Below are 135,654 nucleotides of genomic sequence, written 5' to 3'. Positions count from 1 at the left end.
GCCAATGCAGTTTATCACCTGAGAGAAACTGTAAATTGAAGAATCTAGATTAGCTGATTATTATTTAGATTGTTTATCTATTATTAATTATTTTAGATAATTTTTATATTATTATTATTATTATTTAGATTATTGTGTGTCATTGGCATAGTAGTGGAAACAAATGACATGTTTACAAATAACAACTGGTAACATGTATGGTGTAAAGAGTAGAAATCCCAGCACAGAGCTTTGAGCAATACCGTATTTAGCACAGCAGTCCAGGGTGTTACTCTGAGATACAGCATTTTGCACTATTGTGTGCCAGGCAATAGGAATTATTTTTTGTGTTATTGTCAGTGAAACAATGTTCCTTTATCATTTATTACCTTCAGTTGTTTGAGTTCACTGTGTTTCATTTTTCTGAGGTGCTCGCTCAGTTTGTGGAAACACCCTCCTGGGATAGAGTTAGGGTTAGGGTTAGTAGTGTGTAGTGTTGCTGGATGCTGGATTAATGACGGTTGCTTGAGGACCTGAAGAATCTATTATTGAGGCAGCTCCCCTCTATCTGCTGCAATCTGTCATGATTCCACTCAGTGTTGGATAAACCCTAAACCCTAAACTCATTGTCAGGTTTGCTGACGATGCCGTCGTTATGGGCCTAAACTCGGACAACTATGAGAGGGCCTACCTGGAGGAGATTAAACACCTGGAAAACTGGTGCCAGGAAAATAATCTCCTCCTAAACGTCAGCAAGACAAAGGAGCTGATTGTGGATTGCAGCAAGAAGCAGGAGCGGCACTACCAATCTGTGAGGATCAGTGGAACCACGGTGGAGAGAGTGAATAGTTTCAGGTACCTTGGAGTTCACATCTCGCAGGACCTGTCCTGGTCCCGCCATACCAGCTCCCTGGCAAAGAAGGCTCGTCAGTGTCTTTACCACCTCAGACGCCTAAGAGACTTCAGACTGCCCTCCAAGGTACTGCGGAACTTCTACACCTGCACTATCAAGAGCATCCTCACGGGGAACATCACAGTCTGGTTTGGGCACAGCACCAAGCAGGACAGACAAGCACTCCAAAGGGTGGAGCATTCAGCAGAGCACATCATTCATACGGAACTTCCTGACCTGCAGACCATCTATTACAAGCAGTGCCAGACCAGGGCCAGGAGGATTGTGAAGGACCCCACCCATCCCAACAATAGGCTCTTCTCTCTGTTGAGGTCAGGGAAGCGCTTTCACTGACTGAAGAGTAGCTTCTTCCCACAGGCCATTCGGGCCCTGAATCAGGGAAACTGATAAACTGTGGGGACAACCACCACCATGTGACTGTAAATCTGTAAATTTGTAAGCTGGAACTGTACATTGTGTACATACACATATATCCACATATCCAAATATACATTGTACATTGTGTATATATACATATTATACATATCTTATACATACATTGTTATATATATTTTTTGTATATATATATATATATATATATATATATATATATATATATATATATATATATATATATATATATATATATATATATATATATATGTTTCCTTATGTACCCCTGTTTTTTTTCGCTTAGTTTGGACAGAGCACTCTCAAACCATTTCACTGCGAGTTATACCGTGTATGATGTAAGTGACAAATAAACCAAACTTGAACTGGAACTTGAACCCTAAACCCTAACCCCTAAACCCTAACCCCTAACCCAAGAGAGGAGATCACCGAAGAGGGTAGACATTAGGAGGGTGACTACAGTGAGATGGAAATGGAAGAGAAGTGCAGAAAAGATGAAGAAGAATGTTCTTTTATATGAAAAAAAAATATGCAAATCTCTTCACCAAAGGAAACAGCAAACAGAGAACTTGACGGAGTCACCTGGTTTATTGTGGCAGATCATGTTGAGCACATGCCTGGTGCAGCACAGGTTCAGGCTGTCTTTATGAAAACAGTCCCTTTACATTTTTAAATTCTTGGATATAGCCTACTCATCAACGGTGGGCATAAACTCACAGTTGTTTTTTCTTGTTATTTTATTACCTTGCATACATCTGAATTTTTTGTTTGTTTGTGTTTGTTTTACTTTGCTTGTTTGTTTGATTGGTGGTCTTGAGTGAGTGGTGAAGTGATCTTAGATCTTAGAAAGATATGAAACACCATGACCCCTCTAGGGAAAGCAATAGCAAAAATTGATTTGTACCATTCTAGAGAAAACCATTTATATCCATTATGTAGTTTTCACAACAATGACAGTGATCTAGAAGATGAAGCAGTTTTTCTCTTTTCTTCAAAATATGTTCGTCTGTCCACGTATTTGCTAAAAAATTAAAGTTGTCCAAACAGGCTATAGCCTACTCACAGAAGATTAATGTCATGCTGTTGTACTGCTTCCAGTCATTACTGTGATGGTGTTGTACTGTTTCCAGTAGTTACTGTGATGGTGTCAGTATTCCAGTGTGCTAAGTCTTTCTCCACATGAGCTTTATATCAATGCTCAAGGAGCCTTACCATGTCTCAGTAAATCTGTGATCTCTTTCACCCTACATCATTCTCTCTCTCTCTCATTCTCTCTGTTACACACACTCACACACAGCTTCTTTGATTCTCTTTCTCTATCTCTCTCTCACTTTCTATAAAGATGGGAGATAAAATCATAGCTGACTCTTATTCTGTTTGTCAAATCAAATCAAATGTATTTATATAACTCTTTTTACAAGTTGTCACAAAGTATCTTTACAAATGTCCAAGTCCAAGCCCCCAGTGAGCAAGATAAGGTTGACAGTGGTGAGCACTAGAGCACGAGGAAGAAACCTTGAGAGGAACCAAGACTCAAAAGGGGGACCATCCTCCTCTGGGTGATGACAGGAACCAGAATAGTAACAATTTTAAGAGAAAAATAAATAAATAATAATAAAATGACAAATAAGCAATTCATGTCTATTCTGGTTTTCTAGAGGTCCTAGTCTTGTCGTGATGGTGTGCACGTGTCCGAGACCCATCCCGCATGAGAACGTCAATTAAGGGCAACGGAGAAATAGTTGGGTGGGGTGGAGGTGTGGTGGGCCACAGCAGGGAGCATCAGGGGGTGGGGTATGGGTGTGGTTGTGTGTTTGGGTGTGGGTGTGGGTGTGCCTCTTCCACAGGATCTCTCCTGTTGTTGTGACTCTATATTAAGACTGATTTCTGTTCATGGCCCTACTGTAAATCTCTGCAGTATGAGAAGACATTATTTTGAAAGCAGTGAGTCATTAAGATTTTCAGTGGGACTCACATACACAACTGATCTGTTACCTGCTGCACTATATATGGTGTCAGTAGCAGGGAGCCATTTGAAATCTTGCCAATATTCCTGCACATTTTGGGCTTCTCTTGTATTTTTGCTTCCTTTTCTGTACTAAACATCTACACAGTGGAAGAAAACTCCACCAGCCCTGCCTGTGAGCTTTTGGGGCTTTTCTTTTATTTGTGTAACAGAAACAGGAAGTCCATGTTTAAGCTTGCTGTTTTGTTGGTCTCCTCCAGATCTCAGCAGCTACTTACATCCCTCTTCCATCTGTTTCCATCTCCCGTCTGATTCCAAATGCCTCTAGCTCTGTTAGATGATGTTGTGACAGAATGCAGGGTAAGCTTTTATTTTTTTGTTTGCAAATATTTTCTCCTAAATTTTACAGAAATTATGTATACTTGAACATTTTGTTTTTGCAAACTTTTCTGAATTTTTTAATGCACTTGCTGTCAGCACTTTAGGACCACATCAGAAAACATACACTGTTGGTGAAACACTGGTTGTAGCAGATGTATAAAGAGGCTGTTGGACAAACTGTGGCCCAAACCGTTCCAGGTGCAGCATGCTTCTTGAGAGTGCACATTCCATTGAGTTGTTCTCCATGGCCACATCTGTTGGTCAGCGTTAATTGTATTCCTTTAGCTTGTTCTCCCTGGGTCCTACCTCCTCCCACATCTGTTGGTTTAATCATTTCCTTGTTCCAGACATGGCCAGCTTTAAAGATTCAGCAATCAGTAGTGAAGGCCCGGCACACCAATCCGCTTATCAATGCATGTTCTGGTGTGTTGTCATGGAAACAGTATTTACAGCTTGGCAGCAGGCTAAAAATGTCTCACAGATGATTGCTGAGACAGACCTGGTGTGGAACATGGGAGACATTTAATTGGTTAATGCTACATAAATAAGATCCTATTCAAACTGCATCTTATCTTTAGCTGAGTATGTTTAAACTGAAGCATATAGTCCAGTTGGTCTCATTAATTAAATCCAAATTCATTCATATATGAGGTGATTTCAGAATATTGCCGACAAATTGCATTTCCTGTGTCTTCGATCACCCTGAATGACAGAAGAGATGGTGGATCAAGGCTAAGAAGAGACCATTTAGATAAAGGCAACTACAAATTAAACCTGGCTGGGGTGAAACTCCATTAGAGGTGAATTACAAGAGGATGTAAGGAACTTTTGTTCTACCTTTCTCTTTCGGATTTTGTTCAGGTTGGGATAACCCAATGTGGTAAATCTCTGCACCAAAGAAGAGCTCTGAACAGCAACTGTGAGAAGCACGGTAGCCTTTTGCCATTTTAACTGCATTAGATCTCCAAACTCTCTGAGTGAACATTAAGTAATTTGCCTTGGAGGTCAAGGAACTGGTGACCCTCCTAAATAAGGTCCCAGCTGGACCTGTAGACACTCAGACTAATGAAAAATAATATATCAGTCAAAGAGGTGTGTGAACTAATATTCAGTGTGACAGTGTGAAAGATAACAATTGTTATCATCCCAAAGCCTCTCCAATACATTAGGCTACTAGGTGCTCTGTGTTGCCACAGCAACCAGAAGGAGAGGAAATGAAACAAATATAAAGGATCCCCCTGAAGACAAGAGGAAGGGGAAGATTAGACACACACACACACACACACACACACACACACACACACACACACACAGACACACACAGACACACACACACACACACACACACACACACAGACACACACACACACACACACACAGACACACACACACACACACACACACACAGACACACACACACACACACACACACACACACACACATACACACACACAGACACACACATACACACACAGACACACACATACACCCACACACACACACACACACACACACACAGACACACACATACACACACATACACACACAGACACACACATACACCCACACACACACACACACACACACACAGACACACACAGACACACACATACACACACAGACACACACATACACCCACACACACACACACACACACACACAGACACACACATACACCCACACACACACACATACACCCACACACACACACAGACACACACACACAGACACACACACACAGACACACACATACACCCACACACACACACAGACACACACATACACCCACACACACACACAGACACACACATACACCCACACACACACACAGACACACACATACACCCACACACACACACAGACACACACATGGATACAAAAACACACACGCACTTATCTGTGTTATACCATAAAGACAAATATGAATGACTCATATATGCAATGTAAACAGCTGCAATCTAAGTGTATAAGTTATTCATGGACTCACAACCCCAAAGAAATGCATATGACATTTGAGTTTTTCACATTTCACGTCCGTGTGTCTCTGAGCTGAGCGACATTACATCAGCGTACAAGTGTTCATTATTCACATATAATTACTTGAAAATATGGCTATAACTCTGTCCTGGCTCCCAGCTGGTGGAACAAACTTCCACTGGCTGTCGGGACAGCAGAGTCCCTTGCAGTCTTCAAATACAAACTGAAGACCCATCTACTGTATTTGTAGAATATTTAAATGACCACTATTGCTGTTGAGTCACATCTCCATAAGCATCACTAGAGAGCAGTTCTCCAAACCTTTCTGATAGCCCGAGTTTCATCTCATCCATTTTGGTGGTGAGTGAGCAGCATTGGCCAAAAATATGCTGGGGACTGAAACTTTGTAGGGTTGTAGCAAAGGCCTCAGCAGGGGTCTTTACACTGGGCTTTACATCATGTATAACAAAGGCTGGAGCCAGCCACCCTACCAAGGACTCGAACCCAGGTCTGGCAGTAGACAAACATGGGCTCTGACCACCAGACCAAAGAGCCAGCTTACTAGTATAGCAGCCAAAGCACCCATTTAACCTTTCTAAGCTTAGCTTAGCATTTAGCACCACCTGTTTTCCCCTTGTCTGTTTATGTTTCTACTGAGGACTGTGTCTCCACTGTGAGACCGGTAATCTTGGTGGGGATACTGTCCATAATGGCAGTGGTAACGGAGTAATCCAAATTGCGATTCACTAGTTCTTGGCAGCTGTAGTAGTAGCGGTTAGCATTACCAAAAGTTATATATAAAGTCAAAACTAACAAAAATAAAATAGAAAACAAAACACTGTGTCAGGAGCCACATAAGTCGCTACATCCTGCATGCAGTCATCTTCATATTTTAGAGTGTTATCGAGTCTTTGCTGTATGCTTTCTATGGAGTCACAGGAGGTTGGTAGGGTGTAACAAATTGATTGATATGGTCTTGCCGGTGGTTGCTATAGTACCTCAGGTGGTTGCCACAGTGTTACCAAGTGGTTGCTAGCGTGTTACTAGTCATTGTTAGGGTATTACCAAGTCATTGCTTGGGTATGTATTATCAAGTGTTTTTGTGGTCTTGCTAGGTGGTTGCTTTGGAGTCCCAAGTGGTTGTTAAGGTGTTATCAAATGGTTGCTAATGGTACCTCAAGTTGTCATGTTGTTGCTTGGTGATTAAGTGGTTGCCATGGAGTTCCAAATGCTTGATAACCATGACAGTGTGTACTCCCAGTCACATGACCATGACAGTGTGTACTCCCAGTCACATGACCATGACAGTGTGCACTCCCAATCACATGACCATGACAGTGTGTACTCCCAGTCACATGACCATGACAGTGTGTACTCCCAGTCACATGACCATGACAGTGTGTACTCCCAGTCACATGCTGAGTAAGACCAAAAGATTTCAATATGGCACAGAGTTCCTTGGCATAAGTGTCCTTGGGATTGTGAAAGTGTATGTTAAAATCCCCAGCAATTACAAAATGGTCAAAATCAGTGGAAATTAAAAATCATATCTGTAACTTTATCTATAAAATCTGCATTGTATTTTGGAGGCCTGTAGACTGTTACTAGTAACATTTGGCATCAAACTGCAGTGAGATACTCAAAGGAAGGAATCATTAAATAGAGCAGCTCTACACCAAACACTCTGGGTCCTATCTTACGTATTGCAGATTTTCCACATGTACAGTATCTGAGATGTACTGCCTGTCTGGAATGGGAGACATTACAGACATGCTGGTCCAAGTAATGCTGACAACATCACTGACAGGAGGGACAAAGAATACCAGTGTGTGTGTGTGTGTGTGTGTGTGTGTGTGTGTGTGTGTGTGTGTGTGTGTGTGTGTGTGTGTGTGTGTGTGTGTGTGTGTGTGTGTGTGTGTGCGTGTGTGTGTGCGTGTGTTTCCTCTCACTAGCTGTATGTCAGGTACCAGATCCTGCACCAGGTTTCCTCACCCTTTCTGACCTTGACTCCGTTCCTCTTCAGGTCTTCCACTGCCGCTCCTATATAAAGGCCCCTCCTGGAGGCAGAAGAGGAGGGAGGCAGTTAGGCAGGTGTTGGTGGTGTCTAGTGCAGGAACTGGTTTTGGCTTGTGTTTGAAGTTGTATAATTTGCGTGTATGACTTTGTTTTCCCCATTGGGACCTCAAGCTTTAATTTCACTCCTCCTGCTTAGGTAGCTGTTATATATATTGTATAGTGTAAATATTGTTTTGTTTGGTACTTTGGTGTTGGATACTGGTGGTAGGGAGTGTCTGCCATTTTTCTTGTGTGTGGGTTTTGTCTCTGTTTATGTGTCAGGTAGTCTGTTGTATGTTTCTTTTGCTTGTTAGAATTATTTAGTGTGTATTTTCTTTCATTAGTGTAGGTCTTGTATATTGGACTAGTATGTTTGTTTGTTTGTAAACGGGGTTGTAACACACTAAGATAAAGAAGAAATAAGAATACAGCAAATTGGTTTTGTCAAGCCAACTTAATCATTCTTGCTTCAATAACAGACAAAATCACAGCAGGTCATTCAATATAATTGTAAGGTTAGGGTTAGGGCAAGGGTTAGTGTTTGGGTTGAACTGTGGCTTAGATAGTTTAATTGACAGAGATATTAATCATGTATTAAAACAAAATTAACACAAAATAAATTAAAACCAGGAGACTGGTAAAAAGGTTTCTGTGGAAACCAACTGAAAGCTTTTCATTAGTAATGTTTAGTTTTACATTTTATATGTACATGTTCTAATAAATCATATTAATTAGTTATTAATTTAGTTAGATGTGTTATGATTATAAATGGAATAATAGAGATGTTTCTTAAGTGATTTCAATCATAAATGATTATCTACCTTAGGTGTAACAGAAGCTAATCAAATGACTGAGGTACTGGTGAAAATAACCAAGCTGGTCTCATTAGAAGCATGTAATTTCATTGCTAATTCACAGCTCATCAACACATACACATCTCTCAGAATGTTTGCACTTTTAGTGATGTATACTTGAGATGCTGATGTTTGCACACTTTTTGTATATCATGTACATATGTTTATGCATGTTACAATGAGCTTTGAATGTAATTAAAAGTAATGTACTTTCACATCCTTGTATTCCTTTAACATATGTTATAGGCTTATATGGAGCAGGAGTGTTGAGAGATAATCATCCTCTGCTTAACAGCCTGTCTGTACGGATGCTGTGAGCTGTCTGTCTGTGGAACTGTGCTGTCTGCCTCTCATACGGGACTGAAATGATCACTCTTGTCTGTCTGCCCTGGGATAACTCAAGTTCTTATCTGATCTGTTATCTGAATGTATTTAAATCACTAGGACCACATTCACTGCCTTTGTGGTTTTGCTCCTTTAACACAGTCAGCATTTACACTGTAAGCCAGTAGGTGCCAGCAGTTGTGTTAGTTGTGTATGTGTCTGTGCTTGTATCTGGGCTTGTGTCTGTGCTTGTATCTGGGCTTGTGTCTGGGCTTATATCTGTGCTTGTGTCTGGGCTTGTGTCTGGGCTTGTGTCTGTGCTTTTGTTTGGACTTGTGTCTGGGCTTGTGTCTGGGCTTGTGTTTGGACTTGTGTCTGTGCTTGTGTCTGTGCTTGTATCTGGGCTTGTGTTTGGACTTGTGTCTGGGCTTGTGTCTGGGCTTGTGTCTGGGCTTGTGTCTGGGCTTGTGTCTGTGCTTGGTTTTCTAATCAACTACACCAAAGGTTCCTTCTCACAACCAATAAAGCATTTGCATAGTGCCTCTATTCCACTGCAGCATCCCTACCAATAACTCATCAGAGAGCTATCAGGGGAGGGGCTTCCCAGCGTCACCTTGACATACGTCAGTGCTGGTAGTGATGGGCCGTGTGTCTCACAGCCCACGGGGCGCTGTCTCCCTCAGCTGCACTTAGGGAATCTCAGCAGACAGGAATAAAATCTCTGCCATGACCCAGCAGCTTGGGGAGCCATTAGAACAAACACAGGTGACAGCAGAATCCCAGTAGTGTGTAGTTTCAAAGGAGAGGAAGCACTCTGATCGATTTGGAGTTGCCAGACCAGTAATGTTTGTAACAACCCTTCCCTCTTGGCTTGTGTGTGGACAAACTCCATGAATGTGGAGGAAGGGACGGGTTTGATGGTTCAGCAAGACTCTGCCATCAGAAGCAGTGTCAGTGTGAGCACATCTGTGTTACATCAGACAGCAGCGTCAGTGTGAGCACATCTGTGTTACACATACAGACATTTGTGGGATTCCAGTCTCCACAGACGACTTCCTGAGCACAGTGTTTCGATACAGAGCACAGCCAGGCTAAATAAAGCCAAAGACAACAGCTGAGGCTAGATATCTCACGTGCCATATATACACAGGAAACTAACAGTGTGAATAAAAAAATCCAGGAACACATGTTAGATATCAGACCCACCTATCGGCTTTCTTCAATGTGCTTTACAACATTTTCATTAAGCCATGTTGGAGTTACAGACAAGATATGTTCATAACCAAACCGATGACCTCGCGAATGCCACATCTTAACAGATCCTATGAATAATGTAACTTAGGAAGCAAGCAGGATCATTTCCTGAGCAGGTGCTATTGACTGGAAGTAGGAGCTGGTATTCTTAATGAGGGCAGGAGCTGATCACTGCAGGCTGCAATTAGTCAATGATGCAGCCTCCCACTGGTACAGAGAGAAGGAATGGTTTATTATTTCCTGAGTGCATTCACCCTAACAAACAAACACACACACACACACACACGCACACACACACGCACGCACACGCGCACGCGCACACACACACACGCACACACACATGCACGCACACACGTGTGCACACGCGCACACACACACGCACACACGTGTGCACACGCATGCACTTGCACACACACACGCACGCACACACACACATGTGCACTTGCACACACACACGCACACACGTGTGCACACGCATGCACTTGCACACACACACATTGAACACATTGAAGATTAATCTCAAGGCTTTGCATCTCTGGTTCTTGAAGCTGACAGTCATTAAACCAAAATCTTTTAAGAAAAAAATTCAGCTATTTAGAAAAGTCCTAAATTAAGTATTATTTCTAAATCTGGGCTAGGATAAGGAATCTCTGAAATTCAGGGAATGTAGAAGCCCAGCCTATCTCAGGTTCTAGGCAGTCTAACCCAGTTGTATCTGCACAGGACTGACGTGTAACGTACGGCCCGAGTGCCGAGGGCGTGGAGCAGGACACACAGACTCCCTCAACTTGGACAAACATTTATTTACATAAAACATAAAGACGAGAGTGGCACTTGAGTATAATACAAACAATAAACATAAACACACTAAACACGATGTTTAACACTTAACACGATCTAGACAAACATAGTTTCGACTGTTATGTATAAATACAAACAACACGCTACTTCAACAATGACCAACACACTGCACACTTTGACCAGGGTTTATATATATTTAGACAAGACGAGGTGCAGGTGTGTGCAGGCGTGGACACAGATCCTCCCACTGCACGTTGGCGGGCCAAACCACATGATTCACGGGAGCCGAGTGTTCCCTGACAACATAGCTGTGGGTTTTTGTTCCATCCAAGAGCACACCTAATAGAACTGAATAACTGTTTAGGACTTGACCACAGATGAAAGATAAAACAAGTAACAACAGATGTGCCATGTTTGCACGGAATTAAAACCTACAAGGTACTCAAAGCTTTATGTGGACAAAAATGTCTAACCCTGGCCTGTAACATATCAACACATTGGAAATAATTAATCTGGACAAGTCCCAGCTGTTCCACAGTGATGTCTTCATTCCTGAGTTGCATTAACATAAGGATGTCTAACTGGTGACATGCGCCATCCACAAAGAAAGACAGCTGTACATACTGCTTCACTGACCTCTGCAGGTATTTAATATTCTATGTGAGTCATTTATGGAACGATTCCCTTCTTTAATGAAATCACAGTCTGTCCAGGAATCCCTGTCACTCAGAATTAGGCACTAGAGAATAACAGAAACTCTCTTTGTGATGTCTTTAATTCTTAGATTAGGTCTACATTTTTTCATATGCTTTTCTTACAGGCTTGATGGACAATTTCCTCTCTGAACTCTGGCTCGGGTGCGAGGCAGAGGGCTACAATCATAAAGAGGGTGACCTCTAACCCTAACTCTAACTCTAACTCTAACCACAGTGCAGTGGTTAAGAGGGTGACCTCTAACCCTAACTCTAACTCTAACCATAGTGCAGTGGTTAAGAGGGTGACCTCTAACCCTAATTCTAACTCTAACCATAGTGCAGTGGTTAAGAGGGTGACCTCTAGCCCTAACTCTAACTCTAACCATAGTGCAGTGGTTAAGAGGGTGACCTCTAACTCTAACCATAGTGCAGTGGTTAAGAGGGTGATCTCTAACTCTAACTCTAACCATAGTGCAGTGGTTAAGAGGGTGACCTCTAACTGTAACTCTAACCATAGTGCAGTGGTTAAGAGGGTGAACTCTAACCCTAATTCTAACTCTAACCATAGTGCAGTGGTTAAGAGGGTGACCTCTAGCCCTAACTCTAACTCTAACCATAGTGCAGTGGTTAAGAGGGTGACCTCTAACTCTAACCATAGTGCAGTGGTTAAGAGGGTGACCTCTAACCCTAACTCTAACTCTAACCATAGTGCAGTGGTTAAGAGGGTGACCTCTAACCCTAACTCTAACTCTAACCATAGTGCAGTGGTTAAGAGGGTGACTTCTAACTCTAACTCAAACTCTAACCATAGTGCAGTGGTTAAGAGGGTGACCTCTAACCCTAACTCTAACTCTAACCATAGTGCAGTGGTTAAGAGGGTGACCTCAAACCCTAACTCTAACTCTAACCATAGTGCAGTGGTTAAGAGGGTGACCTCTAACTCTAACCATAGTGCAGTGGTTGAGAGGGTGACCTCTAACCCTAACTCTAACTCTAACCATAATGCAGTGGTTAAGAGGGTGACCTCTAACCCTAACTCTAACTCTAACCATAATGCAGTGGTTAAGAGGGTGACCTCTAACCCTAATTCTAACTCTAACCATAGTGCAGTGGTTGAGAGGGTGACCTCTAACCCTAACTCTAACTCTAACCATAGTGCAGTGGTTGAGAGGGTGACCTCTAACCCTAACTCTAACTCTAACCATAATGCAGTGGTTAAGAGGGTGACCTCTAACTCTAACCATAGTGCAGTGGTTGAGAGGGTGACCTCTAACCCTAACTCTAACTCTAACCATAATGCAGTGGTTAAGAGGGTGACCTCTAACCCTAACTCTAACTCTAACCATAGTGCAGTGGTTAAGAGGGTGACCTCTAACTCTAACCATAGTGCAGTGGTTGAGAGGGTGACCTCTAACCCTAACTCTAACTCTAACCATAATGCAGTGGTTAAGAGGGTGACCTCTAACCCTAATTCTAACTCTAACCATAGTGCAGTGGTTGAGAGGGTGACCTCTAACCCTAACTCTAACTCTAACCATAGTGCAGTGGTTGAGAGGGTGACCTCTAACCCTAACTCTAACTCTAACCATAATGCAGTGGTTAAGAGGGTGACCTCTAACCCTAACTCTAACTCTAACCATAGTGCAGTGGTTAAGAGGGTGACCTCTAACTCTAACCATAGTGCAGTGGTTGAGAGGGTGACCTCTAACCCTAACTCTAACTCTAACCATAATGCAGTGGTTAAGAGGGTGACCTCTAACCCTAACTCTAACTCTAACCATAATGCAGTGGTTAAGAGGGTGACCTCAAACCCTAACTCTAACTCTAACTCTAACCATAGTGCAGTGGTTAAGAGGGTGACCTCAAACCCTAACTCTAACTCTAACCATAATGCAGTGGTTAAGAGGGTGACCTCAAACCCTAACTCTAACTCTAACCATAATGCAGTGGTTAAGAGGGTGACCTCTAACTCTAACTCTAACCATAATGCAGTGGTTAAGAGGGTGACCTCTAACTCTAACTCTAACCATAATGCAGTGGTTAAGAGGGTGACCTCTAACTCTAACTCTAACCATAATGCAGTGGTTAAGAGGGTGACCTCTAACTCTAACTCTAACCATAATGCAGTGGTTAAGAGGGTGACCTGGGTCCGGTCCTCTCTGCACGCCACGCAGACCACTGACCATTCAGGTGACCCCACTGACCTCTCAGGTGTCCCCTCGAGCCCAACGCAGTGCATTGAGCCAATAAGAGCTGCTAGTCGAAAAAAGTCCAGTGTGTCTGACTCCACATCACGCAGCGACACGTGCATGTCAGTCAGTGGAAGAACCCTTTGCCACATTAGCAGTTTTTGCTTGGGCTGCAAAACAGAGGCACAACACCATAAGATGCTAAGATTTGATACTCTGCTAATGAGAAAAGGTAAAGGTAAGATATCTTTAGTGTTTGGATTTGAAAGTTGCAAGAGAACCATTAAGGCAGGACACATCTAACTCAAAATAATCCAGTGGTCCTTTTGATGGAAAACAGCTTTTTTGTAACATTGTCTTACTGCTTTTGAAGATTGAAATATGGTTTAGGGGATGGATTAAGTTAAGGGTCAGGGTAAGGATGTGGGTTAAGGTAAGGCGTAGGATTAGGGTTAGAGACAAATGATAAATTTTACTTTACTTTTCATGAATTTTCCTTATTAATGTCCTGGATGGCTTGGAGAGTTTTCTTCTGTACCTTTCTCCTTGATCTGCCCCTCACATAGATTCAGAAGGGTTCATCTTCATCTTGTCTCTCCCACAGTATTTTGACAATGTTTAATACCAGAACATAAGTCAGGAGGGGCATGGCACATTGTCTAATTCCTCCACGTATATGGCCAAAACAGACATACCAAAAATATACATATCCTGTAGGGTTGTGGAATCCTAGTTGTTTGTGACAGTATGAAGAGTTTGCTATGAAGCACCTCGATTAAACAACTATCCTTTATCAACATCGTTTATAATTTTATCACTATGTGATATAATGCATCTGTAGAATTGATGCAGTTAAGTCTCTGGGAACGTAATAGAATCTCCTTCCTCTACAGCATATGTGCTGTAGCCTAAAGGGCTCATTTAAACCCAAGACTGCCACCACTAGAATGGGAATGGTATTGTGTATATATTCAAGAATTTAGATGCATGTAGCATTTTAATGCAAAAGGAAATCATCTGCGTGTGAGAGGAGGAACATGCCCAGTACTGGTGTTTGACTTCGTCCGTTAGTTCACGCAGACACATCGTCTCTCGGTCACCCTTGCAGCACGCCATGGGCCCAACCTTTCAGCATTTCCAATCATGTGCTTAGTAAGTCTGTTTCCAGGGCAACCGTGGTACCCAATAAATCCCCCAAAAGCGTTTTGCTGGTGTGTCTTTTGTTGGTTTGTGTGTAAAATACCAGACATGGTGTAATGCATGACAGCAGTGTGGTTCACATATTTAATGAATGTGCATTTGTCCTAATTTTCTTAAAATGCTTACTTTGCACCTTTCAGAATATGATCTGAATCTTTTACCTCTGACTTATACGTCATAAACAAACTGCACCATGCAACCGTGTTAAAGCAGTTTATGTATCAAATTCACTGTATTTTGTCAGAGGACATTACTGAATTAATGAGTACTGTTATGTTTATAACATGGACTTTCTGCCTATTCAGTGAATGCGTCTAATAAACGTTTCTTAAATCATTAGTGGGAATGTCCCTCCCTATTGTAAACAACACAAAGCATCAAAATCAAAAGCTTATGTGACAGGGGACTCATTAACATCAGACAGACAAGTATATATTCACACATATAGGCTACGGAAAGTTTAAAAAAAAAATGTGTCATTTGTTTGTTGAGGGCATATGACTTTTCTTTTTTTTTTTTTTTTTACCTTAAAAGACTACTTAAATATCCAGTTGTGAAATTCTAAACATTTCTCTAAAATACAACTTTATTTATTTTTGAATGTTATTTTTCCGTCATGAGGTTATATTGGGAATCCACTCACGTCCTCCGGGGTTTGGAATGCTCGCGCTTGCGCGAAGTTAAACCTGGACGTGTCCAGCTGCTGACTGTGGCGCGCGTCTGGCACTCGTGCTCGTTCTCTGGTGAGGCACTGCATCGCTTCACCTAAACACAACGCCAACTTGGATCGTCAGTTGCATCGCTTCACCTGTGTTCGCTTCACCTCTGCAGACCCTTCACCTAAACACAACGCCAACTTGGATCGTCACGTCCAATCCCTTCTTTGAAGATTGTATTAACCCGTCCCATATTTTTTTTTTTCCATTTCCCTGCCGTTTGCTGAAACTCTCAGCGGATGTTTATTGATGCAGATCAACCAAAATTACGGTGTGTTGGACTGCTAAACCTGTCCCTTTAAACGATGACAGCCAGGACTGGAGCGCATGTTGTGTGTTTTCCTTTGATCTGTGTTTTGGTTGGGAGGAAAGCGCTCGTACCGCGCGCCTGACCCTACATTTCCATATGGACGCGTGTGGAGAGGCGGGAAAGCCATAACACTAAGAGGAATGACTCGCCCATTTGTAAAACTCTTCACAACTTTATTTGCATGCATGATAGAAATGGATCACCTCAGGTATGTGCACTGGTTGTTTACCAGTCAACATTTTGGGAGAACCATCCAATAGCCATTACTGAACGTCTGCAAAGCGCAGTTTCAAGGTTATTTAAGAATCTTTCACAGCGCGTGAAAGTGAAGCCGAAAAGTATTTCTGAAAATATATAGGTACTATATAGGGGCTTCTAAAAAGCGTATTCCAGATTTAAATTTAATATCTACTATATATTATATTTATTATAAAATTATATTTATTCTCAAATTAGATTTCAAGACGGACTAAAATATACACTGTTCTGGGTAACTACATATAATTATTCAGTGTCTAGCTGTTTTCCAGCTGTTTGTGTACATATTAAACATAAGTACATGCATAGGTATATGTATTTACCATAGAACCTGTATAAAATCTAACAATACCAGCACGCAGGCACAGTAGTCCAGCTCCATAGACAGGTTCATGGTTCAAATCCCAGGTGGGGTACAGACCAGCAGACTGAAGGCTGCTAGTTCTGATGTGCCTGGTCTGGTTCTGATGTGCTTGTTCTGGTTCTGATGTGTCTGGTCTGGCTCTGATCTGCCTGCTTCTGATGTGTCTGGCCTTCCTCCAACTGCTGCCAGAATGTACAAGCTCTTTAGATCCAGCCACCCCTACACCTGTATCTTTCCTTCTTTCACCCAGAGTAATAGTGAGGGAGAGACATAGAAAAGAAAGAGACAGTGAGAGAGAAACAGAGATAGAGACCCATCAGAGAATAAGGAGAGACCCATCAGCTCTATGTGGGCATTGACCAATACATATAAGAAAACAGTCACATTCTCAGATTCCCAATGTGTGGGTGGCTGTGCAAATGAACCCTTTGTGAACCTGTCATTAAATCCAGCTTACCCTCGTCGTTACACAAGCATGCAAAATGTTGTCCCTTGCAAAAATTGGTTCTTTCTTCTGAATGGCTTGCTGGTTGTTTTAATGAATGTGTGCTCCCACTGTGCTCCAGGATAATGGTTGCAAAAGAGCATGAGAGGTCACCAGCAAGAGGCTCATCACTGACTATGTCACCTTCTGATTTCCTGGACAAACTGATGGGAAAAACATCAGGCTATGATGCACGTATAAGACCTAACTTCAAAGGTATGGTGCTCATTTTGTGGTTGCATTTAACAACCTCAAATAAGGTTGAAGCTGTTGTAGTCATTGCTTTTAAATGACCTAATATTTGTAAGTTTAATGAATGAAAAAGTATGTCACATTTTTCAGAACATTTATAATGAAGCACTTCCATATTTGATTCTGTGAAATGTAAAATGACTGTGGCTTCTTTAACCCATCTTTTGATCTTTCTCCAGTAAGTGTATCCTTGCTTCTAAACATGCACAAGCCCTCAAGAGAGGAGGGCTAGCTAAGAGCAGAGTGCCAGTTTCATATTTAAATAGACAGACCTCAGTCCCTGTTAGATCTGGCAAGATCCAGATGTAGATCCAACTCCACAAGGCTGTCTCTAAGTCTGTCTGGATCCCAGAAAGAGAGAATGTTACACTACCCAGAATAAAGTCTATTCTTCCTTTACCTTTATGTTATTTCCAAACCCAAAGCACAATGCAGTGTTATTATTCACCTTTTAGTGAATGATGGAACCACACCATGACAAAACTATCCTCTATAGGGTAATTTTCATATGAAAATTCAAATGAACATATTTTCATTTGAAATGAAATTGAGATATTCAAAATTTAATATTTAAAGTGCTCAGAAGCTCCTTGCTTCTATATATACACTTTCTCTCTCTCTCTCTCTCTCTCTCTCTCTCTCTCTATATATATATATATATATATATATATATATATATATATATATATATATATATATATATTATAGACAGACACACACACACACAAAGAGTGAGAGAGAGAGAGTGTGAGAGAGAGAGTGAGAGAGAGAGAATCCAATAAAAACTTGATGTTCATGTTCCAGTAATCACTAATCAATAATCACCCACACCATCAAATTTGACCATTAGTAACCATTAGTAACCAGTATCAAAACCCTGTCACTCCTCCACATAACAGGGCCAACATCACGTCACAGGTGCCTAATTGCAAAGCATGACCTAGTTTTGAGTCTCAAGCTGTTTTATTTTACCACGTTCTGTTCCAAAACTGCCTGTGTACATGCTGAGGCGAATATTGATACAGAGTGGTATGTAATATTAATGAAGCCACTACAGAAGCCCAGGAGGTCCAGGAGATACCACTCTTGTCTCAGCAGGATTGTCACCTCAAAGTGGACCAAAGAAATCTTGGTGTTGATTGCAACCTTCATGAGCAGAATTGCAGCACTGTGCACAACCTCTTCAAATTTCTGTTTTGGTTAGTGCCAGTTAGTCAGATGCTTTTTGCCAGTTTATCTAAGTTATCCTTGGTACATGCAGGCCCAGAGTGTTTGGTGTATGGGTGGGTTTTTCAAAATTCTAGATTCAGGCAGTAATGTTCAAGAACAAATTCCATTTAGATCAATCAGTTTGTGACATGGTTAACATGTCAAAAGATGAGGTCATCAATCTGCCAGCTTCTAAGATGATCGATCATTATTCATCAAGGGATGGATTTTAGCCACCATTTGTTTAGGTAGATATCTGTTACTGATAAACACAAACTGTAAAGTATAAAAAGAATGTCTGCTAAGTTATCTAGAGAAAAAAGTGATTGATGCTAATTTTAAAATATATACTTACATTTCTCATGGTGTTCTTGGTAAGATTCATGGGTGCTAGATGAAACCATTTTAATGAAAACTGTTTTATAATCATTTATAGTGTTCAAATCCAATGCAAAGGTCATGCAATCTACAGGCTACACTGGAGAATCCTGGAGCTTTTACTGGTGCAGTTTGGCCTCTGCCCTGTTGTCTTTTTTCCATTTTCATTCCATTTTTCAGGTCCCCTTGTAAACGTGACTTGCAATATTTTTATCAACAGCTTTGGGTCCGTGACTGAAACCACTATGGTAAGCCTGGCATGCTGTTGCCTCTTCCGAATTTGCTAAAACAGATGCCAATGTGGTTTATCGCCCTACCTGCAGGTCCCCCTGTAAATGTCACCTGCAACATATTTATCAACAGCTTTGGTTCTATAGCTGAAACCACCATGGTGAGTTAGGTGTTATACCCCTCACCTCAGATCTGCTATCTGCTAACGTTTCACTAACATCTTCTGTCTTATGAACATTTGTTAAAAATATTCATATTCTTTAAAAAAAAAAATAATAATTGCTTTTAACATGTTTCATGCAACATAACCAAGACTGTACCAGTCTGTTTATAGAGCCTAACACAAAGGCACTGTATCTCAGATCACTCATGTATGGCTGACTAATTAGGGCGATTGTCATCTTCCTACATACATTACATTATTTTGTGCTACTTAATTCACACAGTGACTCATAGCAAATGACTCACATACATTTTGTAGCTGAATTTTTGAGAATTTTATGTCTTAAGATATGTCATTCAAACAGATTAAGTAGTGTAATGACTCAAGGTCAGAGCAACATAATGCTTTTCTAAGATACAGTTACAACAGTGAATCAGTGTGACATTTCCTCAGTCAGGTCAAATAAATGTGATAAAAGCGTGACCCAAAGTAAAGTTTGTGGACAAACTTTGAGTTGGTTTGCCAAAGCCCATTGTAACAGCATGACAAATATAACTATGTTAAGATTATGTTAAGCCTTTTGAACCAGTTTGATGGCTATTGTTTGATAATTAAGGGCATTATAAAATCAAGCAATTATTATGGGGGATGCAGGTATGATTGAAATATAGAAGAAGGTAAATATAAATATAGAAGGTAAACAGATGTGTTCCATAAGTATGAAGATCAGGGTGTGAATACCAATATTAAGATCAGGATTTGAATACCAATATTAAGATCAGGTTCTGAATACCAATATTATGATCAGGGTTTTAATACCAATATTAATATCAGGGTGTGAATATCAATATTAATATCAGGGTTTGAATACCAATATTAAGATCAGGGTTTGAATATCAATATTAATATCAGGGTTTTAATACCAATATTAATATCAGGATTTCAATACCAATATTAATATCAGGGTTTTAATACCAATATGTAAGGGTTGGCGCTTGGCTGAGGCCCCTTCCGGCCACCAGAGGGAGGCCTCGAGTCAACCACACCACTAATCAGGCTTAACACCCAACAGCTGGACTAGACCTTATATTAGCCCAGTGAACCAGTCACTCAGTGCTGGGTCTTTGCCAAAGTTCTGAGCCAAGCTCCTAGCCGGTAACTTAAGGTATTGAGGTCTGTGAGCTCTCATGCTACACCTTCTGTGCTGCGAGGGTGTCCGTGTTTTCAAACATCCCCTCCTCTCTCCAGTTTTCCCTCTCAAGTCTGTCTCTCTCTGGAGGCTTCCCTTAGCCATTCAAGTTCCTCCCCGTTTTCTGGTTTTGTGTGGGAAGTTTTAGTTCGAGTTTTCCCCAGTGCATCGGGGTTGCCATTTCTTCCCCTGGCGTCCTTTGTTCTTCCTTTTTTCCACACTCAGTGTGGTGTTTAGTTTTTCATTTTGTTTTACCTGACCCAAGATCTAAGTGTTGGGTACACGGGCCCACTGTTAGTGTGGTTGCTCACCCAGTAGGCTGTTGGTATCATCACCCAGCTGACCTGGGTTTGAGCCCACCTTACAGAAAGACCCAGCCATGGACCCAGCTCTACAGTTAGTTCTGGAACAGGTAAAGGTGGCTCTGACTAATCAGGGGGTGACGGTTGGTTGACATGAACAGGCCCTGCAGCAGATTCTTTCTCAGTTGCAGGCCCTGATGGACCGCTGACACTAACACCAGTGCCTCCGGCTGCCCCTAGTCAGGAGGCAGCTGGGGCTGCAGCAGCCCCAGCCCAAATCCTGCCCACCTCGTGCTCAGAGCCGTTGCTTCCTGCCCCTGAGCGCTATGCCGGTGAGGCAGGAGGTTGTAGGGGGTTCCTTCGTCAGTGCTCACTGGCTTTTGAGCAGCAGCCATCTCCATTCCCCACAGAGCGAGCAAAGGTGACGTACATCATCTCCCTTCTGGCATGGGCCAGCCTGGTCTGGGAGCACCAAAAAGATGTTCGTTCCACTGTAGTGGAGTTCACCGCTGCCCTCAAGTGAACTTTTGACCATCCAGTCACTGGAGGGGGACGATTTCCTGTCGTCTTAATGTGTCAAGGGGAAAGAGCTGTGGCTGGTTATGCGATTAGTTCTGCACTGAGAGTGGATGGAACCCCACAGTGCTGATGGCTGCTTTCCACCAGAGCCTTGGGCCTTAAAGATGCTCCACCGTGATACTCCTGCCTCTCTCGACGACCTGATCGATCTGGTCTTGAATATTGACAATCGCGTGCAGCAGAGGCGCAGAACACAGGGACCAGAGATCAGTCGAGGTTCGCGCGGAGCTCCGTGCCCCCTTAGCCTTGTTCGTGTGCATGACAAGCACGGGGAGTCCGGATCCCAACCAATGCAGCTAGGACACACACGCCTTTCCCGGAGTGAATACGACGCTCGGATGTGGGAGGAGAGGTGACTGTACTGTGGAAGCTCGGGTCATCTCCGCCCAGCTTGTCCTGAACTCCAGGGAAAAGACAACGTCCGTCAGGGGAGGGAGGACCTCTGACGGACTTAACCAGTCCTCTCTGAGCCCAGGGGTTGTTAAGTACCACAATTGCCTGGGGAACGTCTGAAACGCATCTCCAGGCATTCGTGGACTCCGGAGCGGCAGGCAACTTTCTCGATGCTGGGTTACCCAACAAGTTAGCCCTGCCGCTAGTCCCAGAGGACAAACCCTTACCCATTGCTGCCATCGATGGTCAGTCCCTGGAGCCAGGGGTTGTTAGCCATCAGACTCATCTAATCACATTGCGAGTCGGCCCACACACTGAACAGATTGCACCGTATATTATCCATGCTCCCGACTTGCAACTGATTTTGGGGTACCCCTGGCTTCAGCGACATAATCCCCATGTTGACTGGCTAAGCCGGTCAGTGCTGTCTTGGGGTTTGTCATGTCGGAGCTCCTGGTTGCAGCTCCCCAAGCCTTGGTCTGGGTCCGGTCATTGTTCCGGCTGTTCGGACCTGTCTCGAGTCCCGCAGGAATACTGGGACCTCGGGGAAGCATTTAGCAAACAGAAGGCCCAACTATTGCCTCCCCACCGCCCATATGACATAGCCATAAACCTCCTTCTGGGCTCCAGTACCCCTAGAGGCTGCCTGTTCTCCCTTTTGGGGCCTGAACGTCAAGCAATGGACAAGTATATACAAGAGTCCTTGGCCCTAGGGTTCATCCAGCCGTCTACTTCCCCCGCTGGCACGGGGTTCTTCTTTGTCAGGAAGAAAGATGGTGGGCTACACCCCTGTATAGACTACCAGGGCCTTAACACAACAACTGTCAAGGACTGCTATCCATTGCCTCTCATGACCTCAGCATTCGAAACACTGCAGCAGGCCTCCGTTTTTACTAAACTGGACCTGCGCAGTGCCTACAACTTGGTGAGAATCCGGGAGGGGGATGAGTGGAAGATGGCATTCATCACCCCCTCTGGGCACTACGAATACCTCGTCATGCCGTTTGGGTTGATGAACGCACCCACCATCTTCCAGTGGTAAATCAATGAGGTCTTAAGGGAAGCCCTTGACAGGCACTTGTTTGTCTACCTGGATGACATATTGATCTATATCTACATACAACAGGCCAAGTGACTTAATCCGCGCCAGGCCAGATGGGGACTGTTCTTTGCCCGGTTTGATTTTACCTTATCATACAGGCCAGGCACTAAGAACATTAAACCTGATACCCTCTCCCGCCAGTGGGAATCCTCGCCATCCTCTGCTCCACCCTCGACCGTTGTCGTCTGAGCATTTGTGAACACTGTGATTTTGGTGGTCGTCGACAGGTTCTCCAAGGCTGGCCACTTCGTTGCACTGCCGAAATTGCCATCTGCGAAAGAGACAGATAAACTATTACTTACTCAAGTTGTCCATATTCATTGGCTACCTAGCAGCATCGTGTCAGACCACAGGCCTCAATTCACTAGCTGGTTCTCGGGGGGCCTTTTGTCGGTTGTTGGGGGGCAGAAGCCAGCTTATTCTTTAGCTTCCATCCCCAATTCCAACGGCCAGACCGAGAGAGTTAACCAGGATCTGGAGCACACCCTCCAATGTCTGGCCTCTTCCTGCCCATCCTGTTGGTCTGAGCACCTTTTTTGGGTGGAATTCACAACACTCTGTGGCACTCCTCCTTAGGCATGTCGGCATTCGAGTGCCAGTACGGTTATGCTCCGCTCCTGTTTGCCGACCAGGAAGCTGACATGGGTGTCTGGTCTGCTGAGCAGACAGTCAGGCACTTCCACTTGGCCTGGCGGAGGGTGCACGGGGCTCTCATCTGCTATGGCTGCTCAAAAACGTTATGCCGATTTATCGGCCGGGACAGCGGGTTTGGCCAAGGACCTGCCTTTGCATGGTTATACCCACAAACTTGCCCCTCGCTACATCGGGCCGTTCAAGGTTCTTTGCCGCATAAACCCTGTTTCTTATTGCCTTGCCCTTCCCCTGTGGTTGTGTCCACCCTACTTTCCATGTGTCTTGCCTTAGGCCTGTGTTGTGTTCGGTGGGCCCCTCCGACCCGCTGGGTCTGTGCATGGTAGACGGGGCACCAGTGTACACGGTGAAGCATTTCTTGGATGTCCGGTGGGTTCGTGGTGGAGTCCAATATTTGGTGGACTGGGAGGGATACGGGCCCGAGGAGCGGTCCTGGGTTCCCTCCCGTCACATCCTGGACCGTGATCTCATTTGGGCTTTTCAGCAGGGTCGTGCAGCTGGCCTTGGAATGTCAGGTGCTGGCCCTTCTGGGGGGGGTACTTTTAAGGGTTGGCGCCAGGCCGAGGCCCCTTCTGGCCACTAGAGGGAGCCTCAAGTCAAGCCTGATTCAAGTTTCAAGTTTGGTTTATTTGTCACATACATGGTCATACACAGTATAACTCACAGTGAAATGGTTGAGTGCTCCATCCAAACTGAGGAAAAAGAAAACAGGGGTACATAGAGAAATATATTAACAATTGTATGTACAATATATGTATATTATGTTTATATACACAGTGTACAATGTATATGGTTATGTATATATGTATGTACAGAATGTACAGTTCCATCTTGTAGATGACATATTTGCAGTTTTTATGTTACATGGTGATAATTGAACATATTTACAGTTATGTTACATGGTGGTGGTGGTCCCCACAGTTTATCAGTTTCCCTGATTCAGGGCCCGAATGGCCTGTGGGAAGTAGCTCCTCTTCAGTCTCTCTGTCTTGATCTTCAGGGAGTGAAAGTGCTTCCCTGACCTCAACAGAGAGAAGAGCCTATTGTTGGGATGGTTGGGGTCCTTCACAATCCTCCTGGCCTTGGTCTGGCACCGCTTGTAATAGATGGTCTGCAGGTCAGGAAGTTCCGTGTGAGTGATGCGCTCTGCTGAACGCACTACCCTTTAGAGTGCTTGTCTGTCCTGCTTGGTGCTATTCCCAAACCAGACTGTGATGTTCCCCGTGAGGATGCTCTCGATAGTGCAGGTGTAGAAGCTCCGCAGTACCTTGGAGGGCAGTCTGAAGTCTCTTAGGCGTCTGAGGTGGTAAAGACGCTGACGAGCCTTCTTTGCCAGGGAGTTGGTATGGCGGGACCAGGACAGGTCATGCGAGATGTGAACACCAAGGTACCTGAAACTATCTACTCTCTCCACCGTGGTTCCACTGATCCTCACAGGTTGGTAGTGCCGCTCCTGCTTCTTGCTGCAATCCACGATCAGCTCCTTTGTCTTACTGATGCTTAGGAGGAGATTATTTTCCTGGCACCAGTTTTCCAGGTGTTTAATCTCCTCCATGTAGGCCTTCTTATCGTTGTCTGAGATCAAGCCCATGACAACGGTGTCGTCAGCAAACTTGACAATGATGGTGGAGCTGGAAGTGGCTGTGCAGTTGTAGGTGTACAGTGAGTAGAGCAGGGGGCTTGGGACACAACCCTGAGGAGCTCCAGTGCTGAAGGTGAGGGTGGATGAGGCACAGTTGCCCACCCATACTGATTGTGGTCTGTCTGTTAGGAAGTTGGAGATCCAGTCGCACAGGGATGTATGCAGTCCTAGATCCTCCAACTTAGTAGTGAGTCTGGAGGGGATGAGGGTATTAAATGCTGAACTGTAGTTGACAAACAGCATTTTAACATAATTACCCCTCCCTTTGTCCAGGTGGGTCAGTGTGGTGTGGAGCAGATGTGCAATTGCATCATCAGTGGAGCGGTTGTGGCGGTATGCAAACTGCAGTGGGTCCATGGAGGCTGGCAGTGAAGATGTGATGAAGTCTCTGACTATCTTTTCAAAGAACTTCATCACGACTGATGTGAGGGCAACAGGGCGGTAGCCATTGATGCTGGAGGGTCAAGGTTTCTTCGGGACGGGGACGATGATGGATCGCTTGAAGCTGGACGGGACGATACCGAGCATCAGGGAGAGATTGAAGATGTCGGTGAACACCGGGGCTAGCTGATCTGCACAGGCTTTGAGGACTCTCCCGCAGATACCATCTGGTCCCACCGCCTTCCTGGTATTCACCCTTTTAAACACTCTCCTCACGTCACTCTCCGTGATGATGAGAGGGCGCTGTTCTATGGTGGGCTCTGCGCATGCACCGTTGGCTGCGCCGATAGTACCATTAGCACTAGCGCTGTTAGCATTGGCGCTGCTAGCATTAGCGCTGCTAGATGTAGCCTCAAAGCGAGCGAAGAATCTATTCAGCTCGTTCGCCAGAGACTCATCCGCACTCATCGGTCTGGAGGGTGGGCTCCTGTAGTCCGTGATCGTCCGTAGTCCCTGCCACAGGGATCTAGAGCCACTCTGCTGGAACTGTGTCTCTAGTTTCCTCCCGTAGCATCGCGTCGCCTCCCTCACCGCCCTGCACACTCCGTATGCCGCAGACTTGTACTCGTCCATGTTCCGGCTGATGATCCCCACGTTGTAGTTCAGAGCCTCGCGGATGGTCCACCCAGGGCTTCTGGTTGGGAAACTTCTTGATGGTGAGTCTTGGAATCGTGTCATCCACCAGTTTCCCAATAAACCCTACTACTGCCTCCGTAAACTCGCTGACATCATCAGTTCTGCGCTGGAACATGTCCCAGTCTGCGTCATCCAGAGCGTCCTGCAGAGCGGCCACCGATTGCTAGCATTAGCGCTGCTAGATGTAGCCTCAAAGCGAGCGAAGAATCTATTCAGCTCATTCGCCAGAGACTCATCCGCACTCATCGGTCTGGAGGGTGGGCTCCTGTAGTCCGTGATCGTCCGTAGTCCCTGCCACAGGGATCTAGAGCCACTCTGCTGGAACTGTGTCTCTAGTTTCCTCCCGTAGCGTCGCGTCGCCTCCCTCACCGCCCTGCACACTCCGTATGCCGCAGACTTGTACTCGTCCATGTTCCGGCTGATGATCCCCACGTTGTAGTTCAGAGCCTCGCGGATGGTCCACCCAGGGCTTCTGGTTGGGAAACTTCTTGATGGTGAGTCTTGGAATCGTGTCGTCCACCAGTTTCCCAATAAACCCTACTACTGCCTCCGTAAACTCGCTGACATCATCAGTTCTGCGCTGGAACATGTCCCAATCTGCGTCATCCAGAGCGTCCTGCAGAGCGGCCACCGATTGGTCTGTCCAGCGCGCGACCTCCCTCTGAACCGGAGCTTCCCATTTCAGCCTTTGTTTATATTTTGGTAGGAGGATGGCGGCAGCGTGGGCTGACTTACCAAACGGTGGATGAGCTAGTGCCTTGTAGCTGTCCTTGTATGGGGTGTAGCAGTGGTCGAGTGTCCTATTTCCCCTGGTGGGGAAGGTTACATGCTGGTAAAGGTTGGGCACTGCACGCTTGAGGTTAGCGCTGTTGAAATCCCCAACCACGATAAGTGCAGCGTCCCGGTGCTGTGCCTGAAACTGTGTGAGAGCCTCATGAAGTTCACACAGTTTCCATGTTGGCCTGAGGTGGGATTTACACGGTGTTGATGATGACCGAAGTGAACTCCTGGGGAAGGTAGAAAGGACGAAACTTGAGGGCGAGCAGCTCCAGTTTGGGTGAGCAGGAGCGGGCGAGAGTAACAACATTGGCATTGTTGCACCAGCTGTTGTTTACCATCACACACACTCCACCGCCTCTTGACTTCCCCGAATCTGCCGTCCTGTCCGAGAAGAACTCGGCTGACTGGATGGCGTGATTTGGTACTGCTGGGTTCAGCCACGACTCGGTGAAGCAGAGGAGATTGCAGTCCCGAATGTCCCTCTGGAACTTTATCCTGGCCCGGAGGTTGTTGAGCTTGTTGTCCAGAGACTGGACATTGGGTAGCAGGATGCTGGGTAAGGGAGCTCGGTGTGCCTGAGCCCTCAGCCTGTTCCTGACGCCGGCTCGCTTCCCTCAAGGCCTTTTCCTTGCGTCGTGTCCTTTGTTTTCCCTGAGATCTTAGGATCTCCCTCGGCCATCTTGGGTCCGGGGTTAGAGACGGCTTGAGGTGAGTGCTATGTATATTAAGAGAAATACATAGCATTATGATTAGTGGTGGGGTTAACACCTAATAGCTGGGCTAGACCTTTATATAAGCCCAGTGAACCAATCATTCAGTGCTGGGTCTTTGCCAAAGTTCTGAGCCAAGCTGCTAGCCGGTAACCTGAGGTCTATGAGCTCTCGTGCTACAGCTCACTTCTGTGCTGCGTGGGTGTCCATGTTTTTACACGTCCCCTCCTCTCTCCAGTTTTCCCTCTCAAGTCTGTCTCTCTCTGGAGGCTTCCCTTAGCCATTCAAGTTCCTCCCCGTTACTCCTGTTTTAGTTTTTCATTTTGTTTTACCTGACCCAAGCTCTGTGTTCGGCACACAGGCCCACCAATGTTAGAGCAATATTAATATCAGGATTTTAATACCAATTTTTAATTTGGTTAAATCAGTGTTTTGAATCTTTATTGAGTCTTTGATATGCTGAACCTTTGTACCAAGTTTATTGGTTACAGCTTGAAAATAAATTTCATTATAAAATCTATGGATTCCTATGACAGGATGAAGGGATGAATGAATGGATAGAAGTGTTATGAGTGTTAGATAGGTGAGTGCCCTCAGGGTGAAGTGGTGGGGGTTCACTATTTTGATTTCCTTGGATATTGAAGGAGTTTGGTGACTGGACCTGGTTGCTTATATGGTACAGCAAATGCAGCGATTTTTAAAATTTTAAAACTGAAGGAGTGTCAAAATCAGTGGATTTCTATGGGAGGATGGAGGGATGGAAAAAGAATAAAGAATGAGTGGAAGAAATGAAAAGCCTTCCTATGTTTACTCATTTTGGGTGTTTATATCATGTACAGCATAAAAGTTAGAAGGCAGTTAAAATGGAATGAAAATGATAAAGAAGGGTAAAAAGGGTGATAGATGTGTGAAAAGTGGATGAAAAATTTGGATTTCCTTCTGATCATTCACAGCACGTTTGGTGGTTTTACTACCACTAATATAATAATTCTTCTTCTTCTTCTTCTTCTTCTTCTTCTTCTTATTATTATTATTATTATTAAGATGAAGAACTGCAACCGTAACCCCTAATTTAGCCCTTTGGCAAGCCAACTTAATGTTTACACACATTTGCATATAATACTTTACTAAAAATTCCAAAAGGACCACCAATATATTTTTATACTAAGAATGAAATGTATAATTTTCAAGATATCATAATGTACATTATGGAATTAGCACAGTTATTTAGGCATAAGACTTCTTGAAGGGCTGTAAATTTAAGAATCCAAATAAACTGCAACATGCCATACAACATCCTCCCCTAAACATCTGACAAGTACACATGTTCACCAGTAAAATACGATGCCAAGATAGTTATACATAACTGGGCATGCCAGGTGAGCAGCAGGACTAACAACTGGCATTATGTTGCTCATACTCCAGACACAGAAATCTAATTAACCTTCTTTGTATTCTACAACCCAAAGAAATGAACCATAATCATGCTGTGCAACCCAGTCAGCAAACACTCCAATGGCAAACACTTGATAGGATATTTAAGAGTTTAGATTATGTGTCTGCGATAAGAAGACTGAGCATAAATATTTGCACATTTTAGAAAGTGATTTGCTGACTTGTTGTCAAATGGTCAATGGAATATGATTGCCTGGGCTTTACTTAGTAGCACTACAAAATTAATTAAGTCATTTCTGGGCAATCATTTCCAGAAAATCATTGTAAATATATTTTTATGATAAATGGCTCTAGTACTGTACCTAATAAAGCATGTGAATAACATCCAGATGGACTATGTTGAGCTGCTTGATCCAGTCATCACTAGGTAATCTTTACACCATTACCATGTCATTCTGTAAATTAACACCAATTCATTTCTGGTGAAGTAATTTATTCTACTTCACAAACTATATGATATTATATATATGGGGATAAATTATATTTATTCTTTAAAAAAAAAAAAACAGTAGTTGTCACTAAATCATTTCACTAATTAAATGTTTGTTTGACTTTACATTGCATCAACCTGCCTTCATGATAAAAATAGAGCTTGTTTTAGAAAATGATGAAGAAATATTTCATGATAAATATGTATTTCATGTGCTAGACATCTTACAGAGCCTCTAAGAAATGTCCCTTTAAGGGATAACGGTTTGTTGCATGCACCCGGGCAGGACTACAGAGTAAACATCTTCCTGAGGCAGAAGTGGAATGACCCTCGGCTTGCTTACAGCGAGTACCCTGACCCCTCACTCGACCTGGATCCCTCCATGTTAGACTCCATCTGGAAGCCCGACTTGTTCTTTGCCAATGAGAAGGGTGCCAACTTCCACGACGTCACTACTGACAACAAGCTCCTGAGGATCTTCAAGGATGGAACAGTTCTCTACAGCATCAGGTATAATTGCTGTCCTTCACAAACAGCATACATTTAATATTCTGCAGCCATCATAAAATGGTAGAGGACTGGGTCATTGGGAAAGCATGATAGAGAGTTTTGGGTGGCTAAAAACTCTCAACTGAGCAGATACATTAACACATAAAAACCCCTGCAACAATGTACCTGAAAAACTTCAAACTTCTACCAGCTCAACACCCACAATCATTACCATGACGGTGTTGAGAATGCTCTGCCACCCAAATAGTATCAAGTCAGCAGTGGCCATGTGGTCAAAAACCTACAAGTGATAAGCAGGGAACAGCGTGGCTAACACGACATGCATGGCAACAACTCACTTCACTTCACTTGAACCTATAACGAATGCAAACATACGAATGTGTAATATGGGAACAAGGCAGGAGGCTGGTAAATGTATGCATACAGTATCTGGTTAAACTGATCAGAGTAAAATAAAAGCTGTGATCTTTTTAATAGTTTTCCATGTACTTGTGAGAAACAGGTGCCTTATATAAGAATTCCTCACAAGCAATAACCACCCCCTTGTTATGCTAAGGTTCTGTACAACATGCAAACATAAAAAGAAGGACTTATTAGCAATTAATGCTGTTTAATGACTCTCTGCTTTGAAAGATGGGACAATATAATTGGATCCAAGGAAATGAGCCAAAATCTCATCGAGCTCAGTGGCAGTTAGTGTCTAGAGAGAGAACAAGGTTCATCAGGCATTTCGTTAAGCAATTATTTAAGTGACTCTGACATTAAAAATGTCTTGTGCTTAAGGGGACATATTTCCCAAAAAGCACTGTGTCAGAGTGGCAAGAAACAGAGTGCAGACTAAAAATACAGCTACAATAAACCTCACCACAGAGGTTACAGCCGTTACTCATGAAAATACACCAATAAAAAAAAAAACCAGGCAAACAGTTTTACTGAAAAATGGTTATGTATTTGTTGATCAAGGTTTTCTACCTTTTCTGCCTATTGTATTGCACAGGGATATAGGCAGGTTTGGGTTACTTTAAAAATATATCCCATTACAGTTTACTGATTACCTTTTAAAATGTATCTATAAAAATGTGCCTGTAACCCAACCTAATGTATTACAATATTAAATAACAATGTGATTACCTCTGTAACATTACATTTAGCCCATTAACTGGCAGTGTTTCAGACCACTATCGTGCCAAGCAGTATGGCCAAACAACAAATTTCCACGAGCCGAGTATTTTCTGTCACAGGCGTAGAACGTGCAGGAAAAGAGGAGGAAGCACATGCAGGTCTCCGCCTGAAGGGTTTAACGACAGTAACAAAACAAAACCGAACATACGAACATAAATTGCTCTAACGAGAACAAAAGAAGGTCATTGTCATTGCATTGGCTAACAGTCCACCAAAGAAACACAAAAGGCTTATACAGAGATAAACATCATAACATAACCCATCTCAGGCTAATCTCTGGTGTGAGTGTATGATGCACAGCAGTTTTTGCACACAAAAGAGTCACTGCTGACACTAAAATTACCCACACAGCAGTACGAAGAAACTGACCAGTAATAAATAATATTATTAATTGCATTTATATAGCACCTTTCTCAACCTACACCCCCCTGGGGGACTGCACTGAATGCAGGGAAAAGGGAGGAGATTAAAGCCAGGACAGAGCACCAACCAGCACTGGACATACATTCACACACACACACAGGACAGTTTAGAGTATCCAATCAACCTAACCTCCATGCTTTTGGACTGTGGAAAGAAACCAGAGACAACCCACACAAACAGCATGGAAACTCCACTCAGACAGGAACTTGAACCCAAGATCCTAGTGCTGAGAGGCAAATATGCTAACTGCCAAACCACCATGCCCTCACCCTGCAGTGGTGAGAAACTGACCAGTAATAAACACCCATACAGCAGTACTGACCAGTAATAAACACCCACACGGCAGAACTGAGAAACTGAGCAGTAATAAAGGGCTGGAGGATGATGTGACAGCTGATTATCTCTCTACATCTGCAAAGTGTTTCTAATAAATGTTTCTGATAATGTGGATTTAGCTGCTGTTACTAAATTATACACAGGTACATTTGCACATTCACCCGTGTATTTAAAACTGAAGTGAGTATTGATCATTCTTTATAGGCTGACATTAATCCTGTCCTGTCCAATGGATCTGAAGAACTTCCCAATGGATGTTCAGACGTGCACGATGCAACTTGAGAGTTGTATGTTATCCCTTTAATCTCGCCCTCCGGTTATATGTACATTAAACATTAATAACTTTGCTTACTAGATGTAACACATTGTACGTCTGTGTGAACAGGCCACTCAGATACTTGTGTAATAAGTTTTTTTTACTGAAGTTTAACCTCCTTTGATCCAAAGTGCATTGGACATAATGCTAATTCCCTGAGAGACATAATGCCAGGGTGTTGGTTTGCTCTGCAGTTGGCTACACTATGAATGACCTGGTGTTTGAGTGGTTAGATAAGGGGCCAGTGCAGGTGGCAGAGGGGCTGACCTTACCACAGTTCATCATGAGACAGGAGAAAGAGTTGGGCTACTGCACCAAACACTACAACACAGGTGAGCACAGAACGCTTGGCACCAATATCAGACATCACATTCCTTAATATATCAGATAATATCACATGTTTGTAAACAGAAGACAATGTCAGTTAAGGCTTTCTTACATCTGATGTACTACCTGAAAAAAATACTGATATACATATTGATCATATATGCTTATTATTATTATTATTATTATTATTATTATTATTATATAACAATAATATGTATGCAATAATCATTATTATTATTATTACTATTATTATTCTTGCTATTATTATTATTACTATTATTGGTGTTGTTGTTACTATTATTGCTATTATTATTTCTTTTATTGGTATTAATGTTATTATTATTATTATTATTGCTATTATTATCATTGCTATTATTATTATTATACTATATTATTATTATTATTATTATTATTATTATTATGTCATGCTCTGGCCCACACCCAGCCAACCACCAACACATTGCCAAGTCCCATTACCCAGCCTGTCAGGCACCTCTGTCATGCGACCCACGTCCCAAGATCACTACAGTTCCCAACATGCTGTTCATCACCTGATTAACAACCCAGCCAATCACAGACAGATGATCATCACCAGATTAACATCACTTGTTCTTCTGTTCCCAGTGTATGTAAGATTGCATAGTCCATATTACCATTGTGAAGTATTGCCTCCAGTTTCACTGTGCATACCAAGCAGTTTCTCCTGTTCTGCCCTTTTGTGTATCAGATCTTGTATTTTGTATTTTCTCTCTACCTTCTCCTTCCTGCCCCTTCAGATTAGTCTGCCTGTGTTTGGATTACTTTTTTGGTTTTTGACTCAGACTGTCTTTACTCCATGATTGTGATTATCCCTGATCTTGGTTTTCTGGCTCTGACCCCGGCTCGTTCTCTGACTGCTGATGGATTATAATGAAACCTCAACCTCTTATCTCTGAGGGTCTGACTGTCTGTCCCGTTATAGCCTCTAACCCATCAATCACCAGCACATCTACCAATCACCTCACTTCTTCACTTCTACGTTCCCAATCACCCACTTATTGATCATCACCTACACCTGCACCTTGTTATATCTGATCACTTCTGAGTTTGTCAGCCAGGCCTAAAGGACCCTGAGACTGTCTGTTCTTTATGTTTTGTTTCTTTACATTTTGCTGCAGTGGGACATTTTGATAGACACAGAGTGAGACCCAAGTGTTTACAAAGGAACAGATTTTAATAAGGATAATCCAAAAAACACAAAGTATTGTTAAGAGTACACACAAAAAGGGATCCTTGATGAGACTAAATGGAAAAAAATGTCCTGTATTGTGGAAGGTGGACAACTCGTTTGGACTTTCTGAACACACCCTGAACTTTCAGTCTTTGCTGCCACCCAAACACCCAAATGGCTGTTGTCTGGAGCTGGCTGTGTTTCTTTACAAGCACATAGTCATTGACTTTCTCCCTCTCACTTAACATTATGGAAAAACTCCATTAGTGCAACAGTGCATAGTGACTGAATTGGAAAGTAAATATATCAGTATTTCTGGCTACAGTGCTTGTACGAAATCAGAGGCTAACAGCATGGTAGCTTTTTATTGCAGGATGGAAGTTTTGTTTACAGTCAAACCTACAACCCACAGCAGTTTATTTTGTTCTATTCACCTGCATGGAGTTGAAGTTCCAACTGCAAAGGCAGATATTGGCTAATCCAGATGTACATCCCCAGTCTGTTCACTGCTGTGTGTGTGTTGTGGAAAGGTAAGTTCACCTGTATAGAGGTGAAATTCCAGCTGGAGAGGCAGATGGGCTACTACCTGATCCAGATGTACATCCCTAGCCTGCTCATTGTCATCCTGTCCTGGGTCTCCTTCTGGATCAACATGGACGCCGCCCCTGCCCGTGTTGCCCTTGGCATCACCACGGTGCTCACCATGACGACGCAGAGCTCTGGCTCCAGAGCCTCGCTGCCCAAGGTGTGGATCTACATTTACACACAGTAAAACAATAGGTCCGTATCGGTGAGTCATCACTCAGTGACCAATCAGAATGTGGACTGAGAGCCAGTCAGTAGTAGTGAGTCATCAATCGATTGCGAAGAATGTGGACTGCACAAGCGTACTACACTACTTTAGAAATTCACATCAGATGAATGAGTTCTGATAAACATTTATAAACATGTTTTCGAGGGAGTGTAATCAAAATGACAAATATTCAGAAGAGGACGCTCCTGTGGCTGGGTTTTGGCTGGGCGTGCTTTTCCCATATTGTTTCACAGACAAAGAGATAATCATCATTTGTTGTAGCATTTCAGAACTATTTGCAGTAATAAATGCATGTGTCATTATGTTAATCTGATTTTCAAACCATTTGTCTAATTTGGAAATGAAGGCACTTATTTCACAGCAAGTAATGCTTTAATCATCACAAGCTTTAATTATGAGCTTGACATGTATTATGACGTGTATTATGACCGTATGCAGATTAGTGGGACGTGTATTATGACCATATGCAGATTAGTGGGACGTGTATTAGACCATATGCAGATTAGTGGGATGTGTATTAGGCATCTGCGTAATTAGTGAAGTGAACATGTTATTTTCTTCAAACGCAGCATGACTCTGCAGGAGGAGGAGTGAGGGTGGACTGGTACCACTGCAATCACATTAGTTATGTAATTATGTCCAATTAGTAGAATCCAAATTGTCAGACAAGCCAAATGAAAGTCATGCTCAGAAGCAAAATCCAATATACTTAAAAATGAAAGAAATTGAGGCTGGACAGGTGCACATGATTAGTGATAAGTGACCATCAGTTTCAATTCAAGGCCTAAATACACACTTGGTCATTATATTATGAGTAACTGGATTATTAACATTTATTCACAACATTCAGTGCAAGCAATTGCATTATGTTTCATAACAGAAGGCTTAGCTATCTGGACAAGCAAAGCATAAGGGAATTTGGTAACCAAAGTCTAGTTATCTGACTGCAAACCACAGTGTGCTTAAAACATGCTTTTAGAAAATTGACATTTTTATAAGCAGCAATACAGATATTTAGGTAGTTGACAGCAAATGAACAATCTTTTTAAAACACACTTCTGTATATATTGTATACTATATACCTTAGGCAGCACGTATAATAAGAACAAAGACTTGTTGTTTACAGCATGAAGAATAATTTACTTAAAAGGAGTCATATATAAAAATGTCAGTTTAAAACCTCAGTGTCTGTTATTTTGCATTGTGTACTTTAAGGTTTTGCAGTCTGTGAAGTTTTACCAAAAGATTGATGATCAGTTCCGATCAGGAGAGAAGGCATCACCCCGCCATACCTCCACCCACCCACACCTATACCCCTGACCCTCCACTCACACCTCCACCCACCCACACCTATTCCCCTCCACACCTCCACCCACCCACACCTATTCCCCTCCACCCCTCCACCCACCCACACCTATACCCCCGACCCTACACCTCTGTAATGATTCACTGTTAAAACACAACACCACCAGCTAAGTTTAGTAACAGAGGTGCCCCAGTTTACCATCATTCAGGAGGACAAGAATTCAGAATCAAAACACTGCCTCAAAGGATACATTTACATATATCTGGCGCTTTTATCCAAACCTACAATTATGACTGAGTACAACTTGAGCAATTGAGGGTTAAGGGCCTTGCTCAGGGGCCCAACAGTGGCAACGTGGCAGCGGTGGGACTTGAAGCAGCAACCTTCCTAATACAAGTCAAGTACCGTAACCACTGAGCTCCTGCTGCCCTGGTAGTGGTACAAAATTATCCAGTGAGCGAATGCATGTGTGGTTTATCATTGTGCAGGTCTCATACGTGAAGGCCATAGACATCTGGATGGCTGTCTGTCTCCTATTCGTCTTCGCTGCGCTACTCGAATATGCAGGAGTGAACTTTGTATCCAGGCAACAGAAAGAGTTTCTCAGGCTGAAGCGAAGGCAAAGGCGTAATCTTCAGGTAGTCTGCACTCACGGTCCAACATTTTGAAACAAAGAGATGACCTAACAAATAGATTAGAAAGGGTAATTGAATTTTGAATATGGAAACAATCAATTAGAATCAAGGTGTAAAATTAGAAACGGCATGAAACATCGCATATTCATAAGCTTTTGTCTGAAGCCCAGAAAGCCACAGAAGCATATACTGCAAGCTTTTTCACATGATATAAGAAGCCATCATTGTGCAGTCAGTCAACCTGCTGCTGTTCAGAAACTAAATTATGCACATGCCTGCTAAAAGGGATAAACATTATCTTCACAGACAGAAACCCATATCCTTGACATTAATGGAACCATTCACCTGTACACTAATGGAACCATTCACCTGTACACTAATGAAACCATTCACCTGTACACTAATGGAACCATTCACCTGTACGCTAATGGAACCATTCACCTGTACGCTAATGGAACCATTCACCTGTACGCTAATGGAACCATTCACCTGTACGCTAATGGAACCATTCACCTGTACGCTAATGGAACCATTCACCTGTACGCTAATGGAACCATTCACCTGTACACTAATGGAACCATTCACCTGTACACTAATGGAACCATTCACCTGTACACTAATGAAACCATTCACCTGTACACTAATGGAACCATTCACCTGTACACTAATGGAACCATTCACCTGTACACTAATGGAACCATTCACCTGTACGCTAATGGAACCATTCACCTGTACGCTAATGGAACCATTCACCTGTACGCTAATGGAACCATTCACCTGTACGCTAATGGAACCATTCACCTGTACGCTAATGAAACCATTCACCTGTACGCTAATGAAACCATTCACCTGTACGCTAATGGAACCATTCACCTGTACGCTAATGGAACCATTCACCTGTACGCTAATGAAACCATTCACCTGTACGCTAATGGAACCATTCACCTGTACGCTAATGGAACCATTCACCTGTACGCTAATGGAACCATTCACCTGTACGCTAATGAAACCATTCACCTGTACGCTAATGGAACCATTCACCTGTACACTAATGGAACCATTCACCTGTACACTAATGGAACCATTCACCTGTACACTAATGAAACCATTCACCTGTACACTAATGAAACCATTCACCTGTACACTAATGGAACCATTCACCTGTACACTAATGGAACCATTCACCTGTACACTAATGGAACCATTCACCTGTACACTAATGGAACCATTCACCTGTACACTAATGAAACCATTCACCTGTACACTAATGAAACCATTCCCTTTACAGAACTGTTTCGTTTTCTTTTTGAAAACCCAAAAGGAACCAAGATTTTTATGTACCTATGCACATTCCCACAATCCTCTTTGTAACAGCAGATGCCCAACAGACTTGATTACTGCTTAGAGTGAGACAGCTGCTCAGACACTGGCGTTAATGCTACATAAAACATTCCTCACCTTAGGAAAGCCATAAACAGCATTAAAAGAGTGAACACTGAGTATTTCTGCTAAAGAAAACCTCTATAAATGAAAAGGATTGTTAGGGTTATAATAACTAAATGAAAGGGTTAGGGTTGGGTTATAGTAACTAAATGAAAGGGTTAGGGTTAGGTTATAGTAACTGAATGAAAGGGTTAGGTTATAGTAACTAAATGAAAGGGTTAGGGTTAGGTTATAGTAACTAAATGAAAGGGTTAGGTTATAGTAACTGAATGAAAGGGTTAGGTTATAGTAACTGAATGAAAGGGTTAGGTTATAGTAACTGAATGAAAGGGTTAGGTTATAGTAACTGAATGAAAGGGTTAGGTTATAGTAACTAAATGAAAGGGTTAGTGTTACGTTATAGTAACTAAATGAAAGGGTTAGGGTTAGGTTATAGTAACTAAATGAAAGGGTTAGGTTATAGTAACTGAATGAAAGGGTTAGTGTTAGGTTATAGTAACTAAATGAAAGGGTTAGGGTTAGGTTATAGTAACTAAATGAAAGGGTTAGGGTTAGGTTATAGTAACTGAATGAAAGGGTTAGGTTATAGTAACTGAATGAAAGGGTTAGGTTATAGTAACTGAATGAAAGGGTTAGGTTATAGTAACTAAATGAAAGGGTTAGTGTTAGGTTATAGTAACTAAATGAAAGCGTTAGGGTTAGGTTATAGTAACTAAATGAAAGGGTTAGGGTTAGGTTATAGTAACTGAATGAAAGGGTTAGTGTTAGGTTATAGTAACTAAATGAAAGGGTTAGGGTTAGTTTATAGTAACTAAATGAAAGAATTGGGGTTAGGGTACTAATAACTAAATGACAGGGTTAGGGTTATAATAGCTAAATGAAAGGGCTAGGATTATAGTAACTAAAGGAAAGGGTTAGTGTTAGGTTATAATAGCTAAATGACAGGGTTAGGGTTAGGGTTATAACAAATGAAAGGCTTCAGGCAGTTCCAGGCACAGTACCTGAGAAGTAATCTGGCAAATTGAAAAAAGACAGAGCAACTGCCACATTTTGCCACTAAACATCAGCCAAATGTTCTGTGTGAGTGTGAGTGCGTTCTGAGTGATGGTTCTGTAGGTGTGAATGTGTTCTGAATGAGTAACGAATGGAGGCTAAGCAGGATGTGGGACAAGGCACGTTAGACAAACACACGTTTATTCACACAGAAACAAGTACTATGTAGCAATGAAGCTAACGTAACATTAAACACCAACAACACACAACAGAACCATAAGGGTTTATATACATACATAAATGACAGGCAATTACAAACAGGTGTGACATATGGAGGGAGTGACCACACGGACGAACACACACACACACAAACACGGGGAGACACTTGGGAGGAGGAGCCATACCGTGACAGAATGATGGTTCTGTGAGTGTGAACATGTTCTGAATGATGGTTGTATTGCTGTTGCCTGTTTTGTTCCTCCTGTGCAGGAGGAGGAACTGAGAGAGGGTCGTTTCCATTTTTCCGGTTATGGCGTGGCTTCCTGTGTAAAGGACGGCATGGCAGCGAAGGGCCCTGTAGCTGGCATGGTCCAGCAGCCGTCCATCCTGAGGGACGTGGAATGGAGTCGGAAGAAGTTTGTGGACAGAGCCAAGAGGATTGACACAATCTCCAGAGCAGCATTCCCACTCGCCTTCCTTATTTTCAACATCTTCTACTGGGTCACATACAAAATAATCCGACATGAAAATGTCGCCAAAGTTTAGCAGTTTCATTGTCCTTGAGCTCTTCGAGAAGAGCCAGAGGTCTCCACAGTTTCAGCTCATTGGGGGAGGGAGCTGAGTTCCTTGGACGATTTTTATGGAGCTTTCATGTTTTCAATCAGGGACAAAAAACATGAAAAGAATTCATGGAAGATTATAGATGTGCAGTATGTTACAAATGCAGGCAGTACATTGTAGGTACAGAGAATTTTAACATGTTGAATAATTTAGAAAGGTTATTTATTACAAGCACAATGAAGACCATAAGTAATTGGTTAGTGACATTTTTTTATGTTTTGGCTCTGTACTCTATCACAGCGGATTTGAAATGGCACAATAACTATAAAGATAAGCTGCTGTAACGTTTGCCCGAGTGCCGCAGGGCACGGAACAGAACGCACAGATTCCCTCGACACTGTGAAACATTTATTAACATGAAACATAAAAGACAATGGTGGCACTCACACATAGTGCTAACATTCAGCACAAACACACTTAAACGGAACATCGACACCAATAGCAACATAAGCAAACAACATCAACACTAACATTAACATTGACAATGAGCAACGAGGTGCACACTGACAGCGGTTTAAATAGACATACAAACACTTAACGTCTAAACCCTGTACAGGTGTGCGCCCTCACGGAGGGTGTGGCTACAAACAAACAAACCCCTTGCACGGCAGGCCGTACCACGTGACTGAGGGTGGGGAAGCGTTCCTGACACTGCTTACATCTATACAAAGTGAACCATATAGGATTAGTAGCATTATTTTATTTCCACCTTCCCTTAATGGGATCAATTTGACACATAATATTTTCAGAAATAAAAATGTCATCTCTGGCACTTAGACCACAAATCCTTTGCGCCAGTGATGGGCAGATATCACCCAGTGCTGGTTTTGCTCTGTGTGATGCTCATCTAGGCCTGTAATGATGGCAGTTGCAGATCCAGCTTCTTTTGGAGCGTTCTTTCTTTTTTCCTACTCTTGACTGCGATAAGTGAATCCCACGTTCACTGGGGTTTGGGTCGGATGATTGATTCAACCAGTTAATAACATTCAGCACTTTTGCCATGAAAACCTGCATTGGTAGTACAGCAGTGTGTTTGAACGTTGTCCCTTCTACAGTCGTTCCACTCGCAGTAATGCAGGTCCATGTCACCGGGCTTCACAACTGACATCCTGCTGGTCCTTTTTTAATCTCTACACAATTTAATCTTTCCACACCAGTTATTCTGTCCAGAAAGCTTCTTCCCACAATGCAACAGACTGTTTAGAATGTACTGTAGGACTGTAGTTCCTGCACATCTCATGTGATATGGTCACGAATACTCTTAAAGCTGACATTCTGATCATCCCATAGTCGCTGTTCTAACTCAAACCCAGTTAGCTATAGTACAGAGCCAAAACACAAAGCTCTCCAACTGTTTATGAACCAGAGTGAACAACATAGTTCTTCTTGATGTGACAGTACTGCCACAATATTTCTATGAGCCTCAAACACAATAACATTCCATCAATTTGTACACCACCAGGGAAGCCCAGTTTTTACGAGATTTCTTACAAAGGATGATTATCAGTTTTATACTGTTGTCTTTCAACTCCTGATGATTTCTATGGATTCAGTCATAACTTCTTCCTCTTATTCTACTGAGAATATGACACACATATTTTATGGTGCGACCGCTCACATATTAAATCCTTGGAATGTGTGAAGTCCACATCCAGGGCTGCTAGTGAAGTATCATCATTGTTGAATCCCTTGACCCATAGACAGGCCAGTGCTCAGTAGGACAGAGTTTTATTTCCTCACTTTTCTGTCCAATGAGCTTGTTTTACTGCTTACAGAAATGGCTGCAGCTTGTGTTTGTACTTTAAAAACACTCAAAATAAACCTTATGGTCACAAATAAAAATTTGTCTTTGATGTTCATTTGTGGATTGGAGCATTAAAATATCCCTAGTAAGACGGATAACACAAGGTAATAAATTTACATTTACTCAGTATTTTATACCTACCCAGTGACCAACCAATTGACCTGAACATGTCTTAAATGTTACTGTTAAACATCAGAGGAACTGTGAATGACTTTCTTTAGGTATACATCAGTGATAAGGCCAGATAAGCATTTCATAGGAAGATGATTTTGTGTGTGTGTGTGTGTGTAGTGAGGGTGCCGGGCTGAGGGTTGGGTGTGTGTGTGTGTGTGTGTGTGTGTGTGTGTGTGTGTGTGTGGAGGGTGCTGAGCTGATGGGTGTGAGTGAGTGTGTGTGTGTGTGTGTGTGTGTGTGTGTGTGTGGAGGGTGCTGAGCTGATGGGTGTGAGTGAGTGTGTGTGTGTGTGTGTGTGTGTGTGTGTGTGTGTGTGTGTGTGTGTGTGTGTGTGTGTGTGAGTGAGAGTATTGAGGATGGTGAGCTGAGGGTTGGGTATTGTGTATGTGTGTATGGAGGGTGCTGAGCTGATGGTTTGGTGTGAGAGTGTGTGTGAGTATTGAGGATGGTGAGCTATAACACACTGGTGTTATATTTTCTCACACTTGGCCCAAAGCTGTTTTGCTTGTTCTCTACTTGTGGAAGCAGCTTGCTGCTTGGCCATTTGTCATCTTTACAGCCCATTAGGCCACACAGGCAAAACTCTTACCTTATCTTCACTACTCCACATACACACACAACCCTCAGCCCACCATCCTCAATACACCCACACACACACACACACAACCACAACAATTAGTAAACCACTGTAGCCTCTACCATTTGTTTGATCTCTACTTTTTAAAACCCCTTCTGCATAATCAGCACTGCACAAGGCAGCACACTGGCCTGAACTGTTTTTAAAGAAATAAAAATCCTCATAATTTAGGCCTCAAGGCAGGATAGTCTGGAAGATATTGCTGTTTCCATGGTAACACCCCAGCAACCAGCCAGTGAGGAAACATGCATAAGAGTAAAAATAAATACATATAATTACAAAGTTATTATTGTTATCGATAATATTATTTTACGTTTTTTTAAATGACAAATACTAAAAAAAGTAAAATCTCACAAAATAAAGTACAAAGAAAGAATATAACAGATGCAACAGGGTCCAAATACGAATAATAATCTCATGCAAAGTGGAGAGTTAAAGAAAGGAGATGATTAATTATTTACTCCAGAGGGATCCCACATCCCCATCAGTAAATAACATATCAGGTGCTGAATTGCACAAATTGGTGTACAAATGGTACACAGAAGCCATGGTTTGGTTCACGCAGGTTTACAAGCATGAGTTCTGAACAATGGGGGAAAAAGCAATAAAACCACATGCATAAAGCTGGGAATCTTCACATTGATTCTGGAGACAGTAGCGCAAGTTACAGCCTCTAGTACATTAAGCACATAGGTGATGGATTTATGTAGGGCTGATGAACAACAAAAAAAAACCATAAGACCAGCTACAGTCAGCTACAAAACTGACAAGTACAAAATACAAATGTTGTATGCTGGGAAATTGCAAAAATGAAAAATAACCATCCATTAACACCTGTCCTAAATGCTGCATTGTTTAATGCAAAAGTAGTTTTTAGTTTGCTTTTTAAGTAACATTAATCAGTTGGGTTCCTCCGTTAGTTTCATTTCGGACAATTGTAATAGACATTTAGATTATGTAATTTCTTTAATATCGAAGTTATACAGTCTTCAGGACCATTCTCTGACACTGAGACAGAGTTATCCATAATTCTGTCACATTGCTCAAACATTACATCTTTCAGTAAAACTGGTTCAGGTTTCAGGGCTGTTGTACTGCAGCAGCACCTCTCCCAGGTCCTAGTGCCCCTTCAATCAATTGATTGTGACTTTGGACACACACGGCATGCTTGAATAAGATGGAATGAATGGGAACTATTGATTTAAACGAATAATGCATGCTAATTGGGTGGTGGGGGTGGTGGTAAAGAACATTTAAGTGGGGCTAAAACAGGCCTAATGACACCCATGATGCTGTTTAATATATGTTAGCCTGTTCGTGTGTTTCTGCACATGAAACTATTACTTATTGTAGGGTATTGTTTGTTACACTGATGTTGACTAACAAACCCCAGTATTTATTGTTAATTGCACTTATAATTGTCGAAGATGATGTATTTTGTACTTATATTTCTACAGTATTCTAGTTTATTGGTATACTGGACTCTAACCTTCTCTACTGGCTAGGATGTATTGTATAGGTAAATGACAAAGCACTTTTGTAAGTCACTCTGGCTAAGAGTGTCTGCTAAATGCAGCAAGCATAAACAACCTCATCTATTCATCACTTGCTGTGCATTGCTGTTGTAGTTTGTTCACCAGACATTTTTGCACAATGCTAATTTGAAACAAGCAGGCAGGTCTTCTAGCTACTGTGTATCATTTGCATTCCAACACCCACGAGCCTTGTTATGTTACAAGTTTGTTAATTGTGCTGTTGTGCTTCAAGGTTTTGTTTTACAGGCTTCCCATATGAGGGTGCTGTGAAAGAAACCAGTGAGATGCGCAAATATGACTCATCTATACAATGTGGGCGATCTCATTGGCCAACAGGGAAATCAATTTCTCTTTAAATACATGTTTTTTATGTGTTGGTGCCTTGTGGAGTCTTGGTCAGTAGTTGCCAAATGGCCATGGCAGATGTAGCTCTGTAGCGCTCCGAGTTTGTACATCGCTGTCAGTTGTAGGCTTTCTTTGAGAAATGGCTGTTATGAATCATCTGAGGAGTCCAAGTATAATTTTAAGTCAGCCATATCCTAGAGAAAGGAGGGCAAAATGAAGAATAGAGTAATTACCTGCAGGACAGCTATACCTCCTTCAGCGCCCACCTCAACTATCCTCCAGGTCAATTCTACCACCAAAGCATGCAGAAGCCTGTCCGATGGTTTCTTTGGCCAAAGCTACTAGATGCCTTTTCCAGCCAGCACTGTTTTAAGGTTGCATTGAGTTACTCAGAAGTGCTAGTTCTGCTCTGCCTCATTTCAAGCCTTTCACAAAGAAAACTTAATCTGTACCACAGTAAAGCAGTCGACCACTGAGGTTGACCATAACGGTTCACTCCTGACACAGAAAAGCCGAATTGACAGGGTCTCCTGCTCACAGGCCAGGGGCAGCTTTAAGTGTTTTCAAGGAAAACGACACCAAAATATCCTGTGAAGCTCCGGGGAGACAGCAAAGCTTTCCTTCCCCTCCCCCAACCCCAGCCTTCACAAACATGCTCCCTGCACACAAGACAAAACAACCATTCAAAAAGATTGGACTTTACAGCTCTCCAAGGTAAACAAGAGCTGCGTTCTGTCTCACTAAATTCAGCCCTAGAGACAGACAAGATTATCACATTTTAATAATGTAGGTGATCTGCATTTTAATAATGCATTTCCCATTACTAATAAAGACAAAATAGCAGGCTTATGATTTATTTAAACTTCAGAAATATAGCATAGTCCTTATTTATTAAACTTACAAATCAGGAAAAAATTACCTTAGTCAATACACCTTTTTTGAAAAAATTATAAATTCAGATTACCAGTTTTCTGTAGTTAAAAAAATATATATTGTAATAGTACTTGTATTAAACATTAACTGCACAATCTACAAATACAGTGAAAAGATTACAGACTGCAACAGAAGAGATAAGCATAACTGTGACCATACTGAGTCAAATCAAGGCAAGTGGCACCTTCTCTACCCAGTGCCAGCTGGTCATTAGCTTACTGAGCCCTGACAGCCTGCGCCTGCACCAGGGCACTGATGTCCCCATCCAGTTGTGACTGAATCATCTTCTCCACCAGGCTGCGGTAGTGCTCAGCGTTCACCAGGGGGCGCTGCCTCCTCCTGCTCCTCTCACGCTCACTCTGCCATTCCTCCCTCTGACTTTGCAGTTGTTCCAGGCAGGTGGGATCCCACCTTCCCCCACCATCAAATCCCTCCACATCATCCTCCTGGAGTAGAGAGGCCACACCGTCTGTTATTGTCTGCATCTCCATATCCAGACGGAGGACAAGGTCCTGGCCGGTCCCTTGCGGAGCTGGTGTGGGAAGAAGCTCAATGTGATGGGAGGCAGGTAGAAAGTTACGGAGGGAGTCCAAAAACTGCAGCATGCTCAACTTGTCGCTGCAAAGACAAAAGCAACACAAAGGCAATTAATGTAGCATCTGTCAAACCAAGAAAAAGCTCTCCTATAAGAAACACTGGATATGGTTATTAAAACCTTGGTTTTAGTATAAATAAAACACAATAGAAAGCTTCTTTTGGTCTAAATGGCATTTGATTTAGTTAAAATGTCCAAAGTAGTACAGACAGAGGCACAGGCTGCAATCCCTTAGGGTGGCACATGGGTTAATGCCACTTCCTCACCTGCAGTGAATACCCAGCAGCCCCTGGAAGGGCCCACAGACCTGCCAGTGGAAAAGTCTAGGAGCAGAGGACCCTGTGCAGCAGTTCAGCAGATACTGGGGATTGGCCTCCACGTGCTTGGCCCCGAGCCTCTCCTTCAGCCACGCCCCCACGTCCACGACCGTGTGCCCAGAGCTGTTGATCTCCAGAAGCCAGGAGTCTAACACTGCCAGCAGGCACATGAGATCTTCTCTGGCCTTATCTGAACAAAGACACCAGGGATTTTTGGTTTGCTTTTGATTCAGAGTTTTACAGTATTGTCATCTGAGGCCAGTATAATTTCACATTACCCGAGTCAGCACTGCAGTCCTTAAGAAGTGATGGGTGGAGCTTCCCCTGAAGCACCTCCTTCATGTCCAGATTCACCAGGTAACACGGGTGCCCTGCATGTTCTGTTCCGCTGGAGGGACAGTGGACCCAGATGGAGCAGGTGACTGTAGCAAAGTTGAGCAGTGGGATGACCTCAGTGACAGTGAGCAGGACCTGCTGCCGGGGCTGATGGGCATCCAGTCCACCAGGAGGCCTGCTTCTCTTAGCAGCTGGAGGCCCCCTGGGAGCGGAAGGCTGGGGGTACCAAAGGGTCTTACTCCAGCTCTGAACTACAGCAGGGGCCGTTCCACCACCACACGGCTCCCACAGAATGGAACCAGTCACCTTCTTTTCCACTCTGGAGAGCAGATCGAAAGTGAACACGACATAAGAGTGACGGCCATGCTAAAGTAAGATCCTAAATAAGGACGTGCCCACAACTTGAGAAAATAGTGACAATTCCAATGGCAGAACAGCCAGGACAGGGAAGCTGTTCCTGGACACCATTCTGTTTTTGGATGACAGGTTTGAGGCACTTTAGTTCTATAGTTTAAAATAAAGCATGGCAGAGCTAAGGGTTGTTACATGCTCTTTCTGAGAGATTGGGGGAAAGGCTATTTTAGAGTCCGTTCCTATAGAAACCAGGCTAGCATGCCACTGTGAAAGTTTTTTTAAAGATAAACTTCTGAAACAGAATTGAAAACAAAGTGCATAACTTTCAAAACTCATAATGCAACTCATTGACAAGCACATTGGTACACAAAGCCCGCCTCACAAAGCATTTGGCTAAAAGACCTGTATTTCAGTTAAGTACATAATCTGAACAAGCAGTCACTGTGTATAAAAAGTTGCCTAGTAGCAAATCTGTGGCCAGTGTTCACATCTACACAAACCACACCACCAAATAAAAACAGCAGAGCAGTATTGCAGTGTTCCAGTGGATATCCATCTTAACCCTAACCTTAAAGAAGTGCCTAAAAACATTGAGGAAGAAGTGAAACCAACAGCAATTGGTGCTAAGGGGAGGTATGCACATGACCAGATAAATTAGTACAGCACATAATTTGTGTAACGGTTAGGCTTAGGGTTAAGATACGGCGAAGCAGTGAAACTGAAGATGTGAGGGTGTGATGTAATGTGTTCACTCATGGTTGGTTTATAATCATATTATTTCTCTCAACCCAACATTAATAATGACATTGTAATGGCTTGAGTGCTGAACAAGTTGAAGTATCAGAAACAGTAGTGTCGCTGTTTTCACAAATCATTGCCAGTGCTGGAATGAGAATGGTTTACCACCCAAATAATACCCAGTCAACAGTCGAGCTAAAGGTCTAAAGGCTAGATGCTAGGCGACAGGCACTGTGAAAATGTATGCTGTCATAATTCGGATGAGTAATGGGTAATCCATTACCTTCAGGACCACATCAGCCTGCTACAACAGTCTACATTTATAACATACCTAGTCTCAGAACCCAAAACCCCTGACAATCTCACATTATATGACTTAAATGAAATATTAAAAGCAAGTTTCTAGAAAGTAGCCAAATAACTTCATCTGCATATGCCAAATTGCCAAAAGAATTCACAATATTTTCAAAATTGAGGCAAGGTGTAACTGTGACAGTCAGCTGTTGGACTTTACATTCTTTGGTTTAGCTGTGTTGCTGAGACTGCCAGAGACCTGCCTGAGAGTGCAAAATATTTATTATTCCATTTTATTTTGTCTCTTAGTACGAGAAACATACACGTCAGTAGCTGGTGTCAGAAGAAGCCCAAAGACAAGGCTATTGCCAACCACTCTGTACCACACCCTCTGCACCAGAGAACATTCCTCCACCACAGTCTGCATCTGCTTGTTTAGAACATGCATCTCTTCCTCACCGTCTTCATCCCAGAGAGACACCAGCCCCTCCTGAGAAACATTTAAAGATGACAAGTAGTGACAGTGATACTGGCTGATCGTTATCAGTAAAGATCTAAGTAAACTAAACTTAGTTAAAGAGTGTGCAGCATTCAAGTCTATACTTGTAGTAATTATTTTAATTGTCACAAAGCAGATTTGAGGAGAAGCAGGTCTTGGTATTCTAATAGTATCTGACATCACATTCCCAGATACATGGCCAAAATAATCCCTGCTATTATCCATGGACTGTAGGTAAACTATATATTTAAGACATTTAGGATATGTAAAATATGTAAGATGCAGGATTTCAACCACAAGGACCTGCTGCGGAGTGCTTGGGAGATGTTCCCTGTCCGACACCAGGTCAGCAAGAGCTCTAATAGACTGCTGGAGAACCTGATCCTTAACACTCAGATCTCTCTGGAGCTCCTGTAGGAAGGCCAGGCCACTCTGAAAGGTCAAGTACAAACAGGTCTGAAAAACTCATGCCTCCAGGTAGAGTACTATATGACCACATACATGTTTGATATATATACATTTTCATATCATCCTTAAGCACTGACTATGTCACATACTGTTTTCGGTTTCTTGACTTTAATGGCCTAGTTTTTTCTCCAGGTGTTGGCACGCTTCACAGTGGATGGGTTAGTCTAACTCCAACCCTTTTAATGACATTTCATTCAATCTTTTCTCCCTTGGCAAAGCCAGTCAGAGATTGGTTCATAAGTTTCTGTAAGAGATGTGGACTCAGGCTACCTGCAGTCTAGAGTCTAAAGCTTGCACAGTGAGAAGGACATTATCCTGGGATGGGTTGCCCGGATTTATGGCTTCTTCATCTGTTCTTCCGCACTATAAGAAAAACAGCTGGTGTTATGCAGATCATGGGACATCACTATGAATTATATAGCACAGAGCATTTAACATATTTATATAATGGGAGAATAATGTTTGGTATTATAAGGAGAGTAGCATTAATGTAATATTTCATATATTTTATCACATATAAAATGACATTAAGCCAGATAAAGCACACAGGCCTAGCTGTTCCAGCACACTGTGCACAGGATTTTCCTGCAGCTACAGGACTTTGTTAGGGTCACCCTAACCCTGCAGATAGAGGACTGTTAGGGTCACCCTAACCCTGAACAAATAGGACTGATGGTGACTAACTGAGTAATGGATGCCGCAGAGGTCTGTGAGAAGGAATTCTCCAGGGCACTCTCCCACCAAATCACACTCATCAAACAGCAACAGAATCTGATCTGAACCACAGCCCACGAAGTCGTCCACGAGCAGTGAGGAGACCCCTGTCCAGCATGCAGCGACCTGTAGAGCTCAAATATCAGCATGGACACAAACTGTACACTACAGCCTGGTCTTATAAAACACACAACACAGCGTGAACCACTTGTTTAAGGAATCATATTGGTTAGGGTTAAGGTTAGTAATTATATTGATTCCTTTAAGTGATTAGGATTAGAAATCATACTAACTGTACATGTTTTTAAAGAATCATATTGGTTTAACTCACTGCTGCCAACATAAAAACCACACTTGAAAGAGCCAAAAACTCATAAATACATAGATGTAACCCTAATAGATATTATTACCCTTAATGGCTTACAATAGTGCTGTATTGGTTTAAGGTTAGGATTAGGGGTTAGGGTATATGCTGTATTGTTAGGATGAGGGGGTTAGGGTATATGCTGTAGTTTCCATGGACAAAATCCTTATGCTAATGCATTAGGTCAGAGTCTAATGATTCATGTTAGCCAGAACCCTGCCAATCACACAATTTTGAATCAAGTGCTTAACCCTAGCCAAGTACCTAGTGAACAATGGAGTGCTGCTGGAAGAGGCAGGTCTTCGGTCTACATTTAAAGACTACAAGGGACACGGTGACCCTCACAGTTAATGATAGTTCATTCCAACATCTGAGTGCTCCTACAGAAAAGAGTCTTCAGGCATGCCTTCTCTGTTTCTTGAGGGACCGTGGTCCAAGGCATCCTGTACTTGAAATATGAAGGGTGTGAGATATGATGCAGTGAGACAGGTGCTTTCGAGGGACAGGTCCATTTTTGGCTTTGTAGGCAAACATCAAAATTTTAAATCTGATGCAAGTGAGCACAGGAAGCCAGAAGAGGGAACAGAGCAGCAGTGGAGTGATGTATGTGAATCTGAGTTGTGCATAAACATGGATCAGCTACAAGAGTGTAGTGGGTTTAAGGTAGTAACATGGGCAGAAAATGACAGTCAGTTGTCCAGGACATTGTGCAGGTTTCTTGGACATTCGAACCTCATAATCAGGGTTTTTTCAAAGGTGCAGTGAGCTATCGATACAGGGAGGTCTCACAAGAATTACGGAACAGCTCTAGAGCTAATAGTCGTATTTCAATATCTTAACCTACTGCCAACCCAGATCCATTGTTTGTCTTCAGTGGATCTTCATGGAATAAACAAGCACAGTAAAGCTTTCAGACATGCAATAGCACTCAGCTGCTCTTAAGAGCTGAAGAGTTCTCCTACAGAATACAGCATCAGGGGACAGCGAAGGCAACACACACCAAGCAGATGATTGCACGACCAACACAGAACCCAATCATGCTGCACTCCATCCAAGGTGCACTCCTCAGCTTCCAAGAAAACTTCCCCCTCGTTGTGGTCAAATGCACCAAGAATATCCTCTCGATTGACTTGAAAAAGAAAGGTCGAGTTTTCAGTGCTATGCTGGGGGTGTACTTAAAGGGGGGGGGGGGGGGGGGGACATGCTGCTCATTGTAAGCAAACAGCATGATGCAACATGTGGGCTGATGGAGAAATAGAGCAGACACAAGCTGGCTGTTGACAAAAAAAAGCAGGGCCACTACAATACCCAGAGACTCAAATGAACCTTGCCATAAAGAAAAGAATGGTTTTCTTCATTGATGTTACTGATATTTTTGATGTTTAGGGTCATTCTTTTCCAAAACCTAAAAATCAGGCATGTAGCTACTAAAAGCAGTCCGTCCATGTGCAGATATACGTAAAGTGTGAAAATGGTTATAAAGTTAGTATGGTATTAATATAATTATGGCAATGGTTTTATTATATATGACATTTATGAGTTCCAAATCGCTTTAAACAAAACCCACAAACAATCCACAGCCTAGCATATCAGACAGGCACCATAAAAATACTTTTTAATGTAACTGTGCTACACAGAAGTACCTTAAAAGGTGTCTTACACAGATAGCGTACCTTAAATGTATCTTTCCACACCACGCAGACATTGCCATGGTTGAAAATGACAGCAAGCAGACATCTGCTGGCTCCAGTGTAAACTATTTCAATGCTTTTAGGCTCTTCATAAGGGAGAAGACACATATCTTCTGGTAGGCCGTTCACAAAACACAGCAACTGTTTCCTGCAAGTTGCTGCCAGCACAGTAGATTGCATGAGGCCATCCACATCTTCAGCTGACAGCAAGACCATGCACTGGATGAGTGAGCTGTAAGCATCAGGCAAAAGACATGCTCCACTAAACATTTTGCCATCCTCCAAGAAGCACAGGAGAGTTTTTCCTTCAGTGACATTCACCTGCTTTCCCATGTCCTCTGATGCATGCATTCCAGAACCTACAACTACTAATTCTCTTTTCCAAAGTGGTAGCTCTTCACTCAAGATGGCACTCAAAAGAACAGGGACGTTCTTAATCCCACCAGTCTGTGGGGATGTGTAGAAAATAGTTTTTCCATGACTCCATACCAGTGTGGGCCCACTCAGTACTGAGATGTTATCTACCATCTCATAAGGCACCGTGAGCTCTACATGGAGACTTGCAATGCTCAGATTGTTTAAAGAGTAAAGCATGTACTTAAAGCCTTGAGATCCCTTTTTGATCAACCTCAGTAAAACACACGGTACCTTCTGTCTCGTTTTGAGATCCACTGCAGAGGCGCAGTGAACTATGTCAACTTCTCTGGAGCTGTTTTTATACATGATTGTTTTACAGTCCTCATTATTTAAGAAGCTGCCGAGATCTCGTTCGAAAGACATCTTCCAGAATGCAATCTCAGAGCCTGTTGAACTTGAACGTCTGCACTGGAAGAGGAGAAGGTCGCCACGGCATGCCATTATTCGTATATGCCGCTCCGATTCCATCTTCGCCACGCATGTAAGATGACGATTGACACAAGTACTGCGAACTCTGGACCTGCCTGGATATTCAGTTAACGTGCTGCAAAGCAATGGAGTAAGGTTTGAGAAAAATTATGAAGCTAGCTAAGGAAATGCATAACACACTTTAGCCTTCAGAAATGAATCCTGTAGGAATTTATTAACATTGACAAAGATAACTGACGTTTCACTTATTTAAATATGCTATGCTAGCTAACCTACGCTTGCTAACGTTAGCTAGCCCAGTTGTAAAAGGGTAAAAGCTCGCTAGTCAACTTCGTCTTCAGTTTGTACAATCAGATAGCTAACTAGCTGGAATTGTGAAATACGACCAACCCCAAGAAGATAAACTCAAAGCGCGTAACATCTGACACAAAACCTACACGCTAGCCGTTTGTCCCGCCTTCCTGTCGCTGAGAAAGCCCCGTATGAAAGATTGCGTCATGGGGTTTCTTAAAGTTACAATGAGGTACTTTTGAATTTCCTTTGCATCCGAGAGCCAAAATGGCGAACATGGGACAGCAGTTGCACAGAATTCCCAGCCGTAGACGGTTACGTGCAGGAAACAAGCTCACTGTTAGGGTGAAGAGTCAGTTCGTACAAACATGGCCGACGCTGGACAGCTGGAAGCAGAACAGGTTGGCGGTCTTTGAATTACTGAAATATACTAAATGTTTTTTGTTTTTTTTAATGTCAGCCTTCGTTTAATTCAGTATTATCTCTAAAAGGATATCTACAGCAAGATCCAAGAAACACGTCAAAGATTCAAGGACGAATACATTCAAGGTGAGCTGTCAGTAAGCTAGCGGTAGCTAACTAACGTTAGCCTGCTAACTTTCCCTATTGATTAGTGTCAGTTAGCTGCTTGCTGCGCTATCTATATCACGTAGCCTCTGCGCAGATCGGATAATCAGTGCCATAAGTATTCAATAACGGCGTTTGTAATTATGCAAGAATCCGCACTATCTTCAGTTTAGTCTGAGTGTTCTCTGGATGACTTTTTAAGATCCAGATGGAGACAGTCTCGGGTTTTTGAATAGTAAACTGGGATAGTTTGCTAGTCAAAAGTGTAATTAACTTGAAAGACGTAAAGCTAACTAAGTAATTTAGGTACCTGAAATTAGCTCGCTAGCTAGTTTATACTTCCATAATTACGGGGAAGTTTAGGAGCATTATAGATCATTTGTGCTCTCCCTAAGATGTATGTTTGGCTAAATGCAGTAACAGTTTTGTTTAGGTTTTCATGGTTTTCCGTTCCGAAACAATCAGTATACGCCAATTAATTACAAGATTAAGTAGGATATTTATTTAATTGTAATGCAAATATTGGGTGGTCCTGAGAATGAGAGCGTTAAGCATTTCCACTCTGAAACTAACAAAACATTGCACCACAAATTGTTCAGTGAAAGGGGTGAAAAGTCAGTTCTGTCAGCTTCACACCTCACGTTACTGGACAAGCAGACAGTGACGCACATCTAACATAGTTGATTTATATTATGCACTGATAACAACGCAGTACCTTTACAGATTCACAGAATAAAGTAGCACAATGACAGTAGGAAAACTCTCCCATGCTAATGATAAGGCTACATGCATCAAAACTAACTGGCACTTCTTAAAGTAGGCTGTAGGCTACTACTTCAGTCTGAGTGCATTATTGGTATGATCAGTATTTGAATTGGTCAGGGTTGGTTTGCAAGCCGAACTCCATATCATGTATAATATTAACGGAATTCTGATTTATTCATATTTTATGGAATCTTTACCTTTTTACCTCTACATTCTTTCAGAATTCAGGGGATATTCACTTCCGAAGCAGCAGAGGAACAAATACACATTGTACATATAAATACAAATCATGTAAATACAAATCACATTATAAATTCAAATGATGATGGAAAAATCCAAAGGAAGGAATATGAAAAGTTTCAGAAATAACAGGGACTGAAAGAAGAAATAGAACATAGAAGGTTAACATTAAGGTTGTTCCGGTCTTGCATCTTGTAGATGTGATCCCTAATCTAGAGCAGTCACCCCATCGGATACCAGGAATGAAATTTTTAGATATATAAATTTTGTATTAAAAATAATTAATTAGGTGAATGAAACCAGTTTGCATTCATTTTGACCATAAAACCCTATAATGCATACCAGTTATACTACTACTAATAAACATTTCAGATTCTTCTGACAAATATGACTCCAGAGATGTGGAAAGACTCTTCAAGGACGACGCTTTGGTTGAGTGCTACCTAACATGGAGACTGTTTGTTGTGGAGGATGCCCTGAAAATGATTGACGAGAGCTTTCAGTGGAGGAAGGAATATACTGTGAATGGTATTTACGTTAATATCAAAATCTTTTGTTTAACTTCTGTGTTTCCTTATAGCAGAGGTATTCAGATCTCAGTCATCCAGGCCCTCCCTTTATATAGAAGACAATTGTGATGACAAGGTGGCTAACCAGTTACATTAATCATTTAATCAACTATAAGGTATTACAAAATCCAGGACCAGATTAGGGTTTGAGGTCCAGATTTGAATACCACTGCTTTATCGGTTTCCTCTTCCTTATTTCTACCAATTTGGCTGTAGTTAGTCTGGCATGACATCTGTTCCTGTGCTACTACTATCACAGTGTAATGGCCATATGTTACTTTCGATATGCATGACTCCATGCTCATATCGACTCCATCTGCCGCGTCCTGTGCCACTGTCAGCCCCACGGCGTAGCAGAAGCCTTGCAGCCCTTTGAAGAGAGCTCTGTGCAGGCTGTGAAGCTAGTTTTACTAGCAACTGCGATGGTGGATTAGAAAAACATAGTAGCGAATGAGGTTTCATTTATTAGCTAAAAGAGTTTTTTCCTTTGCCAGATCCCTGTTCTGTGTTCCATTTTTACATTTACTATAAAATCGTGTCCTCTGAAATATGGGGATTTTTGTGTACACGTATAGCATACTATGGTAAAAAATGGAGCACAAAATGCAGTCTTTCACAAACACTGATTAGGGATGCTTTCTGGTTATCTCGCCTTTTTACACAATTTCTTATGAATGTGGACTCCTTGCTCTGGAGCGTTAATACAGGCACAGACAAGATGAAGAGCCCAATTCTTCTGCAACAGCAAGCAGGATTAATCAGGAGCTTTTTTGTTTTCCTGAGTGGATGATTTCTTTGGTCTCAACTTAATGTAGACAGTTATTGTTCTTGTACTGTGAGATTCTTTATACACCCTGAGGTGTAGATAGTCACATCTATTGTTCAGTGCTTAATTACTTTCCTTGAAAAAGTAGCACAGTTTTATCTATATCATTTTAAATGGCTTTAACTAAAGAGAAGTCATTACAAGACATGTCAAATGGCAGCTATGCAATAAACTGAACTAAAATGATTTTCTCCAACAAGATCTATGCAAAGCTGGGCTTGTAACTCTTAATGAATACAATGAGAAATGATGGCCCTGATGTAATTATGGTCTGTTTCAGTTGACATTCAGGTTGGTGTTGAGGAATAACCAAGTGCCGTGGTTTTGGATGTGTGCCAAACTGAAGCATCCTGTTGTTCTCACAGATCTCACTGAGAACAGTATTCCAAGGTGGACATTTGAGACAGGAGCAGTCTACCTTCATGGCTACGACAAAGAGGGTCACAAACTGTGTAAGTTTTCACTTTGAGCACATGTGAAAGTGGTTATTACATTTCAGGAGCTTTTATATGGGCTGTTGTGTTGTTGTGTGCGCCTGTTTTTGTTGTTTTGTTTGTTCTGTTGGTTGATTTATATATATATATATATATATATATATATATATATATATATATATATATAAATAAAAATGTTTTGTATATATCACTAAGAGGTTCTTGACTTAAGTGCACTTCATTGGTGGGGCCTGAGTTCATTATTAGACATTGACTGTGCAGTTTCATTATGCTGATTTCAGTCTCAACGCAGGTTTGAATCAGGCCAAAGTATAAGACATAATTTGGCCTAATTTTCTTGTGTTATGTTACTATGCTAAAACCCAGAATTTATAATAGGTAAATATTAAATGGATTAATCATTCCAGTAATCTGAATGTAGGCAACATCTGAAGCTGTGCAATGAGAAATGGGGACAAAAAAATAACTGCCTGTCTTTGCACAAGAACACATGACAAACCACACAGTAAAGCACAAAGCATGAGAAGTGTCAAACAGCGCTGGTTATTGCACTTTTAAACAAAGCCAGGCTACATGACACTTCCTCCTCAGCCTTTTAGAAGTGAGCCTCAAAAGCAGAAGTTTATAATCTCATTCACTATGTTCTGACAGAGACAAAAGCTTGGTGAGCTAGTGCTAGTGTGAGTTTGTTCTGTTGCAACAATAAGTAAATTGCACTTAACTGCATATAACTGAGCATGTGCAAATAAGGGGCTTTTATATGTGGCTTTTTGCTTGCAGTTTGGTTCAAGGTGAAACTCCACGTCAAGGACCCAAAGACGATCTTGGACAAAAAGAAGTACGTGGCGTTCTGGTTGGAGCGGTATGCTAAGCGTGAGCCCGGCACGCCCCTCACCGTTGTCTTCGACATGTCTGAGTCTGGCATCAGCAACATTGTAAGTCACATTCCCCACCTTAACCCTGCCCCAGTGAGTTCATCACAAAATCCCCTCCCTAACCCCGCCTCATGAGCACATCATAAGACACATCCCCTACCATAACCCCGCCCCATGTAATCATCACATCCTACACCCTAACCCCGCCCCATGTAATCATCACATCCTCCACCCTAACCCCGCCCCATGTACTCATCTTCACATCATCCACCCTAACCCCGCCCCATGTACTCATCATCACATCCTCCACCCTAACCCTGCCCCATGTACTCATCATCACATCCTCCACCCTAACCCCGCCCCATGTACTCAACACATCCTCCACCCTAACCCCGCCCCATGTACTCATCATCACATCCTCCACCCTAACCACGCCCCATGTACTCATCTTCACATCCTCCACCCTAACCGCGCCCCATGTACTCATCTTCACATCCTCCACCCTAACCGCGCCCCATGTACTCATCATCACATCCTCCACCCTAACCCCGCCCCATGTACTCATCTTCACATCCTCCACCCTAACCGCGCCCCATGTACTCAACACATCCTCCACCCTAGCCGCGCCCCATGTACTCATCATCACATCCTCCACCCTAACCCCGCCCCATGTACTCATCTTCACATCCTCCACCCTAACCGCGCCCCATGTACTCATCTTCACATCCTCCACCCTAACCCCGCCCCATGTACTCATCTTCACATCCTCCACCCTAACCGCGCCCCATGTACTCATCACGCCTTTCAGCAACTTCTCCTTTTTTAACCATATTTAAAAGGACCCACTGATGTACATAGTTGCCTCATGGTGTATATGTTGATTAATTATTTTAAATACAACTACTACTATTATATGGTTGTTACATTTTTGGTAGGGTACTTGCAGCTTTCTTTACAGTTTTGTATAGTTGTAGAATTTCAAGGGAAACCATGTCAAATTTCTATGAGAAGACTGGTTAAGTATTACTATAAATTGTTTCTGTGAATCAGGTCCGTTTTAGTCTTGTCCATTTAAAACGTATATCAATATATTACCATTTCTTACTTAGGGTCACAAACTTGCAAGGGTATTTTTTGACTTAAATTGACACATTTGTAGAAAAAAATATATTTCATATCTGCGCTCTCTTTTTTGCAGTGGTATATGTTGTATGTGAAGTTGAGGTTCCAAAGTATGTCTCCTCACTTTATTAGCTGTCCGTGGCTGACACACTGAGGGTTAGGTGATGCTCAGCATTAATGCTTTTCAGATTAAAGTAACCTCCTAATCCTGTTGGTTAATCCAGTTAATGGACCAAATCCTTAGTCACTGGCTCCTCTGACCTCTGTGTTGTCACATTGCTCCTCTGCTTGCTCCTGGTGCCTCAAGGAGAATAGGACCAATTTAATAGCACAGAGCAGATAAAGCCATAACCCTAATCAAACTTCTACAAATTAAGGGATTAGCAAACTCTTTAATCTACTTTCATTATATGGAAATAGATTGGTCCTCCATTTTTCTTAAAACAAAGTTTGCCTCTTTTCATTAGTATTAGTTAGTGATAAATTTGTCTTGACTAATTATTTTTTAAGATTTTAACATTTTATTTTCATTACGATGCCTTACCTACTTTGTTGACAATGATATTTTGCTTTGTCTCCTGGGGATCTCACTTTAAGGATATTTGTAAAGGTAATTCCTTCACTGTAATTGAAATACATTTTTGTGGGTTTTCTCGGGTGTTGCATGACAGTCTTGAAAACAGCCTTTAAACAGCCTTTATTTCAGACTGTTCAAATTCAGATTATTTGTTTTCCTGTTTTTCTTCTCTTTCTACATTTTCTATATACCAATCTAATGCCTGAAACTGGATATTTAAAACCCTGCTTTTGTAGGAACAAAATAGATATTATTTACCCAAGAGTTGGATCTCCTGAGGCAATGATATGGACAATAAGTTTGTGTGTCAACATTAAGCCAAGGTCATTTATGAATGGCAGAGTTGCACAATTGCCCCCAGTGACTACTCTGAATGTGGGCTGGTTGGTTTTGCTCTTTTACCCTGTGCTCCCAGCTCTCCCGTGGTGATTAAGGCTAAGGTTTGGACAGGAAAGCTGGCCTTGCATTAGTGTACAAGGCCACTTTTCACCCAGAACCACGAAAGATCTTTGGGCTGGCAGTAGCACATGATATAAATGGCCTTGTGAAAATCTGTTGTGTGTGCTTGAGATTTGCTGCATGGTGTGTCCTGTCCATGGTATTTTTGACTTATTTTCCTTTGACTCCTTTTTACACTGAAAACCAAACTTTCAGACTGCGTCTGAAACACTGAATTAGCAGTGGTAGCGCAGTTCAGAAGATCTCTTGACAAAATCTTAGGTGAGATGAAGGGGGTTGTTTTTACTACTCGAGGCACTGAATAATCTCACCTTGGATAAATAGTCTCTTCACTGGATGCCCGTTAAAAACCCTGTTCATTACTCTCAGACCTCACTTAGCACGTAGCAATCATCCCCTCCTTTTCTCTCTCATACACCCTTTTTCCCCACAGGACATGGACTTTGTGAAGTATATCATTAGCTGCTTCAAAGTGTACTATCCAAAGTTTCTGTGTAAGTGCATTCACTTATTTTTCTACACTCATGTTTCTTTATAAATCAGCTGTATATTTAAAAGGACTGGCCCTTGCCACCTTTCCTCCTCCATGCTTATATAACCAGAGCACAATCCCTTTACTCAGTCCTATTCTGCCATTGTTCACACTAATAGAGGTGCTCTAAGTAGACGATATAAACATGAAAGTACCAAGCAAATGAAAATAATAAAAGCATCAAACAATAATTTGAGGCATTAATAAAGAGATGCAATGTCATTGATAGAAAAAAACGAACAAACGTATTCCTTCTTAACTATAAACTGGAGCATTCTACAAGAACAGGTCGGCTATAAAGTGTCGCAGTTAAGAGCAGACAGTTTGGGTTGAAGGTTGCATGTAGCTTTCATTAAAAAAGTTATAATCCTGTCCAAAATCAGAAAGGAATATAGCATTGACCCATGAACTCATGACCCGTGAGCACATACACATTTTCTTACTGCTACAAGGTCATGGATTTGTGCTCATTATATTTTTGGCTTGGTTATAAGTCATTATAAAAATGATGGCGCTGTCAAAATGATGGCTCGGTCAAAGTTTTTCAGTAAGGAGGTGTAAATTGAATTATGTGGCCATTTCAGAGTTGCTTGTTATTACTGAGTTCTTGTTTGGTCAAAGGTGAACGCTCTTACATACCTTCCTCTGGTGTTCATGAGGGTTTCCAGTATATGCAGTGGAAGGATCCGCTAAGGATCTTAACTGTTCACCTCACTGAGATCCCCAGCTACAGGTAGCATATATATACAACTGGGAACTGAACTCAGATAGTGGCGTGGCAGTGTCAGAGTGCTTGGTTTAAAGTATGATCAAAGAAGAACTACAGATACTGATGAATCTTTAGATGTTCATTAGTCTTTGAAGTTGGGACCTATTGTTGTTAATCCCTGCTTTATTTATGTATAGATATGCTTATTATGTTAATTAATGTTTTTATTCTTTTCATTTTAGCCAAAATGATCATGTATGAGATGCCTTGGATTATGAATGGTGAGGCTACTCTGTTTTTCCTTATTTTAAAGTTTAAATAAATCAACACCAGCACTGGTGATACATCTTTTGAATGGCTAATATTTTACATTTAATGTGCTGTACTTTTGATTTGGAAGAATATCTTTCCTGTTTGTGACAGCTGCCTGGAAGATTGTTAAGACATGGTTGGGCCCAGAAGCTATCAGCAAGTTGAAGTTTGTTTCCAAAAGTGATATTCAGACGTACATCAGCCCTGAGCACCTTCCCCCTCAAATGGGAGGCATGGTATGATCTATCAGTGTAGTGTATGCATGCATGTTTTTGTGTGTATGGACAATTATGACTGTTAAAATGATACATTATAGTTCAATTAGATAATGGATTTGCTCTTCTAATGGTTTTGTTAAATGCCCAGCTTGCTAGCTTGTTATTGGTGATTCTGTAGGCATGAAAACTCTCTGAGCACTCGGGTGCAAAGATGCAAGGATTGCAAAGAATGATTGACAAGCACAAAAAATGTTTATGTAAAACCTCCTTGGTGCTACCTGATGAGGACGACCCACTGAAACCCATAAGATCATGGTTTCTCCAAACTTTGCGAGCAGCAAAAGCCAAGCATCTTACTGGTTAGCACAGCACTGTAAAAGGAACTGAAGACTGCTCTGATGGAATATTCCTTAATATGTAATTCAAGTGAAGAGAGGTAAGTTCATTCTTTCAGGTATAATGTTGCATTGCATTGTTTTGTAGGACCAGTTCAAATACAGCTACCCACCCCTCCCTGATGACGACTTCCAATCTCCCATATGTGAAAATGGACCAATTGTCAGCGAGGATGAGAGTGAGGCGAAAGAGGCAGAGTCAGAATGTAGAGATAGCCTGGAGTCGAGTTTTAATACAGAGCATGGCATCAGACTCAAGAAGGTACAAGTCCTTTCACTCACCAACTCTGGAGACAGTGTACCTTTTATCTAAGCTTGAAACATTTATACTGCTGTATTTAGGCCTGCTCTACTCTTTAATTTAATCTGTTGGTTTGTTTTTTTTACTTATTTAGCTTGGTTTCAATTAATAGGTCAGAAAAAGATTTTACTGACTACTGACGTTAGCTGACATTTTGCTAACTGCAGACGTTTGCTCTCATTGTGCTAACTTTATGCATTTGTTTATGTAATGCCAACGCTATGTTCTGCTAGCTGCTTATATCACATAAACTTCTCACATAATGTTGCCTGTGCTAACTGCCAGTGTTGGTATACATTATAACACATGCTGCTGACATTCTTGCATTCATTTTTGCCTCCATTGTCTCGTTGTTGCCTCCATTAGCACTTTTTTGCCTTGACATTAGAATGCACTTTAGCCTTTAGTATTAGAATGCACTTTGGTTCTAATGCACTTTAGACTTTAGTATTAGAATGTAATTTGGTTCTAATGCACTTTAGTATTAGAATGCACTTTGGTTCTAATGCACTTTAGTATTAGAATGCACTTTAGACTTTAGTATTAGAATGTACTTTGGTTCTAATGCACTTTAGTATTAGAATGCACTTTAGACTTTAGTATTAGAATGCACTTTGGTTCTAATGCACTTTAGACTTTAGTATTAGAATGTACTTTGGTTCTAATGCACTTTAGTATTAGAATGCACTTTGGTTCTAATGCACTTTAGTATTAGAATGCACTTTAGACTTTAGTATTAGAATGTACTTTGGTTCTAATGCACTTTAGTATTAGAATGCACTTTAGACTTTAGTATTAGAATGCACTTTGGTTCTAATGCACTTTAGACTTTAGTATTAGAATGTACTTTGGTTCTAATGCACTTTAGTATTAGAATGCACTTTAGACTTTAGTATTAGAATGTACTTTGGTTCTAATGCACTTTAGTATTAGAATGCACTTTTTACGCCCTACCTACTTCAGTTTCAGGTTAGAGTGCCTCTCTAGCCAAAATGCTGTCATTCTAGTCTTATCTGATATGTTGTGTTGTTGCCTTCAGTTAAAGACTACATCGTGTGTTGTTAGACTAGAAGAGTGACAGTAATGCTACTCTCGGTTTCTTTTTAAAAGTACATGTACAGGAAATATGTTGTCTGTGTCAGCAGGTATGATACTTTTTCAATCTAACACATCTTACAAAACTATATTTGTGAGTGAAACCACTTACATGCTGAGATCTTGAAGTATCAAATGGTTCTTCTGTCCTTTTAGGGACTTTACTTCAAACACACATGCATATAAACACAGTTAAATATCACAAATAGTAAAATATCTTAAAACTGATTCATGCCACTTAAAAAATAATAAAGCTGTCAGACAAGATGTTTACTGGTTTAAATGCAAAAATAACTCACAGTTCAGATCATACACATGCTCATTGGTGTATTTTTGTTACACAATATTTATTTCTAAAGTGGTCAAACATTTTTTTTCTTCCTAAAGAATTTGAAAATTCTAACTAACTTAATTTGAATCTGTGGTGATTTTTCGTATGTGCCCAGTTGACATGTGCAAGTGCTTTGATCTTAGTATCAAGTTTCAAAACGGATTTTCCTGTCAAGAAAACACTCCTCACATCATTACATCACCACTGGCACAAGCAGGGATCATTCATTCTGTTTATGCCAAGCTCTGGTTCTTGTTGTAGTACACTGTTTATTGGTAGATTGTGTATCAGTAGATAGTTTAGGTCAGTGCATTGGCTCTCTCAACAGGCAAAGGCATGATCTCTGATTTTCCTTAAGAATTTGTGTTAATATTTTTTAGATTTGTGATACTTTATAAATTTGTACTAAGAGTCAAACTTGGCAACTACACTCATTTTTATCATTAAAATTACTAATATTCAGTGTACTTGTAAATGTTGGGTTAAAATGATTTACTCTGTTTTGTAATGTCTTGATATTAAGAAACTACATAAGATGACACTACATAGTCTATAATCTCTAATGACAGCATGTATGATTACTTTCATAGTTGTAAAGTAACATTTGTTATGGACTGTTAATATAATGCAATACATTATGGCATGCACTACTTTTAGTTTATGATGCATATCATAACAGTTTCTAGGAAATGTTTCATGAGAATGGAATCTTAGATAACTGCTATATGTGAGTTTGAGTTAGTAGGGATGAGTCAGAATTTTATAAAAATGTCTATTTTAGAACTGGAAATTGGATTGTTGAGATGCAAATTATGTGCACACACTGAATGAGTTTATGAAAGTTCTTGATTGCAGAAGCCAAATATATTGATATAACTATTGTTATATCGCCTATCCCTAGAACACACAGTGCATGTGATAGATAGATAGATAGATAGATAGATAGATAGATAGATAGATAGATAGATAGATAGATAGATAGATAGATAGATAGATAGATAGATAGATAATATATAATGCAAAAAAACCCATTAGATTTCGCATCATAGAGCTTATTCTTTTTTGAAGCCAGTTTTGTTCTCATTAAGCTATGTGATCGTAGTCAAAGTTTGTGCAAATGCGGGTTCACTTTTAAAGTTTAGAAGTTCAGCTAAAAGTTTCCGTGTCAGTGAGGTCTAGACGTTGTTCATCTTCTCTAATTGCTTTGTGTCTCTGTTTTGAAACAAGGACTGGTAAAGCCCCCCGGAGTCACAAGCATGCTTCATCACTTGTGCCTTCTTCATCCTCCTCGTCTTCATCTCGTTTTCACCAGATCTTGCTGGAAAGGTTGACATCTGTCTGCCATTCATGTTTTGTTTGTTGTGCACCATTTTTAAAAAATCAGGTTAAACACAGCACGACTGATTTTAAAGACGAGTGAATGCAACAAGCGTTCTAGATTTCAAGACTTAATGATTGTTTATGGATCAATACATTTATTATTTAATCGTGGAGAGTTTTCTAATGAAGTAATTATTTTGTCCAGATGATTTCATTTACTAAGGTTCTTTGTCCTCGTTTTCATGTCTGATTTTAATGTAACTAGTTAGTGCTGAAGCTATCTTAGCTTGGCATGTTTTTATGACTGACCTTCTCATTGGAAAAGCAATCATTGGGAATCTACCTGTCATGGAAGGATTGTTTTAAATTAAGGTTTTATAACATTTTAGAACATTCCTGCTTATATTTTCAAGTTACTTGCACATAAAAAAAAAAATCTGATATTAATAGTCTGATATTAATGGTTCTACAGTAACTATCATTTTTATCTGAATGTAAGAAAAAAGCGAAATGACTGCCGATATTTAGTAAACAACATATTTAGTAAAGAACACCCCAGTCTCTGTAGGACATCTTGTTGATGTTACCACAGACTACAGAAAACACTTTATAATCATGATTTGTATATCACTAATGCTATGTTTAATCTCAACTCTCAAAATGAACTAAATTTATATAATTGAAATTTTTTTAAGAGCTTAATCTTTAGTGATTTGTGTATAGCAGTAGCTATTTTCCTTGGTGTTTGACCACTGAAGTGCAGTGTTATATTTAATACTGGCATTTGGCTGGAATCAAATGCTAAATAAAGATCCGTGACATTTCAGATCCTGAAGTGCCTCTGTTTGAATAAACCCTTATTATAAAGAGACTCTATTATAATGCTGACTCATTACTGCTGGTGACCTTTCACCTTTCCCTTATGGCATACTTATTGTGCCACATCCCTGTGAATGTGTGTGTGTGTGAGCTGTATCTCATTGTCCAAGCATTACTTCATCTTCTTATGCATTACTTCTGCAATCACTGCATAACACAATTGTTCTGCACTTTTGGTTTAGCATTTTGTTTAGCTGTGTGTGTGTGTGCGCGTGTGTTGTGAATGTTGTGTGAGACAATGCTTTGCTGTGGAGCTGGACCCAAAAAAACCTAATTTGTACTGGTGTGGTCAGTATTGGTCTGTACTGGTGTGGCCTGTGGCCCCATGGGTATCATAATCGTTGGACTCAGCTTGAGTCATGCGTGCAGTTTGTCAATCCATCGAAGGCCTTAAAGCACCACTGCATATGATCACATTCCAAGTGCTTTATGACTGACTGACGGTCAGACAGCTCTCTCATTGTGTTGCAGGTAAATTTCATGGAAGATGTTGCAAAGCAAGATGATGTAGATAGGGCAGACATTTCGAACAGGCAGAAAGGGGCCAGGAGACCTTTGACCACCTTCAAGGGCACACTACTGCACGTCAGGTAAGGAACTGCGCTCACTACCCAGGCTCAGGGTCACACCTGGGAGAGGGTAGAGGCCTAGTGGGTGTCTTGAGGGTAGAGGTGTTGTATACAAGTAACAGGTAGGATACTGTGTGTAGACAGACGTGCTGTAGGGGTAGTGTGCAGGCTTAAGAGTAGTAGAGGTGGTGTGCAATGTTTAGATATTGAGAGAGAGTTTGACGGGTGTAGGGATGAAGAGGTAGGCTACAAGATTTAGGGATAGTGTAAAGAGTGTAAGGATGTAGGGGTAGGCTACAAGATTTAGGGATAGTGTAAAGAGTGTAAGGATGTAGGGGTAGGCTACAAGATTTAGGGATAGTGTAAAGAGTGTAAGGATGGAGGGGTATTTTAAAGGGTGTAGGGATGGAGTTGAGGTATGGAGATGTAGTTTTGGTTGCAAGTTAAGGAAGTTGAATAACTTCTCATAATAGAAAAGGACTGCTGAAATTATGTTCTTGTTTGGGGGCATTGTTGCAATAATGCTTTGTTTATGCATAAAAGTACTTTGACATTTCACAGAAACATGACATTGTGGTTTAATTGGCATGTCTAAATGTATGTATGTATTCATAGCTACAGCATGGCTGGTGAGGTTATAATGATCAATAAAGTGGATTAACTTTATACAATTTGCCAGTTTTAACGAAGTAGGCTGACGGGCCTATTGATGGATAATCTGTGAAATTATCATATAAATAATTATATAGGCTGCTTGCTATAGATGTGACAAGATTGTAATGCAAAGTGTTCAGAAAAAGGGATGAGGTTTGAGATTGTGTTCTACATTTAAAAGATTATTTAAAGTGAGTTACCTTTTGTGTTAGTGTTCGCATTATTTAGGCTGTTGTGACCCAGTCAAGGGTTAAGGGAGTGCTGACAGGAGAACAGTTCAGTGTGCCACAGTATGCCTTCATGTAGGAAGGGTACCATACAGTCATATGAACAGCAGATCTTTCCAATCAGCCCATTCTCTTTTAGTTGCAGATTGTATTCTTGCATACATTTTGTGTGTGTGGTGTGTGTGTGTGTGTGTGTGTGTGTATATATATGTATATAATTTTTTTTTTTTTTGTTAAATACATATTTTTTTCTATCTTAAGTGAAAGGGCTAACAGTTATACCAGCATTGATAATATTGTACAATATTGCAAACAGATTTTATATACCATGATATATTTCAAACATTGAAAAGCCCCATTTAATAAACCTCACTGAACATGTCACCAGTCACATCTACCCTTTCTGCACCAGCAGGATGTTTCAGTGTTCTGAGTCCCAGTAAAAGGATGCCAAAAAGAGCAACATGATGTGTTCTAGCCCAACCGGACGGACCAAGTGCTTTATATATGATTCAATATACAATCAGTAATTTCATACATTTAGACAAAACCAGGCAACCACTTTCTAATGCTTGATTTGATTAGGTGGACCTGTAGATTCTTGACTTAAATGCCAGCAACCAACTCTTGATGTTCTTAAATGATTCTTAACTCGAGTCCCTGTCTTTATCATACTGCATTGAGTCCTCTGTTTGGGAGCAAGATAAAAAGCTTATCGTTGGTGTTGTACTGGTGATAAAACCAGTGCCGTGGAGGCCATATGCTGCAGAGGTCTCTAACCAGACCACAGGTCAGTCACTGCCATGATGTTCGTGTTGGCTGACTTCCGATAGCTCGCTACTCTGGACTCAAGAGTGCTGCTGATTCACTACATATAAATCTAAAACACGTGTGCTTTGCTTAATCATGTACTGCAAAGTGTGTGGAACATATTGCAGCTTGCAGGTACTATAAGCACAGCAGAAGCCAGCTGTTCCTCTGGAGAGACTGGCCTTTGGTAAATTAAGGCAGATCAATACTGCAAAAGTGGCAGAAAAGCCCTTTACCATGAATGTGAATGAAGAGCATAATGAAACGTCTGGTGATTACGCTGCTAGTGCACTCTGCTTTTTTAACGTCATGCCTTTGACTCCTTTTCTTGTTTATATTTGCTCATCTTACTTCGCTTACATCTCTGCCTCACTTTTTTTTTCTTAGTCCATCTGAGGAACTCAGTTTTGGTTCTAGAGATACAGAGAGAAAATGTCTGGTCATCCTCCACAACGTGACCAAAAACCATGTGGCGTTCAAGGTGAGTGGCTATACGCACTCACCTCAGACTCGGTCAGTGTGTGCTGAAGTTTTCTTAATTAATTAAGTAATTTGTCCCAAAGCATTACATTTATTTAAAACCAAAACAGAGGCATCCTATATAAGACACCATGAAGTTCAGAATTAGGCCAATAGACCGATAAGCTTTCATTTAGTGTTTGGCATGTTACTAGTGTTTGACAGAGTAATTCTGTTATGGTTAGAGCTAGTCTATTACCACTGACGTCTAGACGTTTAGAATTATCGATCCTCAGTCAGATTTGGTTATGGCTTGATGCTTCTAGGTGAGCAAAATTGTAAGTTTAAGATCAGTATTAAATTGTAGCTTTAAGGCAGTTTTTGTTGACTGCTGAATTGTGTCCAGGTGCGAACGACAGCTCCAGAGAAGTACCGTGTGAAGCCCAGCAGTAGCAGCTGTGAGACAGGGGCCAATGTTGACATTGTGGTCTCTCTGCATGGAGGTAGGAACCCCAGACACTCGCATAAACCCCCATGGCTTCTGATGCAGGAACTGACAAGACTCCCACGTACTGAATTGTTATGCTTCAGACCTCTGTAATTTTATTTATTAATCATTCATTCAATCCATTTCAAAGTATGGCTGGTGCCAAGCGTGCTCTTTCTGTTGTAGTTTACTGGCTATTTTCAGTCTTGACAATGAGAGTTGGGTTTGAAGTGTAGGGAGACTGTAGCTATGTGTTTGTGCGTGTGTGTTTGTCCACGTGTGTGGATGTTTGTGTGCGTGTTTGTGCTTTGCCTAGGTTACCAGGCCTCTCCTCAGGACCGCTTCCTGGTCATGGCTGCTGAGATGGAAGCAAATGTAAGTGCAGGCTCCCTGGATCTCGCCCAGTTCTGGAAGGAAGTTCCCAAAGCAAAGATCATGGAGCACAGGTGAGGTTTCCTCAGATTGTCTGGAATCTCAGTGGGTAACCTTTCACTAAACTGCGACGTTTAAGTGAGGGTTGATGATGTGTGAATTTTGGTCACTGTAGAAATTCCCTGATTTCAGGCTCTTCTTGTCCACTGCTGAGCAGCTGAAAGCTGACAGGTCTGTGATTTGCAGCCTGCTTCATAACCATGTTAAACTGTTTCCTGCAGACTTCGGTGTCATATTCTTGAGAGTCCTAAGTCTATTCTGAGTAATCTGAGTGACACTTCGTTAGGCACGCCTACCACTGACACCCAAGATCTCCACATGACAGTAAGTGGACAGACACTTCGACTGGCGTGCTTCCAGCACTAGATTACCTAACATGTACTGCTGAATCTTAAGACTGTTCTGTAGGGATTCTTTATTATTCTCCAGAGGTTACTGACTGTGACAGTAGCAGTCTCTCATTGGGAAAGAAAAGTTTTAAAGGGTTCTTTTGTTATGGTAACATCTTCAGATGTAAATAGATGAAGACTTTGACAAACCTGTATTGTATAGCCTTGTTTTGTCTTGCTGTCTATGTTCTAGTTAATGCGAGTCATGGCCAGTAACTCCCGCCTGGAGCAGAAGGTGGACATGTGTTTATGGTTGCAGAAGGTTCTCCTCTTACTGGCATCAGTGTTGCTGGCTTTCAGCTTCTCCACCATCTACTTACTGTGGACATCATAATTTCTTCCCCCCACCCTCAGTAGAACTGCAGGACCATCAGGCTCAGTCAATCAGAGCTTACCGTGCAGCAACACTGGTCAGTCTGCTGCTGTGGCAGTGTGCCTTACTAAACAGACCGTCATAAGAGCCGATTCCTGCCCAAGCAGTGCCACGTTCGCCAGGCATGCTGGATAAGGCAACCTTCTCTCACCTGTTCTTGCATCTAACCATGGCGAGCAGACTGTGATTTAAAGATTAATCATGTATTTTTATTACTCATCATGAAGTAATGACATTTAATTTATAAGTGGTGTAATGTAGCTTGTATAGTAATTATTTAACAATAGAAATACTTTGTGATCAATTGTATGAACATTGAACATTTTAGTATATATATATATATATATATATATATATATATATATATATATATATATATATATATATATATATATATATATATATAATATGTCATAATTTTTTAATAAATATCACGCCTCTCTTGATGTGTGTTTATAGGTTAGTTATTGCAAAAAATGTTGCCTATGTAGTTTCTAAATATTCAGTTTAGTTGTCCGGCACACATGTAGTTGTGTGTTACTAACAGCAGCTTCATAGGAGGCTGGCACTAACCCAAGTGCAGGTTTTCTATGTCTGAGTCTAATTTCTGTCTTCTGGGTGCTACCTTATGCTTCAGGCTATCTCCAGTGCTGGGATAATTGCATAATGCACTTCCTTTTACATCTGGGCTTAAGCTTCATTTGTGTCTGTGGAAACACACCCTGTGTAATTTACTGTCATAGAATCCTGCTCAAGACAATGGTGATGCACATAACATGTCTTTCTTACCATGCCAACTACAGAGAAATCTTCAGCCTTGGCAGTGTTACTCTGTTATTGAAAGATAAACAGTAGTTAGTACTTTTACTAAGATTAATATTTATAATAGGCTTAGTATTTTTAGTTTAGCAATTTCTCAGATACAAATGACTGTGCACTATGTTTGAGGCAGTTGTCCACATAGTCTAGGGTTGGAGTAGAGGTAGGGTTAAGGTTAGGATTAGGCAGCTGTCCACATATTCTGCATTGCTTTGCTGTTCCCTTGCATTTTCTCAAATAGACTTGATTTGTTTTTCACCTTTGCTGTAAGGCAAAACACTGGAAATTATATTTAAATTAAATTATATTTGCACAAGTCTGTGTTTGCCTGAGCCCTGCAGTACTCTTGCTCGAAGGTCTTCTGTGAGAGCTACTTCTAACGGTCATGGATGAGACTAGGGCAGTGCAATTACTGGCAGATTAAGTTATTTAGGCAACAGCTCATTTACACGCCAACATGCGTGTTGACTGTCGAGAGGTTTTGAGTGTTTTTCCCAATAGGGTATTTAGAGAATATGGCCTTGCAGAAGTTGAAAATGCATGCTTAGAGGGGGATCCAGGTCTGACTAAACAGGTTTTAAATATGAATATGTATATGTACACATATCTATGTATTTGCATGTGAATATTGTATTTTTTTTTTAACATGCTGTGATTTTTGGGCACAGCTTCCTGAACACACTTGCAGCATCACCTGTATGGCCATGAGCTGTTCTCGCTGTTTCGTAGCCTTTTCACGTCTTTTCAATGAAGTAAACTGGGCTGAAGAGGACACTGACATCTTTAGGAAAGATCTCACTAAAATGTTCTTTCCCCGAGAACATCCATGGGTTGGTGGCACTGCCTTCGATCCTTGTTTTAATTACGCATACATAAATATCAGAGCAATTAGAGTTGAGAGTTCGAGCAGAGATGGCATAGAGCAGCACAGGGATAGACTGCAATATCTATAACAAGATCTCACGCAACACAGCAGAAACATGCCCCCAACTGTATTAATATGCAAATGTGTTTATTAAAAAAGAGTGTTAAATAACGTCTTTAATGTGTAGCCTATGAGTATGTGCAAAATTACACAATGAATTTTTTTTATTCTTTTTCGACCAAACTCATGATAAGCTACCCAGGCACTGGATAACAGCGTCTGCCAAATGTACAGATCAAATCAGAATAAAGACCTGTCTTGTAGGTATGTGACCTAACCACCTGTACCAATAGTTGTTGCAAAGTCATGATGTGAATTTGGGTCGCTGAATCTACTGACTGGGGGTGTGTTATAGTCGCTGCTGCGTAAGGCCACATCATCTTCCACAGAACATCAGCAGTCATTCATATGAGGGAGCCGGGTGATGATTAAGGCGATGCTTGGGCTGAAGTTCTTGTACGTTTGCTAAAATACCGAGGATGTTAACGTCCCCAATTTCACCAGCTAGTTTGTCGTAACGTCGCTGAAGCACTCAGCGTCAAACTACCTGCACGCTCTGGCTACAATTTTGATCTATTGCGCAAACGTGCCCAAGATGGCGGCTTCCAAATTTAACAATGCGAGTCAACAGTGATGTTCCGTCCATTGTATTTACCGACATATCCGTTGTATATGCAGTCTGGGGTTTGCGCCCCAAGTGCCTTTCGATTTCACGGTAAATGGATCGAGTGATCCGTTGCTTGGCCTAAAAATGGACCACAGTCACACTATCTGCACTTCGACACACCTCGGTAACGACGTTGAACGTTTTGTGCGTGTCTACATCCTGCATTACGGTAAACATAAATATTTGTTTTAGTTAAATGGTATTCTTATGTTCAATATTCTTTTATTAGAACTTGTAAAAGCCATATTATACTAGTTATAACTCCATTGCATTCTTGAAAAACAATTTCCCACATTGTCACTTTTACGATACGAATTGGACTTAATGGAATGTCAACTTCGGTTCCGTATGCACCACCTTTTGAGTTCTATACGATAAACAAATCAAATCGTTATGAAATCACTATATTTTTTGACACTCTTGTATACTCATTACAGGTTGTAACATTTTCTTTCAGGTACACTGTGGTGCATTAGATCTCCGTAAGAAACCTTTAGGATCCATAGTTTTTAGATTTTAAATCTGAACTAAAAGCAGTTTAGAAACCAAACCCCCCAAGTACGAACAAAGACCAGATGAGATATTTGCCGCACAAGTGCTGACAACTTTCATTTCTGTTTCCAATAATTTCTCGTAAAGTCGGTAATTGCAAACGTGAGCATCATCTACTCAAAATTCGTTTTATCTACTATAAAAACACTTAAGTCTGTTTCCTCGTCAGGCTGGAAGCTGAAGTTGAGCTGAGCAGATTTCAGGGGACAGTAAATAAGAGGCCGCTGAAAACTAAGCAAACGGATCGATAAAGTGAATAAGACCTGCACGTGTTAGTATCGACGCTGAAAGACTAATGGCTTCTTTGTGTTCTTTCTTTCTATTTAGGGGGATAACATATAACATAAAACATATTTCACACCAGAACACAACATAAATGCAGTAATAAATGTAAAAATATTTTAAAGTAAAATTTATAAGTGCTTAACAGTATAATAATACCTGTCTGAACATTTCCTCATTGGGCAGTAGTTTATTTTTTCTGTTTGATGCTAAAATTTGTTACTTGTAACAGAACTCATACTGCAGATGAGTCTTATCTAGCTGAAGGATGAACTATACTGCAGGCAAAAGTAAGGTAACACTAGATTGTGGGAGGGTTACCGCTACTAGACTGGGGGGGGGGGGAGCTGTTCCTCTGTTGGGGGTGATGAACTTTTCCTCTGTTGACGGGTTAGGGGTTTGATGTGTAGCTCCATGCTGAAGCAGCAGGTTAACACAGGTCACATGGCCTTTGCTGGAGGCCTCAGAGAGAGGAGCACTTCCACTCATCGTGGAGGCATTCACCTACAAACACACACAACAGTTGGGGGCTGGAGATTTAAAACTGTTTTTAATAATGTGTTTTTACTACAGAAAGAATCAGAGAGGCTCTGACATTACTGTAGGCAAAGGACATGAATAAACAGTCCTCGTAAACAGCACTTCATGTTCTCCCAAACTAACCCTGGCCCCATGCTCTATCAGCAGACCTGCACATGCACGGTGACCCTGCTGGCAGGCCGCATGGAGAGGGGTCACACCGTCCAGTGTAGTCAGATTTACCACCTCACACTGTCCACACACACACACACACACACACACACACACACACACACACGCAGGTAAATTTCATGGAAGATGTTGCAAAGCAAGATGATGTAGATAGGGCAGACATTTCGAACAGGCAGAAAGGGGCCAGGAGACCTTTGACCACCTTCAAGGGCACACTACTGCACGTCAGGTAAGGAACTGCGCTCACTACCCAGGCTCAGGGTCACACCTGGGAGAGGGTAGAGGCCTAGTGGGTGTCTTGAGGGTAGAGGTGTTGTATACAAGTAACAGGTAGGATACTGTGTGTAGACAGACGTGCTGTAGGGGTAGTGTGCAGGCTTAAGAGTAGTAGAGGTGGTGTGCAATGTTTAGATATTGAGAGAGAGTTTGACGGGTGTAGGGATGAAGAGGTAGGCTACAAGATTTAGGGATAGTGTAAAGAGTGTAAGGATGTAGGGGTAGGCTACAAGATTTAGGGATAGTGTAAAGAGTGTAAGGATGTAGGGGTAGGCTACAAGATTTAGGGATAGTGTAAAGAGTGTAAGGATGGAGGGGTATTTTAAAGGGTGTAGGGATGGAGTTGAGGTATGGAGATGTAGTTTTGGTTGCAAGTTAAGGAAGTTGAATAACTTCTCATAATAGAAAAGGACTGCTGAAATTATGTTCTTGTTTGGGGGCATTGTTGCAATAATGCTTTGTTTATGCATAAAAGTACTTTGACATTTCACAGAAACATGACATTGTGGTTTAATTGGCATGTCTAAATGTATATATGTATTCATAGCTACAGCATGGCTGGTGAGGTTATAATGATCAATAAAGTGGATTAACTTTATACAATTTGCCAGTTTTAACGAAGTAGGCTGACGGGCCTATTGATGGATAATCTGTGAAACTGGCCTTTGGTAAATTAAGGCAGATCAATACTGCAAAAGTGGCAGAAAAGCCCTTTACCATGAATGTGAATGAAGAGCATAATGAAACGTCTGGTGATTACGCTGCTAGTGCACTCTGCTTTTTTAACGTCATGCCTTTGACTCCTTTTCTTGTTTATATTTGCTCATCTTACTTCGCTTACATCTCTGCCTCACTTTTTTTTTCTTAGTCCATCTGAGGAACTCAGTTTTGGTTCTAGAGATACAGAGAGAAAATGTCTGGTCATCCTCCACAACGTGACCAAAAACCATGTGGCGTTCAAGGTGAGTGGCTATACGCACTCACCTCAGACTCGGTCAGTGTGTGCTGAAGTTTTCTTAATTAATTAAGTAATTTGTCCCAAAGCATTACATTTATTTAAAACCAAAACAGAGGCATCCTATATAAGACACCATGAAGTTCAGAATTAGGCCAATAGACCGATAAGCTTTCATTTAGTGTTTGGCATGTTACTAGTGTTTGACAGAGTAATTCTGTTATGGTTAGAGCTAGTCTATTACCACTGACGTCTAGACGTTTAGAATTATCGATCCTCAGTCAGATTTGGTTATGGCTTGATGCTTCTAGGTGAGCAAAATTGTAAGTTTAAGATCAGTATTAAATTGTAGCTTTAAGGCAGTTTTTGTTGACTGCTGAATTGTGTCCAGGTGCGAACGACAGCTCCAGAGAAGTACCGTGTGAAGCCCAGCAGTAGCAGCTGTGAGACAGGGGCCAATGTTGACATTGTGGTCTCTCTGCATGGAGGTAGGAACCCCAGACACTCGCATAAACCCCCATGGCTTCTGATGCAGGAACTGACAAGACTCCCACGTACTGAATTGTTATGCTTCAGACCTCTGTAATTTTATTTATTAATCATTCATTCAATCCATTTCAAAGTATGGCTGGTGCCAAGCGTGCTCTTTCTGTTGTAGTTTACTGGCTATTTTCAGTCTTGACAATGAGAGTTGGGTTTGAAGTGTAGGGAGACTGTAGCTATGTGTTTGTGCGTGTGTGTTTGTCCACGTGTGTGGATGTTTGTGTGCGTGTTTGTGCTTTGCCTAGGTTACCAGGCCTCTCCTCAGGACCGCTTCCTGGTCATGGCTGCTGAGATGGAAGCAAATGTAAGTGCAGGCTCCCTGGATCTCGCCCAGTTCTGGAAGGAAGTTCCCAAAGCAAAGATCATGGAGCACAGGTGAGGTTTCCTCAGATTGTCTGGAATCTCAGTGGGTAACCTTTCACTAAACTGCGACGTTTAAGTGAGGGTTGATGATGTGTGAATTTTGGTCACTGTAGAAATTCCCTGATTTCAGGCTCTTCTTGTCCACTGCTGAGCAGCTGAAAGCTGACAGGTCTGTGATTTGCAGCCTGCTTCATAACCATGTTAAACTGTTTCCTGCAGACTTCGGTGTCATATTCTTGAGAGTCCTAAGTCTATTCTGAGTAATCTGAGTGACACTTCGTTAGGCACGCCTACCACTGACACCCAAGATCTCCACATGACAGTAAGTGGACAGACACTTCGACTGGCGTGCTTCCAGCACTAGATTACCTAACATGTACTGCTGAATCTTAAGACTGTTCTGTAGGGATTCTTTATTATTCTCCAGAGGTTACTGACTGTGACAGTAGCAGTCTCTCATTGGGAAAGAAAAGTTTTAAAGGGTTCTTTTGTTATGGTAACATCTTCAGATGTAAATAGATGAAGACTTTGACAAACCTGTATTGTATAGCCTTGTTTTGTCTTGCTGTCTATGTTCTAGTTAATGCGAGTCATGGCCAGTAACTCCCGCCTGGAGCAGAAGGTGGACATGTGTTTATGGTTGCAGAAGGTTCTCCTCTTACTGGCATCAGTGTTGCTGGCTTTCAGCTTCTCCACCATCTACTTACTGTGGACATCATAATTTCTTCCCCCCACCCTCAGTAGAACTGCAGGACCATCAGGCTCAGTCAATCAGAGCTTACCGTGCAGCAACACTGGTCAGTCTGCTGCTGTGGCAGTGTGCCTTACTAAACAGACCGTCATAAGAGCCGATTCCTGCCCAAGCAGTGCCACGTTCGCCAGGCATGCTGGATAAGGCAACCTTCTCTCACCTGTTCTTGCATCTAACCATGGCGAGCAGACTGTGATTTAAAGATTAATCATGTATTTTTATTACTCATCATGAAGTAATGACATTTAATTTATAAGTGGTGTAATGTAGCTTGTATAGTAATTATTTAACAATAGAAATACTTTGTGATCAATTGTATGAACATTGAACATTTTAGTATATATATATGTATATATATATATATATATATATATATATATATATATATATATATATATATATAATATGTCATAATTTTTTAATAAATATCACGCCTCTCTTGATGTGTGTTTATAGGTTAGTTATTGCAAAAAATGTTGCCTATGTAGTTTCTAAATATTCAGTTTAGTTGTCCGGCACACATGTAGTTGTGTGTTACTAACAGCAGCTTCATAGGAGGCTGGCACTAACCCAAGTGCAGGTTTTCTATGTCTGAGTCTAATTTCTGTCTTCTGGGTGCTACCTTATGCTTCAGGCTATCTCCAGTGCTGGGATAATTGCATAATGCACTTCCTTTTACATCTGGGCTTAAGCTTCATTTGTGTCTGTGGAAACACACCCTGTGTAATTTACTGTCATAGAATCCTGCTCAAGACAATGGTGATGCACATAACATGTCTTTCTTACCATGCCAACTACAGAGAAATCTTCAGCCTTGGCAGTGTTACTCTGTTATTGAAAGATAAACAGTAGTTAGTACTTTTACTAAGATTAATATTTATAATAGGCTTAGTATTTTTAGTTTAGCAATTTCTCAGATACAAATGACTGTGCACTATGTTTGAGGCAGTTGTCCACATAGTCTAGGGTTGGAGTAGAGGTAGGGTTAAGGTTAGGATTAGGCAGCTGTCCACATATTCTGCATTGCTTTGCTGTTCCCTTGCATTTTCTCAAATAGACTTGATTTGTTTTTCACCTTTGCTGTAAGGCAAAACACTGGAAATTATATTTAAATTAAATTATATTTGCACAAGTCTGTGTTTGCCTGAGCCCTGCAGTACTCTTGCTCGAAGGTCTTCTGTGAGAGCTACTTCTAACGGTCATGGATGAGACTAGGGCAGTGCAATTACTGGCAGATTAAGTTATTTAGGCAACAGCTCATTTACACGCCAACATGCGTGTTGACTGTCGAGAGGTTTTGAGTGTTTTTCCCAATAGGGTATTTAGAGAATATGGCCTTGCAGAAGTTGAAAATGCATGCTTAGAGGGGGATCCAGGTCTGACTAAACAGGTTTTAAATATGAATATGTATATGTACACATATCTATGTATTTGCATGTGAATATTGTATTTTTTTTTTAACATGCTGTGATTTTTGGGCACAGCTTCCTGAACACACTTGCAGCATCACCTGTATGGCCATGAGCTGTTCTCGCTGTTTCGTAGCCTTTTCACGTCTTTTCAATGAAGTAAACTGGGCTGAAGAGGACACTGACATCTTTAGGAAAGATCTCACTAAAATGTTCTTTCCCCGAGAACATCCATGGGTTGGTGGCACTGCCTTCGATCCTTGTTTTAATTACGCATACATAAATATCAGAGCAATTAGAGTTGAGAGTTCGAGCAGAGATGGCATAGAGCAGCACAGGGATAGACTGCAATATCTATAACAAGATCTCACGCAACACAGCAGAAACATGCCCCCAACTGTATTAATATGCAAATGTGTTTATTAAAAAAGAGTGTTAAATAACGTCTTTAATGTGTAGCCTATGAGTATGTGCAAAATTACACAATGAATTTTTTTTATTCTTTTTCGACCAAACTCATGATAAGCTACCCAGGCACTGGATAACAGCGTCTGCCAAATGTACAGATCAAATCAGAATAAAGACCTGTCTTGTAGGTATGTGACCTAACCACCTGTACCAATAGTTGTTGCAAAGTCATGATGTGAATTTGGGTCGCTGAATCTACTGACTGGGGGTGTGTTATAGTCGCTGCTGCGTAAGGCCACATCATCTTCCACAGAACATCAGCAGTCATTCATATGAGGGAGCCGGGTGATGATTAAGGCGATGCTTGGGCTGAAGTTCTTGTACGTTTGCTAAAATACCGAGGATGTTAACGTCCCCAATTTCACCAGCTAGTTTGTCGTAACGTCGCTGAAGCACTCAGCGTCAAACTACCTGCACGCTCTGGCTACAATTTTGATCTATTGCGCAAACGTGCCCAAGATGGCGGCTTCCAAATTTAACAATGCGAGTCAACAGTGATGTTCCGTCCATTGTATTTACCGACATATCCGTTGTATATGCAGTCTGGGGTTTGCGCCCCAAGTGCCTTTCGATTTCACGGTAAATGGATCGAGTGATCCGTTGCTTGGCCTAAAAATGGACCACAGTCACACTATCTGCACTTCGACACACCTCGGTAACGACGTTGAACGTTTTGTGCGTGTCTACATCCTGCATTACGGTAAACATAAATATTTGTTTTAGTTAAATGGTATTCTTATGTTCAATATTCTTTTATTAGAACTTGTAAAAGCCATATTATACTAGTTATAACTCCATTGCATTCTTGAAAAACAATTTCCCACATTGTCACTTTTACGATACGAATTGGACTTAATGGAATGTCAACTTCGGTTCCGTATGCACCACCTTTTGAGTTCTATACGATAAACAAATCAAATCGTTATGAAATCACTATATTTTTTGACACTCTTGTATACTCATTACAGGTTGTAACATTTTCTTTCAGGTACACTGTGGTGCATTAGATCTCCGTAAGAAACCTTTAGGATCCATAGTTTTTAGATTTTAAATCTGAACTAAAAGCAGTTTAGAAACCAAACCCCCCAAGTACGAACAAAGACCAGATGAGATATTTGCCGCACAAGTGCTGACAACTTTCATTTCTGTTTCCAATAATTTCTCGTAAAGTCGGTAATTGCAAACGTGAGCATCATCTACTCAAAATTCGTTTTATCTACTATAAAAACACTTAAGTCTGTTTCCTCGTCAGGCTGGAAGCTGAAGTTGAGCTGAGCAGATTTCAGGGGACAGTAAATAAGAGGCCGCTGAAAACTAAGCAAACGGATCGATAAAGTGAATAAGACCTGCACGTGTTAGTATCGACGCTGAAAGACTAATGGCTTCTTTGTGTTCTTTCTTTCTATTTAGGGGGATAACATATAACATAAAACATATTTCACACCAGAACACAACATAAATGCAGTAATAAATGTAAAAATATTTTAAAGTAAAATTTATAAGTGCTTAACAGTATAATAATACCTGTCTGAACATTTCCTCATTGGGCAGTAGTTTATTTTTTCTGTTTGATGCTAAAATTTGTTACTTGTAACAGAACTCATACTGCAGATGAGTCTTATCTAGCTGAAGGATGAACTATACTGCAGGCAAAAGTAAGGTAACACTAGATTGTGGGAGGGTTACCGCTACTAGAATGGGGGGGGGGGGGGGAGCTGTTCCTCTGTTGGGGGTGATGAACTTTTCCTCTGTTGACGGGTTAGGGGTTTGATGTGTAGCTCCATGATGACGCAGCAGGTTAACACAGGTCACATGGCCTTTGCTGGAGGCCTCAGAGAGAGGAGCACTTCCACTCATCGTGGAGGCATTCACCTACAAACACACACAACAGTTGGGGGCTGGAGATTTAAAACTGTTTTTAATAATGTGTTTTTACTACAGAAAGAATCAGAGAGGCTCTGACATTACTGTAGGCAAAGGACATGAATAAACAGTCCTCGTAAACAGCACTTCATGTTCTCCCAAACTAACCCTGGCCCCATGCTCTATCAGCAGACCTGCACATGCACGGTGACCCTGCTGGCAGGCCGCATGGAGAGGGGTCACACCGTCCAGTGTAGTCAGATTTACCACCTCACACTGTCCACACACACACACACACACACACACATTTACTGAACATTGCTTTTTTTTTTTCTGGAGAAGCAGACATCTCTATGAAAAGAGAAGCATTCCCAATATATCTGCCACAGCATGTCAAGTACAGAATATGTGGCAGAATGTGTTTCACAAAATGGCCAATGTGCTGGGGAAGATTAGCAGCAAGCACTGTCCTGAAAGCAAGCACACTAACCTGCCTGGTAAGGCCGTGCAAAACCAAGAGTCTCCCATTGAAAGCAGCATCATGTACCGCAGCCCAGTCTGCCTCCGCATCTTCAACAAAAAACAGAAAAAAAACTTTCACCTTTACCACTGTTTGGAATGAGACTTATTTAAATGTTTATAAATTGTTGTAATATGAAGAAATCTGATCAAAAGCATGCATGAGCATTTACCACTTCAGAACAGGGCAGGCACTCGTATCCAGAGCAGCTTGCATACAACTATTAGGAGAATCAGCTCATAACTCTGCTGTTAGTATCTTGCTCTACCTGCTCTAACAGGTGGAATGCAAGCTCCCTCACCACTCATTAGAGGATTAGAGAAGTAGACTGCAGCTCCCGAGTGCAGTTCCTGTCCATCACGCTTCCGTTGTGGCTCAGACATCTTGTTAAGTAACTACTGAGAAGCACAAACTTTCACACACACACACACACACACTCTTGCAAACATGCAACAGTGCACTGTTGAGATCAACTGAAACCTGAAGTCGCACTCCAGTTCAAAGTCCAACATGCCTTCTCTGTCTCTGTTCTTGGTTTAGGCATTCGCAGTTCAGGTCCATATTGCAGAAATGTGATCTACACTGCCAGTTTCTAATCTCCTCTATGTTCCTCACAAATTCAAAAGCTGTTCCTTCAAATTTACCCATGCTATTACCTTTTCCAGTACCAACATAGTTTAGTAACTAAGTAACAGACAAATTAATTGAAATTTGTTTAGTTAATGTCAAGAGTCTAGGTTTACAGCTAGCACAGCTGCTCAACAAGGGGATGATTCACTCATTTCTGGAATGAGGCCTTGCACAATTATTACCTCTGCAGTAAACCTGACCCTCAAAGAGTAGATGTGGCACACTGGCATTTAAACCAGCAAGAAAAATTTCTATAAAGAAACAAAAACCAACCAATAAACAAATACAAGCAAACTAAACTAAATATATATATATATATATATATATATATATATATATATATTCCGGCAATATATTCCTCAATTACTCAAGTATTAAATAGGCTAGTAGACTACACATACATTTAAGATTTAGAAATTAATAATCATTGGACAAGAGACTGATGGGTATGTTAACATCTGGTAATGGCCTAGTGGACAGCGCCTGGCTGGGCTGTTCACACATTTTTTTTACCAGATGTTAACATACCCATCAGTCTCTTGTCCAATGATTATTAATTTCTAAATCTTAAATGTATGTGTACTAGCCTATTTAATACTTGAACAGGGTGCTCTATGCCTCCCTCTGGTGGCTGAAGATGGCCTAGTGGCCATAACAATAATCAGAGGTATTTGGGAAGGTTGTTTTAAGTAGTTTGAGTTTTCCTTTTGCTCTCCATGTTTGAGTTTGTAAACCCTTTCCCCTGACAGCCTTGGTTAAGTTCTCTGTGCTGCCTTGTTGGTGTATTGCACACATCCAAACATCACACTTCAGTAGGAAAGTCTTACTGAGTCTTACTATTCAGTACATTAACTAACTCTTTTGACTTTTTACATTACATTTCCAGCATTTAGCTGTCATCTTTAAAGAAAGCAAATTACAATTTTTAGCAATTGAGGGTTAAGGACCTTGCTCAGGGTCCCAACCGCAGTACCTGCTCTGATGGAATATTCCTTAATATGTAATTCAAGTGAAGAGAGGTAAGTTCATTCTTTCAGGTATAATGTTGCATTGCATTGTTTTGTAGGACCAGTTCAAATACAGCTACCCACCCCTCCCTGATGACGACTTCCAATCTCCCATATGTGAAAATGGACCAATTGTCAGCGAGGATGAGAGTGAGGCGAAAGAGGCAGAGTCAGAATGTAGAGATAGCCTGGAGTCGAGTTTTAATACAGAGCATGGCATCAGACTCAAGAAGGTACAAGTCCTTTCACTCACCAACTCTGGAGACAGTGTACCTTTTATCTAAGCTTGAAACATTTATACTGCTGTATTTAGGCCTGCTCTACTCTTTAATTTAATCTGTTGGTTTGTTTTTTTTACTTATTTAGCTTGGTTTCAATTAATAGGTCAGAAAAAGATTTTACTGACTACTGACGTTAGCTGACATTTTGCTAACTGCAGACGTTTGCTCCCATTGTGCTAACTTTATGCATTTGTTTATGTAATGCCAACGCTATGTTCTGCTAGCTGCTTATATCACATAAACTTCTCACATAATGTTGCCTGTGCTAACTGCCAGTGTTGGTATACATTATAACACATGCTGCTGACATTCTTGCATTCATTTTTGCCTCCATTGTCTCGTTGTTGCCTCCATTAGCACTTTTTTGCCTTGACATTAGAATGCACTTTAGCCTTTAGTATTAGAATGCACTTTGGTTCTAATGCACTTTAGACTTTAGTATTAGAATGTAATTTGGTTCTAATGCACTTTAGTATTAGAATGCACTTTAGACTTTAGTATTAGAATGTACTTTGGTTCTAATGCACTTTAGTATTAGAATGCACTTTAGACTTTAGTATTAGAATGTACTTTGGTTCTAATGCACTTTAGTATTAGAATGCACTTTAGACTTTAGTATTAGAATGTACTTTGGTTCTAATGCACTTTAGTATTAGAATGTACTTTGGTTCTAATGCACTTTAGTATTAGAATGCACTTTTTACGCCCTACCTACTTCAGTTTCAGGTTAGAGTGCCTCTCTAGCCAAAATGCTGTCATTCTAGTCTTATCTGATATGTTGTGTTGTTGCCTTCAGTTAAAGACTACATCGTGTGTTGTTAGACTAGAAGAGTGACAGTAATGCTATTCTCGGTTTCTTTTTAAAAGTACATGTACAGGAAATATGTTGTCTGTGTCAGCAGGTATGATGATCCTTTTTCAATCTGTAACACATCTTACAAAACTATATTTGTGAGTGAAACCACTTACATGCTGAGATCTTGAAGTATCAAATGGTTCTTCTGTCCTTTTAGGGACTTTACTTCAAACACACATGCATATAAACACAGTTAAATATCACAAATAGTAAAATATCTTAAAACTGATTCATGCCACTTAAAAAATAATAAAGCTGTCAGACAAGATGTTTACTGGTTTAAATGCAAAAAGAACTCACAGTTCAGATCATACACATGCTCATTGGTGTATTTTTGTTACACAATATTTATTTCTAAAGTGGTCAAACATTTTTTTTCTTCCTAAAGAATTTGAAAATTCTAACTAACTTAATTTGAATCTGTGGTGATTTTTCGTATGTGCCCAGTTGACATGTGCAAGTGCTTTGATCTTAGTATCAAGTTTCAAAACTGATTTCCTTGTGTATCCTGCTCTTTTAAATACTGTTTTTATGACCTCTGTGTGGTGAAACTGCTCCTTGTCAGGTTGTCATGTTCTCTTGTTGGGTGTTTAGCCATAGTCTTTGGGTTGAACATGTCAAACCCTGAGCGGGATTACTAGGAGATGACTGGACCAGTTCCTGCGTTCTCTCCTCGTCCTGAATCCAGTTTGGGCTAAATACGGTTTTGTGAAATGGTGCCAGAAGTCATTATAAGTTAAATTGTGGACATAAAGGGATACACACGGTCAGACTGTGCCATTCAAACGATGCTCGACTGATGTTGGGGGGGGGGGGGCCCAGAGTGTCAAGAAAACACTCCTCACATCATTACATCACCACTGGCACAAGCAGGGATCATTCATTCTGTTTATGCCAAGCTCTGGTTCTTGTTGTAGTACACTGTTTATTGGTAGATTGTGTATCAGTAGATAGTTTAGGTCAGTGCATTGGCTCTCTCAACAGGCAAAGGCATGATCTCTGATTTTCCTTAAGAATTTGTGTTAATATTTTTTAGATTTGTGATACTTTATAAATTTGTACTAAGAGTCAAACTTGGCAACTACACTCATTTTTATCATTAAAATTACTAATATTCAGTGTACTTGTAAATGTTGGGTTAAAATGATTTACTCTGTTTTGTAATGTCTTGATATTAAGAAACTACATAAGATGACACTACATAGTCTATAATCTCTAATGACAGCATGTATGATTACTTTCATAGTTGTAAAGTAACATTTGTTATGGACTGTTAATATAATGCAATACATTATGGCATGCACTACTTTTAGTTTATGATGCATATCATAACAGTTTCTAGGAAATGTTTCATGAGAATGGAATCTTAGATAACTGCTATATGTGAGTTTGAGTTAGTAGGGATGAGTCAGAATTTTATAAAAATGTCTATTTTAGAACTGGAAATTGGATTGTTGAGATGCAAATTATGTGCACACACTGAATGAGTTTATGAAAGTTCTTGATTGCAGAAGCCAAATATATTGATATAACTATTGTTATATCGCCTATCCCTAGAACACACAGTGCATGTGATAGATAGATAGATAGATAGATAGATAGATAGATAGATAGATAGATAGATAGATAATATATAATGCAAAAAAACCCATTAGATTTCGCATCATAGAGCTTATTCTTTTTTGAAGCCAGTTTTGTTCTCATTAAGCTATGTGATCGTAGTCAAAGTTTGTGCAAATGCGGGTTCACTTTTAAAGTTTAGAAGTTCAGCTAAAAGTTTCCGTGTCAGTGAGGTCTAGACGTTGTTCATCTTCTCTAATTGCTTTGTGTCTCTGTTTTGAAACAAGGACTGGTAAAGCCCCCCGGAGTCACAAGCATGCTTCATCACTTGTGCCTTCTTCATCCTCCTCGTCTTCATCTCGTTTTCACCAGATCTTGCTGGAAAGGTTGACATCTGTCTGCCATTCATGTTTTGTTTGTTGTGCACCATTTTTAAAAAATCAGGTTAAACACAGCACGACTGATTTTAAAGACGAGTGAATGCAACAAGCGTTCTAGATTTCAAGACTTAATGATTGTTTATGGATCAATACATTTATTATTTAATCGTGGAGAGTTTTCTAATGAAGTAATTATTTTGTCCAGATGATTTCATTTACTAAGGTTCTTTGTCCTCGTTTTCATGTCTGATTTTAATGTAACTAGTTAGTGCTGAAGCTATCTTAGCTTGGCATGTTTTTATGACTGACCTTCTCATTGGAAAAGCAATCATTGGGAATCTACCTGTCATGGAAGGATTGTTTTAAATTAAGGTTTTATAACATTTTAGAACATTCCTGCTTATATTTTCAAGTTACTTGCACATAAAAAAATCTGATATTAATAGTCTGATATTAATGGTTCTACAGTAACTATCATTTTTATCTGAATGTAAGAAAAAAGCGAAATGACTGCCGATATTTAGTAAACAACATATTTAATAAAGAACACCCCAGTCTCTGTAGGACATCTTGTTGATGTTACCACAGACTACAGAAAACACTTTATAATCATGATTTGTATATCACTAATGCTATGTTTAATCTCAACTCTCAAAATGAACTAAATTTATATAATTGAAATTTTTTTAAGAGCTTAATCTTTAGTGATTTGTGTATAGCAGTAGCTATTTTCCTTGGTGTTTGACCACTGAAGTGCAGTGTTATATTTAATACTGGCATTTGGCTGGAATCAAATGCTAAATAAAGATCCGTGACATTTCAGATCCTGAAGTGCCTCTGTTTGAATAAACCCTTATTATAAAGAGACTCTATTATAATGCTGACTCATTACTGCTGGTGACCTTTCACCTTTCCCCTATGGCATACTTATTGTGCCACATCCCTGTGAATGTGTGTGTGTGTGTGAGCTGTATCTCATTGTCCAAGCATTACTTCATCTTCTTATGCATTACTTCTGCAATCACTGCATAACACAATTGTTCTGCACTTTTGGTTTAGCATTTCCCATTTTGGTTTAGCATTTTGTTTAGCTGTGTGTGTGTGTGTGTGTGCGCGCGTGTGTTGTGAATGTTGTGCGAGACAATGCTTTGCTGTGGAGCTGGACCCAAAAAAACCTAATTTGTACTGGTGTGGTCAGTATTGGTCTGTACTGGTGTGGCCTGTGGCCCCATGGGTATCATAATCGTTGGACTCAGCTTGAGTCATGCGTGCAGTTTGTCAATCCATCGAAGGCCTTAAAGCACCACTGCATATGATCACATTCCAAGTGCTTTATGACTGACTGACGGTCAGACAGCTCTCTCATTGTGTTGCAGGTAAATTTCATGGAAGATGTTGCAAAGCAAGATGATGTAGATAGGGCAGACATTTCGAACAGGCAGAAAGGGGCCAGGAGACCTTTGACCACCTTCAAGGGCACACTACTGCACGTCAGGTAAGGAACTGCGCTCACTACCCAGGCTCAGGGTCACACCTGGGAGAGGGTAGAGGCCTAGTGGGTGTCTTGAGGGTAGAGGTGTTGTATACAAGTAACAGGTAGGATACTGTGTGTAGACAGACGTGCTGTAGGGGTAGTGTGCAGGCTTAAGAGTAGTAGAGGTGGTGTGCAATGTTTAGATATTGAGAGAGAGTTTGACGGGTGTAGGGATGAAGAGGTAGGCTACAAGATTTAGGGATAGTGTAAAGAGTGTAAGGATGTAGGGGTAGGCTACAAGATTTAGGGATAGTGTAAAGAGTGTAAGGATGTAGGGGTAGGCTACAAGATTTAGGGATAGTGTAAAGAGTGTAAGGATGTAGGGGTAGGCTACAAGATTTAGGGATAGTGTAAAGGGTGTAAGGATGGAGGGGTATTTTAAAGGGTGTAGGGATGGAGTTGAGGTATGGAGATGTAGTTTTGGTTGCAAGTTAAGGAAGTTGAATAACTTCTCATAATAGAAAAGGACTGCTGAAATTATGTTCTTGTTTGGGGGCATTGTTGCAATAATGCTTTGTTTATGCATAAAAGTACTTTGACATTTCACAGAAACATGACATTGTGGTTTAATTGGCATGTCTAAATGTATGTATGTATTCATAGCTACAGCATGGCTGGTGAGGTTATTATAATGATCAATAAAGTGGATTAACTTTATACAATTTGCCAGTTTTAACGAAGTAGGCTGACGGGCCTATTGATGGATAATTTGTGAAATTATCATATAAATAATTATATAGGCTGCTTGCTATAGATGTGACAAGATTGTAATGCAAAGTGTTCAGAAAAAGGGATGAGGTTTGAGATTGTGTTCTACATTTAAAAGATTATTTAAAGTGAGTTACCTTTTGTGTTAGTGTTCGCATTATTTAGGCTGTTGTGACCCAGTCAAGGGTTAAGGGAGTGCTGACAGGAGAACAGTTCAGTGTGCCACAGTATGCCTTCATGTAGGAAGGGTACCATACAGTCATATGAACAGCAGATCTTTCCAATCAGCCCATTCTCTTTTAGTTGCAGATTGTATTCTTGCATACATTTTGTGTGTGTGTGTGTGTGTGTGTGTGTGTGTGTATATATATGTATATAATTTTTTTTTTTTTTGTTAAATACATATTTTTTTCTATCTTAAGTGAAAGGGCTAACAGTTATACCAGCATTGATAATATTGTACAATATTGCAAACAGATTTTATATACCATGATATATTTCAAACATTGAAAAGCCCCATTTAATAAACCTCACTGAACATGTCACCAGTCACATCTACCCTTTCTGCACCAGCAGGATGTTTCAGTGTTCTGAGTCCCAGTAAAAGGATGCCAAAAAGAGCAACATGATGTGTTCTAGCCCAACCGGACGGACCAAGTGCTTTATATATGATTCAATATACAATCAGTAATTTCATACATTTAGACAAAACCAGGCAACCACTTTCTAATGCTTGATTTGATTAGGTGGACCTGTAGATTCTTGACTTAAATGCCAGCAACCAACTCTTGATGTTCTTAAATGATTCTTAACTCGAGTCCCTGTCTTTATCATACTGCATTGAGTCCTCTGTTTGGGAGCAAGATAAAAAGCTTATCGTTGGTGTTGTACTGGTGATAAAACCAGTGCCGTGGAGGCCATATGCTGCAGAGGTCTCTAACCAGACCACAGGTCAGTCACTGCCATGATGTTCGTGTTGGCTGACTTCCGATAGCTCGCTACTCTGGACTCAAGAGTGCTGCTGATTCACTACATATAAATCTAAAACACGTGTGCTTTGCTTAATCATGTACTGCAAAGTGTGTGGAACATATTGCAGCTTGCAGGTACTATAAGCACAGCAGAAGCCAGCTGTTCCTCTGGAGAGACTGGCCTTTGGTAAATTAAGGCAGATCAATACTGCAAAAGTGGCAGAAAAGCCCTTTACCATGAATGTGAATGAAGAGCATAATGAAACGTCTGGTGATTACGCTGCTAGTGCACTCTGCTTTTTTAACGTCATGCCTTTGACTCCTTTTCTTGTTTATATTTGCTCATCTTACTTCGCTTACATCTCTGCCTCACTTTTTTTTTCTTAGTCCATCTGAGGAACTCAGTTTTGGTTCTAGAGATACAGAGAGAAAATGTCTGGTCATCCTCCACAACGTGACCAAAAACCATGTGGCGTTCAAGGTGAGTGGCTATACGCACTCACCTCAGACTCGGTCAGTGTGTGCTGAAGTTTTCTTAATTAATTAAGTAATTTGTCCCAAAGCATTACATTTATTTAAAACCAAAACAGAGGCATCCTATATAAGACACCATGAAGTTCAGAATTAGGCCAATAGACCGATAAGCTTTCATTTAGTGTTTGGCATGTTACTAGTGTTTGACAGAGTAATTCTGTTATGGTTAGAGCTAGTCTATTACCACTGACGTCTAGACGTTTAGAATTATCGATCCTCAGTCAGATTTGGTTATGGCTTGATGCTTCTAGGTGAGCAAAATTGTAAGTTTAAGATCAGTATTAAATTGTAGCTTTAAGGCAGTTTTTGTTGACTGCTGAATTGTGTCCAGGTGCGAACGACAGCTCCAGAGAAGTACCGTGTGAAGCCCAGCAGTAGCAGCTGTGAGACAGGGGCCAATGTTGACATTGTGGTCTCTCTGCATGGAGGTAGGAACCCCAGACACTCGCATAAACCCCCATGGCTTCTGATGCAGGAACTGACAAGACTCCCACGTACTGAATTGTTATGCTTCAGACCTCTGTAATTTTATTTATTAATCATTCATTCAATCCATTTCAAAGTATGGCTGGTGCCAAGCGTGCTCTTTCTGTTGTAGTTTACTGGCTATTTTCAGTCTTGACAATGAGAGTTGGGTTTGAAGTGTAGGGAGACTGTAGCTATGTGTTTGTGCGTGTGTGTTTGTCCACGTGTGTGGATGTTTGTGTGCGTGTTTGTGCTTTGCCTAGGTTACCAGGCCTCTCCTCAGGACCGCTTCCTGGTCATGGCTGCTGAGATGGAAGCAAATGTAAGTGCAGGCTCCCTGGATCTCGCCCAGTTCTGGAAGGAAGTTCCCAAAGCAAAGATCATGGAGCACAGGTGAGGTTTCCTCAGATTGTCTGGAATCTCAGTGGGTAACCTTTCACTAAACTGCGACGTTTAAGTGAGGGTTGATGATGTGTGAATTTTGGTCACTGTAGAAATTCCCTGATTTCAGGCTCTTCTTGTCCACTGCTGAGCAGCTGAAAGCTGACAGGTCTGTGATTTGCAGCCTGCTTCATAACCATGTTAAACTGTTTCCTGCAGACTTCGGTGTCATATTCTTGAGAGTCCTAAGTCTATTCTGAGTAATCTGAGTGACACTTCGTTAGGCACGCCTACCACTGACACCCAAGATCTCCACATGACAGTAAGTGGACAGACACTTCGACTGGCGTGCTTCCAGCACTAGATTACCTAACATGTACTGCTGAATCTTAAGACTGTTCTGTAGGGATTCTTTATTATTCTCCAGAGGTTACTGACTGTGACAGTAGCAGTCTCTCATTGGGAAAGAAAAGTTTTAAAGGGTTCTTTTGTTATGGTAACATCTTCAGATGTAAATAGATGAAGACTTTGACAAACCTGTATTGTATAGCCTTGTTTTGTCTTGCTGTCTATGTTCTAGTTAATGCGAGTCATGGCCAGTAACTCCCGCCTGGAGCAGAAGGTGGACATGTGTTTATGGTTGCAGAAGGTTCTCCTCTTACTGGCATCAGTGTTGCTGGCTTTCAGCTTCTCCACCATCTACTTACTGTGGACATCATAATTTCTTCCCCCCACCCTCAGTAGAACTGCAGGACCATCAGGCTCAGTCAATCAGAGCTTACCGTGCAGCAACACTGGTCAGTCTGCTGCTGTGGCAGTGTGCCTTACTAAACAGACCGTCATAAGAGCCGATTCCTGCCCAAGCAGTGCCACGTTCGCCAGGCATGCTGGATAAGGCAACCTTCTCTCACCTGTTCTTGCATCTAACCATGGCGAGCAGACTGTGATTTAAAGATTAATCATGTATTTTTATTACTCATCATGAAGTAATGACATTTAATTTATAAGTGGTGTAATGTAGCTTGTATAGTAATTATTTAACAATAGAAATACTTTGTGATCAATTGTATGAACATTGAACATTTTAGTATATATATATGTATATATATATATATATATATATATATATATATATATATATATATATATATATATATATATATATATATATATATATATATATATATAATATGTCATAATTTTTTAATAAATATCACGCCTCTCTTGATGTGTGTTTATAGGTTAGTTATTGCAAAAAATGTTGCCTATGTAGTTTCTAAATATTCAGTTTAGTTGTCCGGCACACATGTAGTTGTGTGTTACTAACAGCAGCTTCATAGGAGGCTGGCACTAACCCAAGTGCAGGTTTTCTATGTCTGAGTCTAATTTCTGTCTTCTGGGTGCTACCTTATGCTTCAGGCTATCTCCAGTGCTGGGATAATTGCATAATGCACTTCCTTTTACATCTGGGCTTAAGCTTCATTTGTGTCTGTGGAAACACACCCTGTGTAATTTACTGTCATAGAATCCTGCTCAAGACAATGGTGATGCACATAACATGTCTTTCTTACCATGCCAACTACAGAGAAATCTTCAGCCTTGGCAGTGTTACTCTGTTATTGAAAGATAAACAGTAGTTAGTACTTTTACTAAGATTAATATTTATAATAGGCTTAGTATTTTTAGTTTAGCAATTTCTCAGATACAAATGACTGTGCACTATGTTTGAGGCAGTTGTCCACATAGTCTAGGGTTGGAGTAGAGGTAGGGTTAAGGTTAGGATTAGGCAGCTGTCCACATATTCTGCATTGCTTTGCTGTTCCCTTGCATTTTCTCAAATAGACTTGATTTGTTTTTCACCTTTGCTGTAAGGCAAAACACTGGAAATTATATTTAAATTAAATTATATTTGCACAAGTCTGTGTTTGCCTGAGCCCTGCAGTACTCTTGCTCGAAGGTCTTCTGTGAGAGCTACTTCTAACGGTCATGGATGAGACTAGGGCAGTGCAATTACTGGCAGATTAAGTTATTTAGGCAACAGCTCATTTACACGCCAACATGCGTGTTGACTGTCGAGAGGTTTTGAGTGTTTTTCCCAATAGGGTATTTAGAGAATATGGCCTTGCAGAAGTTGAAAATGCATGCTTAGAGGGGGATCCAGGTCTGACTAAACAGGTTTTAAATATGAATATGTATATGTACACATATCTATGTATTTGCATGTGAATATTGTATTTTTTTTTTAACATGCTGTGATTTTTGGGCACAGCTTCCTGAACACACTTGCAGCATCACCTGTATGGCCATGAGCTGTTCTCGCTGTTTCGTAGCCTTTTCACGTCTTTTCAATGAAGTAAACTGGGCTGAAGAGGACACTGACATCTTTAGGAAAGATCTCACTAAAATGTTCTTTCCCCGAGAACATCCATGGGTTGGTGGCACTGCCTTCGATCCTTGTTTTAATTACGCATACATAAATATCAGAGCAATTAGAGTTGAGAGTTCGAGCAGAGATGGCATAGAGCAGCACAGGGATAGACTGCAATATCTATAACAAGATCTCACGCAACACAGCAGAAACATGCCCCCAACTGTATTAATATGCAAATGTGTTTATTAAAAAAGAGTGTTAAATAACGTCTTTAATGTGTAGCCTATGAGTATGTGCAAAATTACACAATGAATTTTTTTTATTCTTTTTCGACCAAACTCATGATAAGCTACCCAGGCACTGGATAACAGCGTCTGCCAAATGTACAGATCAAATCAGAATAAAGACCTGTCTTGTAGGTATGTGACCTAACCACCTGTACCAATAGTTGTTGCAAAGTCATGATGTGAATTTGGGTCGCTGAATCTACTGACTGGGGGTGTGTTATAGTCGCTGCTGCGTAAGGCCACATCATCTTCCACAGAACATCAGCAGTCATTCATATGAGGGAGCCGGGTGATGATTAAGGCGATGCTTGGGCTGAAGTTCTTGTACGTTTGCTAAAATACCGAGGATGTTAACGTCCCCAATTTCACCAGCTAGTTTGTCGTAACGTCGCTGAAGCACTCAGCGTCAAACTACCTGCACGCTCTGGCTGCAATTTTGATCTATTGCGCAAACGTGCCCAAGATGGCGGCTTCCAAATTTAACAATGCGAGTCAACAGTGATGTTCCGTCCATTGTATATACCGACATATCCGTTGTATATGCAGTCTGGGGTTTGCGCCCCAAGTGCCTTTCGATTTCACGGTAAATGGATCGAGTGATCCGTTGCTTGGCCTAAAAATGGACCACAGTCACACTATCTGCACTTCGACACACCTCGGTAACGACGTTGAACGTTTTGTGCGTGTCTACATCCTGCATTACGGTAAACATAAATATTTGTTTTAGTTAAATGGTATTCTTATGTTCAATATTCTTTTATTAGAACTTGTAAAAGCCATATTATACTAGTTATAACTCCATTGCATTCTTGAAAAACAATTTCCCACATTGTCACTTTTACGATACGAATTGGACTTAATGGAATGTCAACTTCGGTTCCGTATGCACCACCTTTTGAGTTCTATACGATAAACAAATCAAATCGTTATGAAATCACTATATTTTTTGACACTCTTGTATACTCATTACAGGTTGTAACATTTTCTTTCAGGTACACTGTGGTGCATTAGATCTCCGTAAGAAACCTTTAGGATCCATAGTTTTTAGATTTTAAATCTGAACTAAAAGCAGTTTAGAAACCAAACCCCCCAAGTACGAACAAAGACCAGATGAGATATTTGCCGCACAAGTGCTGACAACTTTCATTTCTGTTTCCAATAATTTCTCGTAAAGTCGGTAATTGCAAACGTGAGCATCATCTACTCAAAATTCGTTTTATCTACTATAAAAACACTTAAGTCTGTTTCCTCGTCAGGCTGGAAGCTGAAGTTGAGCTGAGCAGATTTCAGGGGACAGTAAATAAGAGGCCGCTGAAAACTAAGCAAACGGATCGATAAAGTGAATAAGACCTGCACGTGTTAGTATCGACGCTGAAAGACTAATGGCTTCTTTGTGTTCTTTCTTTCTATTTAGGGGGATAACATATAACATAAAACATATTTCACACCAGAACACAACATAAATGCAGTAATAAATGTAAAAATATTTTAAAGTAAAATTTATAAGTGCTTAACAGTATAATAATACCTGTCTGAACATTTCCTCATTGGGCAGTAGTTTATTTTTTCTGTTTGATGCTAAAATTTGTTACTTGTAACAGAACTCATACTGCAGATGAGTCTTATCTAGCTGAAGGATGAACTATACTGCAGGCAAAAGTAAGGTAACACTAGATTGTGGGAGGGTTACCGCTACTAGAATGGGGGGGGGGGGGGGGAGCTGTTCCTCTGTTGGGGGTGATGAACTTTTCCTCTGTTGACGGGTTAGGGGTTTGATGTGTAGCTCCATGATGACGCAGCAGGTTAACACAGGTCACATGGCCTTTGCTGGAGGCCTCAGAGAGAGGAGCACTTCCACTCATCGTGGAGGCATTCACCTACAAACACACACAACAGTTGGGGGCTGGAGATTTAAAACTGTTTTTAATAATGTGTTTTTACTACAGAAAGAATCAGAGAGGCTCTGACATTACTGTAGGCAAAGGACATGAATAAACAGTCCTCGTAAACAGCACTTCATGTTCTCCCAAACTAACCCTGGCCCCATGCTCTATCAGCAGACCTGCACATGCACGGTGACCCTGCTGGCAGGCCGCATGGAGAGGGGTCACACCGTCCAGTGTAGTCAGATTTACCACCTCACACTGTCCACACACACACACACACACACACACATTTACTGAACATTGCTTTTTTTTTTCTGGAGAAGCAGACATCTCTATGAAAAGAGAAGCATTCCCAATATATCTGCCACAGCATGTCAAGTACAGAATATGTGGCAGAATGTGTTTCACAAAATGGCCAATGTGCTGGGGAAGATTAGCAGCAAGCACTGTCCTGAAAGCAAGCACACTAACCTGCCTGGTAAGGCCGTGCAAAACCAAGAGTCTCCCATTGAAAGCAGCATCATGTACCGCAGCCCAGTCTGCCTCCGCATCTTCAACAAAAAACAGAAAAAAAACTTTCACCTTTACCACTGTTTGGAATGAGACTTATTTAAATGTTTATAAATTGTTGTAATATGAAGAAATCTGATCAAAAGCATGCATGAGCATTTACCACTTCAGAACAGGGCAGGCACTCGTATCCAGAGCAGCTTGCATACAACTATTAGGAGAATCAGCTCATAACTCTGCTGTTAGTATCTTGCTCTACCTGCTCTAACAGGTGGAATGCAAGCTCCCTCACCACTCATTAGAGGATTAGAGAAGTAGACTGCAGCTCCCGAGTGCAGTTCCTGTCCATCACGCTTCCGTTGTGGCTCAGACATCTTGTTAAGTAACTACTGAGAAGCACAAACTTTCACACACACACACACACACTCTTGCAAACATGCAACAGTGCACTGTTGAGATCAACTGAAACCTGAAGTCGCACTCCAGTTCAAAGTCCAACATGCCTTCTCTGTCTCTGTTCTTGGTTTAGGCATTCGCAGTTCAGGTCCATATTGCAGAAATGTGATCTACACTGCCAGTTTCTAATCTCCTCTATGTTCCTCACAAATTCAAAAGCTGTTCCTTCAAATTTACCCATGCTATTACCTTTTCCAGTACCAACATAGTTTAGTAACTAAGTAACAGACAAATTAATTGAAATTTGTTTAGTTAATGTCAAGAGTCTAGGTTTACAGCTAGCACAGCTGCTCAACAAGGGGATGATTCACTCATTTCTGGAATGAGGCCTTGCACAATTATTACCTCTGCAGTAAACCTGACCCTCAAAGAGTAGATGTGGCACACTGGCATTTAAACCAGCAAGAAAAATTTCTATAAAGAAACAAAAACCAACCAATAAACAAATACAAGCAAACTAAACTAAACTAAATATATATATATATATATATATATATATATATATATATATATATATATATTCCGGCAATATATTCCTCAATTACTCAAGTATTAAATAGGCTAGTAGACTACACATACATTTAAGATTTAGAAATTAATAATCATTGGACAAGAGACTGATGGGTATGTTAACATCTGGTAATGGCCTAGTGGACAGCGCCTGGCTGGGCTGTTCACACATTTTTTTTACCAGATGTTAACATACCCATCAGTCTCTTGTCCAATGATTATTAATTTCTAAATCTTAAATGTATGTGTACTAGCCTATTTAATACTTGAACAGGGCGCTCTATGCCTCCCTCTGGTGGCTGAAGATGGCCTAGTGGCCATAACAATAATCAGAGGTATTTGGGAAGGTTGTTTTAAGTAGTTTGAGTTTGTAAACCCTTTCCCCTGACAGCCTTGGTTAAGTTCTCTGTGCTGCCTTGTTGGTGTATTGCACACATCCAAACATCACACTTCAGTAGGAAAGTCTTACTGAGTCTTACTATTCAGTACATTAACTAACTCTTTTGACTTTTTACATTACATTTCCAGCATTTAGCTGTCATCTTTAAAGAAAGCAAATTACAATTTTTAGCAATTGAGGGTTAAGGACCTTGCTCAGGGTCCCAACCGCAGTACCTTGGCAGTAGTGAGTCTTGAACTGGCAACCTTCTGATTACTAAAAGAGATTTTAAGTGAAACATATTAATATTTGTACAATATAGTACTTCTATTATGCATGAAACAGGTAAAAGTGAGATACAAGATCATTATAAAAGCATGGAAATTAAGTTACAATTGGTTACAATGTTAGAATTGGAAATAATTAGACATTTTGAAACCAAAATTAGAGAAGATGGAGTCATTTTTTAATGATGGAATAAATTATTGTAATTGCATTTATATACAAATAAATAATATTAACTGAATTGAGATTGCAATCCTCCAAATGTTTTTTTTTAGTTTCATCTCCCCCAGACACTTTTTAATTTGCCACGTTATTTTTCCTACATGAATACCTGAAATATATTTAAACATACATATACATTTTACATTTACATTTTCGTCTTTTAGCAGGTGCTCTTATCCAGAGCGACTTACAAAAGTGCTGTCACTTACTCACAGAATGTGTCCAATGCAGTTCAGAAGATTAGTGTTCAAGATACCAATGAACTGGAATGTTGCTGAAATAAAGGTATCAATGCTGATGTCCAGGAGAAGTGCAACAAGTATAAGCTCTACATCATACAATGATAAGTGCACGATCAACAATACGTACAGAGATCATTTCAATATGAAATGTGTCAATATTGAGTATTGCTGTGATAAATGTTATGGAGGTGACAGATGGAGGAAGAAGTGAGAGAAAGTTTATTTCCCATAACTATAGCATTTAAAGAGTCTTTACTCTCCATAACCATGTAACGAGGCACTTCAAGCAGGATGGGGGACGAGTTGCAGATACAAGAACACATTTATCTGCACACGTAGCATAAGGCTTAGCACGCAGGCTAAAAAAGAGTCTGTTTGCAATGGTAAGAAAATAAACAGAGAAGAACAGAGTAATAAAACAGTTCATGCAGAATCCAGATACCGAAGGCAGCTCAATGTAGACTGGCAGGCAATGTGCAGAGCCAACGGTAGGAACCTGTGAGCTTCTATAAGGGAAAAAATGGGGATGAAATGAGAAACAGGTGTGCGCATTCTAATGGGCAAGTGATTGGGACGTCGCAAGTGTGGCGTGTGCGTGGGAATGAATGGGCGTGTCCCTCCTGCTGGATGACCGGCCTACCCGACAAGAGGCTTGACAATGTCACATGCTTCCTTGATTCATTCAGTAACTAACCTGAAACTAATGTAAAATGTATTTAACTATAATAGTGAATAATGAGATTGAACCCACCATTTGGGGGATAAGGGGTTAATCATTTAATTTGCATTGTGTAATCTCTCTCCAGATTGCACAAGACATCCCTGTGGATATTGTTTCTCTCAGTATAGCTCCACCCTGAACTCTGGACACGCCTTACCAACTGTGCTAAGGATTATAACTTGTTTCTCAACCCTGCTAACATGCAGTAAACTGTTCATTCTACTTTTTCATTTGTACTGACCTTCCAATGACTCTGGTGGAAGAGCTTCTTCTGCAGCCTGTCAGCACTGGCATATTACTCGGTGCTGTGCTAATGGTGCTGCTTGTTGTTTATCTCTTCTCCTCTGACTCTGACACTGACACTGGGAAGGAACCTCCTGGGCCCAAACCATTTCCTGTCCTGGGAAATCTCTTGCAACTAGACCTCAGCAGACCCTACGTGACTCTTTGTTCAGTAAGTGTATAGACTGTTCTGCTCACTTAGTATATGTCATCGAGATAACTGTGATGTAAACATGCAGTATGAATTAACCTATGATGCACTAAAGCCTCCGTGGTCAGAGACTAAACCTTAATTGACATGTATTAGGGCGTACATCTATATAGCTTGTCATGAAATCACCATAGTCAATTTTCTTCACAGAAAATATGTAATAGAACGTATTTAAGCTAATTTAATAGCTTAATAGGAGTAAGGAGGTGGGTGAGTGTAGAAAGTTTCAGGCTGTGAATTGTTTTTTTCAGCCATAGCAATTCAACCTTTTTTTAAAACTGTAAGGTGTGTTGTGTCTGAGACTGTAAAAGATTCTGCCAGCAGTGTCGTAGTCTTGCCTGTTACAGCAACATCAAGCTACCCAAAAGCAGTATATAGTTAAAATTCACTAATCAAAGCTCTTGGCTGAAGATGTCACGTTTACGTTTGATGCTACGTTTACATGTTTTAGGCTGTCTATGAAATTAGACCAAGATATTTACATAAGCTGGATAAGCAAGTATCCCATTTCTAGTCCCATTTATATGCTCTCCAGTATAGTCTGTTTTTAAAAACAACCTGCCAACTTACAGTTGCAGTTAATAGTACTGTTGAAAATGTTCAGAGCCTTTCTTTCTGCAATACAAATGACAAAAATGACATGCAGCAATTACACCCTCAAAAGGTATCATATTGCACAAAATCTCAGAGTAAAAACTAGTGTCACTAAGTGTTTACATATTGAGGTAATAAAAGAGTGTTAACAGGCAAAAGTGGTCTAACATTGCATAAGACATATAGGGGTTAATAAAGTAAAACATAAGGGAGTATAGGGGGTCTTTGTCCTTTTAGAATGATTTGCATACAGGGCAGAGGCCTCTGCAGGCTTTTATATTTGAATGTTCAATTTTATAACTAGCTGACTGGGGATTTAAGAACAATATCACAATATTTTTTATTGACACGCCACCTGGCGGTGCGCGTCGGGAGCCGCACACGTGCAGTGGGAGGACTGACTTGTGTGTAACCACACCTGCACCTCGTTCGTCTCTGTGTATATAAACCCGTGTGCAGGGTGTTGGTTATTGTAGACATAACGTGTGGATGTAACATAGTCAATGTTCATTGTATTAGTGTTCACCGTATGTGTTTAATCATTTCTTGTTTGTGTCAATCGTGAGTGACTCTTGTGAGTGCCGTTAGTGTTTCATGTTAAATGTGAATAAATGTTCGGAGGAGTCTGTGCGTCCAGCCCCTCGTCCTACGGCACCCGGCCACCGCAAGTTACCGCACCACTCTGGTTAGCAGGGAAAATTAATGAATTAATTATTATTTAAGGACTATGTTAAATCAGTCTTGACTCATAAATTCACAAATTCAATAATGTGATTATTTCTTCTGAAACCCTAACTAAATAAATAAATATGGCAGTGTCTTTACTTAAAATAAAAAAAATTAAAAATCCATCAACCCATTGTATAGAGTACATTGTATTAACAGAAAACTTTTACCCATCCAATTTGTGTTTGCAGATGTCAAAACAATATGGATCCATATTCACTGTGTATTTTGGTCCAAAGAAAGTAGTTGTCCTGACAGGATATCAAACTGTCAAACAAGCACTGGTGAATCATGCAGAAGAATTTGGAGACAGAGACATCAATCCCATATTCTATGACTTCAACGAAGGATTTGGTAAGAGAATTACAACTTATCAGTCATCAGAAAACCTCATTCAGCCAATTCAGATTGATTCCTTAGGATGGAATGTGTGCATGAGCTGATCATGGTACTATTTAAATTTTTAAATAGGTAAATTATTTGTTTTTCATTCATTATTTATTTACTTTTTTGTTTTTATTTTTTTCAGTATAGATGGTGAATAGACTTCAGAAGGGTCCTAATAAGGAGCCTCCTGTGATTGAATATATTAGCCCAGGGTAATCTGTAGATAAACTACACCCTGTATGTTAATAGTGACTATGTGGAAATGTTCAAGTAGTGGTGTGCCGCCGTTAACTAATAATAAGGACTAACTGTTTCACATCCTGTTTAAGAGCCTTATAGGAGGGTAGAAACTGTTCATCAGCACAGAAGGAGGTAGACTTCAGGTAACGAACCAGGAAGTAACAGAGACGATGACAGCAACAGCAACACCAAATCTAAACACAACTGAACAAACCAAAATAACCGACAAACTGGAAAGCAAAACAGGGCTTAAATAACCAAGACTGATGAAGATCCAGATAAACATTTCCAGACATGGGTGAACATAATTACAGCTGGGGATACAGGCTCGGGGGTGGAACAGAACGAAACCAAAACAAGAGCATGACAAAACCGAGCCAAGTATACCAGGGACAGAAACCAAACCAAGCACGTAAATACGTCGCCGTGGGAACCGCGATGCCCGTGACAGACAGTGAGCAGGCTGTGTGCTGGGTGGCTACTGTCTAGCTGCATCATTTTGATTTTCCTCAAGCAGCAGGACTGATGGATGTCCTGTAAGGCTGGAGGTTTGTGGCCTATGATGGATTCTGCAGTCCTCACTACTCTCTGGAGGACCTTCAGTCACTTGCAGTGCAGCTTCAGTACCAGACAGTGATGCAACCTGTGGGTTTGCTCTCTGTTTTAGATCTATAAAAGGTGGTGAAAATGTCAGGGGGCAGGCCAAACCTCCTGATCCTTCATAGATAGAAGGGGTGCTGTTGGGCTGATCTCACCAGTGTGTTGGTGTGGTGGGACCAGGTGAGGTCATCTGTGAGGTGTATAACGAAAAACTTAACCGACTCTTTCCCCTTTGGATACATTGATGTATAGGCGAGAGTGACCACCCAAATGCAGATTTCTGTAGTCCATGATCATCCCCTTCATTTTGCTGACGTTGAGCTGGAGGATGTTGTTGTAGCAACACTTTGATAGAGCACTAACCTCGTCTCTGTAGGCTGACCCGTCTCCCCCTGTGATGAGGCCTAGGATGGTTGTGCTATCAGCAAACCTGAAGATGATGTTAGATGTGTGTTTGGCTACACAGTCATGTGTAAATGGGGAGTACAGGAGGGGGCTGAGCACACAACCCTGTGGAGCCCCTGTGCTCAGAATCGGTGTTGAAGAGAAGCTGTTTTCTACTTTCACCACCTGGGGTCTGCGTATCAGGTAGTTCAGTATCCAATTGTGGACCAGGTGCCTCGCGTGGGTTAACTGCCTTAAAGGATCTGACCTCCTCAGACACAAAGCTCTCCTGATGTACTGGGAGTATTGCAGCGGGGGGGTGTTTTCCTCAAACCGAGCATAATGGGCATTTAGCTTCTCTGCAAGTGAGGAGGTCAACCCCCTATCACAGTACCAACTTCCTTTGTAGTCAGTGATCATGCGAAGTCTGTTCCACATATGTCTGAGATTGGAGTCAAGGTAGTTGGCCTTCACTCTGTCTCTGTAGTCCCTTGTGGCTAGTCTGATCGTCCTTTGAACGTCATGTCTGGCCTTCCTGTGTTCTGTCAGGTCTCCAGACTTGTAGACAGTGGCTCTGGCTCTTAGTTTGGCCTGAACATCAGCATTGATCCAGAGTTTCTGATTGAAAAGGATCTGACAATGATTTTAGGGACAATGTCATCAGTACATTTACTGATGTAGCCCGAGATGGAGTCTGTGTATTCATTGATGTTAGTGCCAGCTGTGTCACAAAATATCCACCAGTCTGTGGTTTCAAAGCAGTCCTGAAGTGTGAAGATGGCCTCTGTGCTCCATTGATAGACTGATCAGAGAACTGTTTTTTCCTGTTTGAGTCTTTGTCTGTATGCAGGCAGAAGGATGGAGGTGTGATCAGATTTTCCAAAAGAAGGGCAGGGGAGGTGTTTATATCCTGAAGGAGAAGTCACCCAGAGTGATGCCTTCGTCTGGTACTGCATCGGACAGCCATGCCTCTATGAGCGCTAATAGGCAGGAGTCACACTGTCGCACTGGAACTTGATCTGAGCGATCAGTTCCTCCACTTTGTTCTCCGGTGATCGAACATTTGTGAGCAGAATCCTAGGGAGTGGAAGGTTGGGGTGCCTTCTCCTAACCTAACCCTAACCTAACCCTAACCTAAACCCCCCTAACCCTAACCTTAACCCTAACCCCCCTAACCCTAACCCCCCTAACCCTAACCTAACCCTAACCCTAACCTAACCCTAACCTTAACCCTAACCTTAACCCTAACCTAACCCTAACCTAACCCTAACCTAACCCTAACCCTACCCTAACCCTAACCTTAACCCTACCCCCCTAACCTAACCCTAACCTAACCTTAACCCTAACCCCCCTAACCCTAACCTAACCTTAACCCTAACCCCCCTAACCCTAACCTAACCCTAACCTTAACCCTAACCCTAACCTAACCCTAACCTAACCCTACCCCTACCCTACCCCTACCCTAACTTAACCTAACCCTAACTTAACCTAACCCTAACTTAACCTAACCCTAACTTAACCTAACCCTAACTTAACCTAACCCTAACTTAACCTAACCCTAACTTAACCTAACCCTAACTTAACCCTAACCTAACTTAACCTAACCCTAACTTAACCTAACCTAACCCTAACCTAACTTAACCCTAAATAAAGTCCCAGCTCGTCTGCCTCTCTTGCTCCTCTTCCTGCTCTACCAGCATGTGCAGGTTAATAAACAAAGAGGCAGAGAAACCGCAAAGGGGGAGCCGCACGTGTCTGAACATGTTTGTGTTGTAGTTCATCGTGAACGATGAACAGATGTTTAAATGATTGTCGATCATAACGAATAATAGCAGTATGTGCAAAAACACTAAGAAATAAGATGATAAAACACGAAAATCTGCAGTTTTCTTGGCGCTCTCACCAGTGCAATTATTCTGCAGTGCACCAGAACCAGATTACTATAATAACAATCATAGCAATGCAACCAAGTGAAAATTTACATGAATGATTTGTTAGGAATAAAGGTTTGTAACTAGGCTAATAAAGAAAATAGAAAGAACAAAAAGGAAAGCAACCTGTGGGAATGACCGACTGGATAATCTACTTAACAGCCAAACAACACCAACAAAGGAAACATTAATCGAACAAGATTCATGGTGAAAGAGCACGACTAAAGTGTAAGAGAAGAATTAGGGGAAACGGGGAAACTGTTGTGAAACAGCCAGACGGAAGCCAGGCCAGCACTGTTCTTCATAAAAGGCCATTTTCTGAAGAAAATTATTATCTTATGTTATTTTCCTTATTAATCGTGGTTGTTTTGGTTTTGCACTGGAATAGATCATAAGCAGTTTCCCAATGTGTGTTTCATCATGAATACCTGTTTTATGTAAATATTGTAAAAACATGCAGTTGTCTCACAGTTAAGATGAAAAAACAAATCTGCATTTTGTGTTTACATTTACATTTACGGCATTTCGCTGACATTTAGCTGTTTAACAACAAAGGTTTAATGATTTCTGTTTATGATCAAGGAATTCTGTTTTCTAATGGTGAGAACTGGAAAGAGATGAGGCGCTTTGCCCTTAGCACCCTGCGGGACCTTGGGATGGGCAAGAGAGGGAGTGAAGAGAGAATCATAGAAGAGACGTGGTATTTAAGGGAAGTGGTGGAGAACTTTAAGGGTAAGAGACATCAGTATATATTTTCTGTTTTACTCTTACCAGGAGTAACTCTTTTTTTTTTTTGTAGTTGAGCCAAAAATGTAATTATCCAGATTATCCATAATGTAATTATCCATTTATCCAAAATGTAATATATGGGAACATTTAACGTCCTGTTATTGGTTATTGTATAAATGTTAAAAATAAAAATGTGGAATGTACCTGGAATTTATCTTGTTCTAAACCAAACAGCTCTGTGACAAGAATATACATGTTGTATAGAACATGTTTAAGAATATATATGTTGACTATATCTATGTAACTGTTTTATGTTTATATATTAATATATTTATAACCCTAAATTCTTTGACGTGAACTACTTAACCCAGTAACATTCCCCTTCCTCGAGAAATGAATTAACTTTTGTATAATAATAATAACTATTATTATTATTATTATTATTACTATTATTATTTTTATAGATGGCACTATATTTGGCCACACTCCTGAGGAGCTCCTTTGTGTTTTGTTTGTTTTTCTGTATTTGTGTTGTCACGTGTGCACCGAACAAATTCGCATACAGTGCAGAAGTTTTGTTAAATATCGTGCAGTCCATGCCACAAGGCATTGCTCCTGATTTTTAATTTTTAGTTTTCTTGACATTTTAGTCAGGGAGGCAGCTGCTCTACTCAGCAGACGCAGATGTAGGTGGAAACACAGATGGGAAAAGCGCGCTGGATCGCTCATTAAACTCTGGCAGCATCTGCATGATGATCCTTTGCTCTATAGGGAACAAAATAGACTCTTTCACTGCCAGAACTCTTCTCGCTCGGCTCTGCTGTGCTTCACCCAGACCTGGCTGAGTGAGTTTATCTCAGACGGCGTGCTCCAGCTCCACGGTTTGCATATATACACACCAGACCGTTCTACAGAGCTCTCAGGGAAAACAAGAGGAGGAGGAGGAGTCTGTTTTTACATCAACAGATGTTGGGGTATGGAGGTCACGCTTAACGGAATCACGCAACCCTTACTTACTCATGTTTCATAATCTGTAAACCATTCTACTCTCCAGGGGAATTCTCCTCTGTTGTGCTGGTAGGAGTTTACGTTCCACCTCATGCATAAGTGCGAAAGGTGCTGCAAGCGCTAGCAGAGCAGCTCATGAGCGGCAAAAACAAACATCCAGACTCAGCTTTCATAATTTTGGGGGACTTCAATAGAGCCAAACTTGCACCGAACTGCCCAAATACAGCACGTGACCTGCCCCATCAGGGGGAATAACATTTTATTAAAAGGTACATATCGCTCTGTCCCCTGTGCTGCTTAGGGCCTCTCTGACCACTGTGTAGTCCATCTTCTCCCAAAGATCAAATTCACCAAACCTGTAGTCAGTACTGTGAAGAAGTTGACTAATGAGGCTAAAGACAGACTCAGAGACTGCATGGAATTAACAGATTGGGATGTGTCTGACGATGCTACAAGCAGCCTGGATGAATACATGGACAGTGTGACATCCTGTATCAGTTTTTGCGAGGACATCTATCACCAGGGCAACGATCACAAGCCCTGGTTTAATGACAAGCTGAAACAGTCGCGCCGATCCAAGGAGGAAGCATATAAAAGTGGGGATCGGTCATTGTACAGTCAATCAAGGAATTCTCTGAACAAAAGCGGCCAAAGAAAAATCAAAGTGACCAAGAAAAATGACTCAAACTGTGCAGAATTATGTCCACCAACGAGCCATCAACCATCTGGAAAAGGTTGCAGGACATCACCAGCTACAAAAGGCCACCTCCCATCAGCTGGCTAATGAACTTAACATGTTCTACTGCTGGTTTGAAAAGCCCAGTACCACACACTTATTAAACTACAATCCACACACCTCATCAACACCCAGCTACCCATTCAGCCTGACCTGAAAATCTGAGAGGAAGATGCCGACACTTCAAAAAAATAAAAAGCGAAGAAGGCACCTGGCCATGATGGATTTTTACCCTCTTGTCGTTGAACCTGTGTGGACCAGCTTGTCTTTACAAAGATCGCCAACATGTCACTGGAGCTGTGTGAAGTGCCCTACTGTTTCAAACGCTCCAGAATAATACCTATATGCAAAAAAGCTACCAAAACAAGGTTAAACGACTACAGACCTATCGCCCTGTCCTCTGTGGTCATGAAAACTGGTATTGGCTCCTCTGAAGGACATCACAACCACCATGCTGGGCCACTTACAATTTGCATACTGGGCCAACAGGTTGGTAGATACAGTGAACATGGGGCTTCATCTAATCCTTCAGCACCTTCATCACCCAAAATCTTGTCTATTTAATACTTTACTACACAGCAAACCCATCAAATGCAGTGTGCCAGCCTTGACCTGCCCGTTGATCACCAGCTTCCTCACTAGCAGAAAGCAGCTGGTGAGGTTGGGAAAGTTCACATAAAGAACCCAGAGCATCAGTATGGGTACCCCACAAGGTTTTGTACTCTCCCTACTGCTCTTCTCAGTGAACACAAACAACTGCACCTCCATGGACCCCTCAGCCAACATCCTGAAATTTGCAGATGATACCAAAGTCATCGGTCTCATACATGAAGGTGATGAGTCTGCTTACAGATGGAGGGTGGACCAGGTTGTCCTCTGGACCATCTACAACAACCTGGAGCTGAACTCAGCGAAAACAGTGGAGATGAGAATGGACTTCAGGAGAAGTCCCCTGACCCTGCCAACAGTCACCATATTTAACAGAACTGTGTCAGCAGTGCAGTCCTTCAAGTTCCCAGGTACCACAACCACCAAGGACCTGACGTGGGACAGTAACATCAGCTCCATGACCAAGAGAACCCAGCAGAGGATGTACTTCCTGTGCCAGCTGAGGAAGTTCACTCTGCCCCAGGAGCTGATGGTCCAGTTCTACACTACCATCATAGAACTGGTCATCACTACGTTCATTACATTCTGGGTCAGCTCAGTGCCCAAGCATGACATCCACAGACTGCAGCGCATTATCAGGTCTGCAGAGACCAATGGTGTTAAGCTACCCACACTGCTAGATCTGCTCACTTCCAGAATCAGTAGGTGTGTGGAGACAATCGCTGCAGACCCATCTCACCCGGGTCATCACCTGTTCCAGGATCAGTAGGCGTGTGGAGACAATCACAGCAAACCCATTACACCCCAGTCATCACCTGATCCAGGATCAGTAGGTGTGTGGAAACAATCACTACAGACCCATCACACCCCAGACATCACCTGATCCAGGATCTTCCCTCAGGCTGGTGCGTTAGTCAAACGTTCATCACGACAACCCGGTGACAGAAGCATTTTCCATATGCCATCAAACTCATGAACAGTTGAATACCTTAATGCATATAAACTCCCCATAGCACACAGAATTACACACCTAAACATATCATCCTTTATCTGCACGTTTCTGCTCTACCTTTTACCTGCAAATATATTTATTTATTTTATTCATCTTACTTTATCATTCTACTACAGCATCTCCCAAGCTCTGCACTCAACAATTTTAACATTTGTTGCACATGTAAGGTTCTAAGTATGACTGCATATGTGTGTGTGTGTGTGTGTGTGTGTGTGTGTGTGTGTGTGTGTGCGACTGTATGTGTGTGTTGTGAGTGTGGTGGAAATGTCTGTACTGTGTACAAACAACTGTTCAGAGCAACTGTAACCAAGAACAAATTCCTTCTGTGTGTGAGCATACTTGGCACTAAATCCTGATTCTGATTCAGATCATTATATAATGCCTTTCTGAAAATCCAGTGACAAAGAGAAATTTCAATGTACTACTTAGAAAGTACACTTTCCCTGTTCTGTCTCTCTCTCTCTATATATATATAAATAAATAATTTTTATTTTTATTTTTTTTTTTTTTTATTTTTTTTTTTACAGGAAAACCCTTTGATACCACACAGCCCCTGAATTATGCTGTCTCAAATATCATCTCAGCCATTGTATGTGGAAGCAGGTTTGAATACAGTGATCCTCAGTTCCAAAAGATGGTCAACCGAAGCAATGAGAATATCAGGATCACTGGTTCAGCTTCTATACAGGTACCCTGCTATGTTTTTGAATTAGCAAGAGACACAAAGATAGGATGATGTACGGATGAATGTAGGAAGCACATAACAAAATGTTAATCTGTGTGTTTGTAGCTTTACAATATGTTCCCCTGGTTTGGGCTCTGGCTAAAGGACAGGAAAACGATCATGACAAACCGTGAAAAAACTCTGAAGGATATAATGCAGATAGTGCACAGCCTCCAGGAGACCCTGAACCCTCAGGAGTGCAGAGGCATTATTGACTGTTTTCTAGCATGCAAACAAAAAATGGTATGTCCTTTTTGTATACAGAAATGCTTAATGTGTCACGTTTTATCTTGTACATAGTGCATATACAACCACTCATATTTTGGAGTATCCATATAACCTCTGTAGTGGTATGAACTCCTAATTCAGAGTTCTGCACTCATTAAATTTGTTATAGTTCTAATAAATTAATGGGGCACCATCGCATATGGAAATATTTCTATCAGTCTCAACTGAAAGTCGCAAGTTGACTAACTCGTGATCATCCATAACAGGTTAGAAATGTCACCAGTGAAGCCACAAACTTGACAGCTAATGGAACGTTGAACTAATCAGCAATCACATAGTGTATAATACATTGAAGAATAGAGGGAATAAAGAGAGAAACCAGATAAAACAAATGAGAATATTTGTTTAGAAAACAAAAGTAATCTACAGGACTAACTAGAAGATGACTCAATCGGAAGTTTAATCAATAGGCAACTTAAGTTAATTTATATAGCACTTTTCATACACTGTGGCAATTCAAAGTGCTTCAGTAGCACTATCTGGCTGCCAAATGGTGAAACAGAAAACTCTCGTTTGCATCTCAGTGGGAGATTGTGAGTTTGATCAACAATCGATAGGATGTTTAGCAATTAATCACCAATTCTAAAGGAAATAATGTATTGATTCATATAGGTAATACAATTTTTATATGTTTATATATATAACAGACAGGATAAATGAGAATAAAGGTCATAAAGGAATCCCTAATAACCGACAGCATTACCTAGAAAACTACTAGATCTGAAGTTTAATTGCTAGTACTGCAGTAGTGGAAACACTAACAAAATTAGCATGTTTTGCTTAATTAACTATACTTGCACAAGGAGTGTCGGAAGCCTGATTGTCACACTGTGTAAAGGAATTCCCTATTCCCTATGTCACAAGAATGACAACATCAAAATTGGCTTTGAAAAGGCCATTATCACCTCTTATTATGGGGCCTGGAACATTGTCCATGTGTGCGTGATGCTCTGTGTGGGACAAAACCAAGCACACAAAAATCACACAATTCACAATGCAGATAGGGGCAATATTCATGGGAGAAAGGAATGTCTTTCCCTTGCTCCAAAGCAAGTTCAGTCGTGTCAATCACCTGTTTCAAGCTTGGTATACACCTCTTTAACTGGTGTTTAAACATTGATAATAGCAGTATTTCTACACATTGCATTTACAATTGGCAGTGTCCTTGATTGACACTCTTAATTCAGTAGAAAGGTAAATGTAACGCTGTTCAGATTGCAGAAAATAACATTAAAAATAACACAAATGTACGATGACTGTGAAGACCCATTGTGCTGCAAATGAAACGTGATGCAAATTCAAAAAACACATGCAACTTCAGAAACCCTGCAAATAACAGCTACAACACAACGGACATGTTTCCGAGGACATGCAGAGGGGATGGACTCCTATGAGACCAGTGGTGACCGAGTAGCTAATGAAAAATATTTATATTTGTGATTACCATGGTTATATCGTTTGTTATGGATTATGTTGATACAGAATGAACTGATCTATTCATGCTCAGCAGTTTTGCATATTTAATTCTGCTAGGTTTTAATGCAGCTTTAAAAAGTGCTGATTTAAAAAGAAATCCCATTTAACACGACTACATTTCTGGCTTAATACGTAGTTAGTTAGCTAGCTAGCTACCTTCAGAGTGTGTTACTAATTTACAGGATACACTATGTTTTTGTTTAGGTTTGATAGTTTAACTGGTCTGCTACAGTGACCATCTGGTCAATTGTCTTATTCTTACGAGTTAATCTCAAATGTGTTGTTTTTACATACATACAAAATATGGTTTGAAATCAATGAGGCTCTAAATGTAGGTATATGGACAGAAACTTGGATGTATTAGACAGAATCTCTTTAGGTTGAACTGGAGTGTAAAATAATAACACACTCTGAATGCATCTAGCTAGTTATTAACTGGCAGGATCAGGTTTATATTTGTGTTAGTTGGGATTTTGTTTTATCAGTGTTCTTTAAGGCTGCATTCTTTACAACCAAATGTGCAAGAATGCAAAGCACAAATAGGCCAATTGTTCATTCTGTACCACCAGTGACAAAACCTTGGAAATTACATATATAAATTACTTTTCACTGGCTGTTTGGTTGAATATCCCCTTTTTGTGTCCCCCTGAAACAACACTTTCATTGTGTTGTGACTAGATTTCTAGCATTTCTGAAGTAGCATGTGTTTTTTGAATTTGCACTGCATTTCTGAAATGTAGCATGTGTTGTCATTTTGAATAAAATGTGTTTGGAATTTGTATAACATTCATGAATTTGCATCATGTTTCTGAAATGTAGCGCATGTGTTTTGATGAATGTGTTTAGTGTAGTTGCAGCATGTTGGGTCTTCCTGGCCACCATACAAATGAACATTGGCTTAAGTTGGCAAGCATAAATGGAACTCTATGATTTTAAGCTTCTTTATAGGTTTTAGCACAGCAAAACTGGTTCCTTAAAAATATAAATAAAATGGGACTTATTAAGAAAACCTTTTCATGCTTGTTGAAATGGTTCACTGTTAGGTCAGCTGATTAGTCTTGGTATGGAAAAAGTTGTTTTGATGGTTTTCAAACATCTCTCTGTATGGTACCTGGTATTACTCAGTTGTACTCTGATGGAAGAAAGTGGTCTCTTATGTTGGCTGACTAATTGATCTTCTGATTGTTGGTCAGGAGGCTGGAGAAAAGAACTCATTGTTCCATGAACAGAATCTCCTTCACATAATTTCCAACCTGTTTGCTGCTGGTACTGAGACAACTAGCACAACGCTCCGCTGGGGCATTCTGCTAATGGCCAAGTACCCCCACATACAAGGTAAGAATTCCAACTGCAATATGAATATCCAGCGTCCAAGACATTTCTCCAATGAGGAAGACAAAGAGGTGCTTGAGGGTTTACCATGGTTGCTTCTTGTATTTGTTTATATTGTAATATTGAAAGAGTTGATTGCTATTGTCTTTTTAAAAAGACAAGACAATATCTTCTGTTGTGCTCCAGATCAGGTGCAACAGGAGATTGACAGAGTGGTTGGAGGCCGCCAGCCAGTGCTGGATGACCGCAAGAACCTGCCTTACACAGATGCAGTCATCCATGAGACACAGAGACTGGCAGACATAGTACCCATGAATCTCCCTCACACCACTACCTGTGATGTTAACTTCCAAGGCTTCTTCATCAAGAAGGTCAGGCTGTTAGATTAACTGAGAAGAGTCTAAAAGCAATACAACAAAAGCATGCATAGAATAAAATTTATTAAATGTACGTAGCAGACTGAGAGCTGAAACTGACTGGTTTATAAATATTTTATAGTTTATAAAGACATGACAAAATGGCTATGTAAATAAAAATTTTGCACTGTTGTCATACCAGAGAAAGCTGTCACTAGCCTCCTGCTTAAGGTAAAACTGTGATTCTTTGCAGGGAACCTGTGTATTTCCTCTTTTGACATCCGTGTTGAAGGATGAGAATGAGTGGGAGAGCCCTTACACTTTTAATCCAGGACACTTCCTCGATGAGCAGGGACACTTCATTAAGAGAGATGCCTTTATGCCCTTCTCTGGAGGTGCACTGAAATCATTTTCTGTCATCGATCTGGTGCTCCAGATTTCATGTTGTGCTTTAAATGTTTGTCTGTGTGTCTCTGTTAAGGGCGTAGGGTGTGTCTGGGAGAGAGTCTGGCCAGGATGGAGCTGTTCCTCTTCTTCACCACTCTTCTGCAGCACTTTCGCTTCACTCCTCCACCCGGCGTGTCTGAGGAACAGTTGGACCTCACACCAGCTGTGGGCTTCACATTGAGCCCCTCTCCCCATAAGCTCAGCGCAGTGAACCGCTTCGCATAATGCATTCACTTTCAACATGTAAGGGTAGTATTAACATTCAAGGTTGGAATAATATTGGCAAAATACTATTTAAAAATTCACAGGCACTGGTGCAACCTGGATTTCAAAGTTCATCACACGTGACCAACACATTCACATGTAACTCAATTATCTGGCTCAACAACTGGCACCTAAAATGAAACCCTCATCATTCATATTGCTGAGTAACATTCTATTTTATAATAAATGTATGATTTCTTATATGTGGATGAACCCTAAACATTTACAGTAAATATTAACAGTGCTTTTAGTTTTTCATGCCAAGTCAAGTTCATAGTCATCCCGCAATATAATTCATATATACATTATTACAAATGTTTCATTTGACAGTAGTGACACATGAACAACATGGGAAGTCTATGGCAAAACAGGCAAATTTCAAATAAAGTCTAATATTTCTACTGCACAAGGTATGATGCATTTCACTGTAAACACTCTCATCATCAGGAAACATTTGATAGAAAATATTGCATCTTGTCCTCCCTAAGACGATCAAGTTTTTTGATAGTGGATTGAAATAGTAGCAATGTATGTTTTAAATTTGTCAAAATACCTTTAACCAGGGCACCATCCTAAATGTAGGGAAATGTGTTAATTATAATTGAAGTGTAATTGCTTAAAAAAGCTTTATATTAATTCAGTCTCACTCAGGTTATAGTTATGATTAGTCAGAGTCCTAATCACGTATACAGGGATTATAAAAATGAAAGTGAATCATGCATTATATGGTAAATTAAATGTTAATAAACATTTATAGTAAATAAACAGGGCTTGAGTATATGGAACCAACTAAAATGAAGCTATAGGTATAGTAATTGTTGTAGAAAAACCACAAATAACATTTGCATTTTGTAGATGCTTATATCCAAAGTGACTTACAATTATGACTGAGTACAACTTGAGCAATTGCGGGTTAAGGGTCTTGCTCAGGGGCCCAACAGTGGCAACTTGGCAGCGGGGGCGCTTGAACCCACAATCTACCAATTACAATTCAAGTATCTTAATCCCTGAGCTACCACAAAACTAGAAAGTGAAAAAAAATTATTAACAACTAAATAGAGCCAAAAGGGAACTGCCATGGATTTTGGAACACTAAACTGGGACTCCTGAAAGGGAAGTGGGTCCTAAGTAAATAATCATTGAACCAGACTGGATTTGCCTAAATGTCATTCTGTGGTCAGGTAGTTAGTATGATAACACACAGCGAACTGGCATCAAAGTAGACCATGCTGACCCTGTTACCTGTTTGTTGATTTGAGTTCGGGATCAGGTCACAGTGCACCCTTGAACTGGATAATTTTAGGAGCTCTGTGAGAGCTCACTCACTCATAATCCCAAGATTTTCAATAGCACTGCAACGACACATTGTATATGTTGTTGGGGTTAGGTTTTGAGAATGTAAAATGACTTCCCCGCCGCTGTCCATCAGATGGCATGGTTGAATAGCAAGGTCAAAGGCACTTGTTAAGCATTGCCACTGGTTTTGGGGTTTCTCATTTTGGACTCAACCAGAATCGATTTTATGTTAGGGTATCTCGAGACAGAATTTAAAGGCTGGGGTGGCTCATCATATGATTTCAGGGCGGCTTTTAGGTTTGCAGAAGGAGTAGGTGCACCACCAGGTTTTGCGGGACACCACCCATGCCTGTCTGGGCACTTTCTGCTCACCTACCCATCCTCCCTACTCTCATTTGACAAGCTAGAAGGTGGAGCAGGTGTGGGGTTGTTTGTAAGTAAAGGAATGTAGATGGGATGTTAAAGTGATGCATTTTCTGATGTTAGGGAACTGTCTTTGGTTGGGGTCAGGGGTCAGGTCTTAGGTTTAGGGTCTAGAGATGGAACAGGTTATCTATTTAAGGGCTTTAGAGCGATGTATTATGGGGAGACGAGAGACGTGTACTGCCCTGTAGGGGCCTTTTACTTTACTCTCCCATTCTTAGTGATTAAGGGTGCGTGTCTCTCTCCATACACCTGTGGTTGGCTTAATGGGAGGTAGAGAGTTGTGTTTTAGGTGGTCACAGTGCTTTAGATTCTGAACAAAGAATGACATTATTTTAATATGTTGGCAAATAAAATGTTTCGCTCTATGATATTTGTTTATTACCTGTTGTAATGTTTTAGACCAGTTCTCTCTCCATCATGTCCATCAGTCCCTTTACTCAGTGCCATTGTACACTGCCTTAGTTCACATTTCTCTCTATGACAAATGACTGCAGCATTCCCTCCATTTTCTGTTGGCTGTGTGATGCAATGAGTGCTGATTTGATGAAAAGATATTTGCAGAACACTGTCTCAGTAACGTGACATCCATCCTGATGAACAGTGTGGAATTTTTAAGTGTGGGGCACAACAAAAACAACCATCTAATAAACCATATATAATGACCTAAATAACTGCTGCAGTTAGGATTAGTAAGCACAACATCCAAACTGTCATCTGAAGTCCAGGTGTACCATGCTCTGTGTGGTGGCCTTGACAGTATGTGTAATTGAACAGTAGCATTAGGTGCACTAAGCCTAGTGTGTTAGTTTGGCCTCCTGTTTCTCATATGACATTGGAGTGTGAGGTTGGCTGACTGACGTTCTCCGACATGTCACTTCAAGTTCAAGTTTGGTTTATTTGTCACATACATAGTCATACACAGTACAACACGCAGTGAAATGGTGGAGAGTGCTCTGTCCAAACTGAGGAAGAGAACCAGGGGTGCATAGAGAAAAAAATATATATACAGATAAATATATATATTCTATGTATGTACAAAAATATATTAACAATGTATGTACAATGTATGTATATTATGATTATATACACAATCAATCCAAACTTTCACTTTCACTGCACATCTGCCAGCAATAGGTGTTGCACCGGCCCACATAAAAACCCATCCAGAGGAGTAGGTGCCATGCACAAAGTCAAACACACATACACACACATACAGTCTAAAGTTTAAATGATGTAGCAATTTTGTGCAAGTGCCTCTATGACAAACGACCGCAGCATGTAGTGCCTGAACATCCCTCTCCTTTTTCTGCATGATGCAATGAGTGCTGATGTTTATGAAAGCATTTGCAGCACACTGTCTCTGTAAAGTACTTGAATGTACATAACAGATATGTGCACATGGCTATGCGGCTCCACTGCTACAGTGCTGGCTCATCTGCCTTGCACTGTCCACACCTGCAGCAGAGCTCCCGAGCACAGATAGATGAGGGCCAGGGTTACAGACAGCCCCGCAGGCCCGACAGGGACTCATCACTGGGATCAAACTCAGGTCACTCGCCTTCTCTGTCCACACCTCCAGTGATCAGCCAGGTTTTGCTCAACACTTAGCACACACAGCACCCAAGCTTAGTAAGAGGACATGTTTGACTGTGAAGGACAACACCTTCTTAACCAGCCCGTAATGTAGCATCAACAAAACTATACATCTAAGGGAAGAGAATAAAAGAAAAGAAAAAGAAAAAAAACAAAGGTCATATACTGCAAACTTGTAATAGCAAATAGCAAATAGTATTACATATACGCATTAGTTGGGGAAAACGGTACAGACTTTGGTAAACGTAGCTTTAAAATCGTCATGTAGCTTATGGCAGACATAAATACAGCATTCACGGATATGCAAACCATTCATGAAAATATTCAACCATGTTCCTGCATTGAACTATGGAGAACATGATCTGACACTGGAAAACACAGGCATCAATCCGCAAATCAGTTCTGCTTTATATAAAATAGGATAAAGCATGCGTTTCCGTTGGACTTCAATTACATTTCCAAGAAGTCATCGCTACAGAAATTTGTGCTCAAGTACGCGCGCTTAATCGAAAATGTGGCGAACGAAGAGCCTTTCTAAAGAACATACATAAAGCCCAAGAGAGAAATATTTTATTTACATTTTCATTTCAAAGTTGGAGCTTGATTCACACTCCACACCCACTACGGTTGCAGGGAAGACCCATCGCACTTCAAATACATAAAGCACATTCATCAAAATGACAACACAACCCAGTGCAACTTCAGAAACGCTTCAAATCCATTCACAACACAACAGAAGTGCTGTTTCCGGAGGACACGCAGCGAGGTGGACTTCAATGAGACTAGCGTGAAGCAGCAACAACAAAGTGAAAAGTGAGTTTTTAGGTTACCATGGTTTTATCATGGCTGGCTATTCGTGCTATACATTCTTGCGTATTTATTTATGCTAGGCTGTACATATTGCATCCTTAAAAATGCTGATAAAACTCCCATTTAACACAGTTCAGGTTCTGTCTAAATACCTGGCTACTATTTTACAGAATAGTATTCAACCTAATGAGATGCTGCATAATACAACTCTGGTTTCTGGATAAATACCTACAGTTAGAGTGTTTTCTATGCATGTATCTATAAGCATCACACTTCAGATAAGATAAGAACAAGATAGTTGACCAGCATGGTCAATGACCAAACTGGTCGCCCAGTATAATCAGACTGAGATTTGACCAGTATGACCCTGGTGCTCGATCATACTGGTTGAATAGCTTGGTCAAGTTGTTTATGCTGCTGCACCTGCTGTCCAGTTGGAAATTGTAGCTAAAACATCAAACTTGAAACAAAACATAGCCTTTGCTAGTCTACCAGTTTAATCAGATGGTTTAACAGCATAAAGTACATCTATTGCCTGGATGTCCAGCTTTTCGACTATTTTGACCATCATTGACCAGATTAGATCATCTGATACCAGCAAATTAGCTGGATTTTGTAGCTATGGCTGTAGCATGCCTGTTACTGAGGTCCACAGTTTACCATCGATATATACAGATCTATTCTAACAGTGCAAAAAAAATAATAGAAAAGTAATAAAATAATTTAGGTATTTAAAGAAAACAGAATTCATGAAGGAGAATGTCCCTACAATTTGCATATCCTAAAGGCATCACCTGTTCATTGCAGCATGTTTGGTCAGCGTACTTTCATATAAAAAATATTACATACACTTACAGAGCATTATATTTCCATTTTCTTCTGTTTTCAGATCACAATGTTTTATCCTTTCTGTTCCTTTCTGTTTGCAGCTCTTGTGGGTGTAATGTAGTTTTTAGAAGAGGCTAAATCTGCACTGTCTATATCTACAGATGAAGACTGTGGACTATCTCATGGCACAGGTGAAATATTAGTAAGTTAATACATCTCCTATTGTCAAAGGTACTGTTTTGTGCAGCATAACTGAGTGATCTAGTAACCAACCTCTCAAAGGTCATGTTCTGTGCAGGCTACTTTAGTGTATAAAACCACTGATGTAATTAAACCAGTATACTACTTACTCTACTTGCTCAAAGAGTAAATCTAACAGTATGTGTGTGTTGCTATAAGTGGCTATAGACATACGTTTGTTTTGGCTGTGTTCAACATAAGGACGCGAGAACCTTTTTCAATTTTTCAGTTTTATATACATGCATACAAAATGTGATTTGAAATAAATACTCTAACTCTAGGTATTTAGCTAGAAACCATAGTTGATTATACAGGTTGAATGGGATTGTAAAATAGTAGCTAGTGTGACCTCTGTGTTCTGTCCCACTCAATGATGCACATCAGGTTGTGGATGAAAGGGGTTTCCTTTTATTTTCCACACTATAACAAGTTCAGCAACCACATTTAATTTCACTGCGGGGTCAGCAAACAAGCTCACAGCAGGTATGTCTCACTCTGCCATTCACCTGCCAGTAAATGTTACAACTTCTTCCATAACAACATTATAATAAAATATATAAATAAAAGGAAGCTGTGGTCATGTAGTGTAGTCATTTGATTATAACTAATAATCTCATAATAAACTTATCTACATATTCTTATACATTTACATAGTAACATTCACTCATATACTCAAAATAAATTGACCCACCTGCAAAAGCTCAGCAATCACATTTAATTTCACGGAGTGGTCAGCTAGCCAGCCTATACAAAACAGGCTATTGTTAGAAATAACACATACTGTAACAGAAGTCCTGTCTATTTGTGACTTTGCTTTGCCTGTCGTTTGTGGACCTGCTCAGGATCATCTCTGACTAGCGTCCAAGAGTAATCAGCCTACAAAGTAGTGGACCACTTCCTTTGGTATCTTTTCTTAAATGCTGAAATGTCCTGGTGATAGCGTTCGCCGTGCTCGTTGCTTACCATGCTGCAGTTTTCAGGAAAAAATTCCAAATGGGAATGAAGGAAATGGATCTTTAAGGACATTTCAGTCCAAGTTTGTGATACATTGACAACATGTCTTTAACCAATTCCTTGTAGTTTCCAGCCCTGACAATGATATATATGCGTTTAGGACATTGAAATCATTAAGAATTGCACCTTATTAACTCAAAAGCATTTTTGCTGTTGTCCAGTGATAGTGTTACATATACGCTGATTATTAGTGTTACATATACGCTGATTATTAGTGTTACATATACGCTGATTATTAGTGTTACTGTCATGACACCAGATCCCATGCTGACTACAGTAGCCAGCAGTCTGTTCATCACCCAGTCAACGACAAGACCAATCAAAGACATTTAATCAGATCTGTTTCTCCAGAACAGTTTTCTCTTAAAACGCTGACTAGTGTGTGTGTGTGTGTGTGTGTGTGTGTGTGTGTGTGTGAGTGAGATGCTGACTGTGTTGTGTGTGTTGTGTGTGTGTGAGACGCTGATTGTAATCTGTGCGTGTGTCACATCCTGAACGTATTGTATGTGTGAGATGCTGACTATATTGTGTGTGTGTGTGAGACACTGACTGTAGTTTCTGTGTGTGAGTGAGATGCTAACTGTAGTGTGTGTGTGTAAGTGAGAGGCTGACTGTAGTGTGTGTGTGTGAGAGAGACGCTGTCTGTAATGTGTGTGAATGAGATACTGACTAGTGTGTGTGTGTGTGTGTGTGTGTGTGAGTGAGATGCTGACTGTATTGTGTGTGTGTGTGTGTCTGAGATGCTGACTGTGTTGTGTATGTGTGTGTGTGTGTGTGTGTGTGTGTGTGTGAGACGCTGACGATAGTGTGCGTGTGTGTGTGTGGGACGCTGACTGCAGTGTGTGTGAGACGCTGACTGTAGTGTATGTGTGAGTGTGTGTGTGTGTGTGACGCTAGTGTGTGTGTAAGATGCTAAATGTAGTGTGTGTGTGTGAGTGAGATGCTAGTGTGTGTGTAAGACGCTGATTGTAGTGTGTGTGTGTGTGTGTATGAGACGCTGACTGTAGTGTGTGTATGTGTGATTGAGATGCTGACTATAGTTTGTGTGTGTGTGTGTTTGTGTGAGACACTGACTGTAGTGTGTGTGTGTGTGTGTGAGATGCTGAATGTAGTGTTTTTGTGTGTGTGTGAGACGCTGATTGTTGTCTGTGCGTGTGTCACATCTTGAACGTATTGTATGTGTGAGACACTGACTATATTGTGTGTGTGTGTGTGTGTGTGTGTGTGTGAGACGCTGACTGTAGTTTGTGTGTGTGTGTGTGAGATGCTGACTGTAGAGAGTGTGTGTGTGAGATGCTGACTGTAGTTTGTGTGTGTGGGTGAGACGCTGACTGTAGTGTGTGAGTGGGAGGCTGACTGTAGTATGTGTGTGTGAGATGCTGACTGTAGTGTTTGTGTGTCAGACGCTGACTGTAGTGTGTGTGTGATACTCTGACTGTAGTGTTTGTTTGTGTGTGTGTGTGTGTGAGACGCTGACTGTAGTATGTGTGTGTGGGATGCTGACTGTAGTGTGTGTGTGTTTGCGTGAGATAATGAATGTAGTGTGTGTGTGTGTGTGTGTGTGTGTGTGTGTGTGTGTGTGTGTGTGAATGAGACGCTGACTGTAGTGTGTGTGTGTGTGAGATGCTGATTGTAGTGTGTGTGTGAATGAGATGCTGACTGTAGTCTGTGTTTGTGAGTGTGTGAGACACTAGTGTGTGTGTAAGACGCTGACTGTAGTGTGTGTGTGAGTGAGACGCTAGTGTGTAAGACGCTGATTGTAGTGTGTGTGTGTGTGTTTGTGTGTGAGACGCTGACTGTAGTTTGTGTGTGTGTGTTTGTGTGAGACGCTGACTATATTTTGTGTGTGTGTGTAAGATACTGACTGTGTTGTGTGTGTGTGTGTGTGTGTGTGAGATGCTGACTGTATTGTGTGTGTGTGGGGTGCTGACTGTAGTGTGTGTGAGACGCTGACTGTAGTGTGTGTGTGTGTGTGAGATGCTGACTGTAGTGTGTGTGTGTGCGTGAGATAATGAATGTAGTGTGTGTGTGTGAATGAGATGCTGACTGTAGTGTGTGTGTGAGAGGCTGACTGTAGTCTGTGTGTGTGTGTCACGCTGAATGTCTTGTATATGTGAGACGCTGACTGTAATGTGTGTGTTTGAGACGCTGAGTGTAATATGTGTGTGTGTGTGAGAAACTGACTGTAGTGTGTGTGTGTGTGTGTGAGATGCTGAAGGTAGTGTGTGTGTGTGAGATGCTGACTGTAGAGAGTCTGTGTGTGTGAGATGATGACTGTAGTGTTTTTTTGTGTGTGTGAGATGCTGACTGTAGTGTGTGAGTGGGACGCTAACTGTAGTGTGTGTGTGTGTGTGTGTGTGTGTGTGAGAGACGCTGACTGTAGTGTGTGTATGCATGAGACACTGAGTGTAATATGTGTGTGTTTGTGTGAGACGCTGAACGTCCTGTATGTCTGAGACGCTGTCTATATTGTGTGAGTATGTGTGTGAGACGCTGACTGTAGTGTGTGTGTGAGATAATGAATGTAGTGTTTTTGTGTGTGTGTGTGAGACGCTGACTGTAGAGTTTGAGTGGGACGCTGACTGCAATGTGTGAGTGGGACGCTGACTGTAGTGTGTATGTGTGTGTGTGTGAGACGCTGACTGTAGTGTGTGTGTGTGTGTGTGTGTGAGATGCTGAATGTCTTGTATAAGTGAGACGCTGACTGTAGTGTGTGTGTGTGTAAGATGCTGACTATAGTATGTGAGTGTGTGTTTGAGACGCTGAATGTAGTGTGTGTGAGATGCTGAATATATTGTGTGTGTGTGTGAGAGACGCTGACTGTAGTGTGTGTGTGTGTGAGATACTGAATTTAGTGTTTGTGTGAGACGCTGACTGTAGTGTGTGTGTGTGAATGAGATGTTGCATGTAGTGTGTGTGTGTGAGTGAGACACTGACTGTAATGACTGTAGTTTGTGTGTGTGTGAGATGCTGACTGTAGTGTGTGTGTATGTGTGATTGAGACGCTGACTATAGTTTGTGTGTGTTTGTTTGAGACACTGACTGTAGTGTGTGTGAGATGCTGAATGTATTGTTTTTGTGTGTGTGAGACGCTGACTGTAGTTTGTGTGTGCGTGAGACGCTGACTATATAGTGTGTGTGTGTGTGTGTGTGTGTGAGAGACGCTGACTGTAGTGTGTGTGTGTGTGTCAGACGCTGACTGTAGTGACTGTATTTTGTGTGTGTGTGAGACGCTGACTGTAGTGTGTGTGTGTGTGTTTGTTTGAGACACTGACTGTAGTGTGTGTGAGATGCTGAATGTATTGTTTTTGTGTGTGTGTGAGGCGCTGACTGTCGTCTGTGCGTGTGTAAGATGCTGAACGTCTTGTATGTGTGAGACGCTGACTATATTGTGTGTGTGAGTGAGATGCTGACTGTAGTGTGTGTGTGAGAGGCTGACTGTAGTCTGTGTGTGTGTGTGTCACGCTGAATGTCTTGTATATGTGAGACGCTGACTGTAATGTGTGTGTTTGAGACGCTGAGTGTAATATGTGTGTGTGAGAAACTGACTGTAGTGTGTGTGTGAGTGAGATGCTGACTAGTGTGTGTGTGTGTGTGTGTGTGAGAGAGACGCTGACTGTAGTGTGTGTGAATGAGATACTGACTATTGTGTGTGTGTGAGTGAGACGCTGACTGTAGTGTGTGTGTGTGTGTGTGTGTGTGTGTGTGTGAGACGCTGACTGTAGTGTATGTGAATGAGATACGGACTGTAGTGTGTGTGTGTGAGTGAGATGCTGAATGTAGTGAGTCTGTGTGTGTGTGAGATGCTGACTGTAGTTTGTCTGTGTGTGAGATACTGACTGTAGTCTGTGTGTGTGTGAGATGCTAAACGTCTTGTATGTGTGAGATGCTGACTATATTGTCAGTTTGTGTGTGAGACGCTGACTGTAGTTTGTGTGTGTGTGAGACACTGGCTGTAGTGTGTGTGTGAGATGCTGGCTGTAGTGTGTGTGAGATGCTGAATGTAGTGTGTGTGTGTGTGTGAGATGCTGACTGTAGTGTGTGTGTGCGTGAGATAATGAATGTAGTGTATGTGTGTGTGTGAATGAGATGCTGACTGTAGTGTGTGTGTGAGAGGCTGACTGTAGTCTGTGTGTGTGTGTGTCACGCTGAATGTCTTGTATATGTGAGACGCTGACTGTAATGTGTGTGTTTGAGACGCTGAGTGTAATATGTGTGTGTGTGTGAGAAACTGACTGTAGTGTGTGTGTGTGTGTGTGAGATGCTGAAGGTAGTGTGTGTGTGTGAGATGCTGACTGTAGAGAGTCTGTGTGTGTGAGATGATGACTGTAGTGTTTTTTTGTGTGTGTGAGATGCTGACTGTAGTGTGTGAGTGGGACGCTAACTGTAGTGTGTGTGTGTGTGTGTGTGTGTGTGTGTGTGTGAGAGACGCTGACTGTAGTGTGTGTATGCATGAGACACTGAGTGTAATATGTGTGTGTTTGTGTGAGACGCTGAACGTCCTGTATGTCTGAGACGCTGTCTATATTGTGTGAGTATGTGTGTGAGACGCTGACTGTAGTGTGTGTGTGAGATAATGAATGTAGTGTTTTTGTGTGTGTGTGTGAGACGCTGACTGTAGAGTTTGAGTGGGACGCTGACTGCAATGTGTGAGTGGGACGCTGACTGTAGTGTGTATGTGTGTGTGTGTGAGACGCTGACTGTAGTGTGTGTGTGTGTGTGTGTGTGAGATGCTGAATGTCTTGTATAAGTGAGACGCTGACTGTAGTGTGTGTGTGTGTAAGATGCTGACTATAGTATGTGAGTGTGTGTTTGAGACGCTGAATGTAGTGTGTGTGAGATGCTGAATATATTGTGTGTGTGTGTGAGAGACGCTGACTGTAGTGTGTGTGTGTGTGAGATACTGAATTTAGTGTTTGTGTGAGACGCTGACTGTAGTGTGTGTGTGTGAATGAGATGCTGACTGTAATGACTGTAGTTTGTGTGTGTGTGAGATGCTGACTGTAGTGTGTGTGTATGTGTGATTGAGACGCTGACTATAGTTTGTGTGTGTTTGTTTGAGACACTGACTGTAGTGTGTGTGAGATGCTGAATGTATTGTTTTTGTGTGTGTGAGACGCTGACTGTAGTTTGTGTGTGCGTGAGACGCTGACTATATAGTGTGTGTGTGTGTGTGTGTGTGAGAGACGCTGACTGTAGTGTGTGTGTGTGTGTGTCAGACGCTGACTGTAGTGACTGTTTTTTGTGTGTGTGTGAGACGCTGACTTTAGTGTGTGTGTGTGTGTGTTTGTTTGAGACACTGACTGTAGTGTGTGTGAGATGCTGAATGTATTGTTTTTGTGTGTGTGTGAGGCGCTGACTGTCGTCTGTGCGTGTGTAAGATGCTGAACGTCTTGTATGTGTGAGACGCTGACTATATTGTGTGTGTGAGTGAGATGCTGACTGTAGTGTGTGTGTGAGAGGCTGACTGTAGTCTGTGTGTGTGTGTGTCACGCTGAATGTCTTGTATATGTGAGACGCTGACTGTAATGTGTGTGTTTGAGACGCTGAGTGTAATATGTGTGTGTGAGAAACTGACTGTAGTGTGTGTGTGAGTGAGATGCTGACTAGTGTGTGTGTGTGTGTGTGTGTGAGAGACGCTGACTGTAGTGTGTGTGAATGAGATACTGACTATTGTGTGTGTGTGAGTGAGACGCTGACTGTAGTGAGTCTGTGTGTGTGTGAGATGCTGACTGTAGTTTGTCTGTGTGTGAGATACTGACTGTAGTCTGTGTGTGTGTGAGATGCTAAACGTCTTGTATGTGTGAGATGCTGACTATATTGTCAGTTTGTGTGTGAGACGCTGACTGTAGTTTGTGTGTGTGTGAGACACTGGCTGTAGTGTGTGTGTGAGATGCTGGCTGTAGTGTGTGTGAGATGCTGAATGTAGTGTGTGTGTGTGTGTGTGTGTGTGTGTGTGTGTGTGAGACGCTGACTGTAGTGTATGTGAATGAGATACGGACTGTAGTGTGTGTGTGTGAGTGAGATGCTGAATGTAGTGAGTCTGTGTGTGTGTGAGATGCTGACTGTAGTTTGTCTGTGTGTGAGATACTGACTGTAGTCTGTGTGTGTGTGAGATGCTAAACGTCTTGTATGTGTGAGATGCTGACTATATTGTCAGTTTGTGTGTGAGACGCTGACTGTAGTTTGTGTGTGTGTGAGACACTGGCTGTAGTGTGTGTGTGAGATGCTGGCTGTAGTGTGTGTGAGATGCTGAATGTAGTGTGTGTGTGTGTGTGAGATGCTGACTGTAGTGTGTGTGTGCGTGAGATAATGAATGTAGTGTATGTGTGTGTGTGAATGAGATGCTGACTGTAGTGTGTGTGTGAGAGGCTGACTGTAGTCTGTGTGTGTGTGTGTCACGCTGAATGTCTTGTATATGTGAGACGCTGACTGTAATGTGTGTGTTTGAGACGCTGAGTGTAATATGTGTGTGTGAGAAACTGACTGTAGTGTGTGTGTGTGTGAGATGCTGAAGGTAGTGTGTGTGTGTGAGATGCTGACTATATTGTGTGTGTGTGTGAGACACTGACTGTAGTTTCTGTGTGTGAGTGAGATGCTGACTGTAGTATGTGTATGCAAGTGAGAGGCTGACTGTAGTGTGTGTGTGTGAGAGAGATGCTGTCTGTAATGTGTGTGAATGAGATACTGACTAGTGTGTGTGTGTGTGTGTGTGAGTGAGATGCTGACTGTATTGTGTGTGTGTGTGTGAGACGCTGACGGTAGTGTGCGTGTGTGTGTGTGGGACGCTGACTGCAGTGTGTGTGAGATCCTGACTGTAGTGTATGTGTGAGTGTGTGTGTGTGTGACGCTAGTGTGTGTGTAAGATGCTAAATGTAGTGTGTGTGTGTGAGTGAGATGCTAGTGTGTGTGTAAGACGCTGATTGTAGTGTGTGTGTGTGTGTGTGTGTATGAGACGCTGACTGTAGTGTTTGTTTGTGTGTGTGTGTGAGACGCTGACTGTAGTATGTGTTTGTGAGACGCTGACTGTAGTGTGTGTGTGAGACGCTGACTGGAGTGTGTGTGTGTTTGCGTGAGATAATGAATGTAGTGTGTGTGTGTGTGTCTGTGTGTGTGTGTGTGTGTGTGTGTGTGTGTGTGTGTGTGTGTGAATGAGACGCTGACTGTAGTGTGTGTGTGTGTGTGAGATGCTGATTGTAGTGTGTATGTGAATGAGATGCTGACTGTAGTCTGTGTTTGTGAGTGTGTGAGACGCTAGGGTGTATGTAAGACGCTGACTGTAGTGTGTGTGTGTGAGTGAGATGCTAGTGTGTAAGACGCTGATTGTAGTGTGTGTGTGTGTGTGTCTGTGTGTGAGACGCTGACTGTAGTTTTTGTGTGTGTGTTTGTGTGAGACGCTGACTATATTCTGTGTGTCTGTGTAAGATGCTGACTGTTCTGTGTGTGTGTGTGTGTGTGTGTGAGATGCTGACTGTAGTGTGTGTATGTGTGATTGAGACGCTGACTATAGTTTGTGTGTGTGTGTGTTTGTGTGAGACACTGATTGTAGTGTGTGTGTGTGTGAGATGCTGAATGTAGTGTTTTTGTGTGTGTGTGAGACGCTGATTGTTGTCTGTGTGTGTGTCACATCTTGAACGTACTGTATGTGTGAGACACTGACAATATTGTGTGTGTGTGTGTGAGACTGTAGTTTGTGTGTGTGTGTGAGATGCTGACTGTAGAGAGTGTGTGTGTGAGATGCTGACTGTAGTTTGTGTGTGTGGGTGAGACGCTGACTGTAGTGTGTGAGTGGGAGGCTGACTGTAGTATGTGTGTGTGAGATGCTGACTGTAGTGTTTGTGTGTCAGACGCTGACTGTAGTGTGTGTGTGTGATACTCTGACTGGAGTGTGTGTGTGTTTGCGTGAGATAATGAATGTAGTGTGTGTGTGTGTGAATGAGACGCTGACTGTAGTGTGTGTGTGTGTGTGAGATGCTGATTGTAGTGTGTGTGTGAATGAGATGCTGACTGTAGTCTGTGTTTATGAGTGTGTGAGACGCTAGTGTGTGTGTAAGACGCTGACTGTAGTGTGTGTGTGTGTAAGATACTGACTGTAGTATGTGAGTGTGTGTGTGATACTCTGACTGTAGTGTGTGTGTGTGTGACGCTCATTGTAGTGTGTGTGTGTGAGATGCTGACTGTAGTGTTTGTTTGTGTGTGTGTATGAGACGCTGACTAGTATGTGTGTGTGGGACGCTGACTAGTGTGTGTGTGTTTGCGTGAGATAATGAATGTAGTGTGTGTGTGTGTGTGTGTGAATGAGATGCTGACTGTAGTGTGTGTGTGTGTGAGATGCTGATTGTAGTGTGTATGTCAATGATATGCTGACTGTAGTGTGTGTGTGTGAGTGAGACGCTACTGTGTAAGATGCTGATTGTAGTGTGTGTGTGTGTCTGTGTGTGAGACGCTGACTGTAGTTTGTGTGTGTGTGTTTGTGTGAGACGCTGACTATATTCTGTGTGTGTGTTTAAGATGCTGACTGTTTTGTGTGTGTGTGTGTGTGTGTGTGTGTGTGTGTGTGTGAGATGCTGACTGTATTGTGTGTGTGTGGGATGCTGACTGTAGTGTGTGTGAGACGCAGACTGTAGTGTGTGTGTGTGAGATACTGACTGTAGTGTGTGTGTGCGTGAGATAATGAATGTAGTGTGTGTTTGAGAGGCTGACTGTAGTCTGTGTGTGTGTTTCACGCTGAATGTCTTGTATATGTGAGACGCTGACTGTAATGTGTGTGTTTGAGACGCTGAGTGTAATATGTGTGTGTGTGTGAGAAGCTGACTGTAGTGTGTGTGTGTGTGTGAGATGCTGAAGGTAGTGTGTGTGAGATGCTGACTGTAGAGAGTCTGTGTGTGTGAGATGATGACTGTAGTGTTTTTGTGTGTGAGACGCTGACTGTAGAGTGTGAGTGGGACGCTGACTGTAGTGTGTGAGTGGGACGCTAACTGTAGTGTGTGTGTGTGTGTGTGTGAGATGCTGACTGTAGTTTGTCTGTGTGTGAGATACTGACTGTAGTCTGTGTGTGTGTGAGATGCTAAACGTCTTGTATGTGTGAGATGCTGACTATATTGTCAGTTTGTGTGTGAGACGCTGACTGTAGTTTGTGTGTGTGTGAGACACTGGCTGTAGTGTGTGTGTGAGATGCTGGCTGTAGTGTGTGTGAGATGCTGAATGTAGTGTGTGTGTGTGTGTGAGATGCTGACTGTAGTGTGTGTGTGCGTGAGATAATGAATGTAGTGTATGTGTGTTTGTGAATGAGATGCTGACTGTAGTGTGTGTGTGAGAGGCTGACTGTAGTCTGTGTGTGTGTGTCACGCTGAATGTCTTGTATATGTGAGACGCTGACTGTAATGTGTGTGTTTGAGACGCTGAGTGTAATATGTGTGTGTGAGAAACTGACTGTAGTGTGTGTGTGTGTGTGAGATGCTGAAGGTAGTGTGTGTGTGTGTGAGATGCTGACTATATTGTGTGTGTGTGTGAGACACTGACTGTAGTTTCTGTGTGTGAGTGAGATGCTGACTGTAGTATGTGTATGCAAGTGAGAGGCTGACTGTAGTGTGTGTGTGTGAGAGAGATGCTGTCTGTAATGTGTGTGAATGAGATACTGACTAGTTTGTGTGTGTGTGTTTGTGTGAGACGCTGACTATATTCTGTGTGTGTGTTTAAGATGCTGACTCTTTTGTGTGTGTGTGTGTGTGTGTGTGTGTGTGAGATGCTGACTGTATTGTGTGTGTGTGGGATGCTGACTGTAGTGTGTGTGAGACGCAGACTGTAGTGTGTGTGTGTGAGATACTGACTGTAGTGTGTGTGTGCGTGAGATAATGAATGTAGTGTGTGTGTGTGTGAATGAGATGCTGACTGTAGTGTGTGTTTGAGAGGCTGACTGTAGTCTGTGTGTGTGTGTCACGCTGAATGTCTTGTATATGTGAGACGCTGACTGTAATGTGTGTGTTTGAGACGCTGAGTGTAATATGTGTGTGTGAGAAACTGACTGTAGTGTGTGTGTGTGTGAGATGCTGAAGGTAGTGTGTGTGTGTGTGAGATGCTGACTATATTGTGTGTGTGTGTGTGAGACACTGACTGTAGTTTCTGTGTGTGAGTGAGATGCTGACTGTAGTATGTGTATGCAAGTGAGAGGCTGACTGTAGTGTGTGTGTGTGAGAGAGATGCTGTCTGTAATGTGTGTGAATGAGATACTGACTAGTTTGTGTGTGTGTGTTTGTGTGAGACGCTGACTATATTCTGTGTGTGTGTTTAAGATGCTGACTCTTTTGTGTGTGTGTGTGTGTGTGTGTGTGTGTGAGATGCTGACTGTATTGTGTGTGTGTGGGATGCTGACTGTAGTGTGTGTGAGACGCAGACTGTAGTGTGTGTGTGTGAGATACTGACTGTAGTGTGTGTGTGCGTGAGATAATGAATGTAGTGTGTGTGTGTGTGAATGAGATGCTGACTGTAGTGTGTGTTTGAGAGGCTGACTGTAGTCTGTGTGTGTGTGTCACGCTGAATGTCTTGTATATGTGAGACGCTGACTGTAATGTGTGTGTTTGAGACGCTGAGTGTAATATGTGTGTGTGAGAAACTGACTGTAGTGTGTGTGTGTGTGAGATGCTGAAGGTAGTGTGTGTGTGTGTGAGATGCTGACTATATTGTGTGTGTGTGTGTGAGACACTGACTGTAGTTTCTGTGTGTGAGTGAGATGCTGACTGTAGTATGTGTATGCAAGTGAGAGGCTGACTGTAGTGTGTGTGTGTGAGAGAGATGCTGTCTGTAATGTGTGTGAATGAGATACTGACTAGTGTGTGTGTGTGTGTGTGTGTGTGAGTGAGATGCTGACTGTATTGTGTGTGTGTGTGTGTGTGAGACGCTGACGGTAGTGTGCGTGTGTGTGTGTGGGACGCTGACTGCAGTGTGTGTGAGATCCTGACTGTAGTGTATGTGTGAGTGTGTGTGTGTGTGACGCTAGTGTGTGTGTAAGATGCTAAATGTAGTGTGTGTGTGTGAGTGAGATGCTAGTGTGTGTGTAAGACGCTGATTGTAGTGTGTGTGTGTGTGTGTATGAGACGCTGACTGTAGTGTTTGTTTGTGTGTGTGTGTGAGACGCTGACTGTAGTATGTGTTTGTGAGACGCTGACTGTAGTGTGTGTGTGAGACGCTGACTGTAGTGTGTGTTTGTGTGTGAGACGCTGACTGGAGTGTGTGTGTGTTTGCGTGAGATAATGAATGTAGTGTGTGTGTGTGTGTCTGTGTGTGTGTGTGTGTGTGTGTGTGTGTGTGTGTGTGTGTGTGTGTGTGTGTGTGTGAATGAGACGCTGACTGTAGTGTGTGTGTGTGTGTGAGATGCTGATTGTAGTGTGTATGTGAATGAGATGCTGACTGTAGTCTGTGTTTGTGAGTGTGTGAGACGCTAGGGTGTGTGTAAGACGCTGACTGTAGTGTGTGTGTGTGAGTGAGATGCTAGTGTGTAAGACGCTGATTGTAGTGTGTGTGTGTGTGTGTCTGTGTGTGAGACGCTGACTGTAGTTTGTGTGTGTGTGTTTGTGTGAGACGCTGACTATATTCTGTGTGTGTGTAAGATGCTGACTGTTCTGTGTGTGTGTGTGTGTGTGAGATGCTGACTGTAGTGTGTGTATGTGTGATTGAGACGCTGACTATAGTTTGTGTGTGTGTGTGTTTGTGTGAGACACTGATTGTAGTGTGTGTGTGTGTGTGTGTGAGATGCTGAATGTAGTGTTTTTGTGTGTGTGTGAGACGCTGATTGTTGTCTGTGCGTGTGTCACATCTTGAACGTACTGTATGTGTGAGACACTGACAATATTGTGTGTGTTTGTGTGAGACTGTAGTTTGTGTGTGTGTGTGAGATGCTGACTGTAGAGAGTGTGTGTGTGAGATGCTGACTGTAGTTTGTGTGTGTGGGTGAGACGCTGACTGTAGTGTGTGAGTGGGAGGCTGACTGTAGTATGTGTGTGTGAGATGCTGACTGTAGTGTTTGTGTGTCAGACGCTGACTGTAGTGTGTGTGTGTGATACTCTGACTGTAGTGTGTGTGTGTGACGCTCATTGTAATGTGTGTGTGTGAGACGCTGACGGTAGTGTGCGTGTGTGTGTGTGGGACGCTGACTGCAGTGTGTGTGAGATCCTGACTGTAGTGTATGTGTGAGTGTGTGTGTGTGTGACGCTAGTGTGTGTGTAAGATGCTAAATGTAGTGTGTGTGTGTGAGTGAGATGCTAGTGTGTGTGTAAGACGCTGATTGTAGTGTGTGTGTGTGTGTGTGTGTGTATGAGACGCTGACTGTAGTGTTTGTTTGTGTGTGTGTGTGAGACGCTGACTGTAGTATGTGTTTGTGAGACGCTGACTGTAGTGTGTGTGTGAGACGCTGACTGTAGTGTGTGTTTGTGTGTGAGACGCTGACTGGAGTGTGTGTGTGTTTGCGTGAGATAATGAATGTAGTGTGTGTGTGTGTGTCTGTGTGTGTGTGTGTGTGTGTGTGTGTGTGTGTGTGTGTGTGTGTGTGTGAATGAGACGCTGACTGTAGTGTGTGTGTGTGTGTGAGATGCTGATTGTAGTGTGTATGTGAATGAGATGCTGACTGTAGTCTGTGTTTGTGAGTGTGTGAGACGCTAGGGTGTGTGTAAGACGCTGACTGTAGTGTGTGTGTGTGAGTGAGATGCTAGTGTGTAAGACGCTGATTGTAGTGTGTGTGTGTGTGTGTCTGTGTGTGAGACGCTGACTGTAGTTTGTGTGTGTGTGTTTGTGTGAGACGCTGACTATATTCTGTGTGTGTGTAAGATGCTGACTGTTCTGTGTGTGTGTGTGTGTGTGAGATGCTGACTGTAGTGTGTGTATGTGTGATTGAGACGCTGACTATAGTTTGTGTGTGTGTGTGTTTGTGTGAGACACTGATTGTAGTGTGTGTGTGTGTGTGTGTGAGATGCTGAATGTAGTGTTTTTGTGTGTGTGTGTGAGACGCTGATTGTTGTCTGTGCGTGTGTCACATCTTGAACGTACTGTATGTGTGAGACACTGACAATATTGTGTGTGTTTGTGTGAGACTGTAGTTTGTGTGTGTGTGTGAGATGCTGACTGTAGAGAGTGTGTGTGTGAGATGCTGACTGTAGTTTGTGTGTGTGGGTGAGACGCTGACTGTAGTGTGTGAGTGGGAGGCTGACTGTAGTATGTGTGTGTGAGATGCTGACTGTAGTGTTTGTGTGTCAGACGCTGACTGTAGTGTGTGTGTGTGATACTCTGACTGTAGTGTGTGTGTGTGACGCTCATTGTAATGTGTGTGTGTGAGACGCTGACTGTAGTGTTTGTTTGTGTGTGTGTGTGAGACACTGACTGTAGTATGTGTGTGTGGGACGCTGACTAGTGTGTGTGGGGGACGCTGACTGTAGTGTGTGTGTGAGACGTTGACTGGAGTGTGTGTGTGTTTGCGTGAGATAATGAATGTAGTGTGTGTGTGTGTGTGTTTGTGTGTGAATGAGACGCTGACTGTAGTGTGTGTGTGTGAGATGCTCATTGTAGTGTGTGTGTGAATGAGATGCTGACTGTAGTCTGTGTTTATGAGTGTGTGAGACGCTAGTGTGTGTGTAAGACGCTGACTTTAGTGTGTGTGTGTGTAAGATACTGACTGTAGTATGTGAGTGTGTGTGTGATACTCTGACTGTAGTGTGTGTGTGTGTGACGCTCATTGTAGTGTGTGTGTGTGAGATGCTGACTGTAGTGTTTGTTTGTGTGTGTGTGTGAGACGCTGACTGTAGTATGTGTGTGTGGGACGCTGACTGTAGTGTGTGTGTGTTTGCGTGAGATAATGAATGTAGTGTGTGTGTGTGTGTGTGTGTGTGTGTGTGAATGAGATGCTGACTGTAGTGTGTGTGTGTGTGAGATGCTGATTGTAGTGTGTATGTCAATGATATGCTGACTGTAGTGTGTGTGTGTGAGTGAGACGCTAGTGTGTAAGACGCTGATTGTAGTGTGTGTGTGTGTGTGTCTGTGTGTGAGACGCTGACTGTAGTTTGTGTGTGTGTGTTTGTGTGAGACGCTGACTATATTCTGTGTGTGTGTTTAAGATGCTGACTGTTTTGTGTGTGTGTTTGTGTGTGTGTGTGTGAGATGCTGACTGTATTGTGTGTGTGTGGGATGCTGACTGTAGTGTGTGTGTGTGAGTGAGACGCTAGTGTGTAAGACGCTGATTGTAGTGTGTGTGTGTGTGTGTGTGTCTGTGTGTGAGACGCTGACTGTAGTTTGTGTGTGTGTGTTTGTGTGAGACGCTGACTATATTCTGTGTGTGTGTTTAAGATGCTGACTCTTTTGTGTGTGTGTGTGTGTGTGTGTGTGTGTGAGATGCTGACTGTATTGTGTGTGTGTGGGATGCTGACTGTAGTGTGTGTGAGACGCAGACTGTAGTGTGTGTGTGTGAGATACTGACTGTAGTGTGTGTGTGCGTGAGATAATGAATGTAGTGTGTGTGTGTGTGAATGAGATGCTGACTGTAGTGTGTGTTTGAGAGGCTGACTGTAGTCTGTGTGTGTGTGTCACGCTGAATGTCTTGTATATGTGAGACGCTGACTGTAATGTGTGTGTTTGAGACGCTGAGTGTAATATGTGTGTGTGTGTGAGAAGCTGACTGTAGTGTGTGTGTGTGTGAGATGCTGAAGGTAGTGTGTGTGTGTGAGATGCTGACTGTAGAGAGTCTGTGTGTGTGAGATGATGACTGTAGTGTTTTTGTGTGTGAGACGCTGACTGTAGAGTGTGAGTGGGACGCTGACTGTAGTGTGTGAGTGGGACGCTAACTGTAGTGTGTGTGTGTGTGTGTGTGAGACGCTGACTGTAGTGTGTGTGTGCATGAGACTGAGTGTAATATGTGTGTGTTTGTGTGAGACGCTGAACGTCCTGTATGTGTGAGACACTGACTATATTGTGTGAGTATGTGTGTGAGACGCTGACTGTAGTGTGTGTGTGAGATACTGAATGTAGTTTGTGTGTGTGTGTGTGTGAGTGAGATGCTGACTGTATTGTGTGTGTGTGTGTGTGTGTGTGAGACGCTGACTGTAGTGTGTGTGTGTGTGTGTGAGATGCTGAATGTCTTGTATAAGTGAGACGCTGACTGTAGTGTGTGTGTGTGTGTGTAAGATGCTGACTATAGTATGTGAGTGAGTGTTTGAGACACTGACTGTAGTGTGTGTGAGATGCTGAATATAGTGTGTGTGTGTGAGAGACGCTGACAGTAGTGTGTGTGTGTGAGATACTGAATTTAGTGTTTGTGTGAGACGCTGACTGTAGTGTGTGTGTGTGAATGAGATGTTGCCTGTAGTGTTTGTGTGTGAGTGAGACACTGACTGTAATGACTGTAGTTTGTGTGTGTGTGAGATGCTGACTGTAGTGTGTGTGTATGTGTGATTGAGACGCTGACTATAGTTTGTGTGTGTTTGTTTGAGACACTGACTGTAGTGTGTGTGAGATGCTGAATGTATTGTTTTTGTATTTGTGAGACGCTGACTGTAGTTTGTGTGTGCGTGAGACGCTGAATATATAGTGTGTGTGTGTGAGAGACGCTGACTGTAGTGTGTGTGTGTGTGTGTGAGACGCTGACTGTAGTGACTGTATTTTGTGTGTGTGTGAGATGCTGACTGTAGTGTGTGTGTGTGTTTGTTTGAGACACTGACTGTAGTGTGTGTGAGATGCGGAATGTATTGTTTTTGTGTGTGTGTGAGACGCTGACTGTAGTCTGTGTGTGTGTGTGATTGAGATGTTGCCTGTAGTGTGTGTGTGTGAGTGAGACGCTGACTGTAGTGACTGTAGTTTGTGTGTGTGTGAGACGCTGACTGTAGTGTGTGTGTGTGTTTGTTTGAGACACTGACTGTAGTGTGTGTGAGATGCTGAATGTATTGTTTTTGTGTGTGTGTGAGGCGCTGACTGTCGTCTGTGCATGTGTAAGATGCTGAACGTCTTGTATGTGTGAGACGCTGACTATATTGTGTGTGTGAGTGAGATGCTGACTGTAGTGTGTGTGTGTGAGTGAGATGCTGACTAGTGTGTGTGTGTGTGTGTGTGAGAGACGCTGACTGTAGTGTGTGTGAATGAGATACTGACTATTGTGTGTGTGTGTGAGTGAGACGCTGACTGTAGTGTGTGTGTGTGTGTGTGTGTGTGTGTGTGTGTGAGAGACGCTGACTGTAGTGTATGTGAATGAGATACGGACTGTAGTGTGTGTGTGTGAGTGAGATGCTGAATGTAGTGTGTCTGTGTTTGTGTGTGAGATGCTGACTGTAGTTTGTCTGTGTGTGAGATACTGACTGTAGTCTGTGTGTGTGTGAGATGCTAAACGTCTTGTATGTGTGAGATGCTGACTATATTGTCTGTTTGTGTGTGAGACACTGGCTGTAGTGTGTGTGTGAGATGCTGGCTGTAGTGTGTGTGAGACGCTGAATGTAGTGTGTGTGTGTGTGTGAGATGCTGACTGTAGTGTGTGTGTGAGAGGCTGACTGTAGTCTGTGTGTGTGTGTGTCACGCTGAATGTCTTGTATATGTGAGACGCTGACTCTAATGTGTGTGTTTGAGACGCTGAGTGTAATATGTGTGTGTGTGTGAGAAGCTGACTGTAGTGTGTGTGTGTGTGAGTTGCTGAAGGTAGTGTGTGTGTGTGAGATGCTGACTGTAGAGAGTCTGTGTGTGTGAGATGATGACTGTAGTGTTTTTGTGTGTGAGACGCTGACTGTAGAGTGTGAGTGGGACGCTGACTGTAGTGTGTGAGTGGGACGCTAACTGTAGTGTGTGTGTGTGTGTGTGTGAGACGCTGACTGTAGTGTGTGTGTGCATGAGACTTAGTGTAATATGTGTGTGTTTGTGTGAGACACTGAACGTCCTGTATGTGTGAGACACTGACTATATTGTGTGAGTATGTGTGTGAGACGCTGACTGTAGTGTGTGT

At 41.6% G+C, this 135,654-nt stretch overlaps 7 protein-coding genes and 1 long non-coding RNA gene across 12 annotated transcripts; 5 read left to right on the top strand and 3 right to left on the bottom strand.

Moving 5' to 3' along the window:
* Nucleotides 1-15,739: 15,739 nt before the first annotated feature.
* On the top strand, nucleotides 15,740-40,554 carry glra2 (glycine receptor, alpha 2). Of its 2 annotated transcripts, none has more exons than XM_027028242.2 (9): nucleotides 15,740-16,213; nucleotides 17,194-17,327; nucleotides 19,274-19,341; nucleotides 29,941-30,164; nucleotides 32,310-32,392; nucleotides 32,655-32,753; nucleotides 34,489-34,703; nucleotides 36,567-36,716; nucleotides 39,639-40,554. In XM_027028242.2, exons 1-9 carry the CDS (start codon nucleotides 16,146-16,148, stop codon nucleotides 39,912-39,914), a joined length of 1,317 nt encoding a protein of 438 aa, XP_026884043.1. In that variant the 5' UTR covers nucleotides 15,740-16,145; the 3' UTR covers nucleotides 39,915-40,554. The 2 variants fall into 2 exon arrangements, with proteins under 2 accessions (XP_026884043.1, XP_026884042.1); XM_027028241.2 differs by having other exon boundaries at nucleotides 32,616-32,753.
* A 4,770-nt stretch (nucleotides 40,555-45,324) lies between these two features.
* fancb (FA complementation group B) lies at nucleotides 45,325-53,205 on the bottom strand. Of its 2 annotated transcripts, XM_035523040.1 has the most exons (9): nucleotides 53,071-53,198; nucleotides 51,770-52,748; nucleotides 49,703-49,858; nucleotides 49,289-49,381; nucleotides 48,854-48,982; nucleotides 48,375-48,541; nucleotides 46,608-46,984; nucleotides 46,279-46,519; nucleotides 45,325-46,035 (listed from the first exon to the last, which is right to left on the bottom strand). In XM_035523040.1, the coding sequence occupies exons 1-9, from the start codon at nucleotides 53,130-53,132 to the stop codon at nucleotides 45,633-45,635; spliced, it is 2,607 nt and encodes an 868-aa protein (XP_035378933.1). In that variant the 5' UTR covers nucleotides 53,133-53,198; the 3' UTR covers nucleotides 45,325-45,632. The 2 variants fall into 2 exon arrangements, with proteins under 2 accessions (XP_035378933.1, XP_026884045.2); XM_027028244.2 differs by having other exon boundaries at nucleotides 48,375-48,982; nucleotides 53,071-53,205.
* A 6-nt stretch (nucleotides 53,206-53,211) lies between these two features.
* Nucleotides 53,212-70,186, top strand: LOC113588864 (motile sperm domain-containing protein 2). Its single transcript, XM_035523041.1, has 15 exons — nucleotides 53,212-53,325; nucleotides 53,416-53,473; nucleotides 54,869-55,024; nucleotides 56,257-56,343; nucleotides 57,127-57,281; nucleotides 59,813-59,873; nucleotides 60,863-60,901; nucleotides 61,044-61,168; nucleotides 61,634-61,807; nucleotides 65,943-66,061; nucleotides 68,119-68,212; nucleotides 68,597-68,693; nucleotides 68,994-69,123; nucleotides 69,331-69,433; nucleotides 69,692-70,186. The coding sequence occupies exons 1-15, from the start codon at nucleotides 53,293-53,295 to the stop codon at nucleotides 69,830-69,832; spliced, it is 1,572 nt and encodes a 523-aa protein (XP_035378934.1). The 5' UTR covers nucleotides 53,212-53,292; the 3' UTR covers nucleotides 69,833-70,186.
* On the top strand, nucleotides 64,506-77,044 carry LOC118240806 (motile sperm domain-containing protein 2-like). Its single transcript, XM_035523042.1, has 7 exons — nucleotides 64,506-65,942; nucleotides 73,938-74,056; nucleotides 74,972-75,065; nucleotides 75,450-75,546; nucleotides 75,847-75,976; nucleotides 76,184-76,286; nucleotides 76,545-77,044. Exons 2-7 carry the CDS (start codon nucleotides 73,947-73,949, stop codon nucleotides 76,683-76,685), a joined length of 675 nt encoding a protein of 224 aa, XP_035378935.1. The 5' UTR covers nucleotides 64,506-65,942; nucleotides 73,938-73,946; the 3' UTR covers nucleotides 76,686-77,044.
* Nucleotides 77,045-79,051: 2,007 nt separating this feature from the next.
* On the top strand, nucleotides 79,052-91,362 carry LOC118240782 (motile sperm domain-containing protein 2-like). The gene is made up of 9 exons (XM_035522886.1): nucleotides 79,052-79,079; nucleotides 79,219-79,292; nucleotides 82,672-82,845; nucleotides 87,066-87,184; nucleotides 89,290-89,383; nucleotides 89,768-89,864; nucleotides 90,165-90,294; nucleotides 90,502-90,604; nucleotides 90,863-91,362. Exons 1-9 carry the CDS (start codon nucleotides 79,052-79,054, stop codon nucleotides 91,001-91,003), a joined length of 960 nt encoding a protein of 319 aa, XP_035378779.1. The 3' UTR covers nucleotides 91,004-91,362.
* On the bottom strand, nucleotides 80,312-81,413 carry LOC113569371. Of its 2 annotated transcripts, none has more exons than XR_004775631.1 (3): nucleotides 81,148-81,270; nucleotides 80,946-81,025; nucleotides 80,312-80,464 (listed from the first exon to the last, which is right to left on the bottom strand). It is a non-coding gene; the product is annotated as an uncharacterized LOC113569371 (long non-coding RNA). The 2 variants fall into 2 exon arrangements; XR_004775632.1 differs by lacking the exons at nucleotides 80,312-80,464; nucleotides 81,148-81,270 and adding exons at nucleotides 80,474-80,731; nucleotides 81,277-81,413.
* Nucleotides 91,363-94,424: 3,062 nt separating the features above from the next.
* On the bottom strand, nucleotides 94,425-95,744 carry LOC118240779 (ankyrin repeat and SOCS box protein 9-like). The gene is made up of 3 exons (XM_035522808.1): nucleotides 95,629-95,744; nucleotides 95,298-95,377; nucleotides 94,425-94,817 (listed from the first exon to the last, which is right to left on the bottom strand). Exons 1-3 carry the CDS (start codon nucleotides 95,708-95,710, stop codon nucleotides 94,611-94,613), a joined length of 369 nt encoding a protein of 122 aa, XP_035378701.1. The 5' UTR covers nucleotides 95,711-95,744; the 3' UTR covers nucleotides 94,425-94,610.
* A 2,562-nt stretch (nucleotides 95,745-98,306) lies between these two features.
* LOC118240778 (cytochrome P450 2K1-like) lies at nucleotides 98,307-112,893 on the top strand. 2 transcript variants are annotated; one of them, XM_035522806.1, is made up of 9 exons: nucleotides 98,307-98,605; nucleotides 100,156-100,318; nucleotides 104,089-104,238; nucleotides 108,128-108,288; nucleotides 108,391-108,567; nucleotides 111,282-111,423; nucleotides 111,607-111,791; nucleotides 112,030-112,171; nucleotides 112,258-112,893. In XM_035522806.1, the coding sequence occupies exons 1-9, from the start codon at nucleotides 98,399-98,401 to the stop codon at nucleotides 112,446-112,448; spliced, it is 1,518 nt and encodes a 505-aa protein (XP_035378699.1). In that variant the 5' UTR covers nucleotides 98,307-98,398; the 3' UTR covers nucleotides 112,449-112,893. The 2 variants fall into 2 exon arrangements, with proteins under 2 accessions (XP_035378699.1, XP_035378700.1); XM_035522807.1 differs by lacking the exon at nucleotides 98,307-98,605 and adding an exon at nucleotides 98,641-99,923.
* The last annotated feature ends 22,761 nt before the right edge of the window (nucleotides 112,894-135,654 follow it).

The sequence above is a fragment of the Electrophorus electricus genome, chromosome 25 (genome assembly GCF_013358815.1).
Source record: "Electrophorus electricus isolate fEleEle1 chromosome 25, fEleEle1.pri, whole genome shotgun sequence".
Lineage (NCBI taxonomy): Eukaryota > Metazoa > Chordata > Actinopteri > Gymnotiformes > Gymnotidae > Electrophorus > Electrophorus electricus.
This window is presented reverse-complemented; position numbering and strand designations above follow the sequence as displayed.

What these genes read in the sequence shown, in the direction of transcription:
- LOC113588864 (XM_035523041.1), top strand. Translation starts at nt 53,293, where the DNA reads ATGGCCGACGCTGGACAGCTGGAAGCAGAACAG. An exon ending in AGTCTGGCATCAGCAACATT is followed by an intron (nt 57,282 to 59,812) that starts GTAAGTCACATT and finishes TTTTCCCCACAG; the next exon opens with GACATGGACTTTGTGAAGTA. An exon ending in GCAAAGATCATGGAGCACAG is followed by an intron (nt 69,124 to 69,330) that starts GTGAGGTTTCCT and finishes TGTTTCCTGCAG; the next exon opens with ACTTCGGTGTCATATTCTTG.
- LOC118240782 (XM_035522886.1), top strand. Translation starts at nt 79,052, where the DNA reads ATGGCGGCTTCCAAATTTAACAATGCGA. An exon ending in GGCACACTACTGCACGTCAG is followed by an intron (nt 87,185 to 89,289) that starts GTAAGGAACTGC and finishes TTTTTTTCTTAG; the next exon opens with TCCATCTGAGGAACTCAGTT. An exon ending in CCCAAGATCTCCACATGACA is followed by an intron (nt 90,605 to 90,862) that starts GTAAGTGGACAG and finishes TCTATGTTCTAG; the next exon opens with TTAATGCGAGTCATGGCCAG.
- LOC118240778 (XM_035522806.1), top strand. Translation starts at nt 98,399, where the DNA reads ATGACTCTGGTGGAAGAGCTTCTTCTGCAGCCTGTCAGCACTGGCATA. An exon ending in CCTACGTGACTCTTTGTTCA is followed by an intron (nt 98,606 to 100,155) that starts GTAAGTGTATAG and finishes TTGTGTTTGCAG; the next exon opens with ATGTCAAAACAATATGGATC. An exon ending in TGACTTCAACGAAGGATTTG is followed by an intron (nt 100,319 to 104,088) that starts GTAAGAGAATTA and finishes TTTATGATCAAG; the next exon opens with GAATTCTGTTTTCTAATGGT.
- glra2 (XM_027028241.2), top strand. Translation starts at nt 16,146, where the DNA reads ATGACTCGCCCATTTGTAAAACTCTTCACAACTTTATTTGCATGCATG. An exon ending in ATAGAAATGGATCACCTCAG is followed by an intron (nt 16,214 to 17,193) that starts GTATGTGCACTG and finishes ACTGTGCTCCAG; the next exon opens with GATAATGGTTGCAAAAGAGC. An exon ending in TATAAGACCTAACTTCAAAG is followed by an intron (nt 17,328 to 19,273) that starts GTATGGTGCTCA and finishes CCCTACCTGCAG; the next exon opens with GTCCCCCTGTAAATGTCACC.
- LOC118240806 (XM_035523042.1), top strand. Translation starts at nt 73,947, where the DNA reads ATGGAAGATGTTGCAAAGCAAGATGATGTAGATAGGGCAGACATTTCG. An exon ending in GCAAAGATCATGGAGCACAG is followed by an intron (nt 75,977 to 76,183) that starts GTGAGGTTTCCT and finishes TGTTTCCTGCAG; the next exon opens with ACTTCGGTGTCATATTCTTG. An exon ending in CCCAAGATCTCCACATGACA is followed by an intron (nt 76,287 to 76,544) that starts GTAAGTGGACAG and finishes TCTATGTTCTAG; the next exon opens with TTAATGCGAGTCATGGCCAG.
- fancb (XM_027028244.2), bottom strand. Translation starts at nt 53,132, where the DNA reads ATGACGCAATCTTTCATACGGGGCTTTCTCAGCGACAGGAAGGCGGGA. An exon ending in TCTGCGGCATCCATTACTCA is followed by an intron (nt 49,382 to 49,702) that starts GTTAGTCACCAT and finishes TTTTTCTTATAG; the next exon opens with TGCGGAAGAACAGATGAAGA. An exon ending in CTGACACCAGCTACTGACGT is followed by an intron (nt 46,985 to 48,374) that starts GTATGTTTCTCG and finishes TCTGCTCTCCAG; the next exon opens with AGTGGAAAAGAAGGTGACTG.
- LOC118240779 (XM_035522808.1), bottom strand. Translation starts at nt 95,710, where the DNA reads ATGTCTGAGCCACAACGGAAGCGTGATGGACAGGAACTGCACTCGGGA. An exon ending in CTCTAATCCTCTAATGAGTG is followed by an intron (nt 95,378 to 95,628) that starts GTGAGGGAGCTT and finishes TTTTTGTTGAAG; the next exon opens with ATGCGGAGGCAGACTGGGCT. An exon ending in TGCACGGCCTTACCAGGCAG is followed by an intron (nt 94,818 to 95,297) that starts GTTAGTGTGCTT and finishes GTGTGTTTGTAG; the next exon opens with GTGAATGCCTCCACGATGAG.